General features: G+C 37.1%; 18 protein-coding genes, 1 non-coding gene and 2 pseudogenes across 29 annotated transcripts in view; 9 read left to right on the top strand and 12 right to left on the bottom strand.

The window, feature by feature from the left end:
• Positions 1-737: 737 nt before the first annotated feature.
• LOC110766269 (putative 2-oxoglutarate-dependent dioxygenase AOP1.2) lies at positions 738-4,359 on the top strand. 2 transcript variants are annotated; one of them, XM_088251522.1, is made up of 3 exons: positions 738-981; positions 2,086-2,422; positions 3,585-4,359. In XM_088251522.1, the coding sequence occupies exons 2-3, from the start codon at positions 2,130-2,132 to the stop codon at positions 4,150-4,152; spliced, it is 861 nt and encodes a 286-aa protein (XP_088107648.1). In that variant the 5' UTR covers positions 738-981; positions 2,086-2,129; the 3' UTR covers positions 4,153-4,359. The 2 variants fall into 2 exon arrangements, with proteins under 2 accessions (XP_088107648.1, XP_021825251.1); XM_021969559.2 differs by lacking the exon at positions 738-981 and having other exon boundaries at positions 1,878-2,422.
• A 2,531-nt stretch (positions 4,360-6,890) lies between these two features.
• LOC110766261 (paramyosin-like protein) lies at positions 6,891-10,280 on the top strand. 2 transcript variants are annotated; one of them, XM_088251554.1, is made up of 9 exons: positions 6,891-7,121; positions 7,228-7,341; positions 7,434-7,604; positions 7,706-7,785; positions 8,023-8,170; positions 8,341-8,421; positions 9,489-9,611; positions 9,804-9,907; positions 10,000-10,280. In XM_088251554.1, exons 1-8 carry the CDS (start codon positions 7,095-7,097, stop codon positions 9,885-9,887), a joined length of 828 nt encoding a protein of 275 aa, XP_088107680.1. In that variant the 5' UTR covers positions 6,891-7,094; the 3' UTR covers positions 9,888-9,907; positions 10,000-10,280. The 2 variants fall into 2 exon arrangements, with proteins under 2 accessions (XP_088107680.1, XP_021825244.1); XM_021969552.2 differs by lacking the exon at positions 9,804-9,907 and having other exon boundaries at positions 6,897-7,121.
• Positions 10,281-12,455: 2,175 nt separating this feature from the next.
• LOC110766295 (putative LRR receptor-like serine/threonine-protein kinase At1g56140) lies at positions 12,456-18,674 on the bottom strand (annotated as a pseudogene). Its single transcript, XR_015833030.1, has 22 exons — positions 18,580-18,674; positions 18,350-18,421; positions 17,860-17,931; positions 17,631-17,702; positions 17,408-17,479; positions 17,257-17,328; positions 17,082-17,153; positions 16,939-17,010; positions 16,754-16,825; positions 16,586-16,657; positions 16,369-16,434; positions 16,197-16,259; positions 15,992-16,036; positions 15,798-15,853; positions 15,220-15,608; positions 14,923-15,137; positions 14,677-14,834; positions 14,409-14,527; positions 14,061-14,272; positions 13,396-13,616; positions 13,153-13,303; positions 12,456-13,056 (listed from the first exon to the last, which is right to left on the bottom strand). The product of XR_015833030.1 is annotated as a putative LRR receptor-like serine/threonine-protein kinase At1g56140 (transcript).
• A 2,616-nt stretch (positions 18,675-21,290) lies between these two features.
• Positions 21,291-21,654, top strand: LOC110766297 (uncharacterized; annotated as a pseudogene).
• Positions 21,655-22,091: 437 nt separating this feature from the next.
• On the bottom strand, positions 22,092-25,755 carry LOC148298005 (uncharacterized). The gene is made up of 5 exons (XM_088249358.1): positions 25,741-25,755; positions 24,274-24,354; positions 23,739-23,748; positions 23,066-23,118; positions 22,092-22,349 (listed from the first exon to the last, which is right to left on the bottom strand). Exons 1-5 carry the CDS (start codon positions 25,753-25,755, stop codon positions 22,092-22,094), a joined length of 417 nt encoding a protein of 138 aa, XP_088105484.1.
• A 4,017-nt stretch (positions 25,756-29,772) lies between these two features.
• On the bottom strand, positions 29,773-31,225 carry LOC110766311 (gibberellin 3-beta-dioxygenase 1-like). The gene is made up of 2 exons (XM_021969613.2): positions 30,753-31,225; positions 29,773-30,331 (listed from the first exon to the last, which is right to left on the bottom strand). The coding sequence occupies exons 1-2, from the start codon at positions 31,223-31,225 to the stop codon at positions 29,773-29,775; spliced, it is 1,032 nt and encodes a 343-aa protein (XP_021825305.1).
• A 5,291-nt stretch (positions 31,226-36,516) lies between these two features.
• Positions 36,517-38,207, bottom strand: LOC110766308 (gibberellin 3-beta-dioxygenase 1-like). Its single transcript, XM_021969611.2, has 2 exons — positions 37,613-38,207; positions 36,517-37,245 (listed from the first exon to the last, which is right to left on the bottom strand). The coding sequence occupies exons 1-2, from the start codon at positions 38,089-38,091 to the stop codon at positions 36,690-36,692; spliced, it is 1,035 nt and encodes a 344-aa protein (XP_021825303.1). The 5' UTR covers positions 38,092-38,207; the 3' UTR covers positions 36,517-36,689.
• Positions 38,208-47,251: 9,044 nt separating this feature from the next.
• Positions 47,252-52,115, bottom strand: TIFY8 (TIFY domain protein 8). The gene is made up of 6 exons (XM_021969612.2): positions 51,588-52,115; positions 50,491-50,681; positions 49,933-50,384; positions 49,736-49,823; positions 47,757-47,985; positions 47,252-47,474 (listed from the first exon to the last, which is right to left on the bottom strand). Exons 1-6 carry the CDS (start codon positions 51,859-51,861, stop codon positions 47,386-47,388), a joined length of 1,323 nt encoding a protein of 440 aa, XP_021825304.1. The 5' UTR covers positions 51,862-52,115; the 3' UTR covers positions 47,252-47,385.
• A 2,380-nt stretch (positions 52,116-54,495) lies between these two features.
• On the bottom strand, positions 54,496-59,479 carry LOC110766286 (Pentatricopeptide repeat (PPR) superfamily protein). Of its 5 annotated transcripts, XR_015832867.1 has the most exons (4): positions 58,708-59,479; positions 56,886-58,296; positions 56,548-56,785; positions 55,454-56,355 (listed from the first exon to the last, which is right to left on the bottom strand). XR_015832867.1 is itself a non-coding variant. In XM_088246858.1 (2 exons), the coding sequence occupies exons 1-2, from the start codon at positions 59,306-59,308 to the stop codon at positions 57,068-57,070; spliced, it is 1,830 nt and encodes a 609-aa protein (XP_088102984.1). In that variant the 5' UTR covers positions 59,309-59,479; the 3' UTR covers positions 56,403-57,067. The 5 variants fall into 5 exon arrangements, 1 of the variants encoding a protein (XP_088102984.1); XR_015832865.1 differs by lacking the exon at positions 55,454-56,355 and adding an exon at positions 54,496-54,956 and having other exon boundaries at positions 56,548-58,296; XR_015832864.1 differs by having other exon boundaries at positions 56,548-58,296.
• Positions 59,466-61,177, top strand: LOC110766287 (2Fe-2S ferredoxin-like superfamily protein). The gene is made up of 6 exons (XM_021969585.2): positions 59,466-59,675; positions 59,769-59,882; positions 60,304-60,357; positions 60,476-60,538; positions 60,689-60,751; positions 60,933-61,177. Exons 1-6 carry the CDS (start codon positions 59,493-59,495, stop codon positions 60,966-60,968), a joined length of 513 nt encoding a protein of 170 aa, XP_021825277.1. The 5' UTR covers positions 59,466-59,492; the 3' UTR covers positions 60,969-61,177.
• A 2,469-nt stretch (positions 61,178-63,646) lies between these two features.
• Positions 63,647-68,996, top strand: LOC110766288 (cyclin-A2-1-like). Its single transcript, XM_021969586.2, has 12 exons — positions 63,647-63,859; positions 64,853-65,215; positions 65,465-65,753; positions 66,145-66,278; positions 66,496-66,588; positions 66,684-66,817; positions 67,091-67,166; positions 67,492-67,568; positions 67,652-67,685; positions 67,780-67,929; positions 68,020-68,154; positions 68,516-68,996. The coding sequence occupies exons 2-12, from the start codon at positions 64,913-64,915 to the stop codon at positions 68,576-68,578; spliced, it is 1,488 nt and encodes a 495-aa protein (XP_021825278.1). The 5' UTR covers positions 63,647-63,859; positions 64,853-64,912; the 3' UTR covers positions 68,579-68,996.
• A 1,394-nt stretch (positions 68,997-70,390) lies between these two features.
• Positions 70,391-73,190, bottom strand: LOC110766290 (Protein phosphatase 2A regulatory B subunit family protein). The gene is made up of 2 exons (XM_088247111.1): positions 71,298-73,190; positions 70,391-71,056 (listed from the first exon to the last, which is right to left on the bottom strand). The coding sequence occupies exons 1-2, from the start codon at positions 72,468-72,470 to the stop codon at positions 70,700-70,702; spliced, it is 1,530 nt and encodes a 509-aa protein (XP_088103237.1). The 5' UTR covers positions 72,471-73,190; the 3' UTR covers positions 70,391-70,699.
• Positions 73,191-74,808: 1,618 nt separating this feature from the next.
• On the top strand, positions 74,809-79,626 carry LOC110766291 (C3H4 type zinc finger protein). The gene is made up of 5 exons (XM_021969591.2): positions 74,809-74,992; positions 75,908-76,754; positions 77,921-78,046; positions 78,126-78,420; positions 78,962-79,626. Exons 2-5 carry the CDS (start codon positions 76,090-76,092, stop codon positions 79,193-79,195), a joined length of 1,320 nt encoding a protein of 439 aa, XP_021825283.1. The 5' UTR covers positions 74,809-74,992; positions 75,908-76,089; the 3' UTR covers positions 79,196-79,626.
• Positions 79,627-80,161: 535 nt separating this feature from the next.
• LOC110766315 (DNAJ heat shock family protein) lies at positions 80,162-82,672 on the bottom strand. The gene is made up of 3 exons (XM_021969618.2): positions 82,180-82,672; positions 81,246-81,646; positions 80,162-80,993 (listed from the first exon to the last, which is right to left on the bottom strand). The coding sequence occupies exons 1-3, from the start codon at positions 82,342-82,344 to the stop codon at positions 80,555-80,557; spliced, it is 1,005 nt and encodes a 334-aa protein (XP_021825310.1). The 5' UTR covers positions 82,345-82,672; the 3' UTR covers positions 80,162-80,554.
• Positions 82,673-83,826: 1,154 nt separating this feature from the next.
• CID5 (CTC-interacting domain 5) lies at positions 83,827-86,478 on the bottom strand. 3 transcript variants are annotated; one of them, XM_021969610.2, is made up of 3 exons: positions 86,289-86,478; positions 84,981-85,437; positions 83,827-84,260 (listed from the first exon to the last, which is right to left on the bottom strand). In XM_021969610.2, exons 2-3 carry the CDS (start codon positions 85,410-85,412, stop codon positions 84,123-84,125), a joined length of 570 nt encoding a protein of 189 aa, XP_021825302.1. In that variant the 5' UTR covers positions 85,413-85,437; positions 86,289-86,478; the 3' UTR covers positions 83,827-84,122. The 3 variants fall into 3 exon arrangements, with proteins under 3 accessions (XP_021825302.1, XP_021825300.1, XP_021825299.1); XM_021969608.2 differs by having other exon boundaries at positions 84,981-85,434; XM_021969607.2 differs by having other exon boundaries at positions 84,981-85,431; positions 86,289-86,477.
• Positions 86,479-86,682: 204 nt separating this feature from the next.
• Positions 86,683-89,892, top strand: PPD5 (PsbP domain protein (Mog1/PsbP/DUF1795-like photosystem II reaction center PsbP family protein)). Its single transcript, XM_021969558.2, has 11 exons — positions 86,683-86,837; positions 86,949-87,097; positions 87,312-87,420; positions 87,715-87,764; positions 87,933-88,000; positions 88,090-88,188; positions 88,646-88,705; positions 88,802-88,861; positions 88,958-89,012; positions 89,218-89,267; positions 89,377-89,892. The coding sequence occupies exons 1-11, from the start codon at positions 86,767-86,769 to the stop codon at positions 89,473-89,475; spliced, it is 870 nt and encodes a 289-aa protein (XP_021825250.1). The 5' UTR covers positions 86,683-86,766; the 3' UTR covers positions 89,476-89,892.
• Positions 89,727-89,888, top strand: LOC148298004 (U1 spliceosomal RNA). Its single transcript, XR_015833249.1, has one exon. It is a non-coding gene; the product is annotated as a U1 spliceosomal RNA (small nuclear RNA).
• A 623-nt stretch (positions 89,893-90,515) lies between the features above and the next one.
• On the bottom strand, positions 90,516-104,492 carry EMB2410 (embryo defective 2410). Its single transcript, XM_021969560.2, has 24 exons — positions 104,227-104,492; positions 101,808-103,846; positions 101,290-101,488; positions 101,106-101,165; positions 100,684-100,788; positions 100,154-100,294; positions 99,748-99,810; positions 98,743-98,973; positions 98,552-98,635; positions 98,146-98,303; positions 97,425-97,950; positions 96,619-96,789; positions 96,434-96,493; positions 95,682-95,804; positions 95,227-95,496; positions 94,822-94,887; positions 94,507-94,638; positions 93,253-94,077; positions 92,838-93,118; positions 92,272-92,525; positions 91,896-92,128; positions 91,613-91,804; positions 91,076-91,348; positions 90,516-90,918 (listed from the first exon to the last, which is right to left on the bottom strand). Exons 2-24 carry the CDS (start codon positions 103,733-103,735, stop codon positions 90,772-90,774), a joined length of 6,522 nt encoding a protein of 2,173 aa, XP_021825252.1. The 5' UTR covers positions 103,736-103,846; positions 104,227-104,492; the 3' UTR covers positions 90,516-90,771.
• A 564-nt stretch (positions 104,493-105,056) lies between these two features.
• On the bottom strand, positions 105,057-108,214 carry LOC110766284 (uncharacterized). The gene is made up of 3 exons (XM_021969580.2): positions 107,400-108,214; positions 106,294-106,549; positions 105,057-105,806 (listed from the first exon to the last, which is right to left on the bottom strand). Exons 1-3 carry the CDS (start codon positions 107,718-107,720, stop codon positions 105,421-105,423), a joined length of 963 nt encoding a protein of 320 aa, XP_021825272.1. The 5' UTR covers positions 107,721-108,214; the 3' UTR covers positions 105,057-105,420.
• A 974-nt stretch (positions 108,215-109,188) lies between these two features.
• Positions 109,189-112,947, bottom strand: LOC110766302 (syntaxin-32). Its single transcript, XM_021969600.2, has 6 exons — positions 112,669-112,947; positions 112,164-112,462; positions 111,352-111,602; positions 111,043-111,218; positions 110,375-110,569; positions 109,189-109,580 (listed from the first exon to the last, which is right to left on the bottom strand). Exons 2-6 carry the CDS (start codon positions 112,411-112,413, stop codon positions 109,421-109,423), a joined length of 1,032 nt encoding a protein of 343 aa, XP_021825292.1. The 5' UTR covers positions 112,414-112,462; positions 112,669-112,947; the 3' UTR covers positions 109,189-109,420.
• A 2,946-nt stretch (positions 112,948-115,893) lies between these two features.
• LOC110766305 (Enhancer of polycomb-like transcription factor protein) overlaps positions 115,894-118,729 on the top strand; it is a 7,240-nt gene continuing 4,404 nt past the window's right edge. Inside the window, exons 1-2 of one of the 2 annotated variants that reach the window (XM_021969604.2) lie at positions 115,894-116,146; positions 116,323-118,729. The exon at positions 116,323-118,729 is cut by the window's right edge and continues 483 nt beyond it. In XM_021969604.2, the coding sequence (XP_021825296.1) occupies positions 116,390-118,729 (2,340 nt within the window). In that variant the 5' untranslated portion in view covers positions 115,894-116,146; positions 116,323-116,389. Of the gene's footprint in view, positions 116,147-116,305 lie in introns of both variants that reach the window. The other variant, XM_021969605.2, reaches the window with a different exon arrangement.

Genomic DNA, 118,729 nt, shown 5'->3' with positions numbered 1-118,729 from the left:
GCAAACTCAGAACAACCAAAAAGAGATAAAGCTTGAGAAATCCAAGTCACAGCAATACAAATAAAACTCTCGCATAAGAGAGGTGAAAAACTCTCACAAAAGAAGATGTGAAAATTACACATTAAATCCAAAGGGTCTTTGTGACTTATTCCAAACTTGAAGAAATCACAAAAAGAATGGTGGTAGAAATCCGACATCAAAACACAAGTAGAGATTCGACACCGAAACACATCCGCCTGTAATGAGTAAAGGAAAATTATAACAAAATGAAGATAAATAAGATAGCGAGACAAAATGAACATGGTTGTTGGACCGACTCGCAAGTCAAATAATAATTATATATGTATATATATGTGTGTGTTTCAATTAGCCTCACAAATTCCCAATAGAGCAATTTATGTAACATATAATGTGCCATGTGTAGCTTGCCGACTTGTCGAATGTCGAGTCAAGCACAAAGAGTTTGTTCTTGGTGCATGTCTCATCAGCTGAATTTATTTTTTTTATAATTTGTGGGATACAACTGTTGCACATCTTCTTCAATCTACTCACATATCATTTTCCAACCAGTACATAACATTATGCTCCCTAATCATTTTCAATATTGCCAACGGAATATAAATGAAAGAAAGAAGAAAAAGGGGAAAAAAGGAACCACACACCATAAATGACAAACTTAATTAATACAGAAACACAAAGCATTGATTGATTTGAAAATGAGGTTTTTATTTTATTATTATGAATGATAATTGAGAGGGATCCTTAAATGTTAGGGTTTATATTGAATTTGGACAAATTATTTGGGTACCCCCTCCCTCACCCCATATCTTTATTAGAGGAGCTGCACAATATGAACCCATGTGGGTACGAAAGTCTTCTCTTCAACTCACAGAGCTGTGGGCTGTTTGTATTTAAGATCATCTGACTAGAAGAAACTGGAACCATCGACCTTTGGTATTTGTTTCTTAAAACTTTGTGAAGGTATTTTTTTTTTCTCTCCATATCTACTTTTGTTACAAACTATATGCATTTTTGCTTTCAACTAGATAATTTATCCTTCTTGGTTTCGTAGAGATCACTACATATCATAATTCGCTAATATTATATCAAAACTCTATGAATTTGTAAATCATTTTAGTTGCCATGGTCTCTAAATTTAGACATGATTCACATTTTAGTCATGGAATTTGCAAAATAGTTGATAATTAGTCCCTGAATTCCACTTCCGTTAGCAGTGTTGGTCAGACGTTATAGTTGGATTTTAAGGTTTTGGAAATTTTTTTGGAGTGAACTTAGATGTTTGATGGGTGTAAATAAAAAAAAAATCAAAGAAGGCAACGGGGTCTTGTTCTTTGTTTTCATGGTGGTGGAAATGGTGGATTTTGGTAAAAGTGGTGGTGGGAGTGGTGCTGGTGTGAGTGATGGGGGTTGGATTTGAAGTAACAATTTTACCCCTAAATTTAATAGAAAATCTAACAAATATGATGGCAGGAAACGAAAGTGAAGTTGAAGGACTACGTCAACCATTTTATGAATTCGAGGAGCAAAATGCAAATTGAGTCTAAGTTCAAGGACTATGACAACTAAAAAGTCTATATAAATAGCTGTTTTATTTGCTAATTAGCAAAACATTTTGATTAAACAAATTTTGCTTAAAGTAGCCTTCCTCTTATATTAATAAGTTATAGTTTGGCAAAATTTGATAGCAAAGAATGATATATATCCAAATGAGAGGCATTAGCTAATGACAAGGGATGTATATATTACTCATAGGAGTGATGACATGTCATTGTGACATAAGATCTACATCCGATCAAAGAAATAAAAAGGGTAGAAAAATAATTGGGTGCCCAAATAACCAGCCAAAAGGGTAGGCACAATTAATCTTTAAGACTTTTTTTTTTTTTTTTGGTGGGGGGTTTACCCTGTGGAGCCATTAGCCATAGCTTCCTATATATTGAGTGAGGGTTTCCCCTTAAATTTCTAAGAAAAGAGTTGGAGAGTAGGAGACAGACAAAGAGAGAGAAAGAGAGATGGGAGAGGAGGCTCATGCTGATCAAGTACTTCCAATTCTTGATTTTTCAGAGGGTTTAGTTTTAAAAAAGCAAGGGACTGAGGAATGGAAAGCTATGAACAACAAAGTTAGAGAGGCATGTGAGAATTATGGCTGCTTTCTTTTGTTAGTGAAGGATGAGATCCCCATGAATTTACGTGAAGAAATGGTGGCGGCCATGAAAGCTTTGTTTGATCTGCCTGAAGAGACCAAGCAGAAGCACACAAGCCCCAAGCCTTACCAAAGCTATGAAGGGAAGAGCCCTGTCATTCCCTTGAACGAAAGCTTTGGCATCGACGATGCCTGCGAGCTCGATGCAGCTCAAGCCTTCACCAACCTCATGTGGCCACAAGGCAAGCCTTCTTTCTGGTGAGATTTTCTTGCTTTCTAATTAAGGTTTGGAAAATGAAAATGTTGCTTTAGCTTTGATCACATATATATTTACATGCTTCATCACCCAAATATATATATCCAGTTGTTCGAATAAAATTCTGTCGTTTGTTGTAAAAAAAAAAAAAAAAAAAACTCCACAAGGCCAAATTTAATTTTGGTTTTTATTTTTATTTTTAATAAAAAGCAAGAACTGGTGTTCTCAGTCTGAGATATCTCACTGTAGGAGTCTAAGATAGACAAACCAAGAACCCCTCAAACATTTTTCTCATGTCATATATTACCTCTCAACTTATTGATTTCGAAAGTTGGATTTGAAGAGGGTGGGGAGTTAATTATAAATACATATAATTGCAGCTAAACAGAAGATTAATCACCATCTGTTTAGATCAAATTAGGAAAGAATTGTGGTTAAGGTCACTAGATGATTGAGAATCTTTCCTTAAATTGGACACTTTCAAACCAAGCAACGGCATTTTGATGACATAAAAACTCCATATTTTTGGCATGACAATGGCTGCTACCCAACACCCTCGCTACTTGCCAATGCCTCATTTAATAAGGCTTATCCCTTGAAACAGATTGAATTAAAGGAGTGCCAGCTTTATATGATTGTTATATAGTTCTGGCTATACCTGCACATGTCCTTGTAGAACTCCAGCACAGGGCAAGATAATCGGTTTCTTATGCAGATGTAACTGCCTCATTTAAAACTCAGTTGCACTTTCTTGGATTATGTACAATAGTCAACATTAACTTCAACTCCATATATCCCATCACAAGAGTACATATATAATGATAACGGGTAGGTGCATATATTCATGAGCTTCATGAAGAGAAAATTTTGAATGGAAACTTTTTGTCACGTGACAGGTATCGTCTAGTTAAAACATAACAAGTTTTACAAAATTTGAATTACAAATAAAAATTTATAACATGAACGGAACAAATCAACCTACAACGTGGCAGGAAAGTCCCTATCCTAGTTTTTTCCTCTTGACAACCCTGTGACTTACGTGGAATTGAAAATCCAAGATTATTGAATTGTTATATATGCTAGTGATAATGGTTAACGGGTACTTTTACATTTTTCTGGTACATGACCATATATGTTTTGTTTTGCTTTGTTTTGTTATGGTAGTGAGGCTATGAAATCCATGACTTCAAAGATGATGGAATTGAATCTCATCATCCTTAGGATGATTTTGGAGAGCTTTGGCTTGGGAGACCACTATGAATCCCATGCCCAAAACACCACCAGTGCTTTTCGTTTCATGAAGTACAAAGCTCCTCCTCCAAGCAACATTAACAATGCCCTTGGTCTTGTGCCTCACACTGACAAAAACACCCTAACCATTCTGTGCCAAAACGATGTGCAAGGCCTAGAAATTCTGACCAAACAAGGCAAATGGGTGGAGGTGATGGTCCCGAAGGAAGCTGTTATGGTGTTTGTTGGGGATGCACTTAAAGCCTGGAGCAATGGGAGGCTTCATGCAGTGACACATAGGGTTATGATGAGTGGGGACAAAGAGAGGTACTCGTATGCCCTATTTTCTTTGCCTAAAGAGGAGGTGGTAATTGAAGTACCTCAGGAATTTATAGACAAAGAGCACCCTTTGCTATACAAGCCATTCAACTTTGCTGAATACTTCACATACTTCACGTCCAATATTCGTGAGGATGCACTTGAATTATATGCTGGAGTTTGATTATAATTATGATTATATATATATATATATCCATCGGGGATGTGTTTTGTAATAAGGTTGCTATATTAATTATATATGTGTGGTGCGTTTTACTTTCGTTAAAGACAAATAATTTTAGTGTGTGGTTGGTATGGAATTTAGACATATGTAGTGGTATCTTGCATCTTTTCCGGGACAAAAAGGTTATAAATATATTTGGTTTAATTATGGGTTGGATTATTGATATACAGTACAAGTTATTTTCATCTTCTAATAAGCGATAGTGAGGGAGGGGGAAATCGAACCTAAAACCTCAGGTGCACGGATAAGTGCTTTTAACCATTTGAGTTATAAGCCACTTGCACAAGTAATTTTCATCTTAAAAATGTGTGGTGGCGGGCTTTCATTGACAATGCACATAATAAATTAGGATGGGGAGTAGCTTGCATTCTTGCAATCCTGTGAGCAAAGGCGGAGACAAGATTCTTTTATTTATTTTTAATATATTAGGAGAAGAGATTCAAGAGTTGTATATGTTCTAACATCAGAAAGAGAAATACTGCTACATTCTTCTCGAATATGATATATCGTCTAATATTAGAAAGAGAAATACTACTGCATTCTAGTTGACAAACCAAGATTTAAAATTAAGGTGGGGCTGAACTTCCAAAAGGGTAGTGCTATTAGGGCATAGAGAAATGGAAAGTCTAGAGATGAGGGCTGAATATGGGGAGCTAAGGGTGGGTTTGGAATAATTTGCACTCTAAAATACCCAGCAGATTAAAACATTAAAATAAAAATAAAAATTTAGTGCCCATCCCGATATACAGCTCATCACGCTAGTCAACCTTTTGGGAGAGTGCAATGCAAATAACACATGAAACGAGAAATAAAATATAGAAACGATTTCCATTGTTGATCTATAAAGCCACATATAAGAAAAGAAGCTTACGGTGAAAGTATCTATATAATCAAATTACAAAATCTAGGGCAATCATGATCTGCACAATGAGTGACGTGTGATGAAAGATTTTCATTTAGTTAATCCATAAAATATAATAATTAATCAAAGACATTCATAGTTAAAGTATATAATTAATACTTACTTGGGTTGTAATATATGCCATGTGAATGTTATGAAAAATTTTAAAAAACCAATAAACTTGAGTTATATGATTAATTTGGCTCTATTAGTTGCTAATCATGGAGGTCTGCATGTGAGTGTATATGATATGTGATGTACACATTGACCTCAAACCCCACCCCAAGCCACGATTTAAGGCAATGATATAAACTAATTAAGCAAATTTGAACTTTAAGTAGAAGCCGTTTTTGAACATAATATAGGCACCCTTGTAGGGCCCACTCTACATTGTATTTCACTAATTCAAACCGTCTATTTTGTAGATATTCATTCAAAAATCATCTCTACAAAAAAATCACTTGAATACGATATCATTTTACCATTTAATTAAATTATTGAAATTTAAGTATTTTCAAAAAATCGTAGAAAACACTAAAGGGTGTCTTTCAAATAAAATAATTTGAGAAATGCCTCTATAGAAGGGAACTATATATATAGATCATGCATCATCATGTTTTGTACTTTGTACTCTTATAGCTAGGCTAGGCTGTATTATTTGCTCAAGTTGTTTGCTCTCATGCATGCTTAGTCGTGAATCATGATGACAAGATCAGATTTGATTGACCCTTAATTGCCTCATTACATTACATTTGTACATGTACTCCATCAAATGTGGGCGTGGTTTGTGCGGTATTTGCTGTTTCTTCTTGTCTTATTTGGTCACCCAAAGCTTTCATTAGGCCAGCCAGAGATCATGGTTTTGCCCCCCAATCCACAAACACTGCGTTTTTTTCATTTTCAATTTTTCTTTGGTTTAGATGACTTAAAACGATAAAAGTCCAAGTTTAGCTCATGCACGCCTGGCAACCTTGCCCTAAAATATTGAGAATTCAATTGCTTTGACTTGAAAGTCTTGAGTTATAATGGAGTTATTGACTTAAGACTTAATTTTCCCTCTCTACTCGTTTTTGAACCAAACTCAACTTAAGGAGGAAACCCCTCTAATTACATGAGAATTCATCACATTAATATTTCTTTTAACATGTTTGTAGTATCAGAAACCGAGTTAACTTTTCTTATTGTTCATGAATCATGTTAAAAGATCGTATCATTATGAAATTCGAATCAAAGAGCTTTAGGTTCAGACCATAAACTTGCGAATATGTTTCATGTTTATTTTTGGTACCTAACAGACCCAATCAAAATTCCAACTGAGTTCTGTATTTGCTACCCACCCTCTTCAATTGAGGGGTCCTACTAACCCGAGGATAAGGGTTGTGCTTTGTGAGATTTCACCGTATTGAACATCACAAGAGCAGGCTTAGTTCAAATGACCAATCACTTTAATGCCATGCTTAGTTACAAGCCCACGCTATTATGCCCAATGCTGATCTATTTGCCGTTGAAAGCTAATTATCCCGTCTTCATAGTTTCGTGACCAAACATAGTTGACTGAACCCTAATTTCAAAAATATATATTAACCTCAAATTAGGCCAAAAAAAAAAAAAAACCAAAGTAAAAAGAAATTTTGCCGGCTGAAAACAACAAATCCCATTTGCAGACCAATGTTACCATGCAAATTTCATCCAATTACTTGACAATCTCTTAAGCTCAAAGCCCAAATCTAATGCACTCCAGAACCTCAAAAGCCCAATTTCTCGAGCCCACAAAACGCCTCGTCGTTTAGAGGGGAAAAAAAAAAAAAAAAAGGGTTCGTCTAGCGGCCTGGTGCATCGCCGTCCTCAACCGTCAACTCCCCTCACTCACTCACCCCCAATCCGATATTGTTCGCAACGAAGCCCGACCAATTACAAAACGCCGTCGTTCTATCAACTGTTGTGTTTTTACAGTGAAACTTAACAATTCGTAAGATCAACGATGTCAGAAGACAATCTGAATGAATTGGTCAGTAAAATATTGACCATTTGTAGCAAAAATGGCTTTTGATTTTCTTGGCAAAGAAAAAGTTGTTGTTTTTATTAATAATGTGGGTTTTGTTTTTTGATTTCAGATTGAGAGGAAAGCGAATGTTACGAATGAATTGCAGAGTTTAAGAGAGAAAATCGATAAGGAAGGAGCTAAAGCTGCGGTGCACAAGTTGATATCGCTTAGCCAGGCATTGAAGGTTCACTATTTTCCTCGTGTCTCTGTTTATTCTCGAAGCGTCGTCGTTTTTCGGTAATGGGTATTGATTGAAATTTGATTATGTTATTGCAGGAGCTGGAAAGGCAAGAGCTTGAAATCCAGTCTTCTAGTAATTCTGAATTGGATGCTGAGGTTCGTAGATTGGAGGACCAAATAACAAATGGGTATGATGGCCAGACCGTCTCTGATGAATTGGATCGTCTGTTGAGTGAATCAGTGGAGGAAATTGATTCAGCTAAAAGGGTAATTTGCTGTTGCTCACAACATTTGATTATTTGCTGCAACATGGTGTTGCTAGAATTTTTTTATTTATTTTTTGGTGATGAAAACAGTAATATGTGTAGGAACTTGCAGCTAGATCAAGGGAAGTGCTGGCAGTGCAGCGCCAGATTGATGATGTTCCATCTCAATCAGAACTCATCCAGTATGTCTTTATTTTTTTCTCTGTTTATAAATTTCGGGCTTGTTTAGGACTTAGATTCTAGATGGTTGCTAACTAAAACCAGTTTGAAGGATTTAGATGAGTTGGGTAGACTTCAAATGCAACTTAAAGTATGAGATTGAAGTTTGGGGCATATTTTATGTATGGTCTTTGATTATTTTTTCTGCATTTATGATAGAAAAAGAAAAAACACCGACTGTCTCAACCTTGGCTCTGCAGGTATGAACGCCGGTTTTCAGAACTGAACGCTCAAATTCAGGGAAAACTTCGACAAACTCGTAAATTCTATGCCACATATAATGCACTTTTGGAGATCAAAGAATTGATGCTAAAGGAAACATCTTTATTGAATTCAATAAGTTCACAGGTAGTCTGCTGTAAATTTCGCCATCAATATCCTCTTATGGGATGCTCCCATTTTTCTTCTTCTTCCTTTCTCTTCGATAATTTGATTTTATGCAGGATGTTTTTCACTTGTTTCTGCTATTATTGTATTGTCATTATTACCAACTTATTTTGCTTGTAAACTTTGTATAGTTTCAAGATGCAATCACTAGCACTGATGGTCGCATGAAACTCATTAACTCCATGGAGGGAATCATAAGGGGCAGTCAACAGGTAATGCCCAAATGTCATCAAATTGTCTGCATATATTCTGTTGGGGATCAGGAAAAGAAAACCTCAACTCTGCCTTGATACTATTGTGCAATCCTAGTAAAGAAGAAACTTAGTTCCTCAATCTTGGAATGTATGCTTTAGTTGATTCTAAAGAGCATTGCTTTTACTCCCTCATACAACTTTATTTATGTGTCCACAGAGATCCATAGTTTCTGTATTCCGTTTTCTAGTCTAGTAGGATGGTTCCCCTCAAAGAGAACCAAACGACTTGCGCTGCTTTGATTTTCCTTTAGAAAATGGAGAGTTTTGCCCCTTTACCTTCCTTGTAAATCATTTACTAGCATCTAGTCAGATAGCCTTTTGATCCGTATGACCTTACAAGGGCTTGAATGAATGGCCTTTTAACTCCTTGCATGGGAGAAGCAGTTAGAGAGAACTAGCGTGGATTTATATGCATAGCTTTGGAGGGGAACTAACTTTCTGCCTTGCGGCAACCTGGTGAACCCAGTTGCCCTGTTGCCTATCATCACTGTTGATAATGAATCTTTAGCAGTGTAGTTCACTGAATAGTATCAGGGACATCATAGTAGATTTTATACAACTTGGGCACTTCAAAATTTGGTAAGCATCCAGACAAAAACATGAGATAGTTATAGGTATTGATATGTCATCCCTAGCGTAGGATAAGGGTTGAAACCAAACAGATGCACCCACTAAGTGAAGAGAGAAATAAGATATAATTCATGTGCTAAAAATACCACCTGTAACAGGCCAAACCCCGTATTGAGTTATTAGAGATATAAATAAGATAAAACTAATATAATTCAACCGAGTTCTGTGTCCAGCATATTGAGGAGTAAATGAATCTAGTATGTGCTTACACATTCGCGCCCAACAATTGTATATCCCATTGTTGTCTGCTACTTCAATCAAACTCAACTTAAACTTCCACATGACTGAGTATTTTATTTGCCTCATTAGTATCCACTCGTTTTCAACTTCTGTACATACTTTTTCACAAATGCTTCTAGTTATTCCTAAATTTTACTGCTGAATCCATTTTACAGAAGCTACTAAAGGTACAACTTGGACTTAAAGAAGAGCAAAAAGTTTGTGATGCTCTGAAGGCGAAGCATGTTGCAGCAACTGCAGAGCAAAGGCACTGTTATTCTCTCTTAAAAGCTTTCCAGGTAAGCACTATAATCATGACATCACAATTAATATTTAGTGTTTGCGACACTGGAGCCTTCAGTTAAAACTTCTGTTCTTGTCTATCATATTCTGGTATTAATGATTAATTATTTAGGAAGTGCTGCTACTTAAGAAAATGTCTAATGTTAGAAAATATCAACTGTTTTTCCATCTCTTTCTGGGTGGTCCAGCTGCGGTACCTAGAAATTTATATTTTCTTAGCGTGGTCAATATCATTGTCTACTACTTCACAGAGATGTAAGAGTGTTGGTTAGCAGTTTGGCAAGAATTGATGGTAATTGTCCTGGCTCTTGCCAAATTATCTATAACCAACTCTCAGTTTACCGATTCCCTCGAAATTACTGAATTAGTACTTTAAATATGCAGGAGGAATGTACAAAGAATGAGGTACTCAGAAGAAGTGCCACTTAGAACATCTCCGCAGCATTTGAAGTCGAGTTGTTTGGCCAACTTCATGCTGTCGCTCATCGGTTGAATGCTTACTCATTCATTTGAAATGAAGGATTGGTTCATCATAAGTTCTTGTAAATTAAAAATCAAACGTTTTTGTTTGTAAACATTTTCCCGGTCTTGAATGTTGTACTACTTACCAAGATACAAATAATGAATAGAAAGATCAGCTTAATCAGCTTGATGTTGAAATTCAACTCATCTTTTCCATACTGGATGTGAATGATGTGAGGGATGTCTTATTCTCTGGCATCTCCTTTCACACAAAGACAACGAAGCAAACAATGACATTTTTTTTTTGTTTCTATCGATCTACTTACAATACCTACTCCTTTCTGATTAGGATACATTAATTAATTAATTAATTGCGTCGCCTTAATTGTGCCCTATCTACCAGTTCAGTTTTGTTCATGAATTTTCACCCACGTTAAATTAATTAACAACAAAATCCAAAAGATAGAACATTAAGTCGTCTCAAGTCGTCTCATTCGATCCTTGTACCCTCTTTTGGATCCCCATTGTGGTTGTGGACGGCCATGGAACTCTTTGAAGAAAACAAATATAGGAGGGGACATGTGAATTGGCAAATTGGAAATCCTACTTTGCATGATAAATACGTGGAATTTTTTTTATTTATTCAACCGAGATTTGAACTCAAGACTTCTTAATGAGTATCACTAAACATAAATATGATGATGTGTTGATATATTGGCATATAATTATCACATTATGTAGTTGAGAAAACATAAAAATGTTTCGCATGGCATGTCTTTTATACACAATTTATATGTGTGGACAGAGAGCTCGGATTTGTAAGATTCTTTTCTGCTTATTGTATGAGGCTTTTCCTTAGACGTATTATGTTGTCATGACAACCCAAAGACAACTACTATTCACATGAGATACGAAGAGAGAAACTTGTATAGAGTTTTGGTGTGAGAAGTAAAGAATATGGCAAACTATTTATTAAAAACAAAACAAAACAAAAATCTGAAATTTTTGGTATTTTTTTCAATTTAAAAAAAAATAAAAAATCATAGCTGATGTCATCAATGATGTCACAGTCCTAAGGCCCTAGCTCAAGTTGTTCTTGCCTTTAGGTCTGTCAGGGCTTGTTAAACCCACGCCTTGCCTGGGCTGTTTTGTACCATTGGAAACTGATTCTTGAGCCTAGGGCCCTCCTTGCCCGGGCTGGGGGCTGTGGTGGAAATGCCCTAAATGGGCTCAAAATATAGTTTGGGGGATTAGTGTACTTCATGGGATAAAATGGGTGAAATTTGGAACAGTCGAACCCAAATACTATATATTCCTCTGTTCAATTCAAGTTAGTCTAGATTTAGTTTTCATTTTATAAAATAAAAAAAATAAAAAAAATCAAAGATGTAAGTTTGATTTCGGTTTTTGTTCACTAAACAAAGCCCAATAGCTAAAGGAATACACAAGGCCCAAAAAACTTGGGTTGGGCCAGCAAATCAGAACATACAACACAATCTCATAATCCAAACCAACAAACAAAAAAAACCCATATATGAAGAAATTATTCGATATAACAGTAACACCGTGTCATGTCCCATGTTATGATTTTTGTGATTTTTGTAACACCATGTGGAAATATGCTAACTAGTAATAAAGTAAATGATGGAATTTAAAAGTATAAAGGAATTCATACATCCCGACCGGCTGTGAAAGCTTAATGTAGTAATTAAGACTAATTAACTTAACATGAAGATGACATGGTTGATAGGGTTGTGGCAAATGATGTTCGGCTAGGCGAAGTTGGACAAGTCTGCTTTAAAACCACTGTTGGCAAGAAGCAAGTTTTTCTCCTCTCTTTTGCCTTAATCAGCTGCCCAACAAACAACTCAAGCTTCTCCAATCTGGTCTTGCAATTTCGGATTCTGTCTAGAAGTACAAACGGATTCTGTCTAGAAGAGCAAATGTTTGTATATTGTATGGTCTAGTGCCAATCTACCCTGGAGGGTTCAGATTTAAAAGTCAGGAATTGAAGAGGATAAATTGATATTTTCATTGTTTGGTAACTTAAGCAGAGAAATTATTAAATGACTTGAGGAAAAAATTGTGGAAATTGAGGGTCGAGATTATTTCTATTGAGTATTAATTCGTTTTTCTTGATTCAACATACATAAATTCAAACACTGAAATTATTAATTATCACTATATTTATTCCTTTTTCTACTTCTTCCAAGTGCAGGATAACCCCCAAAGGGGTTGCAAGTTTTTTTTTCCTACCAATTGGGGATGGTCTACAGGGTTCATAACTACTACTCTTACGACAGGAGGCTTACCTAGCCAACATTTACAGGACGCGTACTACAGGATAAACCATCTATTTGTTTGATAATAATAATATATTTTTCTATCATTCAATGGCCGATTAAGGCAACCAGATATCTATAGAATTGTATCTTATTTCTATATACATCATCATTCCCATAAACTAAAGGCAGAAAAGACACAAAGACAAGTACAAAATGTAGAAAAGTTTTAGCAGTGAGAGAGTCACAGATTTACAGCAAGGGAAAGATAATGGAAACTTCTTACTTCTCACATTCCTTCTCCTATAATGCCAGTGAGCATTGATCCAGTCACATTTACCAAAGACAGGGCAGGGTCAATCCCGGGGCTAGAACCAGTTGTGCTCCCTTCAGGCTGATGGTTGAGGAGAACATTGCTCTTAGTTGATGAGGTATCATCATCCATCAAAACGCTACTTGTGGTTACATCTTTGAAATCCCAATTTGCCTAATAACTTGGCTTTGACATAACAGTGCTTGCTTCAATATCTCCAGAAAGTATTGCCACCACATGTGACATCGATGGCCTCATCATTGGTGAAGCCTGAGTGCAGAGGAGAGCTGCCTTTATCAATCTAGTTGCGTCATTTTCATCAAACTTTGTCAATCTTGGATCCACCAACCCCAGACTCTGGTCGTTTTCATGTAGATTCCATGCCTGAAAACAAACATCAAGGCATGGTCAAAAAGGAAAAAAATAAATAAGTTTTCACAGCAATGCTAAAATAAAAGTAGCTAGGCAAAGTTTTCCTACCCATCCAAGAAGATAAATCTTCTCAGGATCCAAGTTGTTGTCAGAATTTGGTCTCCCGCAGAGGATCTCCAAAGCAACAACCCCGAAACCAAAAACATAAACCTTTTCTGTCAGACATCCGCGCATTGCATACTCCAGCCCCAAATAGCCTCTACAAGATTATCAAATGCTTACTAAAAATGTTGCTTGGATTACACCCTCCCTAGTCATGATTAACAATGTATAACTTAAACGAGGGCTTACATTGTGCCTGCAACCCGGGTGCTCAAGTGTGTTTTGTCGTCATCATAAAGCTTTGCCCATCCAAAATCTGATATTTTTGGGGAGAGTTCTGCATCTTGCAAAATATTAATGGCGATGTACAATCCTGGGCTTTGACTCCTCATGAAGGTAAGTAAGTCCTCTTGCTGTTCCCAACAATATATAGAAGCGGGTAGGCCAGTCAAGGTGCAGGTCATTTCTTCCTGAAACATTACATGGAAAAACAACCAATGCACATAAAAGAGAAAAAGTAAAAAGAAAATTAATGAAAATATATTTTGATATGAGAATTGGGCTGGTTTAACATATTTTCTTGTGTTCAAAATTGTTCAGGATACTTAATTGAATAATCCCTCATACAGAGCAAAAACTAATAAAATCTAACTAGCAGTAGTTTTCTTCTTTCTTTATTTGCCAGCAGAAAACCAAGGCAGTGAAAGAAGATTTATTCTCAAGGAAAAAACTTGGATGTAACTTCAGAATATTTCAAACTGCAGAATATTCTGATTCAGATAATTACTCTTTTGGTTTCTTTAATCTTCACTCCTCAGCTGAGAAAAATTATAACAAAAATGGTTGCGTAAAAAACTTGGGGGAACGTTTAGAGTCCTTGAAACTGCATGGTATTCTGTTTCTATAAAACCTACCAAAAAGTGCCTGATCAAGGCTCTTGTTTTCAAGATACTCATAAACCAAAATGCGGTGGATTCCTTCAATGCAGCATCCATACAATTTTACTAGATTGCGATATTGGACTGCAGATATCGTAGCAATCTCGGTTACAAAATTGACTCTTCCCTTGGTGAGATGCAACTGAAAGTTGCTTCACAGCCACTACCCTCCCATCAGAAAGTGTCCCCTGTAAACAGAAATACAATTCAGTGACATGAAAGGGAAGTAGAAAGAATCTATTTTGCTTCTCTCTCAATTTCTTTTTGTAAGAAGTCAAAGTCATTACTTTAAAGTAGCAGATATTGATGTAAAATAGATTTCACCTTATAAACAAGTCCATATCCTCCCTCTCCTAGCTTATTTGAAGGATTAAAATCTTCTGTTGCAGCTCTCAACTCAGCATAACTGAAAGTATTTGGTCGGGGACCTAATCCTAGAAGATCTTCATATTCAAAAGAGAGTATGACATAGGTTTAAATTTCGAAACAACACATCAGAAGTATTTTCTCTCAAATATGCTTATCAATAGCAGAAAGAACCTAGAACCGCATGCAGAATTAACCCTTAATAATATGCTCAGTGCTCTTTTACCTTCATCGTCATCTTTTTCTGATGTTTTTCTCCGCATATATAAAACTGAAAATAATAATAGCAAGATCACTACTCCGACAGGGACAGCAATACCAACTATCAACCCAGTCCTGCTCTTCTTTGAAACAGAAACAGAATAATTGGTGTAGTTGGTGTATCTGAGCAATGAAACAGAATAATTGTTCAGGGTCAATCAATTGACAGCAGATAAATACATTTAAACCATTCATAGGAAATCTTCATAACTTGACATTATATTATATACCTGAAGCAGCGTGGACAGCTGATATTAGCGGGCCGTAATCACCTTGTTCAGGTATGCAACATGTTCCCTTACCAGCCCAGAACAGATGAATATCTAGGTAATTCTCTGTCACATTAACCTTGAAGGGTCTCGCAACTGCTATGTTAACCCCTCCTGCCTCCTTCGATATGTCGAAGTCCTTCCTTCTGAGGTTCCCCTAGGAAGCAAATGAAGAGATAGTTAAATAATTCTGTCTAATGAGGTTGCCTTTACTTCAAATAGTTTATTAGCAGCCTTACTTGAATATAGATATCAAATACACGCCTTCCTAGACTTTGCCAAGTTTGTGTAGTGCGGCTAGCAAAAACCGTTTCTGCAAATTGCAATGTTACAGTATAAGGTCCATTCTGAAGACCCAGGCCATAGTATCTCAATGAACCTGGGGACACTCTTGAAGTCTCGAAAAGCTTTGGGGTCACATCTGTACCAGAGACTTGCGTAAGGGTGGTTTCCACAAATGATTGATTCATTCTATCAGAAAACAAACCCACATTGCTAATAGACCATTTCTGTGTACTGGTTACATTAAATGTTGCTGGGCCAAGAGCTCAGTCTTCAGCCTCATACAATATCCCGCCACTTCCTCTCATTTGTTGTCCTCCACACTTGATTGAGAAGTTTGCAATTCAATGTAATAGCACAAGCTATGATTAGTGAAAAAACTTCAAACTGATGTAATAGCACAAGATATGGTTACTAAATTTATCAAGACATTCCTACAATATGTATACATAATGAGATAAACAATGCCTATTGCTGCAACATGATCTTGCATTAAAGAAATAAATGCTAGTGAAATATAGAAGAAGATTACATTGTGGGGTATTTCAATTGCATGGAAAATTCCTCTGGAGGCAATTCAATCCAGGAAGACTGTAAACACAGAGAACAATTATTATTTATAATAATTAAACTGTAGTGGAAGAATCCATTAAACTGCAAAAGTGTAATAGCAATCACTTTATGTTTGAACGATCCGTCTAAAAAAAAGGGTATTTCGATTCAACTCACGTTATGTTTGAACTGTCAAATGTGAAGTTGTTGACCACTAAGTTCCTGCATAAAATCATTAATAAATCAACATATGAAGATGAAAATTTGGTGTTCAAGATCTCAACATATCAGTACTTCAAATCCATCCCTTCTAATTTATTGAATTTCATTCATGTGGTATTATATATGCACAATGAAGGTGAACGATAAAAAGGAGACATACAGTTGCGATATTGTGGTTGCCCATGGGGGAAAGCTTCCTGAGAAATAGTTGTAAGACAAATCTCTGCACATAACAATACAGAATGAGAAGGCACAAAGATGCATGAAAGTTCAAAGGAATTTAAGTAAGAAAAAGTATTATAGCATACTTTTATGACATTATTAAGACTTACATAGTCTGAAGTTGATTGCTCTTTTGGCTTGGAAGAGGTCCAGGCAGACTATTGTTTCCAAGAAATCTGTCCATATCAATTATAGGAGGCACCCAGAAAAATAAAAGGAAAAAGAAAGAAACAAAGAAACAAGAAAAAGGTCAGATGAACGATTCTGAGCAGGAAATTCAATGGCATAAGTACAGAAAAGGGGAATAATGAAGTTAGGCCTTATTACAAATATGTAAGAGAACTCATGTTGAACAAAGAACTTGGGAGTTCGCCTGTTAAATTGTTGAAACCCAAATCCCTGCAACATGAGTGATAAGTTAGAGGAACAATTAAAATGATAAGAAAATTAATTGGTATCTTTGAGATTCAAGCTTATATATCTGCTGGAACGTACAGTATCTGTAAATCTTGATATTGTCCAAAATCAGTAGGGATGCTACCATTGATTAATGTATTCTGTAGAACTCTATTACACCACCAAAAAAATTTAGTGCACAAGTAAATGGAGTAAGATTTCAAATTTGAAAAGGAAAACGAAGTTTGATCTCAATGTGTGAATGAACGAGAAGGTTAACTTACAAATCAATCAAGTTCTTCAAATTTCTTATGAAATTAAGAGAGGAGCTCACATAATATATATCACTGATTCACCTTCATTATCATACACAAACATAAGTGATGCCCAGTAGAGAGAGAAAGAGAGAGATTTTAAAATGTATTACAGAGAATTCAATGAAGTCAATTGAGAAAAACTGGGTGGTATTGGGCCTTCAAAAGAGTTCCCTTGAAATCTCCTACAAAAAAACATTTGAGATGCTTGTGAATAAAAGACCCATCTCTCAGCCATGCAGGTCTGCTTTCATAAACTGCAGAAGGTTAAAAGTTTTCCATACTTACAAAGCAGTTAGTTTTGTCCAATTCCCAATGAAAGAAGGTATCTTTCCTGAGAAAGGAATGTCTGATGCCCAGCTAAAATTCAAAAAGTTGACTCATAGTAAGCTCATCCTAGAATAGCAATCTCAAAGTACTGAATAAACAAAAAACTTACAGGACTTGCATGTTGATGAGCTTAGCAAATGTTGAAGGAATTTCACCACTGAGTCCACAGCTGTCCATGTAACTGCAAAAATCATAAACTGATTACTACCAATTACATAGGATAAATGCATTCCTTGCTCATGGATAATGACAAACAAACCGTTCCTTAGAGAAAAATTAAAAACACATTGCAACATGTGATTCATATTTGATGAGTTCAATGAAGCACTCACAATTGCTCGAGCTTGACTAAATTACCAAGTTCTGGTGGGAGTGTTCCAGAGAAATTATTTGATCCAAAGGACCTGCAACAAGTCATGTTGAAGAGGTATAAAATTAAATAAAAGCAATAATCAGAAATGATAGGGGACTCTATATCTAACATGTTTCAATTCAATACAGTATTTCTCATTTGTGTAAAACACAAAATTTAATTGTGTTTGGTCATGTTTCATTGCTTACAGGACAGTTAGCTCCTTAAGGTTTCCAAGTTCCTTGGGGATGGGCCCAGAGAATGAATTGATGGCAATTGACCTGAATGGAAATATATCAATTAAAGATATTAGCACCTGTTTATAATTCAGGATAAAAACAGAATAACTTTCTGTATACTATGTGCTTCTTTTACCATATGGTATAATACTCACTTGGGAGATCTATGTTTCATGTCCTCAAAGAAGAAATAAACCAACAAAATTGATTGATTTGTAAGAAATACAATTCCAACTTATATATCAGGACCAAAAACAAAAAGTAAAGCCAATCACCAAGCAGCTAGTCTTACCTCAAAGATTATAATTAGTAAGTAGTTCCTTAAAGCTTACAAAACAGATAAAGGAAAATAGAACCAGAGTCAATTATAGAAATTGTACATGGGAATGAGACTCATCAAAGTATTTGACAGATAAAAAATTTCTACCAAAACTTAAATAAATGCTCTCTCACTACTTACAATACCATCAACGCAGACATATTGCCGACGAATGCTGGTAGGGGACCGGTGAAATAATTCTGATCAATTTTCCTACAAGAATTGAAACAAAATGAAATGACCAGCGATTAATCTCCAAGTACAAAAAATATTTGTGACAATTTTGAACGGTAAGAAACTTGTGTCTTTTATATGAAAATGTAAACTGTGATAAACCAAACAACAGAGAAGGGGTGGGAAAAACTTCATACAAATAGATCAGATATCTTAAAGCCACATATTCTTCTGGAAACACCCCTCGTTTGTTCAGAGCACAAACTCTCCTGGAACGAAAAAAGATTGAGCAGTTATGCACTTAATATTACAATTGATATATCAGGCATGTTCTGCTTAGTTTTCTAAACTTGATAACTAATTGATTTGCTACAGTCAACAACACAAGAATAAAGAATATGGAGAGAGAGAGAGAGAGAGAGAGGAGGGTAATAACATACAGTTTGGTGATGTGGCAGGTAGTATTTTTGTCATAAGTACAGTCACAAGTGATGGCTGGATTATTCTCTAGCTTTTCAAACTCGCTTCCATTGATGGCAAATCCAATGCCTGGCTCTCCTCCACTGATAGGCAGGGCTTGCATGTGCCATTGCTTGAATATTGAGATCAACTCCGTCACTGCATTCTCAATTCAATCATTGCGTACACATCAAATAACGTATTTAGGTTATACCTGAAAGATGGCTAGTACCTTCAGATGGATCGGTAGTGGCATTTTGAGCCATGGACACATGAAACCAGAAGCAGCTTAGAAAGCATAGACTGCAAAAGAAGCCAAAGGACGCTGAAAGAGGCCATTGTTGTTTCAGACTTTCAATCAATTGCAGTGTTCGAAAAATCGGCCTAGGCGGGCGGCTAGGCGGCTAGGCGGTCGTTAGGCGGGCTCTAGGCGGCTAGGCTGTCGCTAGGAAGGCGTGAGGCGGCTAGGCGGTCGCTAGGCGGGCGCGAGGGGGCTAGGCGGTCCCTAGGCGGGGGCGAGGATGCTAGGCGGTGGCTAGGCGGCTAGGCAGTAGCTAAGCGGGCGCCTAGGCGGGTTGGGTCTTTTTTCGTTGCCGAACCTGGAGGACGAAGCAGCCGAAACCAGAGAAAACAAATCGAAGCTTGAGTTGATAGAGAAGCGAAATGGCTTGACCGCGAGTGCAAGTTCCGTACTCTGCGAGTGCAAGCTTCATGTTCGTCCGGAATATATTTGAAGAGTATAGCCGCTCGGCTATACTTTTCAAATATTCGAATGTCTTTGAATCAGCTATAAAGAAACTGAGCCCTGGATCTTACATGTACCCTGGCCTTATTGGATATTTTGGACGACAGAATGTCAAATTGTCAAGGGTGATGAATTGCCGAGCAGTTTGATGATGTGGAAACTAAGCCCTACTAACGTTATCATAGAATCGATTTTTTTAACAGAAATATTCTTTTACGGGATAATTATCCTTCTTTTATTTGACATAAGTTTTTAACCATTATATTATAGTACAATGAATGGTTGAGATTAAACAAACTAATTTTTTATATTTTTTTAATATATAATGATATATTGTAATTAATTTTTTATTGACTTTCCCATTCCATTTTCTCTCTCTGTATTAATATTTGGTTTTTTTTATTTATTTATTTATATATACCCCATGAAAATGTATTTGAGTCTCACTTTGCCTCTTGAACAAGGACAAATCCATGTACAGGCTAGGCTTGGCTCTAGCACAGTGTAAAATTTTAAAAATACTAAACTTAGTGCAAATTTTATAAGCTAATCCTACTCCAAAAAATATTATTAGCCCACGATCTCTTTGTCTCATGGCCTGTGATTGTTTTTTGTTTAATATTAGCTCACCTCTTTTAAGTAAAAAAACACATTTATGACTCCTTTTGGAACAAATAACATGGTAGTAATAATAAATTACTATCAAAACAAACATGGGAAATATTGAATGTCTGCCAACATGAAAATTTAATAATTTCTTCATGCTCTATGTTCCCTAGTAGTCGTAAACCCCCTTTCCTTTTTGGCCAAAATAAACTGTAAACCCCTCTTCTTTGGCTCTATTTTAAATATTTTTACAAGTATCAACTAATTAAGGTGGTTTTGAAGTTGAAACTCCAAGGCTTGAGGTTAAATAGTGGCTAGTCTAGTCCCTCTGTAGTTTGGATTGCTTCTGTTGAATTACATTTGCATTGCTTCTTCTGGCTGCATAGTATTTCTAAGAGAAAGAGAAAGGTTTGTTTTAGATTTCTTTTTTCCAAGATGTTATTTTATTATTTTATTTGTTACTTTTTGCTTCATCTTTTGTACTGGCTTACATAAGCCACGCTTAGACCGTTTTCTTTCTAGGGTTTGAAGAATCCAACTTTGGAGTGGGTTTGAGAGAAGAGAAATCTCCACTCTACCATTCTAGAATCGGCCACCTAGAGGAGAGGGCTAGCAGATTACCTCCTCTTGGTCATCTTCTTCATCTATTACACCACGTTTGTGTGTATGAACTAGATTGTATCTACTTTGGTACCTTGTGAAGACTTTATGAAGCAAGCAACAAGGAAGAAGGTCTTTCCAAAGGTGAAAACCCGGAGACCATCCAAGACAGCTTTAAGGATAAGAAAGTCTCATCCTTTCCTCCCTTTTCTTTTGTGCATAAGTGAGATTAGATCTAGAAAGATACTTGGAATTTGGTAGCATTAGGCTTAATAAGATCTAAAATTCGCTTCCGCCTCTTTGAATGTTTGATTCATGTATGTTGTAGCTTAAAATCCATGAGTTTAAATTTAAATGCATCTTTCCTCAGAGGCTGAGTTATGGAGTCTCCTTAAAGGTTTGCAAATGGCTTGGGCTAAGGGTATTAGGACCCTTGATGTTGAATGTGACTCTTTTATCTGTTGTTTCTCTAATGGCTAAGACTTCTGGAGAAATGAGGAAACAAGTATGGAGTCAGTGAAGAAGTTCTTGGAGAAAGAAGGTGAAATGGCAATGACAATGGATGGGCTGCCAGACAAGTTCCTTGCGTCCTTTATCATGAAAGGCATTAAAGTTGATCTCCTTGAACCCGGTCGCATTGTTTGCTCCTTCAAAATAACCCATCATTTACTGAAAGGAGGCAATTTCATGCATGGTGGAGCCTATGCTTACCCTGGTGAGGAAGTTGAGATTGAGGCCAAAGGCTTTACGAGTTTGGAAGGCTGTTGGTGTTGCCAGTGTTGAGTTAAGGAAGAAGAAGACATACAAAATTATAGCTCAGGGGCGTCATACCAAGTACCTTACTCTCGCTAGCAAAATCTGAACATCTTGGAAGTTTGAACCGAGGCAATTCAGTCTGTGTTCCTATGTAAAGATTTTTCAACATTGAATAAATTTAAGCGAATTATATAAATTCACAGTTTGAGATACAAACCAATGGTCAAATTTTCATCAGACTTCTATATGATATTGAGAAGTCTTTTGGTGTTGTCAATGTTGGGGAAATATTGTTGTCAAACTAGTGCTTCTCACTACACTAAATAAAGTGTGAACAGCTTGGAACCAACCATTCAGTGTTTCAATTTACAAATTGGTGCTCATGGTTACAGTTCACATAGTTTGACATGCAAGCAATGCTCAATTGCATCTCTCCTCAGACTGATACCAATTCAAAAAAGTTATCAAAAACCAGAAGATTTAATAACCTTTTGATCGTAACATGATTCAACTGAATCATGAAAAAATAAATGACTATTTGAGTCATAATTCGTCAAAATCGCATTCCTCATCATAATTGTATTCGTCATCATAGTTGCATCCATTATATTCGTCATTTGCAACGTATGTATCATCATCATGGCCTTGTCTGGCTTCAGCCTCTTCACTGTATCCATTACTTTCATGCTCAAAATCATCATCATGGCTGCCTTCAAAACTGTTCTTCTCATTTGACAGTTGCATATCACCATGACTGCCACAATTAGACTTTGTGCCTTCTTCGAATGCAGGTGCATAACCCTAATTTTACACATGGGGAAAAAAATTAGAAAAGGTTCTAGCAATTACTCGCAGAAAGACACCTCTATTCTCTAAAACCTTCCACGATTTCTAACTAGGAACTACATTGCATGGCAAAAAAAAACTATTAACCAACATGAGTTGGTCCAAGTGGAAGGGGCTTGGATCCTTTAAACAAGAGGTCCTGGGTTCGATCCCAGGCACTTGCGAATAGAGCAGACTATGTTGGGAGAGGTCCCCGCTTTGTGCCTGACCGTACCTCGAGGGATTTAGTCTCCGCAGTCGCGCGGGGGATACCCTGGGAAACCAAAAAAAAAAAAAAAAACACTATTAACCATGTAAAAAGATGAAAGATTTTCCTATTTTTTTTAAGTCTCCCATTAATTGCCCAATAAGTAAACAACCTGCACAATTGATCATTCCTTTACGTATTAAGTTCTATCTTGCCATGGTTTGTGACACTTGTTTATACCTTTATTCCATTAAACAGGAATTTGGTGTCTGCACACTAACCAGACATAACAAAAACTACATTGAACAAGTAACATCATTTGACAATCGAAATTAAACGTGCCATTAGATTTGATTGGCTTTTAGTCGCTTGTAGTCTGTGCATCAGTTAACAAGACCTTGGATGTTGACAGAACATGATATGGGATTTGAAAAGCATGAATAAAGCAAAATTGATTCTAAAATAAGACATAAAAGATGCTTACAAGCTCTTCATTTAATTTATCCAAAGCATCATAGTTGATTTTGAACTCAGCCTCTGCAAGAACAAAATGTCACATTAGTATCTGCTAAATAAATTATAAGTAGGACAATCAACATGGCAGGAAAATTTAAGCACCAAAAATCCCATAAATCAATTTATTAACTTACATTCATAGTATCCATCACTAGGGCCGGCCCTGGGTGATTGAAGGCCCAGGGCAAAACTCTAAGAGTGTGCCCTTTATTCATAAATTAATTAATTTTTAATCAAATAATTAATTTTATTCAAATTATAAGAGTTTACAAAAGGGAATGAAGAACACGTTGGACCTTATTAGAACCTTTTTTTAAGGAAAATTCAATTTAACTAAGGAAAAAGAGTACCCTACATATTGAAAACATTACATTGAACAATAAATTAACATTTCATTCTTATTTTCATTATGTTCTTCGGCTACTGTTGGTAATTCTTCTGCTACATTTGGTAATTCATTGGTTTTTTGGAAATATTTATTCAAAGATCCTCTTAGGCTTTGAGTAATCTCTTCTTTCTTTTTCTTTCTTTGTCTTTTGAGATTTCCAAAAAGTTGTTTCTTAAAAAACATTTTTGAAATTTTACAGCCTTTTCTGGCTTTTTAGCAAGAGCAGCTTTCTTGTCCATTCAGGCTCATTTTCTACTCTTTCCCTGCCAATTTTATAGTTTCATATAGAGATCAATACATAAGACTCAATGCTGGCAGTAAAACATACACAGATAGTCAAAACATAAAAAAATAAGTCAAATGCAATAAGATTGAAGTGAAAGCTTTCAACACAGTTATGCAATGTGTGACTTCAATAACAGCTCAGAACTGGGCAAGAACTCTATGCTGGATGAGACTTCCAAGATTATGCTTTCATATCACAATGCACATATGACATGCAGCAAACATAAACTCATATACAAGAAAAGAGGTCAGGTTTAGAAGTGAAGAATTCCCGCACAATCACAGAGCTAAGGAGAATGAAGAGGCAGATAATGCAAGGGCTGATAATCATGATTAACTACATGACCTTAATGATTTTCAATCTAAAGACTCAAAAGCCAAAAATATAGACAACAAATAAAAAGAAACCATGCAACAAACAGAAACTAAGAAAGCCCCTAGCATTGCACCGAATCCTTGTGAACACACATATGATAAAATTTATGGATTTCCAAAGGCATTACCTTATCACAGTCCTTGTTCATTGCTTCCCAAATCATTTTTTTAAACAGTGCCGCCTGCTTGCTGTTAAGGTACCCAACAACCTACAAACCACAAGCATCATGCCTTCCATGTCAAAATTCCAAAAATAAAAAAATGAAGCAACAATCATATACAAATCCAAATCAAAGACAGCAGTACTTTACAGAAAAGTCTAGACCAAGCACTATATACCAAACGGCTATGATGGAAGTGATCTTGAAGAAAGCTGACGGATCATGGGCAGTGGGTAACTTTCAGTTTCAGGATCACTGCTTTTGTCTTTCATCAATTTTTACCCTTTATTTTAAAACATAGAAAATGTGGTTGATTGTCATGAACCAAGAACAAAACTTTTCACAATAACCATGAAAGGAAATTCCAAGAGCATTGATATGTAGATTAAATTCAAATAATCACTTAGGAATTTGAGCATCTACCTTCTATTCATCAACTTGAGAAAAATGGGCAACCACGATTCAAACTCAAGAAAAGAAAGGAGCAATATACCTCGGTTTTTTTTATATAAAAAAATAGTACAGCTGCGCGGCTATACCCGGTTGTTTCTAATTTTTTAAAACAAATAGTATAGCCGCGGCTATACTTGGTTTTTCCCTAATTTTTTTAAAAATTGTATCGCCGCACGGCTATACCCATTCTTCCCTAATTTTTTTAAAAAATAGTATAGCCGTTCGGGTTTATTGTTTTGACACATGACGCCTAGCGCTAAGAGGGTCCTTTTTTTTTTTGGTGAAATAAGGGAAACCCCCAGAAAACAACTAAGCCCCGCACATGAGTCGAGGCCTAGCAAGACCAAGTAAGTCATCCATCAACAGATAGCTAACCTAAGAGGGTCCTTTTTATAATATATATATATATATATATATATATAGCCTGGCTATACCTAGTTTTTTTTTTAAATTCAAAAATAGTACAGCGGGGCGGCGATACTCGATTCAATTAATGTTTCTTTAAAAATGGTATAGCCGAGCTGCTATACTTATTTCACACGTGGGCGCCTATTCGCTGGGCGTGTCCTCTTTTGTTTTTTATAAATAGTATAGCCGCCGGGCTGTACTCGATTTTACTATTTTTTAAAAAATAGTATCGCCGAGCGGCTTTACTGGATTTTTCTTTTTCTAATTATTTTTAAAAAATAGTATAGCCGCCTGGCTATACGTGGTTTTTTCCTAGTATAGCCGAGCGGCTTTACTGTTTTGACAAGTCACGCCTAGCGTTATAACAGTGGCGGTTTCAGCCTGTGGCAGGCTAGGCTCATGCCCGGCCCAAATTTATGTTAAATAAATAGAGTGCTGCTAAACGAACCCTAAAATTAACTGAGTACACCATACTATCAAACTATTTATTGAATTACTAATTTACACTAATATAAAATGACCAAAAAGGATATATTGAATTGTGTACCCCAATATATACACCATCCTTAAGACTTGACGCATGTCCATTGTTATAACTATGGTCAACTCTTTAATTTTAATTTTTTTTAAGTATTTAAAACCATAAAATAAAATAAAAGATAAAAAAAGAGAAAAAAAGCTCTCTCTCCTTCCCGACCCACCCCACTCTGAGATGAGTTGAGATATGCTGTCCCCAAATTCCCAAACTACCAAATCTCCCTAAATTATATTGAAAACCCACACCTCTCTCGAAAGATTGAAGACAATATATTTAATTAAGAATTAAAATCTTTGTTTTACTGCTTGAGCTTTTGAACCCATGCCTTCAAACAAATTGACTTAATTTTTAACATACAACTCGGAATCCAGGAGAAATGTACTGATCCCAGTTGATTTTTGTATGCATAAAACTTAAACAATCAATAACACAAACCAGGTGGTGGTGGTCGCACAGGAGAGAGATAAAAGAAGAAGAAGAAGAAGAAGAAGCAGGAGAGAGAGAGAGAGAGAGAGAGTTTTGTTAAATTATTATTTTATTATTATTTTACTTTATTTGTTTATTTTAAATACTTTAAAAGATTAAAAATTAAAGAGGGTGTACCATGGGTATTTTTGGTAGTTAAATAGGGTGTACTTAGTTAATTTTACATTTTTATTTAAACATTAGGGTGTACTTAGATCGTAGGGTGTACCCAGTTAATTTTAGGGTTCGTTTAGCAGCACTCAATAAATATTACCCACACTTTTCTCTCTCCTCTCTTCTCTTTTGCCCAGCCCAAAATTTTGTTTAAAAAAATATTACTTACACTCTAATCTCTCCTTTTTTTTATTCTTTTCCTTACACTCTCCTCTCTCCTCTCTCTCCATTTTTTATTCTTTTCCTTACACTCTCCACTCTCCTCTCTCCTCTCTCCTCTCTCTCTCTCTCTCTTTTCTGTTGTTTTCCTTCTCTCTTCTCTCCCTTTTTTTTTTCTCTTTCTTGTCCTTCTCTCATCCCTCCTCTCTTTTTTTATCCGTTCTTTTTCTTCCATCTTCTCTCCTTTCTCCTCTCTCTCTTCTCTCTCTCTTCTTCTCTCCCTTTCTTATTTCTTCCTTTTCCTTCTCTCTTTTTGTTAGAAAAATATTACCTACATTACTTATGATTATTAAAAAATATTTGTCTTGCACAAAGATAACTATTTCAGAAATTTCGAAACATGATTGATAGGGCTATAGAGCTCGAGGTGGAAAGCTAAAAACGGATGTCATAATAAACGTTTATAAAAGGAAATAAGGGGAGAAATGAGGTCACAACTGGTTATAAAAAAATAAAAAATAAACCTAGCTCCGCCAATTATCTTCCTTCCCATTTCTCTCGAAATAAATCTAGTTTTTTTAAAATTAATGTAGTCCCCTATTTTATCTTTCTTTTTAATGTAAAATATTTTTTTTCTTTTTTTTTAAAAAAATTTTTCTTTTGGTTTTTATTTTAGTTTTTGTATTTGTAGATATAAATGCATTTGAGGGTAAGGCTTATCACGTCTCCTCTCACTATGTAATTTTTTTTTTATGTTTATTAATGAAATTCACTCGTTCCATCAAGTTTGTTATATAAGTTTTGCCTGGTCGGCTTTCGAATCCTGGAACCACCATTGAGCGCTAAGGTCCTTTTTTTAATATATATATATATATATATATATATATATATAAATAATATGCCGGTCGGCTATACCCGATTTTTTAATTTTGTTTAAAAAATAATGGGTATACTCGATTTTATTAATGTTTGTTAAAAAATATTTTTTTTTAAAATAGTATAGCTCACGACTTTACTGAGTTTTCCATATATATATATTGCGGCTATACTTGTTAGATTTGAGGCAATTTCATCCAAACTGTCATAAACCAAGAACAAAACTTTTCACAATTAGCATCGAACTAATTTATATCGGCAATTTGGTCCCTTCTAACCCCTTTCTCTCCCAATCCCCATCTTCCTTTCCCTCTTAACCCATTTATTACAGTAGAGAAAGAAGAAGAAAATATGAATCTGCAAGTGCCGAATTGAGGCTGAACCGCTCAAATTGCAAGACAGAGGGAGGAAATTCAACCCATTTTCCAAACAAAAAGAAAATTTAACTTACATATCCAAAATAAAGTTAAGGATCTATTTGGCTGCCAAGAAAGTTGTAGTTCCGAACATTATTAGAATTTGTTTTGTTTTGTTTAATTGGGGATTAGTTTTCTTCCATTTTCACATCAACCAAGCATAGCTGGTTTTGATAAACAAAATAATCACAAATCACAAATAGTTGGAGTATTTTGGTAAAGATAGAGTTACCAAATGGAGAACTTGATTTCTCTGCATGGGCTGCAGACTTCATTTTCTTTTTCTAGTTTGCTTTTCAAGTTTTCAGGGAAAGTGGGACGATGAGTTTTGAGAGGGAAAAGGTTAGAAGGACCAAATTGCCCTCAAATTAGGTTACACGTGCTCCTCATGTGTCATTTTTAAGTGAAATTTAGATTAAATTGACTTAAATCTAAGGGTATGTTTCAGTGGCGGATGCAGGAATGACCACTCATGGGGTCATAGTGTAAACTACCAAATAATTTTTTAAGATGAAAAAATATTGAAAATGAAACGATAGTACTTTCACTCATAATTAATGTCAAAAATAATATTACAAGTTACAATTGTCCACGACGAGGTTTCATTTATTTGAATTGAGGCTTAGGGTTTAGAAATTAAAACTTACTTGAATTGAATTGTAAACTTTCACAAAAATAGTGGCGGCAACGGGAATGGTTGGTGGTGAACGGCAGCTAGCACCCTTGGTGGCGGTGGCAAGGGAGGAGATGGTGGTAGAGGTCTTGGGGAGATTGGGGTTAGGGAGGAGAAATATGAAAATTTGAAGTTTGGAGGGTCTGTTTTCGGGTCTGTTTGCTGTTAATTAAGAAGTTGCAGCCCGTTTTTTATTTTTTTTATATAAAAGTCCTAGACCAAAACGACGTCGTTTTGGCTAGGTCTTTTTAAAAAAATTGCATTGCCCAAAACGACGTCCTTTTGCAAGGCAGTTTTTAAAAATAAAAAAACTGAAAAGAACCCCAGCCACCGAAGCTTCTTCTTCTCCATGGGGTCATTTCCATGGCTTCCAAGGGCAAAAACCAGTCCCTAACACTAAACTCCAGATCTGCCATGGGGTCGTCTGACCCCATTGACCCCATGGTGGATCCGCCTCTGGTATGTTTGAAATTGGCAATATAAATTAGTTCCAGTGACAAGAGCATTTTCACTCATTTGCCATGGCAAAAGGTAAGGAGAGGTAAGGATTGGTACTATTCACGTGAAAACTATCATCTTATATTCAACCTACACAACAACAAATAAAATAATAGAAACAACAAATCAGACCTACGCAATTGTAATTGTAGGATAACAATAAGGTAATAATGTGTCATCATATGATTGGCTCCTCATGCTTGATTGACTGTAATCAAAACTTTGATGGCCAAAGGAAGACGACTTGTCCTTTGGACTACCTTTGCTTTAATAATTTCGTTAATTCTTTATCTTATACATAATGTGTTATAATAATTAACTAATTCTATTACTTTATTAATACACTAAATGCTGATAAAAATCAAAAGAACGTTTCTCTTCCCCTTTATATACTTTTATTGCATGCGGTCCAATCATTAATATAAAGTCTTCGAGAACATGCATGCACGACAGCTTTGCTAACAATGACATTTTGTTTTATAATATTTTCATCGATCATAGTTAAAACCCGACGTGTAAAACAGAAGTGAGTTAGGTTGGACAGGATAGTGAGCTCTCGTTTCTTTGTATCTAAATTCGAATTCCTTTCTTTGTCTAAATTTTAGACTCTCCTGGCTATAAAAACAAGAAGAAGAAGAAGAAAAAACTCATAAACAATAACACATCTCTGATACCCATAAAATAAACCATTCAACAACAAAAAAACCCATAAAATAAAATAAAAAATTGCAAAAACCATCTGTGTGTTTGACCTCATTATTTAATTAACTTAGATTCACCCTAAAATATGTAGGGAAAAATCCCATTTAATTCTGAATAACAGAAAGCGCCTTCTCGAAATGCTTGCCCTTGATTCCAACAAACTCCTTCACTGACAGAGTTTGATACCTAGGCACTTCCCCAAAATCCTTGGACAAAACTGGGGAGACTATAAAATCACCTGGAGGAGCATAGAAATAGGCAAAGGAGAGACGTCGGACCTGGGTGGCCACCACACGATGACGGACAGTTGTAAACACCCCGTTGGAGAGGATGTGGAAAAAGTCACCAAGGTTAACTGTGATGGCACCGAGTACGGGTTGCACCAGGACCCACCCGGCTCCATCTTTGAAGACTTGGAGGCCGCTGACTTTGGATTGCTGGAGAATGGTTATTAGGGATGTGTCTGTGTGGGGTGCTATGCCCATGGCTCGGGTTGGGTCAGGACAGGCCGGGTAACAGTTTAACTGCAGACCAATACTTAATCCTTGAGATTCCTTAAGCCAAGCCACTTCTTCAGGATTAATGTTCAAGGATTTGAGGATAATGCAGATTAGCTGCTCGGTTAATGCCTTCAATTGGCTCCGATAATGAACCATTGTGTCACTGCAAATAAAAATAAATAAAAAAAACATAAAAGTTCATTTAAGTCATAATTTAATTCAGTGTAATAATCACATTGTTGAACTAAAATATAGATAGGCAATCATTTCTATACAAACACATATACATAACCGTGAAGATTTTATTTGGTGGCTCGATTTGAACTACATTGGAATTATAAATTCAAGCCAGTTCTTATAAGTCTCACCCCCTTCTAGATAAGACTTCTAAGACACTATATTGAACTGTTGTGCAATTTAATAAGTTCACTAAACAGTGGTCAAGGCATTAGTACAAATTCCAGAGGGCGAAAAGTAAACTATTACCCTCGCAAATCCGAAACGAAATATACATATATGGAAGAAACTATAATTGGAATAATTTTGATTTTGTCTACGTGCATGGAAATGCATGGAGGACTTACCAAAACCCTTGATAGTCATTGGGCCAAAGTAGCTTAGCATGATCGATCGGAGACCCCATGATATGATACCCTTCGTGCCACATAAGCTTTTCAAAAAATGGTGATATAGGAGGGAGACCATATCCTGATTGGCTACCCCCTGGAGATCTTAAGGCCTTCATCTTTTGGTCAACTGGTAGATCAAACAATTTTTCAGCCTCAGACTGCACAGCCTCCATAAGCTTGGTGGGAATGCCATGGCCTATCAGTTGAAACACACCCCATGTCTCACATGCCTGGATTATGAGCCTCTCAGCATCTGGATCCGCGAGGTCGATAAGGGGCGGGCCAGTGGAGTGGACCCCAGATGGAGACTCGTTGGACTCATCAAGCCATACATGGGAGTCGGGTAATGTATGGACAGAACCATAGTCAAGGGGGATGTGTTGGGGTTCGAGAAGGGTGTCTTTATAGGATTCTGCGAGAGCACCCATTAGCAATTGTCTTAGGAGAAAGAAACAACAGCAACGTAAGACTGAGAAAAGATCAAGACTCAAAGAGACTGGTTGTTTTGCCTGTGTTGACTGGAATGTATATATATATAAAGTTATATACATGGAGATCAGAGAGAAAGATTGTATTGGGTTTTGACCCTATATATAGAATATATTCTTATATGGATATGCATATGTATAGTATGGAAAGGTACGACCCCATATATAGAATCCAATCTCATATAGAAATACATATATCTATATATATCTTTTTTCTATTCTTTGCCAAAACGTATATGTATATATAGAATGTCGTTTCATATGAATGTTATGCATGAATCACATGAAATGTATGTGTGTATGCACATATGAGAGTTCATGCATATACGTCGCTTTCTTAGTTGTCAAGATGAATCAAAAGATATATCTTTATCTCTATTCTATGTTTTTGGTGTATTAACGGTTTTAAATGTCTTATTAAAATGCTAATAATTAATAATGTATATCTTAAGTAGATTAACTAGGAAATCTAAAATAATGAGATTAACTTGAAGAATATACAGTCTACATGATTTTCATGTTGAAAAGCCAAAACGCGTGCGTTTCATTAGGTAGTAGTGATCATAGCCAAAACGCGTGCGTTTCATTTTTATTTGTGCTCTTAACTTCAAAAGAAACAAATAAAATTGTACTTTATAACAAAAGACCAAGATGCAGCCACTTTTAAGTTGACAGTTTTTAATATACGAGTTTCTAAATACAACAACAAACACTATTGTTCATCGCTTTCATGTTGGGTTTCGGATGGTTTCACTCCATCCTTTGTGTACTCTTATGGTGCTTCTTTTTTAATAAACATCTTTACCAACAAACAAAAAACTTAAAATAAGGGGGTGTTTTTGAGTTTTTCTTGGGTTTGAATTTTTAAAAATGGGTCTACCACACGGGTTTTTGTGGCTTTGAACTTAAAATTTGTTTTTGAGTTTATAAAATTGGATCTAAGTAGGATACCAAACAAACCCTTAGTTTATTTCTCATTTTCGTTTCACAATATCTAGAATAAGTTAAAACTGTGGCTTTGATATATGCATGTTTTATATCAATATAGTAGAATTATAACTAATTAGCCTCTTGGCACACGTGTGTTACTAGCCCTCTTTGTTTTTCTTATTTTTTTAATTAGTTAAATATAGGGATATATAAAATGATAAAAAGAAACTAAAAAATTAAAAGATAAACAAAAAAAAAAGAGGAATGTGGTATAGTGGAGAGAGAGAGGGAGAGAGAATTTAGCAAATTAGTTTTTTATTATTATACTCTCATTATATTAGATTGTGGTTTTCTAACATTTCAGGGTTTTTGGATGTTTCAGTATTTGAGGCTTCTGTCTTTATATATAGATGGATAATATATGTCATACTAAGAACTAACACGTTGTGCTTAATTAGGTGAGGACTTGTGCCCATATCCGGCTAAATTTTTTTTTAAATGAAGATTTAATATTTAATATTTAGTTTCAGTTAATATCAACAGAAAAATATGAATAGAAAATTCAAACTCAAGAAACGACATGCATGGGCTTCAAATAAATCGTAACATTTTTAAATAGTTTTGTACCCTATTCTGATCTGCAACAAAAATCCAAGCGGAGAATATTGATTGGAATTAGGTTTTTGTTTTTCTTGGAATAGATGCTTTATTAAAAAAATAAGTACCATAAGAGTATAAAAAATAGCACTGAAAATATCCAATACTATCTAAAACCCTAACATAAGAAACAGGAACAAATGTGTAATTTTTTTAAAAATGACTCGCGATTACTTGGAAAAAAAAGGTAAGTCTCGTCTAGTTTCTATGTAGTTCTCTTTTTCTGGGCTTTTCCCTTTCTGTACCAAAAACAGAGGTCAAGTCTGGATTCAAATGCAGAAGGTTGCTGTCGGTAGAGAAAAAGGGTTGGAAATGATGCAACTCTTTGCTTAGAACGTGGTGTCTGAACTTCGTCCAAAAAAAAAAAACGTGGTGTCTGTACAAATTACGAACCATTGCAGCTTTTGAAATTGAACCACCTATCTTAATTGGCTGTTCGGAAATAAGGATATTTGGCTCTTCCTCAATTGCTTTTCCACCTGCAGAGTATCTTCCATGCGTTCTATTAGGATTATTGTATTTTGAAAGAACAACATTTAACAAGCACGCACGAATAGGTGGTTTGGGTACTAAGGGTTTAGTTGGTATGGCGTTATAAGTCTCTTAGATTGACGGAGATGATGTGGAACGGTGATCATGTTTCTTTGTTTGTTTTAGTCAAATAATTCTCATGAACTCTTTAGAAGTTTGCTGTGTTTTGTATTTTAGTTGTCGACTTTCTATACTGATTTACTGTTTCTGTCGTTGAGCGGTAGATCTGTATTGTAAGTCTAAGTACATGTGCTTTTTGAGCAAGTTGAGATTCCACCCCAAAATCAGTTGAGGCTTGAAGTTAGGTTTCTCAACTTTTCAATGTGGGACTTTTTACCTTCACATTCTCACATGCTTCCGCATGTGTAACGAATTTTCAAACCTAACACATGGACAACACATATTGGGTAACGTGGAGCACATGTGGCCATTGGGCTTTCACACGTGGGCTAACCTACTCTAATACCATGAATGAAGTTGACCTTCCACCCTAAAACCAATTGGCAATGGAGGGAGTAGCCCAAAATAAGCCCTTGTTGGATTTCTCAACTTTCCAATGTGAGACTTTTTACCTTCATAGTTTTGGCCGCTAAATAGGGGATTTAAGTGTTTTTTGGTTTAGGTATAGTTCTCTCGAGATCAAGTCAACATACTGTTGTGTTTGGTTACTCAAAATATTGTATTCATATTCGGCACTACGGCTTCTTTGTACTTTATTTTGTTTCATCAATAATTACTATCTCTTTTTCTCAAATAAAAAAAATTACCAACTAGAAATTTGTCTGCCCGCCTGCCTCTTGTCCCTTGAGGAGGACGATGATTGACATTTACGTTAATTCTTAAATTCCATGAAACAAACAGTCATGAAGTGTAGTGGTGGGTGGCCCATTGATGTGTTGATGAAGGTAGAGGAGGTCGTGTCCGCTGCCCATCCATTGGAGCTTTGCAAATGGCCAAATCGGTCCAAATCCAAAATTTACAACAAAAAAAAAAATTATTCATACCAAATGTGAAGCTCAAGTCAAGAGGCAAATTATGAGTGGAGAGATAACTTTAATTAATATTTTTCGACACCGAAGTCCTCGGTTAAAACTTCCGTTCTGGTATTAATGATTAATTATTTAGGAAGTGCTGCTACTCTTTTTTGCCTTAAGAGAATGTCTAATGTTAGAAAACCATGATCAACTGTTTTTCCATCCCTTTCTGGGTGGTCCATTTCCTGCAGTACCTAGAAATTACTGAATTAGATGTTTAAATATGCAGGAGGGATGTACAAAGAATGAGGTGCTTTGAGGTCTGAGTTCTCCCTCCCCCAATATCGTTTGTATTAAAAAAAGAATGAGGTGCTCCAAAGAAGCAGCATGTGAAGTTTGAAAGAAGTTGAGGTTTCACCCCAAAATGAATTGGCAATAAGGGATGTAGCCCAACTCATTATAAATCAAAGCTAGGTCCCTTAACTTTTCAATGTGTGACAAATACTCTTAACACGACGCCGCAAGTGTGTTGAACTTTCAAACCTAACGCGTGGACAACACATATTGTGTGATGTGAGAGCATGTGTGGTCATTGTACCCAACACGTGAAGCCTTGCTCTGATACTATGAAAGAATTTGAGGTTCCACCTCAAAACCAATTGATAATCAAAGAATATAGCCCAACTCCTTATAAACCCAAACTAAGTTAAGTTGTTCAGCCAACTTCATGTCATCACTCATCAGTCGATTGCTTACTCATTCAATTGAAATGAAGGCATGGTATGTGAATAGAAAGATCAGCTTAATCAGCTTGATTGAGAACTTTAACTCATGATGTGAGCGATGTCTTAATTCTCCGGAAGATCTTGTTCCTTCAAGGCAGGCTTGGATGCAACATAAAGTTGTTCCCATCTCTTTTTCACATAAGGACAATGAAGCAAACTTTTGACCCCAAAAAATAAAATAAAAAAAGACAATAAAGCAAACAATGACATTTTTGTTTCTATCGATCTACTCTTGGCCGCTGCCAACTCCTCTCTGATTAGAACACAGTCAGCAATGTAATTGTAATTAATTATTTGTGTCGTGCCTTAATTGTGCCTTTGATTCATTAAAACGTTCGTCACAGTCACAGAAAATAAAAACATAAACCGTACAGTATCTAGCAGGTCGGTTTTGTTCTTGCTGTGGTCGTATATGTGGTGATACAGTCATAGCAGCCAAGTGGACAGTTGTTTTTTGGTCGAAGTCTAATCTCATTAAAGAAACCCAGAAAAAACATGATACAAACAGAGACAAGTGGACAGTTAATTTCTCAAGTCGTCTATCATTGTACCCTCCTTTGGATCCCATTGGTGGACGGCCGTGAACTTTTTGAAGAAGACAAATATAAGTGGACATTGGCAAATTGGATACTACCGACTACATTGCATGTTAAATACGTGTTTTTTTATTCAACTACCGGTCATACATGAAATTTGAACTCAAGACTTTTTAACCGAGTATCGGTAAACACGAGTATTAAGTATAGTAATTAAAATGAACTCAAGACTTTTTAACCGAGCATCGCTAGTCACGAGTATAAAGTATAGTAATCAAAACGAGATTCATTTCTGCTAATTCAATGAGGCCTTTCCTTGGACATATTATGCGGACAAGACTTGATGCGATTATAGTTGCAAATAAGTACGCAACTTCTGAGCCAACAAGAAAATTTGCACACATCTTATCTTATTATATTCAACCTAAACAACAACAAATAAAATAAAAACAACAAATCAGACGTGCGCAATTGTAGGATAACAAGGAGGTATAATAATAATGTGTCATCATATGATTGGCCCGTCAAAGCATTTTTTTATTTTTTTAATACGTTATTGATTGACCCGTCATGTGTATAGATACTATAGACTGTAATCATTCATAGCTTGATGGCCAAAGGTAGCCGACTTGTCTTTTGGACCTTTGCCAAGCAAGATTACTAATAAAATTAGTTAATCAATACACTAAATGGTGATAAAACCAAAATAACATCTCTCTTCTTCTTTATACTTTTACCGCATACGGTCCATTCAAATAATAGAAAGAAATGCATGCACGATATCTTTGCTAACGATATTGTTTAATAATTCTTCATGGTAAAACTCAAACTTGTAAAATTGAATTAGGTTAGTTGGTCACGGCAACAGCCGGTCCTTTTACATGGATTATTTCTGATAGGCCAAGGAGGGTTAATTATAAAAATAAAATAAAATTTTTGACCTATCTATTTTATCCTAGATTCACCATAAATAAATAAGTACAAATTCCATTTATTTTTTAATTAAAGAAAGCGCCTTTTCAAAATGCTTGCCCTTGGTCTCGACATACCCTTTCACTGATACAGATCGGTACCTCGGCACTTCACCAAAATCCTTGGACATCACTGGAGAGACTATAACATCACCTGGAGGCGCATAGAAATGGGCTGCAGAGAACCGTTGGATCTGGGTGACCACCACACGATGACGGACAGTTGTAAACACCCCGTTGGAGAGGATGTGGAGAAAGTCACCAACGTTAACTATGAGGGCACCGGGTATGGGTTGCACCAGGATCCACCCGGCTCCCTCTTTGAAGACTTGGAGGCCACTGGTTTTGGATTGGAGAATGGTTATTAGGGATGTGTCTGTGTGGGGCGCTAGGCCCATGGCTCGAGTCGGGTCGGGGCATGCCGGGTAAGAGTTTAACTGCAAAGCAGTACTTGATCCTTGAGAGTCCTTAAGCCAATCTACTTCTTCAGAATTAATGTTCAAGGATTTGAAGATAATGCGGATTAGCTGCTCGGTTAACGCCTTCAATTGATTCTGATAATCAACCATTGTCTCACTACAAAAAATGAAAACATACATAACCTTAAACTTTAAGGCTTAAAGGCTTCATTTGGTGACTCAACTTGAACTGGATTTGAATTAAGTACAAGTCGGTTCTTATAAGTCTCATCTCTCTAAGATACGAGACTTGTAAGGTGAGACTTGTAAGATACTTTATTGTATTGTTATTCAATTTAATAAGTTCACCAAACAAGACATAAGTTACTACAAATTTCAGACGAGGCCGAAAAGTAAACTTTTACCCTAACAAATCCCAAACGAAAAGCATAACATATATATATATATATATATATATATATGGAAGCTTTAATCGGAACAATTTTTCATTTTGTCTACGTCATGGAAATGCATGGAGGACTTACCAAAACCCTTGATAGGCCTGGGGCCAAAGTTGCCTAGTATGATCGATCGGAGACCCCATGATAGTAAACCCTTCATGCCACATACACTTGTTAAAAAATGGCGATATATGAGGGAGACCGTATCCTGCGCCCCCACCTGGAGATCGTAAGGCCTTCAATTTTTGGTCAACTGGTAGACCAAACAATTTTCCAGCCTCAGACTCCACATCCTCCATAAGTTTAGTGGGAATGTCATGGCCTATCAGTTGAAAGACACCCCATGTCTCACATGCCTGGATTATGAGCCTCGGAGCATCCGGATCCGTGAGGTCGATAACCGGCGGCGATATCGGGCTGGTGGAGTAGGCCACATATGGAGACTCGTCGGACTGATCAAGCCATATATGGGACTCGGGCAATGTTCGGACAGAGCCATAGTCAAGGGGGATAGGTTGCTTGTCGAGGAGGCTGTGTTTATAGGCTTCTGCGAGAGCACCCATCAGCAACTGTCTTAGGAGAGAAACAACAACAACGTAAAGGTGAGAAAAGATCAAAGCTCAATGAGATTGGTTGTTTACCTGCGTTGATTGGAATGTATATATAGACATCGAGATGAGAGAGAGATATTTATTGGGGTTACGACCCTATATATAGAATCTAATATTATATGGATATTTCCTACTTCCTAGTTTGACCCATCTGCAAAAAAAAATTATTAAAAGCAAAAAAAAAAAAAATATATGCACACATGTCAAACTATGATTTGAAATAAAGTAGCAGGAAAGAAGACAAGTATTGTCCATATATATGCACACATGTCTACGTATATGTATGTACACATGATAGTTCATACATATACATAGAATTCTTTGTAGTCAATACGACATTCAAAAAATATATACAGGTCATTTACTTACCTATTCTTTGTTTTCAATTTTTTTGACGGTTAAATGTTTTATTAAAATACTAATCGGAAATGTACATGTTCTGTATAATGTGTTTTTACTCGTTTCATATTAATATTACCTACGGATCAAATTCGATATATGTCCAAAAGATAAATACCTATATATTTTATATTTTTGTCGTATTAACGGTTAAATATTTTATTAAAATACTAAACGGTATACATTTTAAGACTATGCGTCGACAGTGATAGTATATTTGATTGAAGGGTATTGGGTCCAAATGATGAACAGTAGGGGATAGGGCGGCTGTTTGGACACAAGTGTGTCTTTTTGCGTGGATTTGGAGGTATTATTTATAGGATAATATATATAGTTGAATGGGAAGAAATAAGGGACGAACAAAGAACAATGGCATCTTCATAAACTTGGAAAAAACAGTCTCATTGTCCCATGATAAGGAAGACATCCTTTTACCTTTTGCTTTTCTGAACAAAATGATCCACAAGAACCTGGTCTACATGTTTTTCATGCAATGTCTAACAGCCAAAACGCATTCGTTTCATTAGGTAGGGGCAACTACTATCCTAGCTAGTCCCCCCACCCCACCCCACCCCACCCCCAAGAAAAAAAAAAAAACAAAAACAAAAACTAGTTTATCTAAAATAAGTTAAAACTGTGGCTTTGATATATGCATGTGTTTTACATCAATAGTAAAAAAACTAATGTTATATGTACCACATTTATTGACTACATTACTAATCACCTATTTAATACATATAGGCTTCATAAATGTATGCGGACTCCACCTATATTAGAGGAGAAATTATAGAATGATACTGTACCACGTCAGCCGATGATACTCCCATTCAAAATTTGACATGTATACAACATTTGACAGAAAAATCTAAATTTATACAGCTGGATTTAAAATCCCTTTTTCAATTTAAATTTAATTTAACAAAAATGGAAATATCTCAAATAATAATATATATAAATTCGTTAGCAACATCAATCCCTTCTTTGAACTTGTGACAAAGCCCCCACCCCAACCCCACCTTTCTGACATGGCTACCACTGGTCTTTCTATTTTCATGTCTTTGTGTCTTTCTCTCTTCCCCTCCCTCTTCCTCCATTTTCCTTCCTCCTCTCTATTACGGGTAGGGTTCAAGGAATTTAGATTTAAACTTTCTTGGGGGTGAGTTTATGGGCTGTCATCTTATTCACAAATAGAGAGACAAATAGTCATGATAGGGGGCTTTGTCGCCGTGGATGAGGCAAATTATTTTTGGGTTTTTCTTTTTTTTATTTTTTATTTGTAAGTTTTTAAAATTCTTTTAAATTTGTTTAAGGGTAAAATGAATACTCCAGTTGTCAAAAAGTTATACACATGTCAAATTTTGAATGAGAGTATCACCAATTGACGTGGTGGTACGATACTATTCTATAATTACTCGTATTAGAGATGGTCAATACATAAGGCAATTTTCAACCATGGGCCATAGGCCAAATATAGCTCTAAAATAATGCAAAACTCATCTCCAACCATGAGCTAAAAAAAAATTTGGCCAAATCTGGAGGGCCACAATTGGCCCTTTAGAGCAAGTCCACCCCAAAAGGCTAAGGCAAGGCAACAGCTGCCACTATTCACTTGAATAGTGGCAGCCTTACCTTTTTTGGTTCCACCCCAAAAGGCTAGGGCAAGGGCAAGGAAAAAAAAATATTATGCAACAAAATATAAACAATTTAGAAATGTAAGAAATAAAATGATTATGCAAGAAAAAAATAAATATGGAAGAAAATATAAAAAATTTACAAATGCAAGAAAAAAAAAATGATTACAATTTACAAATATTGGAAGGAGAAGAGTTTGTATGAGGATTTGGTTTGGAAAGGGAATAAATTGTTATGTATTTATAGGAAAACATTCATAATTTTTTGGTTTTTTTTCGCTCGCTGACTTCAGCGTGACATCAGCACTGACGTAAGCGCCTTCGAGCTTGAGCCCAAGCAGGATTTGCCCGTGGGCTTGCCCAGGCTGGTGGGTCCCATGCCTTGCCCGAGCTGTCTTTTGTGCACTGGAGGTCCAAACCTTGCTGGGAGGGGGGGAGGGGGGCGGCAACTGCCTAGCGCTGGACTTGCTCTAAGAGCAAGTCCACCCCAAAAGGCTAAGGTAAGGCAAGGGCTGCCACTATTCATGTGAATAGTGGCAGCCTTGCCTTTTTTGGTTCCATCCCAAAAGGCTAGGGCAAGGGCAAGGAAAAAAAATTATGTAACAAAATATAAACAATTTGGAAATATAAGAAATAAAATGATTATGCAAGAAAAAAATAAATATGGAAGAAAATATAGAAAATTTACAAATGCAAGAAAAAAAAATGATTACAATTTACAATATATTTGAAGGAGAAGAGTTTGTATGAGGATTTGGTGTGGAAAGTGAATAAAATTGTTATGTATTTTTAGGAAAACATCCATAATTTTTTGGTATTTAAAAAAAAAAAATTTGAATTTTTTTTGGATTTTTTTTGCTTGCTAATGTCAGCGTGACATCAGCGTTGATGTCAGCGCCTTTGGGCTTGAGCCTAGGCAGGATTTGCCCATGGGCTTGCCCAGGCTGGTGGGTCCCATGCCTTGCCCGAGCTGTCTTTTGTGCGCTGGAGGTCCAAACCTTACTAGTGGGGGCCTGTTGCCATAGCAACTGCCTAGCGCTAGACTTGCTCTTAGCCCTCCAACTAGGTCACTTGTAGTTCAACTTTGGCCTAGGCCAAATTTTTTGTGGGCCCATAACATGTGTTTTCCAAAAAGAAAAAAATATCATGCATGGGCAAGAGCACGAAACATCTCGTACAACTGCAGATCCAACAACCAATATTAAAGGCATGCTGATATCAGCTATAACCGTCAGGTTTTTTTTTAATAATCTCTTTAAATTTTTTTAAATTTATTTTATTTTAATATATATATAATTGGTTTTCGACTATTGGAGGTCAAAATCATTGATTGAAAAGTTACTTTTTTAAAAATTTAAAACCTTTTAAAATGTTTTAAATTCGTTTTGTTTTAAAAATATATATAATAAAAAATTGGTTATGATCATTGGAGGTCAGAACCATTGAAACGCAGCCTTTTTTTTTCTTTTCTTTTTCTTTTTTAAAATTGCCTTTGTTGGCTTTATTATTATTATTATTTTTAAAAAATTAAAACAAAAAATATGTCTATAAATACCTCAAAATTTCTTCAAAAATTTTCTCACTCATTTCATTCCACATTTCTTACAAATTCTATCACATTCACAACTTTCCACACTTTTTCTTTTTGTCAAATATTTTCCACACTCATTTCATCCAAACATTTCCTACAACTTTATTTTCTTTACTTATTTTGTTATTCATATTGTTTGAAAAATGTCCCGAACTTGAAGGAACGAAATTGGTCACGAGTAGAAAGATGAACGTCTTTGCAAGGCTTTCATAAAAGTCTCCAAAGATAGCGTTGTGGGTACTAACCAAAAAAGCACTGGGCTTTGGGAACGCATCTCACAAAAATACACAGAGGCATCATCAATCCTTCCATTTAAAAAGGAAGGAGATGAAGTTGTAAGATATTGAATCGAAAACACTCCATTTATTGACATTTGAAGATTAAGATAAAAGGTGTCACGTCGACAAAAATCTAATCGGAAATCTGGATAGTTGCTCCCTGACCGACACATGTCACTTGAAAATCAAATTCGAAAAAATATTAAGATTCTTTCAGGATAAGACGTGCCACGTGGACACAAAATCTTATTAGAAATCTTGTTAAATGCTTATCAACGTACACATGTCATATATAAAATATTGTCTGTAAATAGTAGATTAATTAAATTAAACAATACATAATTGTAGAATGTATGAGTGTTGTACCATAGTTTTTCCCAAAATAATAAAATATGAATGACCCTAGAATATAGCTTTGCATGATTGGAGATGGAAAAATTTAACCCTACATTATTCTTTAAAAAATTAATATTTTGGAGGGCTAAATTTATAGCCTTGAACTACATTTAGTCCTATGATTGAAGATGACGTGATGTGGTCAGTAAATATGGTGCAAATAGCAACACTATAGTAGAATGGTGTTCTTTAATTTGGTGCTTAACTAATTGAGGACTTTTTAACACACAAAAAATTAGTTGAGGATTTATGCCCACGTTCGGCTAAAAATTTTTAATTAAAAAATTTTTTTGAAGACATAATGTTTGATATTAGTTTAAGTTAATATGAACAGAAAAATATGAATAGAAAATTCAAACTCAAGAAGGGACATGCATTGCGTGGGATGGGCATGCTTCAAATAAATCGTAACATTTTTAAGTACTTGTGTACCCTCTTCTGATCTGTACCAAAAATCCAAGTGGTGAATTTTGATTGGAAGAACGTTAGGCATTGAAAATCGAATGACTAAAACCCATGAAATTAAGCATGTTGGTAAATTTCTGTTAATATTCTCCATGCCGGTATTTTGGAAATGTAAAATTATAAGTCCATTTTAATTATTATAATATTTAATTATATTTTTATCCATGTGGAGCTAGACTCCACTTGCCATATCACCTACTTAATTGGTGAGTAATAATCCATATATATGAAATTACAAAAATACCCTTGCTAGGTCATCAAATTTAACAGAGTTTTAGATGGAGTTGTTGGTAAGGAGCAAAGTGAGTCATCAAACTTCGGTCAAGGGATGAAAGTGAGTCATTTTGAGTTTGATAGGGGCAAAGTGAGATTTGACTGAAATTTCAAAGAATATTAGTGTAATTAAGCCATATATATATGTAATAGTATTTGTCTCTTTTTGTTGGATTGAAAAAGCAATTGGTGTCGTGTTGCTAGAATTTCAAAACGGTGCGGATTTACATGTAATGAGAGAATCTCTCTTATCGTTTGGTTTAAAAAAATAGAAAAAACAAGAGAGAAGGTTTAAGTTGCTGTCGACGGAGAGGAAAAGTTGGAAATGATGCAACTCTTCGCTAACGAACGTGGTGTCTGAACAAATTACAAAAACTGCAGGTTTTCGAAATTGAACCCCCTTTTTCAATTGGCTGCTCGAAAAGGACACTTGGCTCTTCCTCCTTAATTGCTTCTTCCACCTGCACGTTCTCTTCCATGCGTTCTTACTCTATTTGTTCATCGAAAGCACTTAAAAATCAGCAAGTCTTAGAGTTTATTTGGGAGTAATTTTGAATAGGCAAAAAAACACTTCTATAGAGAATCGCTTCAAGTGATTTTAAGTGATTTTATAGAGAAGTACATAAGACCACTTCCACCCATTTGCCATGGCAAAGAGCAAGGGCAAGGCAAGGGACATTACTATTCATGTGAATAGTGGCAGCATTTGCAAAAGGTTGTGGTGTTTCCACCCATTGCCATGACAACAACTATTCACATGAGATATGAGGAGATGAATTTGTATAGAGTTTTGGTGTGGGAAGTGAAGAATATGACTAAGTATTTATTTTTTAAAAATTCTAAAAATTCTTCTAGTTTTTAAAGATTTTTTCCTTTTTTGTTGTTGCTAACGTCATTGCTGACGTCAGCAAACCCAAGCTAGAGCACCGGCTTATTTTGCCTGAGGGTTGGCCTGGTTTCGTGGGCCCCAGCAACTGCCCTGGCGGCTTCAGCCCGCTGGAACGCGCTTTTTGGCTTGGGCTCCCCTCTTGCCCTGGCCCTAGCGCACATATGGAATAGCTCTAAGAGGTACTTATGCTTAGAATCACTTAAAATCACTTAAAGTGATTATATGAAGAAGCATATGAGAGGTGGTTCTTTCTAGAAGTAATTCTAACTTATCAAGAATCACTCTCAAACGAGTCCTTAGTTTTTTTCAATAGCGAAGCATCAATTGAGATATAATGACTTTTTTGACTGAATTATGAATGCAATCCTATAATTTCTCAAAAAAGAAAAGAAGCCTCAATCACGGAGTCAGTCATTTCGTCTATACTTGTCGTATTGAAACAAATTAAGATGTAATTAATACCAGGTAGTAGCGTAGTTAGTAGGAGCATGGAAGTTGTGTGCTACATGTTGTGTGTTTAATGACCGACTGGAGAAATCTGCCTGCCTCGTGACCCTTGAGGAGGAAGATGATTGACACTTACGTTAATTCTAAAATTTTTATGTCATGAGTCAACAAGACGTGCAGTCGTGGGTGGCCCATTGCTGACCATCCTTTGGAGCTATGCAAATGGCCAAATCGGTCCTATTAATTCCAACTTCACAAAAGAAATCAAATTATTCATACCTCAAGTCAAGCGGCAAATGATTAGCAGAGAGATTACTTTATATAATCAAGTTCGATTTCAAGGGATTAAATCATTAATTGATGGACATTTTCTATGTATCCACTTTTTTCAACGTCCCTTTTCTTTCCCTTAATTACAAAGTCCAATCTCATTGTGTTGCTGCCAGCCGATTCATTTGAATTTTGTTAGTACATATGGACGGCAGATCCCTCGACCCATCACAATGGATAATACAGAATGCGGATGTATAATAATATAATGGAGAAATTGTACTTTTAAGAGTCCAATATGACTTTTTTGCACTCCCATGCGGAAATGCAATTACTATGAAACTTGCAAATATGAAAATGCATTATTGACAAAAAGTTCTTTATTATCATCATCGGCGGATCCATTAATAAGGATCCAGTAAAAGCACTTCCCCTCACTCTAGATTGAGGCGGGAGGCGAGGGGGGCAACCTACTCTACTCCATTACTTATGTTATTCTTCTTGTTCTTTAGATTCACTCTTTTCATTTTTCTATTTGTGCCGTCAATAGAGAAACTAGGTAGAATGTGTTGTGTTACTAATTTATGTATGAATATGTTTATATGATTGTGTGTTTTTTCCTTACATTTAAGAGTCGATTGATCTTCATTATTAGTGGCTTTGCAGTATTGTTTTATTGCCCCCAAAAAAGAAAATTCCTAAATACGTCATTGATTATCTTCACCGGATATTGTAAAAAGTTGTCCGCACCAAAAGCCAACTGAATATAGCCTAGTGGAAAACAACACCCCCCAGCCTAGTGGAAAACAACACCCCCCCTTCCTAACTTTCACAAAACTAAAATAAAAAATCGTAATAGTTACCCAACAAAAAAAGACTTGCTTTCCAGCTGCAAGGATCACGATGCAGCGTGGGCCTCTTCTAAGCTGTGAGTTGTAGGTAACCCAGTTAGCTAAGAAGGAGATGCAGCCAATATTTGGGTCAGAAAGGCCCCTTAGGCTAACCATTGAGGACCCAATCAGAATATCATGGAAAAATAAAAAAGGACCAATTCAAAATTGAAGTTTGAACCTAATTAGTAATCACCAAAAATGAAGAGGTTCAGGTTTAGCACCTGTTAAGGTTTGCTTTTGTTTTTTTTGGCAGTGCATAGAAGATCTCATTGAAAAATACCAATTGCTTTTCATTTGAAAGTGCTTCTTGAGATCTTTTAACTTAAGCACTAAAATTGATTCTTTATGCTTAAAACGGAGGGGCGGACTTGGGTAGAGCAAGTGGCGCTACCGCTGTATAGGGCCCCCTAATTTTTGAAGGCCCCGAAAATGTTTAACTTTAGAGCATCCACAGTGGGGGGTGTATAAGGAGGTGTATGTTAAATATACACCCGTTGTGATCGGAATCACCCGCAATTGGGGGGTGTATATGAATGTATAATTACATCACCACCTTGGAGATGTATATTTAGATGCAATTGTACATCCTTTTTTATATCTCTTGCAAGTGGGACCCGGCTGCAAAAAGGAGAGGAAAAATGGAGAAAAGTGGCTTTACAACCCCGAAAATGCATCCCCCATTGGAGCAAAAAGCGTATTTACACCCCCCGGAGGTGTAATGGAGATGTAAAAGTGGCTTTACACCCCCGAAAATACACCCCCCCATTGTGGATGCTCTTATATCTTATATAGTTAATATTATAAATATTTTATATATTCCAGCACGCAGCACATTGACACAAGCATGTGTTTGGTTGGTTTGGTTTCAAGCGCATTTCTCTTCACCATCAATATATATGTACACCCTCACGCTTTCTCCTCCAATCAACACCAAAAGGATAAAAAAGTTAAATCATTTTTATTCATCAATCTCTCTTTGGCTCTTTTGTTCAATCCTTCGAAATTTTTTGTTTTTATTTCAAATTCAAGAATTTCAACACCAAAACATGAATATCCTAATTCCTAAATTCATAAAGATCACTCAAAATTTGTGCCATTGTTGATGATGAATTTTAGTTATATTAAAAAATTATTTTATGACATTAAGTTATGGAAAATTATTATTTTTACTATTTTCGGATTAGATTATGTGAGAGTCTCAATTTAAGTTTCGCAGGGCCCTCAAAATCTTAAGAGACTGCATGTGCATGTGCTTAAGCATTCCCAAGCTTACCTCTGCCTTTAGTCATTACAATCGAGCTAAAATCTGAAAATGATGTTTTGGTAGATTTTGTTTCCTGCATTGCATGAAACCAAGTTGACTTAGTTTGGGTTTAGAATTTTTAGATTACTTGCTCTTTGCCAATCAAAATCACTTTCAATCTCTGCATTTTAATGGAGGGAAATTCGCAGGCTTCACTTGCAGCAATTAATTTAACCATGTCACAGGGACAAGGAAGTCAAGTTCTTGGTCGAGGGGAGAAGCTCTGTTATCACCGGCATTGGTGGTGTGGGTAGCTGGGTGTCACTCAACCGAAGGCTTCAACACAAATTCAAAATTTTAGGATTAATGTTGTTCAATTGGAAAAGTTGAGACCAAATTGAAATACCAATCAAACTACAAGGGTGAAAGGTTTACTGTATCCTAGATTCAAAACATGAAAACTCTCTAACATCAAGGATCATTTTTCTCTTTAGAACTGGGTTCTGCTGCTTGAATTGTGTTTCTCGTATCTTTGGCTAAATTGCTGCCTTGATGGCCACCTACAACCAAGTATCCAGCAGTAAATAACAATACCAATAATCACACAATACAAAATCAGTGAAAATTTTGATTATCAAATAACACATTTACTTCGATTAATTTATCTGAACCAAATTCGACTATCATGTTTGTGGGTCATGTCATGAATACCTAATGTCATGAATACCTATCCTTAAACCTGGGATGTGGGGAATTGTTCTCACCGATCTCCATGTGTAAACATCCCTAGATATAATGAAAACTATCACAATACACACCAGAAGATTAAGTTAGAAGATCACCTGCTGGTGTCAATACTCGATCAGCAAAACCCACTGCTTGACTAGAATTTCCAGGAATGCATAACCTACCACGGTATTCTCGCAACAATGCTATGTTACTTGCAGTACCAGCTTCAACCTCTCCACTAGGCACGTGATTTTCACTGCCCGGCCTCGCAGTAGGTTTTAGTGAGTATGTTGTCGACCAAGATCCTCCATTTGATCCAGCTAAGGCCATTATAACGTCAGCCTGAAAAAGTACAGTGGTCACAAAAATGTCATGTATATGTAGTTAACAGCCGGGAGAGGGAAAGCATGTTTGAATTCATACTATGTTGCTGATAGACAAGATTGGTGAAGAAAAGTGGAAAACTAAGAGGGGGTGCAATGTGTTAAGTCCTTTTCTCCAAACATCAACCACAAAGAAACATTCATGATTCTCAATTTACCTCTACAAGAACAAATTTAAGTCCATACTATTTTCCTCTTTAAGGATTAGTAGACGATAGTTCTAGTAGGATAACAAGGTCTAGAGAGACTACATCACCCATGGCTTGATGTGGCATACATGAGTAGATGAGAGACTATATAACGTGAGTTGAACACTGCTAGACTTCAGAAGGCTTAAGCCTATGAATCTTCAGTCAAACCAATGTGGAACATCCCCAATAAAGCCTATGAGTCTTCAGTCAGACCAACTTGGAACAATCCCTCCCTTTTCTTAATATTTCTTAATATCTCACGTATGGATCCCCACAAAAGACAATTAAAGGGGAAACACTAACACCTCACAATGTAAAATGGAAGCCAATAGGACTTCATAATTGATCTGTACAAGAAAACCACTGCTGCATATTTCAAGTGAAAAATACCAGCTGCTCACCACCAGAATGAGTATATACAGAAACTAAAGAACCTCCCCGCACAAAATGAAAATGATGTACAAATGAAGTTCCTCGCACCAAACATGAATTTTTATAGGAGATTCACTATGATATACTAATTCTTTGTTACACCAACCTACCTACCTCATAATTTTCTTCAACTTAATAATTAAGTGTACATAACTTAACCAGCAAGTGTTACGTGTCTAACATAATAACAGGGAATTTAAAACCATGTCACACTTGTATTGCCAACAATGATATATGCAACGATTGTTTGACTTTCCACATCACTCAATATAAGGACCATTAATCCAACCAACACCCAAGAATTATAGAAGTAGCAAAACTGACAACAACAACAACAACAGCAGCAGAAACAAGCACCAATGCGAAAGAAATACTCATAACACCACCGGCTCAGAGCCAAAGAGCAGATAAATTGTTGTCTTTTATAGCCTTGAAAATCCTCTTCACGCCAATTTTAGGGACTTCTAGTTATTAACTTGTCATTCCCTCGCAACTAACTGACAGAGAAAGCAACTTCCCCATCTTTCTAGTTATTATACATAATGTGTTATAATAATTAACTAATTTTATTACTTTATTAATACACTAAATGCTGATAAAAATCAAAAGAACGTTTCTCTTCCCCTCACAACTAACTGACAGAGAAAGCAACTTCCCCATCTTTTTTTTTTCAGAATTAAAAATAATTTTTAAAAATAAAATAAAATCTGGAATGTTCCTTAAAAAAGGTGAACAATCAACTCCCAAAAATCTTCAAACAGTGCCTTGCTTCTCCTACCTAGGAATCCTAGATAAACTAAAATCCGCTCTTTTATTTACTAACAACTAAATATGGACACCTAAAAAAAGTTAAGCTTACGATAATATCAAGAAAGTGTAATGGCTAGAAAACAACTTACAAGGCAAATTCTACAGACAGTACCAAGTTTGTTTATCATTATGCAACGATTAAATGAGTTAGACAATGTTGATATCAATGGTATATATTCTTTACAGATAATCTTCACTTATATTTTCTGTCAATGCATATAAACTCATTAACCAAGGGAGCTGTCTCTACTAGAATCAAACAGTAAGAAAGCATACCTTGTTTGGATGGACATCATCAAAGACGTGAGCTTGACCGCCATAGAATATGGTCATCTGCCGACCAGCAGACGTAAATCCATGTCGACTGCCATGACAACAGAAAAAAGATGTGGCATCAAATGTCCTTTTACTTCAATGAAAGCAAACAAATGCAACAGAGGAGAATGTCCTCTACATTGTATAATTAGGTTTACCTTGGAGTAGAAGGTTCTGGCTCTAAAATATTAGTCCCAGATTTCTGCCTGCTGCCACTAGGCAGCACCCCAGAAGAGTTTCTTTCAGGAGCACTACTGCTGGCATTAATGGAACTCAAAATTCCCGGGCCTTTGATTCCAGTTCTAGATCCCTCATCAGCAGCTGATTGAGAGATATTAGCTGGACTGGCATTGGCATCCCTAAATCTGTTTGAAGGTAATTGATGCACAAAGGGTACGAAATGACCTCCTCGTGGAGGGTACTGTACTGCAGCACCCAGATTCATGGGAGTGGATCTGTCCCATTTGGAAATATTGGTATCAACTCTACCACCAAGTGGAGGCTGAAAAATGTGTGAGGCAGAAGTTGGCCTCAGCGGCTGTGTAGCAAAGACTGCTTCATCGTCGTTGGACCTTCTAGGTCGCTCTCCCCCTGGTCCATTTCGAAGCATCTGAATTTCAGGATAACTAAAAGGCATCAGATGAAGAAACCATAGACGGGGCTTTTTCCCATTTGCAAGAATAGAATAAGAATATTGCAAGATGTCAATCTCATACCTTCATCAAATGTGAGCTCTCGAGGGAGTCAGGACCGGTATGAGGGAGCCCATCTCTGGATGAGCCCTTAAAAGTGGAGTCTGAATTACTCCTCTTACTTCCTAGTAACCTGTTACTTATCTCAGGCCCAGAAATATCACTCCTCGGGCCATAGAATGGAACACCCTCAAGATGATTTCCAGCTTGTCTTTCTACAAAATTTAATGGCACAAGACAATGAACCAAACTCAAATGTAAATATACAGAATCCTAAATCAGAAGGGATAAGCACTTCAGGTGTCGAAATTTCAGTAATACAATCGTAACAGATAAGCTTCAAGATTGGTAGTAAATGTTCATACACGGACAAAAAAGGCTAACAATATAACAAAAACATGTTATGAAAAAAAAAATGTTCATCAGAATGAGGTGCTTACACTTAATTAAGTCTCACTTTATTTGTAATGATAAATTTTTTACTAGCACTCTCAACTTTCTCCATTGCCCAATTGGTAACATAAAAAACAAAAACAAAAACCCACCACATTGCAAAATGACAATACATGGATAAAAACATTTAAGCATCATTTTTCGCAAACCTAATTCCAAATGCTCCGGCAACATGCTTACAAAAGATAAAGAGAGCCCAATAGGGAAGAGGAAAAGTAAGTGAACAGCTTGCCTTTGATTCAACCTATCCTTAAAAAGAAGACTTAACAAATCAAAAGCATAGGGGGAAAAGAAAAACCCACAACAGCAACCAAACTCCTTACTGACTTCACTAACTAATCCATGTTAGAAACCAACCCCCATCTTTCTTATTTTGCATGTTCACTCATTACTCACTCACTCATTCACATGAGAAAGTTCCAAACCCCCCATGAATATATCAAAGCCATCCGAAACAAAAGAGCCCCCTCCCTCCCCTCCTCCAAAAAATAAAAATTAGTAAAGGTAAAAACTTTTTTAGCTGATTAAATAAACATATAAAAGCAACTATATTTAAGGAAAACAAAATGAGATAAGGTCTGGGTTTTTTTCTTTTACATATATGAACAAAAATAAAATCACAGGGGGGAAAAAGAAACAGTTTTTTAACAAAATGGGGAGTGACTGACCAGAACCCAGATCAGAGGTGGTAGAGATGGGCCCACGGCCACCACCCGAAGAAGCCCCAAGTGAAGCAGAAGCTGAGGGTGAGACCTCAGAGAGCCTACAATCAGAGGCTTTGGGGGCCAAAACGACAGGGGAATCACCAGGCTTCATGCCCAGAAAGTCATGAAAGATGGGCTTCAATAGCTGCTCTTCTTGCTTCTGTTTCTGCTGCTGGCTACTGTTGTTAGTAGTGGCATTGTTGGGCACGCCTTGCTGAGCCATTATCAGTACAGCCATTTCATCCCCATAGCCATACCACTCTGCAAAGCTTATTTGCTAGCTGGAGACAGAGTGTGATTGTGTTTGTGTAAAGAGCATAAAAAGAGAGCACGATTTTCAGAAAAGAGAAAAGAAAATGAAAAAGAAAAAGAGAGAATCAGGGGTCTTTATGAGCAGAGACCGAGGGAGGGAGAGAGAGAGAGAGCATTAAAAAGAAAAAGGTTCTTGGGCAAGTGTTTGTGACTTGTGCTTGGGCATTTCTGAGTTTTTCCTCTCTCTCTCTTCTCTCTGCTTGCTTAAAAATGCTGTGTCTGTGTGTGGGGGTTGGGTTGTTTGGTTGTTTGGTTGTGTGAGAATATATGTTTGGGTTGGGAGGTGTGTGTGTTTGTGTGTTTTTTTCTGGCAATTATTTTTGTTGTTTTTGCATTGGGAGAGCAAAAGAAAGAAGCAATGGGGAGAAAGATAGCGTACGACGAGGGTTTTGTGCCTTTGTGTGTATGCACTAACGTGGCTCACTGCCAGTGACTGCTTTTTCATAAAAAAATCCTTTTTCCTTGCTATTTTTCTTAATAAAAAATCCCTTTGTGTGTTTTTTTTTCTTCATAATTATGTTATCGGATATCTTCTTTCTTTATTAAACAAATAATCTTAAAAACAAGCCTATCTTTTTGTTCATGTTTTATAAATTTGAGACCTAGATGCATGTTATACATATCTAAAAGAATAAGTATCAAATCAGTTATAATTGTCCATGGTTGAATTTTGATTCGAATCTAATTTGAGTCCGATGCAATTGATAGGATATAGAGTGAGACTTTTTATATGATAATTTGAATCTAGTTACTCACGAACTTAGTATTTACCATTCAAAATTGTACCAATAAGGAATTTAGACTTATCAGTTTTCCTTGTGATAATCTAAGGCATATCAAGAATTAGAATGTATTTAGAATCTCTTTGGTTCTAACCTTGTATATTTTTTTGTTCTTACTTTTCATACAAAACCTTTGCATCCATAAAAATGGGTTCGTCATGTATATATCGTTCACATCCATCTTGTGCATATATCAAGCATAAAAGTGAAAATCATATGATAAAAGCACTCCATATAAGTCATGTTATGGACAAGAGATTTCAATGGAAAAAAAAAAAGTTATGCAATGTGGCATTACTACTATGAAGTGTAATGTTTATGTGCTCACCTTGTTGCCTACAATATACTTGATTTTAATTTCGATTTCGATTATTACTTATTATTATTATTATTATAAAAAGAGAAAAATGAGTGAAGAGTGGGAATTGATGTGTGGAAGCTAAAAACCGACGAGTGGGGGAAGAATATTGAGGCACAGATTCTCTCTCTCTCTCTCTCTCAACTTCTTAACTTCTCAAGTACTTTTGTTGACTGCAAACCACCACCAAAGCCCGATGCCGTCGTTTTCCGACTTGGGGCATCGTGCGAAGACCTCCACCCCCAACCCAACCCAACCTCGTTTGCCCAACTCAACTCTCTCTCACTCAAACATTCATCATTGAATTGAAATTAACCATAATTATAATAAATAAACGCTGTTTTTTATTATTAAACTCTCTCTCTCTCTCTGAGTTCTTTGTGGAAAGTGGCTGGCTAGTTGTTGTGCCCAGTAAGCAATTTTTTTTTTTTACATATAACGAAGATAACACTGTTTTGCTATTCAACTAATAATACGATGACACGTGAAAAAATTATTCTACATGTTATTACGTTATTGACTGGGATGCGTTATTAACTAGGATAGCGAAAAGTGTTGTTTCCACTCTTCCCAGTAAGACTTCTGTGAGTAATAATTCCTCTTTTTTCGACTTTACTTGTCTTGGATGCAGTGGTGGTGAGTTGACACAAAGATTCCCCCAAATCTCCTTGCCTTCCATGCTAGACAGAGATTTTCACAAGCTATGCACAGAAATACAACTGTGCTTCTACATTGACATATGTAATTTCTTTTGCTAGTGGGAGGGAATGACATCTTCAAGAGAGTTGTTATCGACACTCTAAGATCCTGTTTGATTGACGGAACGTATTTGAGGATAAATTACTTCTCATATCATTTCTCAAAAGATGAGAAATGGAAGATACCTTTTCCACATTTGGTAATGCCGGGAAAGTAACCGAGAAATATCACTTTATTTTATTTACCATATTTGTTTTGAGTATGAATGGAAAATGAAATTTGTATAATTTTCTAATTATACCCATATTAAATCAAATAAAATAAAAATGCATTTTATGATATATTGTAATTCTAAATTGTTAATAGAGACAAAATGGTCATAAAAAATATGCATTTAATGTTGACTCATTTTTCAAAACTTTCCCATGAAGAGGGAAAACAAAACTCAAGTTGAGAGGAGAGGTTCACTTTCCCCCCTACCTTCTCATGTGTCAAGCAGTCATTTCCTCTGTATGGACTACCAAATATGATAAAGCAATTGATTTCTCATTCCCAAGCCTCCTTTCCCATAAACCAAACAGGACCTAAAATAGTTGTTTGTATCTCAAGTGATTAAGAATAGCTACTCTGCGACTACCTTCTCGTTTTATTTTACTCGACAAGGATAAATCTTGGGATTTGCCCAAATCCCTTGACAATCCAAATGTAATCTCATTCAGGCTTTTGTCTGTCAATTGGCCCTCAGGCATCACATATATCCAATTGTCCATACAAGTCTCATCATGCATGATTGACTAGCACAATCGAACATAAGTGCAAAAATACTGTGAAGCCCATTCCAACTTGACGGAAACTTCCATGGGGATTGGACTATATCTCTAACATGTCCATTGTCCTCCATCCCTCTAAAGACCAAAACTTAAATGCTTAAAAAACCTTTGACCAAGGAAAAAAATATTTTATAAAAAAGCTGCTAGTAATACAACACTGCCACACAAAAATAGAACGGCTGGTAGCTCGTTTTGATGGTTCTTTCTCTTTTGCATCTTATGCACTTGCGAACAAAAAAATATGCGAAGACTTCTCTTCAACCCATGTTATTATGTAATTGTGTGTATTTGAGGACCTTCGACATATTCCAAATGCACAAGTCCACATGCAAAGACAGGGCATCCAGTGAGCCTGATTCAAAGACAACCAAAAAATAGACCTCAGAAGAAGTAATATCATAATGTTATATGTCATGTGTCCCAATGCTTCGAGTTAAGTTAAAGAGGAATGCTATTCACAATCGCTCAAAAGCGATGAGGAATGCTATTCACAATCACTCAAAAGCGATTGTCTCATGACTTGCTAGACACGTGGATACACAAACGCTTGCTGCATTTCCATTCCTTTTTTTAAATTATTGTTTCTCTTTCTTCTCTCGATTTTGCCTCTCTCTCTTTTTTTAATTACGTTTTCTCTTTCTTCTCTTGGTTACCTCTCTCTTTCTCTTTTTTAATTCTTTCTTCTCTTCTTCTTCTCTCCGCCTCTCTCTCTCTTTTATTCTTCTTCTTCTCTCAGTCTGTCTCCATCTCTATTTTCATTTTCCATCGCTCTCTCTCTCCTCTCCTCCTCCTTATTTCACAGGTCACAGGTTTCAAACACCCAAAGACATGACAATTCAAATCACGAAATTAACCAAAACCAAAGATACCCACTTTATGAACAAGAGCACAAGAGAGGGATCACGAAAAATAAAAAGCAAATATTTCCCCCAAACCAGTAATGAATCAATAAGAAAACTAAAAACTAGAGCTACCCAGATGAAATAGAGAGAGAGATTGGTGCTGGTGGTTTATTAAGAGATGCTGATGGTGCTTGGCTCAAGGGATTTACTGGAAAATTGGGAGTGGGTTCTATCCTTGAGGCAGAATTATGGGGCATTTTCTAGGGGCTCTCTTTAGCTTGGGATGCTGGGATTCGGCTTGTGGAGATTGAGTGTGACTCCATTGTTGCTGTGGACTTAATTAACAACCCGACTGGAGCCAACCATCCTCTCTCTAATGTCATCAATTATTGCAAACTAAAGATTCATGGTGATTGGAACTGTGTTGTCCATCATTTCTATCGCGAGATGAATACTGCTGCGGATGCCTTGGCTGCAATGTGTGCTGATTTGGCTCCTGGCATTCAAATTTTTGATCTGCCTCCAACGTCTCTTATTGAAACTCTGGCTGCTGATGCCATTGGCACCTCCAGACCTCGCCTTCTTCCTTTGTAGTCTCTCTGTTGCTGGGCTTTTGCTCCTCCTTTTACCCAAAAAAAAAAATAGAGAGACAGAGAGACGGACGGACGGAGAGAAGAAGAGAAGAAAGAGAAAAAAGAATTAAAAAAGAGAAAGGAAGAGGCAACCGAGAGAATAAAGAGAAAACATAATTAAAAAAAGGAGAGAGAGGCAAAATCGAGAGAAGAAAGAGAAACAATAATTAAAAAAAGGAAGGAGAATGCAGCAAGCGGTTGTGTATCCACGTGTCTAGCAAGTCATGAGACAATCGCTTTTGAGCGATTGTGAATAGCATTCCTCTAAGTTAAAACACTGCAAGTTGAAAATAATATATTTAACAGCGTGTCAACAATAACATATTTCTTGATCAAGGGTCAGCAGCATAAGAAACTAAACCAATTTGACTTGAATGCGTCAAATCAAATTAACGGATTGTTTTTTTAAATCAGGAAGCTTCATGTGCTCTTGATTAAAAGGTCAATAGTTGGAAACTAACGTACATACCATGCGCGTTCCTGTTTCAATGGTCGACTGCCGTCTATTTACAAAGGACACAGACTTCACCATCCTTGAGGGCCCCCAGACTCCAAAGTCCAGACGCACATCCAGTTATGTCTCATAGTCTCTTTCATACTCTCTCTTTACTTGTACCACCACAACGCAGTTTGTACGTGTGATGAACCTGCATTCAAACCACTTGACTGCATAATAGACGTCCATCAGGATTCAGAATGCTGCACAGCTACAACATTGCAAAAAGTTTCTAACGTTACAAGTAGTCTGAATCCATATAAAGGTAGCCCTCCAAAAGTAGTTGTCCCATATAAATATCGAACTTTTACCAAAATGCACATGAATTTAAAGAGTCTTTATTTCTTCTGCTGGCAAACTTCCTCTGTATCCTGCAGTAAACTCCTGTTTACCTTCCTTTCAGAGAATGCCAACTGAATCCAAAACTTAATGCCTGTTACCCAAGAAAAGCAAAAATATATATCATTGGATGTTAGCTTTGCAAAAATATATGTCATTGGATGTTAGCTTTTCTCTTAATATCCTCTACCAACTGGTTCGCTCTTGATACAACATTCTCAGGCGAACTTCTATACTTGGCAAGTTCTCTTGGATCTGAACAAGTTTTCAACAGATCAGACATTGCTTCAGCCTTCTGGATTATAGATTTTCTCCTTGCATGAGATGCATCTCTTTCTCTGACATATGTGTTTGGCAAATTTGTTGAATGAGGAACGGAAGACATCATGTTGCACAGCTTATGCGCCATCTCAGTCATTCCTTGTTTCCTTAACTCGTCATTCATTCTCTGAAAAGTAAGATACTGAGGAACTAAACCCCTCCGTATCATGTCCTCAAACTCTGCAAAAGCCTCTTTGAATTTATGCATATTGCAAAGCAAATGAATCAGCATGGTGCTTGTCGCTAAATCCATATCCGATCCCCTAGATCTCATTTCCTTGCTAACTTGAACTGCCAAATCCAATCTCCCCTCGTCACACAACATCTTCAACAAAAGATGGAAAGTAAGCCGATCTGGGGTATACCCAGATTCAATCATTTTGGTATAAAGGTTCATTCCCTCCTCAATTTTCCCGAACTTTGAAAAGTACCTAAAGAAATAGTTATAGGTTGTTGGAGTAGGGACACAACCCCTACTTATCATCATCTTAAGGATCTTACTAGCCCCTACAAGATCTCCGGCCTTGCAATAGCCCTTTACCAGCGAATTGTATGTTGAAATAGTAGGGCCTGATTCGAGGACCAGAAAGCGCTCCATCATCCCCAATGCCTCCTTGAACTTCCCAGCTTCCCCCAACGCATCAATTATTGGATTATACACAATTGCATTGGGCTCAATTCCTTCACTCCTCATCTCACTCACCAATTCAATTGCAATTTCAGCACGACGCATCCGACAATATCCTTCAACCAGTGTACCATATGTTACAACACTAGGTTTCACATTATCCCTCTTCATCTCCGCCCAAAGCCGCTCTGCCTGTTTCAGCTTCCTTGATCGAAACCATCCATTCAACAGTATATTATAAACCCGAACTGATGGAATCCAATCTGGATGCAACTTTCTTTTCATATCAAAGTACTCTGAAGCCACCCTAACAAGGCCTTCCTTACAAAGGGAATCCAACAAAACTTCAAACAAACTCATTTCTGACTCTGAATTGAGAAACGAGTCTGAATTACTTGCAAATTCAAAAGTCCTGATTGCAGATTGGGACATACCTGCATAAATTGTACCACCACCGGAAAGGATGATGGATTTAAAAGTAGTGAATCAATACCAAAAACAGGTCTAACACAAATGCATATGCAAGCCACCTAATCCATAAAACCCAAATATAATTTCAGAATACAAGCAACTTTAGGCAACCCCAACTAAGTAGTACATGCAAGCTCAGAACTTTTCTTCAAATTGTGCAGGGCCAAAGTTATGCAGAGATTACCAACGTGTAAACTCGCAACTCTAACTAACCATTTATCAAATTCAATCAATTTGAGAACCATAAACTAGGCCTACACCACATGTATAAAAAATCCAAGATGCCCAATTTAACTTGAAAACTCAATAATTAAACTAAAAATTAAAATTGTATATTCAATTAAGTACATTATTACAATCACATAGCAATATACCTGCGCGGGAATACCGTCTGATCATGATCACAAACGTATCTACAGAAACCAAACCAGGCTCCTCATCTCTACCGATCCGATTAAGAATCAGAGACCAAGCCGACTCGAACTCCCTCGACTTAGCAAGCACATTGATCATGGAGCCGAAGAGCGTCACAGAGGTTCGAAACCCCGGCCGCTTTTCTGCCCAAAGAAACAGCGTGTGAAGCAATTTGGGAGACGAATCGAAGTGGTCGAACACAGCCTGTAACAGACACGGACCCGGCTCGATTCCAGTCCGGTCCAATGCGCTCTGGAGCGATGAACCGGGGGAAATGCTAGGGTCGGCGAGAAGGTTAGCGATGGTAGAGAAGTCATTTTGTGAAAAATTGGGGCCGGAGCTATTAGGGTTATGGTTAGGGTTTGGGGCGGGGTTCGGGTGCGGAAGAGAGCAGGGTGCGTCGGGCGGCGAGGGCCACTTGATGATGGGGTTGCCTCGTACGGAAAGCCATGACTGGTTGGAGAAGAATCGCAAGGAGAGAGCACGAAGGTTAGGGTTAGGGTTTGGTTTGAAGAGGAGGAGCGCCAAAGACAGAAAATGGCGGGTTTTGTGAGAGGGCATAACAACTAGTGAGCTCCGAGACTGAGAGACTCACTGTCACTGAGCTCAAAACTTGTTAGTTTCAGTAAACTTAAAATTACCACTATACCCCTACCTCAACTTCGTTTTTACTATTTTTGCCTATTTAAAACGAAACGAAATGGAGGAGAGTGTGTGAGTGAGAGAAGCACACACCAAATCCAACATGGCTTGCATGCAATTCACAAACGCCGTGTCGTTCCGGCCAGAGCAACTCTCCGGCGCCAGGACCCGAGATTACCAAAATCTCCCCAGAAGGAAGTCCGTTTCGTTCTCTTTCGCCGGTATTGCGGCAGAAATGTCTCCAGCTCAGCCCGGAAAGCCCGAAATCGAGCTCGAATTCATAGGGGTATGCCGTTTTATTTATTTATTTTAGTATGAAATTATGTAATTACTAGATATTTGTCTGAAGTTTTGTGATTGGTTTTGGTGGTTGGGTTAGCCGAAGCCCGGGAACGACGGGTCGTATCCGGTGGAGAGCGCGAAGGCGATCAGTGGAGAGAAGTTGCTGAGGGATGTCATGTCGGATAACAAGATCGAGCTCTACGCCACGTATGTGAGTGCTCTCTCACTCTTCAATGCTAACTAACTACCTCACATTGCGTCCCGCGTAATTTAGTTATTTCCTGCCACAGTTTCTAACGTGCGCCGTCTCTGTAAATTGTAATTGGGTATCACAGCCCAATAACTACGGGCCCTATTGGATCAATGCACATTCAAACCCAAAATTAAAATAAACCAATAAATCACATTGTTATAATAGAAGGTGTGGGTTAGACCAGTTGATTAAGTCAGTGTGTCTTTCCTCTTGCACTCGAGTTCGATTCCCTTCCCTGTATGCAACGTGTGAACCGAACTACACGTACATGACACACCTTATGGGGCTAGGGTCTAGCATAATTACATAGAACTTCAGAATAATAAGCAAATATGTGAAATACAAGTGATTGAAAAAGGTGTTGCAATTATAATTGTAGGGGAAACTGATGAACTGTGGAGGTGGAGGAAGCTGTGGGACTTGTATAGTAGAGGTATGAATATTCTCAACATTCATATTATATCGTGTCTTCGCTAGTTTCTTGAGTTGAAAAAAACTTGTGGAAGATGGAAGGCTTCAGCTAATTTCCTTGGTTTTTTTTCTGGGTGCAGATTATTGATGGGAAGGACCTTTTGAATGAAAGAACAAATACTGAACTCAAGTATTTGAAGAAGGCAAGCTCTCTCTCTCTCTCTCTCCCCATGAAAAACACTACACTCTCTTGATAAACCAATCTCCTTTTTTTTTTTTCCTGTAAATGTGGGTTTTCTTTTCACTTTTTGTTAGTAAATTTCTATTTTTACATTGGGTAAAACAACATACAGAAACCCGAATCTTGGAGACTTGCTTGTCAGACTATAGTCGGAAATAAGGAAAATTCTGGGAAGGTACCTCTCACCACTCTCCTTTTATTTTTTATTCGTACGTGTAAACTATTTTCAAAAATATTTTTTATCTTGATTTGACTTCAAAACAAGAAGGAAAAATCCTATGCTTTTTAAACCCAGACATTCAGAATGGATTTAATTACTTATGTTATTCAAATATTGTTCTGATTGTGGGTTGCAGGTTGTGGTTCAGAGGATCCCCCAGTGGAAAAAGTAAGAGACCAGATTATGAATTATGATCCACATTTGTCGTATCAGATTGTATCGAGGCTTATTTAGATGACACGTAAGCATTGTTGCGAAGTTCGATTCAAGTGTTATTCGTCTCTCCCCTTTTTTTGCCGAAGGGCATATAATGTTGTATTTTGGTGTGTGTCACAAAATATACGAGGACAATTTGGGTATAAAAAAAAGGTCATTCCGGTTCATCCTTGCCTAATTCCACCTACCCCTCAGGAATTCAATTCCCCCTATATCAGGAATTAAAGTCATAATTTTACCATGGTTGCTTTTCATTCCCATCTTCATAAGCCTTAAGTCAAGCGATATGGAGAGAAGCTTATGTGAAGTTGTTCTCACTGTAGAAAAGGTGATAAGGGAGGAGCGGAGCAGAATTTGGGCATCTTTTATTTACACTTTTTGGAAGAGCCTGCCTAAACCCAAGCTCTCTCTTATAATTACAACCTTTTTAAATTAAAGTCAATGTTTTTTATGATTATTCATCATTCATTTCAAATAAATTAAAACTTTATATATATTTTTTCGTCTGGAAATTAAAACTTTATTTCAAGTGTCTTTTTCCAATATAGATTCGTCGGGACCTCATCAAACACACGCACTTTGCCTCCCGCTGAGGACTTCTTTCACTGTGTCAAAAGGGATTGGGCCCACCTCGTAGGAGTGCGTAGTGAGGGCCACCATGGACCACTTCGGCTTTTGGATCTGCAAAGTTTTTAAATGGGCTTCAGAAATCAGGACAACCATTCTTTCTTTTTTTTCTTTTTTCACATAAATAAATAACTTCCACCAGATATTTGACTGTTAATTTCAAACTTTCCATATATAATTCTTACCCCCCCAAAAAAAAACAATTTCCATATATGACTAGAATTATTCTCTCTTTTTTCTTTGGAAATTTTTCATTAGATTTGGGGAATTTTTCACTAGATTTGGGGAATGTTTCACTGGATTTTAGAAAATAAAATTTCTATATTTTTTTTTCATGATTTACCATATATTGAGTGACTCGATCCAAAATCTAAGGGCTTCCTTGGATGACATTTCTATGGTTACAAAAGTGATAATTAATTTGTTGGTTTTTAAAGAAAATGCAAAAAAAATTATGAATAAAATAAAATAAAATATCTTCAATATCTCTAATTACTCTCATATTTTCTCCCTTTTATAATTTTAAAAACATAAATATTTAACATTCCTTAATTTTTTTTAATCGTTATAGATAAAATAAATAATGGACAAAAACCGCAAGTTTGTCATAAATTATAAGAAGACAACTCAAGTCATTTCCATTTCTGCTGAAACCATTTGAACCTGACCACCACACATGGGGGGGCTAACTGGATCAGTCTTAAAAATACATTTCCAATCAAAGATTATTGATTTGTCAATGTTGAAGAAAACCCAACTGGAAATTCAGTCGAGTTTACCCAAATTACTCTGAAATCATTTGTTTCAAAATGTTGAGATTCATATGAAGTCCATTTTGACTTTTTGTCAATTCCCTCTCTCATGGGGGATAAGGAGAGAAAAATTTGAATCACTAAAACACCAAAATTTACTCAATCGAAACCAACCATACTTTGAACTTTTTTTATTTTATAAATAGAAATAAACGTAGATTTTTCCACTAGTTAAGTGTATGTGCACGTCGTGTGGTCATCGATGATCATGAAAAAGCATAATTCTTAATAATTTGAAATGGAAAATAGAGAATTTGAACTCGGGAAATTTTCGAGCATTGGAGAGAGAAATTAATCAAAATTTTGAATCGCAACAAATGGATGTGTCATTAAAACTGCCCAAATAAAGTATGCATTACCTATGCCTCATTCAAAAGTCCGACTTGGGGAGTTGGGACGGCGGCCTTTGCCCCTATCTTGGCATCTAGCATAATAGCATACTAGCATACTAGCATAGGTGATAGGGACCTTTCAAAATTTTCATTTAGGTCACAAATTTAGAGGTCAGCGTGCCCTTGCTTGTAGTAGGGTCAATGATATATTAATGAGCAAATAATTCCATATTATTTTCTAAACACTTATTCAAATGGGTTGTTACAGCTCAACCCATTTCACATCATATTTAATACTCCGGATATTTATATTACAAATTGATTAAAAAAAAACAATTTTAAAAAGACAAAAGTTTAATAGAAAAAGACTACAAATACTCACATATTCTTCAAATTTTATTACATCAATTACCTATACCTGCTATATTTCTCTTCACGTAACTTGATAGATGAAGAGAAAGAGAAATGGGTATGAACCTGCGACACACAAGTTTTTTTTTTCATATATATTGGCATTTAAGCGTCTTGGTTAATAAAACTCCTCTATATTAGGATAAATTTTTAACCGGTTAGGTGATGTTACGAAAAGAGTGCAAATGTACCACACTCGGAGTGAGAAACTCGCCTCTATAGTATTAATGTCCGGATCGATAATTAATATATTCACAGTATAAGAACATAACATAAAAAGGTAGATATTTGAAGAAAATAAAACATTCATAACCCATCAAAATATGAATCTCAGTTCTCACCTTATGTGTTAAAAAGTGAAATAAAATAATACAAAACACTCAGCGGAAATAAGTCAAAACAACAAAAAAAAATACATATTTTTTGCTTTTTGGCTTCCATTTGGAATTTTGGAAGTTCAAACTGTAAACCCCGTCCCGCTCACGCTCCTCTCTCTCCCTCTCTCTCCCTTATATCAACACACTCTCTCTCTCTCTCTCACACTCACTGTCACTTCTACACAATTCTCTGTCCGAAGCTAGCCTCCATATTTCCTCTGATTCTTCTTCTTCCCCCGAGCTCTTCAAACCTTCACCGGAGAAGGTGCCGGAGCTTCCACCAACAGAGTAAGCTCAGCTCCCAAACGCATAGCCGTGCATAGTTTTTTTTTTTTTTTTTTTGCATTCTAGTTGTTTGAGCTTCGTCGCTCTGTTTTCCACCGCCAGATTCTAATGGAACTACGTCCTTTTACGCCTGACGGGTTCGCTACATAGATCTCGGCTCTGGCTCTTCCCATTTTTGTTCTTTTAAATTCTTATATTTTTTAACATTTTTATCGTTTGGAATTTGGTCCGCCTTTTGTCAAATGTGTTTGCGATTTTATGTTTTGTTATGGTTTTGACGATCTGGTGCGGTGATAGTTGAAAATTTTGAAGAAATTAGGGTTTTGGGGTTGGATTTTACGGTGTCTCGGGTTCTTATTAAATGTTTTTTCTTCTGTTTGGTTACTGGGAAAAATGTGTCAGAGAAATACAAGGCTGCAAAACATTTGTCTTTCATGCACTCTGGACCGACGAAAAATGAAAAATGTTTGGTCAACTGGGCTGGGTTGAAGTGAGTTTCTCCTGTAATTTAAGTAACACCAGCCAACGGTGGATTAAAACACTTGTTTTCTTCTAAATCCGAAGGTTTTCTCACTTCGACAAGAACGAAGAGCTGAAAATTTGTTCTATGCTTGTGCTGTAGGACCCTTTGTGTTATATTCATTTAAGGCCCTGTATTGCAAGCTGTCATGGGTTTTGTCAAAGGAAAACAGAGTAAAGCACCATGATTTTTCTTTTTCAATAGAATACAAAATGGTTTGATTTATTGTTGGGACGAAGATGCCTTCCCAACTTCTGTTGTGTAAAATGGATAATAGTATTTGGTTTAACAGGAGATATCAACTTACACAAAAAGACAATGTACAAATCAAATTTTTGTTGGTGATCATTAAAAAACATGTCTTTTTGATCCTTTCATACTTGGCCCCGAATGCTTTCTCGGGTTGGGTTTGTTCTGCTTGCTTTTGTCGGCTGACGCGGTATCTCTTGTTGACATCAACTGATTTGAAAATGCAGGTTCAATGAACAAGAATTCTTTCTGAATTCACTCATTGCTCTTCTACAAGGTAGGCAAAGATGAATAAAGAAAATACAAATGCTGCCAAAGTTGGAGAGCCTACCGTCCGAATCACAAGGGCACGGGCTAAAGCCTTTGGCACTTCCGGGGAGGTAGTCTCCTCCTCAAGACCTTTCTTTAAACAAGATCAGAAGCATGGTGTTCGAGCAAATTCCAAAAGAGCAGCATCAGACGAGAACAAAGGATCTGCAATTGCCACCATTGGCTTGCAGCATAAAAGGAGGGCAGTTCTTAAAGATGTAGCAAACGTCATCTGTGAAAATTCATATGTGAAATGCACCACTGATGCCTCTCAGGTTCAGGTACAGATTTGCATATTTCCCTTTCTAACCCTATATGCAAAAAAATTGAATAGTCAATGAATACTATGTTTCTCCAGAGGCCTCACATGATTTTAAATAAAATTAATTGTTACCTCCATTAATGAAAAAGAGGATATGGTTTGTCTGTGACACAAAGCCATTGTTTAAGCATGTGCAGGATCTAGCATGCTTCTGTATGTTCATTAAAGTAATTCTAACTTAGAATTTGTTGGTATTGCTCCCTGACAGGCTAGTAAGCAGGCCAGAAGAGGTCTTGCAAAGAATGTAAAGGCAGCCTCAAATGTCTCGGAAGAAAGTACAATCGTTCAAGAGGACGCAAAAGCAAAGTTAGCTGATGAATTATCCAAAATAAGGGTGGCAGAACCCCTAGAAGCCACTTTGCCAGTGAAGTTGGGAGAAAAAGAGCCAGTACCCCAGGGTATGTGTCATATCTTGGGACAACATAGAGGAGCAGATTTGATGCTTAGAATACAGCCTTCCGCAGAACCTGCTGAACTTCAGAACCCCCAAAAGAAAGGTACATTTTATGTTTCAGATTTGTTCAGGAGAGTGCAACAGTATATGACTTATCTTTTTAAACTGGCTAACTTAAGGGTGTCCGCTCTCTATGTCTGTACTTCATAAGAGGGATGCTTGCAAGGTCTAAGATGACAAGTTTTGTTCCGAGCCTTCTGATTGCAAAATTGAGTCTTTCTTAGTGTTGAAATTTCAGTTTATTAGTTTACAAGAAAATTTGATTGGCTTTAAAGGGGTTGTGAAAAGTTGATGCAACCTGCTGATGCGCGCTTTGGCAATCATGGAATTTCCTTTGTTACAGAAAGAAGATACCTTTATAATTTCTATTACTGACTTCTGTTTTCATGTTGACTTTAGCAAAGCTTGATGATGTTTTTCATTGGACTATGCAGAAGAAAATATGGTCTGGGAGATATCGGGATCCTCAAATGACCTGGACATCGTGGATATTGACTCAAACTTAAAGGATCCTCAAGCGTGCAGCTTGTATGCCCCTGATATATACAGTAATATAAGCCTTATAGAGGTTAGTGTTGGAGCCCATTTACTACAGTCTGACGTTGTTAATAAACATAATACTATTGCAATATTTAATCTTCACTTGTATTGACAGGACAGAGAAATGTGAGATTTCCTATATAATTTGAAACATAGAATAATTAAAGGACTAGTGAGCTACTAATTTGCTGTCCATCAGTAACATAATTGATTCTGACTTTTGTTGGAAACTTATTCTTCCTCAGGTGGAGCGAAGACCGTCAACTACTTATATGGAAACATTGCAGCAAGATATCACTCCAAGCATGCGAGGAATTTTGATTGATTGGCTTGTAGAGGTCAGTGTAATCGGATGTACCAAATGACTATAGTATTTCTACGAAATGGTGTGCCCTTGTTTGGAAGCATCCATACTAACTGATGTCTCTTTCAGGTTTCCGAAGAATATAAGCTGGTTCCAGATACACTTTACCTCACAGTAAATCTCATTGATCGGTTTCTCTCTCACAATTATGTTGAAAAGCAAAGGCTCCAGCTGCTTGGAGTCACTTGCACGTTAATTGCCTCGTAAGTGCTATATTAGGTGAATAGGTGGTGGTTTCTAGTGAGATGTGATGAATTTTTGTAGTCAATTAATTATGAAATAAATCCTTAGGGATGTTTACTTAGGCTATTTCATGAAGTCATCTTTGGTATACGTGGACAGAATTCTTTATATTTGTGTGTGGTGTGTGCACTGGCACATGTGTGTGAACAAGGAATCAATAACAATATTATTCTCCTGCATATTTCATCATTACATTGCTTGACGTGTATGTATTTTTTGTTATGACTCAAAAGGAAGTATGAAGAAATATGTGCACCGCGAGTGGAAGAATTTTGCTTCATCACGGACAATACTTACTCAAGAGACGAGGTATGTACTTGGCTACATGACATGTCTAATTATGATTGCTTTTGGCTTTTCCATGCATGCTGGTAGCCTCCTGGAGTTCTCTTATTTCCATCGACTTCAACTGCATGATCCTGGGTGCTGCAGTTGATTTTTATGTCGTCTCAGCCATAAACTTTGCCTACATTAGACTCATAAAACTTTGATTTGTTTTCGTACCATAATTCAAAAGCAAAATCCGGTTCTGTAGTTCACATGGCAATGCCAACATCCTGCTTGATTTTTCCTCCTTTCCAGTGGTATCACTAGTTATATACTGACATATAAAGTTCCTGAATAACTCTTGCAGGTATTAGAAATGGAGAGTAAAGTTCTAAATTTCTTGCACTTCCAGTTATCTGTTCCCACCACAAAAACATTTCTTAGGTAATGCACTCACCAGGCTTTATCTATGTTGCTTAGAAAATGTCATTTAAAGTGAGTTCAATAAACCGATTTTTGTGTTTCAGGAGGTTCATTCATGCAGCACAAGCTTCTTATAAGGTATTCTAAATTGAGTGTTGTCCCCATTCGTTACTTCTGAAAATTCAATTGCCATACACGAAAATGGTTTTATTTTAATTAATTTGTTACGCAGGTTCCTTGTGTTGAACTGGAGTTATTGGCAAATTATTTAGCAGAGTTGACTCTTGCTGAATATGGTTTCCTGAAGTTCCTACCTTCCCTCATTGCCGCCTCTGCTGTATTCCTTGCCAGATGGACACTCGATCAGTCTGACCATCCATGGGTTTGCATTTCTGTGCCTTCTTCATAAAGGTTTTTACTTAACTCTTCGTTGAGAATTGTCAAAAATAACGTTCATGTTTGATTCTTGCAGAATCCTACTTTAGAGCGCTATACCTCTTACAAAACATCAGAGCTCAAAACTACAGTTGTTGCACTGGAAGATTTGCAACTGAACACCAAGGGCTGTCCGCTAAATGCGATACGTGAGAAGTACAGACACCAGAAGGTATTTTGCTGACTGACCACAAAGCCCAACAGAATGTTGGGTAGAATAATACTTGTACATTTCATTCTGTTATTGCATCTAGCAAAACCTATTATCATCTATTATCATACACTATAAGTATTGCCTGAAGTAGCTTCAGAACTTCTGAGGATCCTTTTGTGTTCGTCAAAAGATGGATCAGCTAGCTCTCAGATCAAACTAATAGAACCAAAAAGGACCATCTCCTAACAAATTCATGTGAAGCCTACTCATATCGCCGCAGGGGTGTAGATTCTTAAAACGGCACGTTTTAATGTTGAAAGTAATGTTTAGTTGTGCATCATTGATACTCAGCATTCTGATTCAGTTCTTTTCTTGACAGTTCAAGTCTGTGGCTACTTTGACCTCCAAACAACGGGTGATTCGCACTTTCCAAGATCAATAATCGCTGATTATTCTTTAAGACTTGGATCTGCCTATTTATCAGTTGGGGAAGCTCTCTGCATTCTGGAACTTTGAGGGACATCCAGAGCTCCAACATGAAAGTTCATTGACTTTCCATACCCTAACTTTGTTGTCTGTTCGTCTGTTGGTCCTTCGTTGTTGAATGTTGAATGTTATCTCATTCTGGTGCTTCCAGATTTGTCTTTGTAACCTAATTTTTTTTAGATCAAACACGTTTTGCCTCTTGGCAAAATAATGTATCAAAACTTCTCAGCACTTAGGAAGTTTTAAGAGTGACTGCGATGGGTTGCAGGCTCCAAATAGGAATTGCAGCTCCTTGATCATTATGTATCCAAAAACATCATATATGAAGAAGAAAAAAAAGAAAATAGTTTATCAATCATTTGATTGAATTCTTATCTCATTGTGTGCTAAGCATGACTTCCTCTCGCCTACCATCATCAAAATGTGAGCTACAGAGGTGATATGTGCAGATGTATGCAACGGACTCTGTTTTTGTTATTATTTATTTTTAAATTATCAAGTTTTCCAAAGACAACAAAACGTTTTTTTAGCGAAAAACTTTGTTCATCTTGAGAATTTGTCTGTCAAAACAAACGGCTAGTTTGGTTTGTTTTCGGCAAGGACAAACAATTATCTTATTTGTTAAGCCAACTGACAACAGATCGTTGTTATTGTTGCATTTTTAAGACAAAGTTGCCGTTTGTAGACATGGGCTTAGTCAAGTTGGCTATAGTGAAATTGCTCCCCACTCTGCACTCAAGTAAAAATTTACACCCCCAACCCTTCTCCCGTAGTTTATATTAGATTAAAGTAGACTGTGGTTTGTATAAAAAATAGACAAGGTTGTCGTTTATTGTTTCTAAGATGTGCCGGGTTATAAAATTGTGTTGGGCGTGTTAATTACAATATGCCACTCCAATAAAAGGCATGATCAGAGGATTTAGGAATATGAGAGAAAATGACTGGGTATGGGTCAACTACTTCATGATCATGGCCTCGGTATTTTTTTATTCCGTATGTGTTAGTAAGCACGATAATTCCAATACTTATTCCAAATAAATAAACATGTTATTTCATTTTCATTTGGGTGCACAGTACTATTTGACAGAGCCCCTCATAACCTGTAGGCTGTAGTGTAGATGTTTATAGCAGCTTCAGAAAGATGTTTCAGCTTTCTTTTCCCATCTGCCTAACAAGGGGTCATGACAACTTTGCCTTTTCATCTCTTAAGTTCCAGCTTTCCAGGGAAACCAAATACCTGAAAATGGTTTTGTCCAAAAAAAATAAAACTTGAAAATGGTGGCCCAAAGAGCACTCAGCAGCTCAAGATGTTGAAAACCCAGATGCCATGAGGTTTTAACCTAGAGCTGCTGCAATGGACATCAATGGTTAGCCTTCATTGAGAAACTTCTTACTTGTACCCTCATTTCACCACCTCTTTTTATATTTATATTTTTTCAATCAAACCACCTGCCAGCCAATAAGGGAACCATGATGAAAATGATGTGATGACCTTTACATCTTTATCTTACAGAGATCTCAAGTCTCCACTTTCTGTCTGATATTGCCAATACTTTATTTTATTTTATTTTATATTACCCCATATTCGTTCCTTTCATTATATCAGGTAGCATTTATAGGGGGGCTCATTAAATCACGAAGAGCAACAATTGAAAGTGCCTACTCTAATTTGGTTTATAACTTGACATTGACAAACACATTGATCTATAATAGGTTTGATAAAGACATAGCTGAGCATCAGAGAATCAGAGAGAGAGAGAGAGAGGGGTTACAAAGGGCAAAAAGGAATCAATTAAGCTAGTAGTAGTACAGAAAATTGTGGAAAGTCACTGCATGGCCCTCCCCAGAAACCTTTCTGAGGGAAGCAATTAACATCCCACACAGCAGCAGGGGAATACAAGATGGAAACGAGGTTACAACTACTGGCTGCCAAAGGACCATGACAATAAAATCCCACCCCCAAACTACAGCCATTTTTCCATACATTACTTGTAATCTCCCCACCACCATAAAAAAAAGAGAGGAAATACCGGAAAAGGAACGGTTGGGATGTAACATCAGTTCAAAAGTTAATATTTTAACAGGCGATTGAGGTTGCTAGGGAAGTTACCAGAACAGCAGTAGTTCCAGTTACTGGCTGGAGACTAGCTGCATTCTCTAACCGCTCCCATGCTTCCTTCCGCTTCTTGGCTGCCGAACTTTGCTTTGCTTCTTCCTCCATATAGTGAGCATGGCTGGAGAGGAATAGCTGATCATCCATCTCCACAAACATCTTTCTGACATTTAGAGTTAAGTTGAGCACTGCTTGGTTCCAGTGGTTATGAGCATTCCTCTCCAAAGCTGGTAAAATGATGGGCAGAATCACTTGACGGTTATGTGCAATTAGGTTGACAATGTGGTCATTGTTCCAAAAGAAAAGGGCCCTTTCAGCCACCTGAAAACATTTAAGATAAGTTACAAATTGTCTTCCAAGGAATGAGCTAAGACGAGAATACATTCCTTGACAAACACATGAAGCAATCATCAAATTCCTTAACAATAATGTACACATGCCTAAAGTCCATCATAAAACTTATAGGTGCGAAATCTACTTCAAAATGAGGATAATACGAGTCAAACTGATGAATAAACACAAATCCCATGGAAGGAGAAACTAAAGTTGAAGGGACAGTTACCTGGAAGTGGGAACTGTTAATACAGCATCCAATCCGGCAGAACAAAGGGACCATGACCTTCTGAAATTCCACCATGTTAACTGCCTCCAAAATCTCTTCTAACTCACCCAAGAACATCACCTCTTTCTGACTACTTGTTATTGGCCAGTATTTCAACAAACCCTTTATAACAACACTTGCCAACTTTGGCTCCTTCTCTATAAACTGCGTGATACAATAGGACAACTGCTGGAAGTAAGACCCCAGATTTTTCGGCTTATGCAGAGGAATCAAAACCCTCCACAAGAACATTCTGTGTTCCTCTTTCAACGGCAATGCAAACCCGCTAATAATACTCCCGAATATCTCCAGCAACTCAGCAATCCCATTATGTCTCTCAGTCTCAAACAAAAACCGATAGAATATGTTGTTTATAGCCTTGCGAATAAACGGCCTATGAACCATGAACTTCCCATAAATCCTATGCAGAATGGTCTTCAAACAGTCTCTCTCCCTAGGGTCTTCGGAATCAAACAATTCAAGCAATCTCAAAATAAACGAATGGTCTACATACTTCTTCGCTATTTTCGCATCAAGAAACGAAGAAGTCACGAATTTAAGCAGTAACTCATACACAATTTGCAAATGTGGCCAAGCAGGATCAAACATGGGCTCATCATCATCATTTTCACCCCCACCACCATTCCTGTAATTTGGCGGGAAAACTCTAAACAGATTAATAGCACACATTCTACAGGTTGCCAAAATAGCAGGCTCGCTAAATCTCATCGATCCAGACGCTACGAAGTCCACAAGTTCAAGCAATGTCTGCCTTTTAACATCTTTCTCTATAGAATTCTTAGTTGGGTCTGTGAAATCAAACGTTACACAGCAAAGGCTCACCTTGCTCACAAAGAGGTTCATCTTCTCCGAAGTGGGGACGTCCTTGAATGGCACCAAAGGCTCGATACCGGCCACCACACTAGCCGGGAACACCGCCGATGACATGCGTTTCGGGCCGTTTGATCGACCCGGGCCCAAGTTACCTCCACCGTTGGATCGAGGGGCTCCTCCGCCCACCCCGGACGGTCCGGTCCGGGAGCTGGACCGCGGCGTGCTCGTGCGCGGCGACTCGGGCCGCTCATCCGATTTGAGCGCCTTCCGCGGGAGTTTACTGAGGAATTGCTTGAGCATTGTGGTGAAATTTTATGAAAATATCAAATAAAGACAGAGACTTTAGATCAAAAAGCCATGAGGGGCAGTATGATAAATTATGAAATTTGGGGAAACCAAACCCTAACCTAGATCTCTGTCATAGATCTGGGGTTAAATGGGGAGCAAACAGAGACAATGTATGAGATTTAGTGAGGCAAAGTTTTGAAATTGAAGTGGGCATTGATTAAAAATCAGATCTTGGCAATGTGGGTAGTTAGATTCTGATTTGAACCAGCACAAGAACAAGAACAACAATGAAATTTTGAGGCTTTGAGGGATGCAAGGTTGATTACATTTGAAGCTCACCAATCAAACATGAAACCTCTCAATAAATTTGGAGAGAGAGAGGAAGACATGTAAATATACATGAAGGTGGGGGTTATTTCAGGTTGATGTTGATTGCAAAGGTTTGAATCTGAAAGGCAACATTGAAAGATTTCAATAAAAAGAAAAGAAAGAGTTTTTATTTTTATTTTTTGCAGGTAGGGGAAGGAAAAAAGAGACAGAGATTCCGAGAAGGAGATCTATGGAGTTTCTTTCTTATTTTGTGATTATGGGTTGCAGATTATTGTTTGTGATCTCCATGAGAGAGAAATGAATGGACCCATCTTTGGTTTTTCTCTGTGTTTTTTTTTTCTTTTTGGATGCTGTCCACGGTGGAGGAGAAAATTAAGGCATTTTCTCGGGAAATGCAGGGTGTCTCTTTAGGACAGTGGGTGTTAATGAAGTGAGATTGGGTGTAATTAGATAAAAATGAAACTAATTTACCCCAAAATATTTTGAAATTGGGTTTTTGTTTATCTATTTATTTTGGTTATTTAAATGGTGGATAAAACAAGGGGGTTTCTGTCATTTAGTGTGAGCTGGATTATGAAATTGATAGACTGGTAACACGTAGTAATGTAGATTTGGTTTGGTAGTTTTCATTTCCTTGTTCTGTTTTGACAGGCATATTCCTGTGAGTCACATATCACAACGAAGATTGGGACATCTTGGAAATTTATTGTAATATAATACGGATTGCGACATGCATAATGTCTCATGATGCATATAGAAAATATAGCCTTCATTTGTTTTTTCGTGGAAAAAAAAAATCTAGGCTCCATTTTGAAAAATAAATCTAGATTATATTTATATATATATATATATGTATAGAATCCATCTTACTTATAATAACATGGTGGATTTCAATTATTTCCAAACTATATGTAGTTTTGTTTAAAAAATAATAACAAGGGCGAGTACAAAACCTTAGTCAACTAGCCTAAATCACGTATCCATGTCATAAAGCACTGATTTTATGAGACAAATTTATTTAATCTTAACCTCTTTTTTCGCATTGCAGTTCAACCAATACCTATTTGAATATTGTTTGTTGTGAATGATGGTAGCCTCTGTGTTTAGCTTCTGAGTAAGATAGAGCTAAAAATAAGATTTATGTTGATTACACAGTCATCCGTAGGCATGTGAAATAACAAAAATAACAAGAAATAAGAAATCATATATTATTCAATTTCCTTAATTATTAGTCAAACTTTACAATAGGTTTTTTTTGTTTGTTTTTTTTTTGAGAACTAGCGATAGATACATTGCGTTGGGAGGGGGGCACTTATCGTGACCAAGGGGGGGAAGGGAGAGGGACCTCACCACTGAGGTAAACCCCTCGATCTTACAATAGATATTTTAGAAAAGTCATAGTGCTATTTTCCGTATACATTACTAGTTTGTTGTGATAGAGGAGAGTAGTCGTTTTGTTTGACATATTACTTAATTTAACAAACGAGTAGAATATGACTAAAAAGAAGATTTTTACGAGTGCTTATGTTTCACATTGATTGACGATTAGAGTCGTCCAAACGTACTTATAAGTGATTCAAATTTATCTTGAAAAGTTATACAATGAAAATTCAAATTGCAAACAAATATTCAAGTTGTTGAGTTTAGATTTGTGAAGCATACCTTGGATTTGTCCATATTGAATTGAACTCTATGTTACAATATATAGAGGGAAAAATACATTTAATATAGTCATAGTGGTATTTCCGTATAAAATACTAGTTTGACATTTGCTTTAAAAAGCCGATAAGAAAATAGAAAATTAAAAAGAAGAAGCATGAAGGAGAAGGGAGGAGGGGCAGGTGGAGTATGACGTAAGCAAAAGGCATGCCCATTAACAATTTCCATAAAGTTCAGGGAGGAAACTGATATTTGCCAAAAAGGGCACACGGAAACCGAAGCTACCCCGAAAATGAAAAATGCAAAAAAGAAAAAATAAAGGGCAAAAGGGAAAATTAAAAATTATAAAAGAAGGAAAAATTCTTTTCTTTTCCTCAGCGAAGGTCCAAAGCTGAGTCTTGACAGCACGACGCTATTTTTCTCTAAATTTCTCGCTCCCTCCAAGTACCAACAAAAACCCACCTAAATTTCATAGCAATCACTCGATTTCCAGACGGCGCTACCTTATTTTCTACTCCTTCTCCCTCTCACTCTGCTTCAATCTGGTACCCTCTCTCTCTCTCTCTCTCTCTCTCTCCATATATGTATAATTGTATATGTGTAAGCAGATTGGGAATCAATAATTTATGTGAAAAATGGTTTTTGTTTTTGGGTTTAGGTTTTGAATTTGAAAGTGGGTTGTTGTGTTTTCGATTCTTTGAGTGTTGGTTCGTTCTTGAAGAATAATTAGCATATTTGAATTTTAGGATTTCGATTGGTATATATTATTGAAATGGTATTAATCAACTGTTGAATTGAAGGCATAGTTTACCCATTGGGAAATTCTTGAACGTTATGCTATAGAGAAAGAATGGGTGAACTGATACCTGCTGTTTGGTTGCAGAGAAAATCTAGGAAAAGAGTAGGGAGTTGAACTGTGAGCAGAATTCTGTTGTTGAAAAATAATATTTTTTTTATTATTTTAAAATTGATGGATTGTGCCCTTTGGAACCTCCAATATTTGATGCTTAATGCCTAGTATGTTAGTTCTATTATAGTTTCATATTTTTCAAGTGACCAAACAAATAGTATTTTACTTGCACCATTGGGTAGATTTTGATCTATGTGACTGTCAATATTACCTCTGCTTTCTCAGTTTGCATGACATCTCTAATATTGATAATACTTTAGTATCTACATCATTTATTTTGAAATTTGTTCTAATCCTAGGGGCTTGAATTGTTCTTGTTGCCAAATTTGAGAAGGGATTAAGAAGTTAGTGTTTTGAAATTGATGGTTTTCTTTTAGCATAGTCCCTGATTCGAGTTTTTTCTTGATTGTTTCCACTGGTTGAACTAACAAAGTCCTTGGATTCTTATTTTCCCATTGTACCTCTTTTATAATTTTTCTATCAAAAGTAAAAATGTTGCTTTGAGGATATGACTAATACAATTCTGATTTGATATTTTGCTCTTGAACAGGATTGATATTGTTAAGCTTTCTGCATCTCGTGGTGCCACATAATCTATGCTGGTTGGTTCAGCATAGGTCTTTAGGACAAGAGTGAAATTTGGTTAGCACATTTGAGGAGACGAACATAAAGGTAGGATTCTTGCTCTAAAGATCTATGCATTCCTATTCCGTGTTGTCTCGGTGGACTTAGATGGATGTTGCGTCATTGAAGCTTCCCCTTGAAAGTCAAACTTACACTTCCTCGTTGTTAATGGAGCAATCACGACATGAAGATATGAACGGAAGTGAGCATATTATTGACATAACTGGGAGTAGTGATCCCTCCTCATCTAGCTTGCCTCATGGTACATCTTTAAATAGCTTAAATGCATCACAGCAAGAAGACAGACCTTCAACTAGTCCAAGAGCACCCACATTTCAACCTTCTATTTTTTCATCTAATGGATCAAACTCTAGGAACAGTGCAACAGGAAGGAGAGGGGATACTCGCCGCCGCAGAAGTCCGTTGAATTCTGGATTATGGATATCTATTGAACTGGTTCTTACTGTGAGCCAAATTGTTGCATCTGTTGTTGTTTTGTCTTTGTCAAGGCATGAGCATCCTCACACTCCATTGTTTGCATGGATTGTTGGTTATGCATCTGGATGTGTTGCTATTCTTCCTCTTCTGTATTGGCGCTATCGTCACCGCAACCAGGTTTCAGAACAAGATTCTGCTCAAGCCCGTCACAGTTCTCAGATTAATGTACCAGCAAGACCATTTTCTCTTTCTGTTTCTAGGACTTCTGAAGCAGATCTTCAGACTACCACTGCATCTTCTAGAAGCAGTCAAAGTTCAGAAGTACTAAGCAGAAGGTATGGTTTGCTGTTGTCTTTCAGGCACTGTGCTTTATAAAATGAAACATTTTGTCCTTGTTTGGCATATATTTTGTGATTCTCTTCCTAAGTTGCATGATTTTTAATGATATTTAAAACATTTTATTTTATTCAATGAAGGTTGAAGCTCCTTGTAGACTTAAAATTATAGAGACGGCATGTTTCTTGGCATTATCATAGACTATTTTAAGAGTTGTGGCTGCATCATTTTGAGCAAAATTACAATGTGCCTGCATTGAATGATTCTTTCAGAACAGTCATATTGTTGTGCCCCTTATCTACCCCAATCCCTCACCCGACCCCAAAAGAAAGTAATTAAACTCCTTGGAGATGAGTACACTCGGCTTTCATTGTTAAAGTTAAGTTGTCATAAGTGCCATATTGATAGTTCATCATAAAGGCTCGCTCGTGTCTTTTGTTGTCTCTATTGTGTGATATCAGTAGGAGCTTACAGAAAATGAGAGGTTAAAAGAAGAGATGGTTTGGATGTTCACACAATTTGGGAGCCTACATGTTTTGGGAGTTCACACAATTTGGGTTCCTCGTGTCTTGATGGTTTAAAATTCCTTGAACGCACATGTTGAAGTTACACAACATGGGTACAGTTTAGGGATCTGTAACAAATCCTTTGTGTGAAAGGATCTTGGTATCTGGAGTTTTCTTTTTGCTTCTCTCTGTTACAAGTTTACAACCGTATTAATGAAGCTCCAATGTGGCTGTCTCATTCATGGGGTATTTTTTCGTATTTATATTTTTACCTGAAGAATATTCCAATTTATTTGAGCTAAATCCATTTGTGTCACTTGTTGCTTTAAATTAATGTCAAGATCTTCTGGAGTGGTAATTATTGTCTATTTTAAGAGAATGGTAAATTTTGTTTGATTTAGTATGGTCCTTTAGAATTTGACAGTTACTTTTCAATTATTTTCCCTTTCAAATGATGTTTTAATCAGGTTAGTGTTGTTGCTTTATGATTCTGTCTATATTTTAAATTGTTTATCCATGAGAAGCCTATGTGTCTATTTGTTAGAAATTATGTTACTCAGTTTGCCTTGTCTTGAGAAGGTAACTTGAGTTGCAAGTTTAATAAGGAAGCTAGTACTAGAAAAAGTTGTCTGACACATGAGGTCATTTTTGCCTAACAGAGTCAAGGTACTTGTGGAATACTTTAAGATGGCATTGGATTGTTTCTTTGCGGTTTGGTTCGTAGTTGGCAATGTTTGGATTTTTGGTGGGCACTCATCTGCCAGTGAGGCTCCTAACCTATACAGGTACTTTTGTCAATCTGATTTACTTTTCCAGTTCTGGATTTTTTGAGTGGGGAGATCATATCAATTTTTCTTCATGCAGGTTATGTATAGTATTTCTTACATTTAGTTGTATCGGATACGCCATGCCTTTCATTTTGTGCGCAACAATCTGCTGTTGTCTTCCTTGTATAATATCTGTCCTTGGATTTCGAGAAGACCTGACACAGGCACGAGGAGCCACACCTGAATCAATTAATGCTCTGCCAACATACAAGTTCAAGTTAAAGAAAAACAAAAATAGTGACAATAGAGATAGCAGCAGTGCAGGTGTCTCTGAAGGTGGTGTTGTGGCTGCAGGAACTGAGAAGGAGCGTGTGATCTCTGGAGAGGATGCGGTATGTATGGTCCAGCGAGTTTAGCGAAGTACAAGTCTTCACAATATATTTAGGACCTATGCCTGACTAGTGACTAGTAATTAAATGAGTAATGAATGCATGATATTACTCGCATGGTGAATTTCTTTTCTTCTCTTGACACTAAGATAGTAGTATTATAACATGACATGCCATTTGAAACCTTATTCCTCCCATATTCATTTGAGTGTAGTGATTCTGTATCCAGTCAGTCAAGTTCCTGATCAAATTGGACTAGATTTTAAATGTTTGACACTCTTTACACTGAAACTATCAAATGTGTCTTGATTTGGCATTTCTTGGTGTCACTATTTGTCTTGGAATCTAGTAGTACCCTACTGAAAATTTAGTAGAGGGTGGTTTGATGCTAGATTTTACCAGATATGTTTGCCTGGTGGTATGATTAATAAAAGTATTATGTATTTTTTTCTTTACAGAGTGGTTCCCTTTTCCTCCTTTTTTGGGGAAGCCTTTGCCCTGCTATTATACTCGGTATTACTAATAATGTCGTAAAATTGAACAGGTTTGTTGCATCTGCTTGGCAAAATACGCAAACAATGATGAGCTGAGAGAGTTGCCATGTTCTCATTTTTTCCACAAGGAATGCGTGGATAAGTGGTTGAAGATCAATGCATCTTGCCCCCTTTGCAAGAGTGAGGTTGGTGAGAGCATTTTGGGCTCTCTCTCCGCGATCAGTGGCACTCAGCAACGCGGTGATAGTAGGGTGGGCAATGAAGTGGCCAACACTATATTTTAGGCAGTGAATGTATGACCCTTTGTGGCTTCAAGTACGCCGATGCAAGAATCTTGTTTCAAAATGGATGGATGATTGTCCAAGTTCAAGCCTTCCCTTTTTTAACTGTTTCTTGGGTGATGAGGAGCTTGGTAGAGATACACGCAGGCAGAGCTGCCTTTGAGGCTTTGACAGTGTTGAAATGGCAATGTGGAGCTCTTGTTTGTTGACAATGTAAGTAAAAATGATTTTTGCATTTCAACAACGCATGGATGTAAAGATCAGAGAGAGGTTCCAAGATTTGTAGTTAGATAATAATAGATGGATTCTTGTTTGTACAGTTATACCCTCTCCTTTCTTCTCCATTTATTCCTACGGTTGAGCTGTTATAATAATATTGATGACAATGTAAGCAAAAATAATAGATTTGCCACAAAAAAATGATTTTCCTTTAATTTTTATTATTATCATAGAGCATTAAAGACCCCCAACTTTATTCATGCAGCCAAACTTGTATCTTTCAGAATGAGCTAAACAAGGACAAAAAGATAAGTAAATGTCATTGCAAGTAGTGAGGCATCAGATGATCAGAGACCACATGGATATTTGAGTTGTGACTCGTGAGAATCATTTGTTTACTTTTGGTGACAATTCCCATTTGTTTATTATTTATTTATTTTTGTAATAATGCCAATTCCTGTCTGAACATAAGGTTCTCTTAAAAAGGCTTTTTACCTGCAAAGGGTCTCATGGCCACAAAAAATAAAAAAGGAATAAAGAAAACACTTGTGAGGTTCAAGATCCTTAGGACAACATGCATGTTTGTTGCTATTTCTTGCTCTATGCCAATTTTGGGGAAGGGTCCATTTCCTGTCATTTGCCGTCTGTTAATAATCAGTGGAGCTAGTTATGTTGGAATCCTGGGACTACCCACCATTTTAAGCAAAGCAAAGCTAAGGCAATGGATAAGAGGTAAAAACAACCAAAATATCCTGGGAAAGAACTTGATCTGATATTTTCTTATTCTGAATACAGATTAATGGTTGGGACTGACTCAGTGCATCCGCCTTGTAGGAAACTATATTGTAAAAAATACAGAACAGTTAAGGATATAGCCAAAGAAAAGTTAAAAGGATACAAGCAATGACACAATACATGAACCTAACACTGATTGCTGACAACAAAATATACAAAAAATAATGAATGTATATCAAACAATAGGTAATTTGGCACATCACTTGTTTAAAATGCCGGCATTCATCCCAGTGCAGAGAAAGCACAGCCTACAAACTAAACAAATGCAGCTTTGACTTGTATGTATGTGACTTCAAAGCTACCCCAACTGTTGGCCAATTTACAATGGAAAAGGTCATGACATACTCTTCAACCGGCCAAAGTTCGTTTAAGTCCAGCTCTTTGCTCTGGGGTTAATCTTGTAGGGAACCTCACCTCAAATTTGATCTTCAAATCACCCCGGTTACGAGGCTCTTTTGGTATTGGCATGCCCTCCCTGGCAACAACAAGTTCGTAGCCCGGGCTCACAATGTCAGTCACCGGGATGGATAGATCACGACCATCGAGCGTAGTGAGATGCACCGTGGTTCCACCCAATGCCTCCGCTAATGTCACTTTGTGGTTCACAACGAGGTCATTGCCGTCTCTCTTGTATGTGTCATGGGGCTTCTCATCAATCACAAAAACAAGGTCTGCTGGCAGCTGGCCAAGCTGCTCATTACCTTTATCTGGAAATGTAATCTTGGTTCCCTTCTTCCATCCTGGCTTCACATCAATGGTCAATATCTCTTGTTCTGGCACTTGACGTCTGTAAATTTCATTTTACCCGATGAGAAAAAGAAAACAGGATTATCATTTATAAAGATCATCTCTTAGCTAAATTGATGCTCACTTGAGCCTTAATAAACTGACTAGCATTAGAATCATAAATAACTACCATGTAAGGCAGATGAAATATTGGAAGTACTAATTGCTATATCGTATTTAAATTATAACCAATTAATCTATAGCAATAAAGGAAACAAAGAAATAAACTGGGGACAGTGTTAAAATGAATTACCCATTTGCATCAACCACAGTCCTTGAGATCTTCATTTTCCTTGTTGATCCAGTATACAGCTCCTCAAGGCTGCAAGGCAATTTGCTCTCCACTGCTGGTGGTTTCTTTGGTGTAACACCCTCACTATATGATCGAAAAATATTTTCGTTTCCTCCAAATCCGCCAAACATTCCCCCTCCTCCATCAGATTGGAATCTCATAGACCTCCCAGGTCCTGTTGACCCAAATCCGAAAGGACTACTTCCAAAGAATTCTGCAAATATATCCTCTGCGTTCCTAGGATTAAATCCTTTTGATCCACCTCCATTTCCATTTGCGTATCTTTCTGGAGGCGGCATATCTTTCAGTCCTTCTTCGCCATACTGATCGTAAATTGCTCTTTTCTGAGAATCGCTCAAGACCTGAATTCACAAAACACATTTCATTCTGTTATTTTCACTCTGTACACCCCAATCAATTCACTGCTTGCAGATATGAATGAGCATAGATGCTTTCATTCTCTTTTTTTCTTTTAATTTTGATCAACCACACCCCATTTGGTTCTTAAAGAATTCCTTGTTGGAGACGGAACAGAAAAAAGAGTCCACCTGAATTGAGCCTGACACAATTAATTACTTGATCTTCTTAAGAGTTTACACAAATGCTATAAATCCCATTATTTGAAGTCCCATTGTAATCATTCTTGGCTGACTACCCAATTCTCCAAAGAATAAAAACCAACTTTCAGAAACATTAAAGTTTTGTTCTTTCTTATCGTACATTTGCATTGCAATCATCCAGCAGTTGAAGTCTTGAACTATGAAAATTGACAAAATCAACAAGCTTAAACCTTTTTCTTCTGTTTTTTTTTCCTTTAAAAATTTGTTTACCTATCTAAATATGCATATAGAAGAATGAACATGTAACAAAAATAGCAGAAAGAAAGAGAACATGCCTCATATGCCTCGGAGATCTGCTTGAATTTGGCTTCTGCTTCTTTCTTGTTATTAGGATTCTTGTCAGGGTGCCATTTCATGGCCAGCCTCCTATAAGCCTTCTTTAGATCATCCTCTGTAGCATTTCTGTTTACCTTCAATACGTTATAATAATCCACCCCCATCTTCTATACCTCCAGAAAGAAAAAACAAAGATTGATGATCTTCAATCACTATCAGATCAGATGCAATTCTTCAAAGCTACAACCTTCGAAAAAAACCCAGATCAGCATCCACCTCTCTCTCTCTCTCTCTCTCTCTAAAGCCAAAATCACACAATTCAAGATGGTCAAAGATTGTCTGAGGCTCAGAAAGAAAGAAGCAAATGATGAAATGGGTTCTTTCAGAAATGATTAGATTAGTCTTCTTCAGAATTGTTGATCTTGTATTTAATATATGATGATGACTTGAGGATGCAATCTTGTTTGTTTTACTGTATGTTTTGTTAAGAGTTGAGACCGCGTTTGATGGATATTGTATCTTTTTTAACTACCGAAGCTCACGGACATATTTCTGGCACCTCTACAAATTAACCGCACAAACTAACTGTCTGTAATTTAATTAGCTGAACCCTGAGTGCCTCACATTATCACATAACAATGACGGCTCAAGAGTGAGGCTACGTTTGGATACTTCTCCGTGAGCATGCCGTCCGTCATTTGTTAAATCACAAATTTTATATCGTCGATATTGTCAATATTATATATCGTTATATTTTGTTATTTCACATGTTATCCACAGTGATTTTGAAACGCTATTAATACCATATCAACAATCCGTTCTTTAATAAAGATTGGACGTCCTGTCATGTGTTTAGACAAACTCGAGGAGACAATAAATAACATTGATGTCTATCACCAATACACTTGAAGTCTAGTTCAAAACTGCTTAATGTGTTTTTATTTAGATAACACTTGACTTTTGGCTAAACTAGTTGAGGAGAAAGGAGGGTGTCATGGTCCGAGAACGTTACCGGACGGACCGTAAAGTTGTGTGGTGAGAAACAACTGACTGTACAAACTGTACAAAGAGACATCACAGATAACAACCCAATCTGCAGCCAAACAGAGCATGGTTCCCAGTAAGTAAGCCGGAGAAGAAGAAAGAAAAGAAATCCTAATATGAGCTGGTCATAAAATGGGAGGCTTGTAGCTTAAAGAGGGTTCTGAGCAAATGCTTGACAGTGTAGGCCTTCATGGGCATAAATGAATCTGGGCCATCCTGGACTGGATTTTGTATAATTTCACTTTTGGGTCGTAACCCATGAGAAAGAATTAAATAAGGACTTTGGTTTGGCTTGTGATAGATGAGTTGAATTTTGTGAATAATTTAAATATTTGTGGTAAATTTTTCAGACAAAATAAAATTAAAATAGTCCGACATGACATAAATAGATTCATCCCCTGAATCCTGATTGTGATTTGATCTTTTCAGAATGTCAAAGGTTGCTCACCTCAGCTTATAAGGCAGAACGAAGGCTTTTAAAAAAAAAAAAAATTCAAGTGAAATTTCTTTAAACAGAAATAACAATGGGAGAAGCCTTCAGGCCTAGCCTCAATCTTTCCCTTTAAGAAAATAAAAGGGTGAAGTATGAGTACAATACGACATTCAAAAGCACAACATTTTCATTGCAGAAAACCGTAAAGCGGCATGACGTTTGCACTGTGAGCTTTTGGCCCATAAAACCCGAAGTTGTCGAGAAAAATGTTAATGAGAGATTAAGAACAAGCATCTAAGAAGCTATACAACCATTATCAAACAACTAAGTGTGCATGATGTCCATGATCCCAAGAGAAGATCCTCTATTTATATACTTGTTGCCCATAAACCAAACATGTCAAGGTAAAACAACTGACATTTTTCTTGTTTTCCACAAAAAACGAACAGGAGATGATGATAGGAGCTACGATTTGGGTGAACCGCTGGCTTCACCTGCTACATTCTTCAGTTTCCATGCACTATTGCCTGGCAACCCAGATTCAGAAACATCTCCTATGTCCAAAGTGTCTGGAAGACTTTCAGAAGACTCAACTGTGTAGAACTGTAAGAGACAAACCAAATTTCGGGATGAGTGCTGAAGTTAATCTGAAGTTTTCTTAAAGAATTATAGTAAGGGCAAATAATCCAAACATGTAAGCCAAATGATAGAGTTATCTCTGAGCTGATGTTGATAAACATAGACACAAAATTTCTATATGTTTGATGTTAGGAAACAAACAGCCAGAGCTGGATATCCAGAATATTCTCAATTTTATAAAGTTCATAATAAAACTCGCCTACCAAAGAAAAAGTTAAATACATTCTAGCCAATCGAAAACCAATTATATCAAGGGAGCAAGATTTCTCATATAAATAAGAAATGTCATAAACAATCAACATGGCAAAACATATTACTGTCACTATGAGTCAATTAAATCACACAGTAATTGCACCACCTACCAACATGGCAAAGCATGCAAAGTCAAATGAACTTGCAATAGAGAAATTTTTCAAAGAAAACGAGGAGCTTGATTATTCTTTTTTGTTTTAATTAGTCGGTGACATGAACACAGCACATACTCAGTTTATGCTTCAAATTGGATAAAGACCTTCCAATTTTGACCTGTAACTGTTTCAAAATTGCAAGCAGCATTATTTAAGTATTTATAATGTAATTCATAGCAACATAATTGTAGATGGACAGATGATAGAGGATAATGTATGACTTTACCGAATGAAGAATATTTAACTACACCCAAAAAAAATAAAATGGAAGTCTCACCTCAAGTTGGTTCAGCATGTCAATGGTGGCATCCAGGTCACCCTTATTTGCCAAATAGACATCAGTAAGGGACTGATCAGATATACCAGGAAATGTCATCTCAAGATAATCCAAAGCCATATCAAAATCTTCATGTGCTGTCACTTCATTCACATTCTGTGAAGATGAACCATAAGAACCATGGGCAGGGTAGCTCTTTACAGCAAATGACTTTGGACTGGGGAGTCTTGCAGTACCAGGGGCATCAGATTCAAGATAAGATTTGCTATGCTGTTGATTCTGGGAATAATTCTGTGGGGTCCCAAACCAGACTGCCTCATTGCTGCAGCTAGAATCTTTCGTCGTCACATACATTCTATCATCCATCTCCCTTTTAGAGAGTGGAATGTATGCTGCTGCATAGGGATTCAAAGAAGACAATCCTGGCTTCATGGTCTCAATTCATAAAAATCTGCTACTTTCAAAGAAATGCAAAACCGGATATTATCAGACAACATTAATAATGTAATCATGGATGAAACAAAAATATAAAGCTTTCATGTCAAAATAAGCTGGGATTCCACTAATAAAGAGATAAAATCCTGGGTCTTACTTTACTTTGAATTTACTCAAAGGATAAGCTAATTGTTGTACCAAAAAATATCAGTTGATGGTGAGAGTGCAACTGACAAATCCAAAACATATCATATCTATGACCTTTGATTAGATGAAAAGAGGAAGACCGTAGAGGACTGATCTTGAAAACACCATTCAAACTCATGTGTGCAATTTAATCACATAAGATTACAAATCCTTCACAAACAACTAAACCAAACAAATTATTCAATCCACTAATCCTTCAGAAACCAAACCAGTCAAAGTTAGTGTCTCAACTTGTCAAGAACTCAATTTCATATCTCATATCCACATAAGAAGATACACTAACTCAGATCACTATCCAATATCCACACAAAAAGATACACTATATCAGATCACTATCCAATCTCCTCACGAAAAGAAAAAAATGATATAAGTAAACAACCTCTAGATCAAGATTCACTTTAACAAAACCCATATTTGATTATTGCTTTTCTCATTAGACTTCAAGTAATCAATCAAGTATAAAATCCCGCTTTCCACAAAGTAAACAAGAACAGAATACACACATGGATCAACAAAATCTCAAACCTCAGATAATCAACTCAAATCTCATCGCAAAAAAGAAATTCCAAAACGCGGATCATCGTAATACGAAACCTAATTATGATCAAGATCAAAGGAAAAAAAAAAGTTAACAGCATGAACCAACGAAGGTCAATGAGAGCTCACCGTGAGCGAGGAGGCGATCTTGAAATCCAAAGAAGCAAAACCAAGAACTCGAAATCGCCGAAACCCTAGTTCCCGAGATCGCAGAGGACGCAGAAGAAAAAAGAGCAAATGATTTTCAGGGAAATTCTTCTATTTTTCGCTCTGTGAGAAATGTTTAGTGTATCGGAAAGCTAATAATAAAAAGTTTCTTCTCTTCACTTTGCATGACACGGACGTTTTACTGGGTTTACTATAACTGTTTGGGGCTCTGTTTGGAGACAGGGTTAGTTGTATTCTACTTAAGTTTAATGGCTAAGCATATCACGTGGCATAAAATGATTGGTCAGTCGTTACTCAGACCATATACCCTCTTATTAGAAGGACACGTGTTAAAAAAACTGGGTTTTAACATTTTTGTTGGGAGTTGGGTCTTCCATTGAGTGGATGAGCCGAGCAAGAAAAGAGAGAAAAGCAGAGCAAAAGAAAGAAGAGAGCAAAAATGGTTGTTCTCTCTCCTTCTCTCTCTCTCTTCACATCCAACCAGCTTGTTCCTTCAAAACTCTTTTTCAGGTACTTTCTCTCTCTTAATCTTATCATGGACATGAATGTGTGAATGAATATTTCTCTGTATTTTTATTTATCTCTTTAAATTATTGGTTCTGTTTTTGGGTTGGTGCTTAGAGAGCAGGCTAGAACTGTGATGCAGCAGAGCAAATGGCAGCCATGTTCAAGTGCCATCTCAAAACCCACTTTGCAAAGTGGGTTTTGCAGAAGGGAGTTGTTGCTCTTTGGCCTTTCTTCTCCAGTGCTTGCAGTGTTCCCATCTTCAGGTGAGCTTTCTCAATTCACACTTCGGTAATTTGGTCAGATGGTTTTTACAGTCTCTGAAGAAACTGGGAAGAACATGGAAAATGAAAATTTTATTTATTCTTTTTTGGAAATATGTTACGGTTAGTAATGTTTATGAATATAATCTCTAATAATTTAAAATTCTTTTTTGTATCTTTGTAATTAGCAATTATCAATAGGCCACTGTTGTTGCAGGGTCCATTGCAGAGGAAGACTTGAAAATGGCTACGTTTGTTGATGAAATAAATTCCTGTTCTTATCGATACCCAGTGGAGTTGCCATCAAAGAAGGTCATTTTCAAATGGTATGCAATTTGCCCCCTTTTCGATACGTATCGTTGTGGTTGTTGTTACTTTTCGGTTCGGAGGAACAAATTTGAATCTGAACGGAAGCTTATGCTTTCTTCCGTCCATAATGCTATCAGAGTTAATGTTCATAATATTCTGAATCATGCATTATTTTCTTTAAATGAGACGCTGATAATAGTTTTCTGTATGTTTCTTTTTCCCCTTTTAGCACAAAAACCGACTAGTTGAATTATATGCAATTATCGTGGCATATAAATTGTAGGAACCTGACTATTTTCATGTATTTCAAGGGTGGAGTCAAGAAAGCCAGAACGCTATTCATCAGCTGCACCATTATCTCGTAAGTTCAGCTTCAAAAATAGAATGATGAAAGTCTTTCAACAGAAGTTTGAAAACTTGACTATTCATAGATAAATTTAAGAACACGTCTATATCCATATTTGACAATGGCCATGAATGCTGATCATATGCATAATACTCACTAGAAACTGTTTTATATATTATACAGCTGATGCACGGCTTCGCATTGTTTCTGAGCGTGTTGACATTGTTGATAATCTTATCATTTCTATTTCGGTAACTCCTGATAAGATCACTACTCATCAAGTGCAAATGCCCCTTTAGTTATTTTTCAAAGGTTTATAATTTAATTTTCTTTGATTCAGATAGGTCCTCCGAATTCAAAGATTATAAAATCAGTAGACAAGAGTACATGGACTGCAAAAGATGTTGCTGATTCTGTTTTGGCTGACAAGTCTGCATTGGTAATGTTACACTGGCTCTTTTCTAATAGCTTTTGATTTTAAGGCTGGCTGAATAGAAAAAGTTTGTTACGATTGATTGTCAACGTGTGAATTTTTTTTTAAGTTTAACTAGGACTGAAAGAAATATTAAAAAGTGAAACCTTAGGCATGATAGATTATCCTCAACCGGAGGATCTTGAAAAATCTAGTGTACTAATTTTGATGTAACTGTGACATGATAATACATTCTTAGGAAGCATCCCAAGGGAGGAAAGAAATTGTCCAGTAAAACTACGATGAATCGAAAAACCAATTTGCTTTAGTAGAGTAGCCTGTAAAGAGGATTGTGGTTGGATGGGATGGAGCAGTCCGTTGTAGAGTTACCTATCCAATTTTTGGGGGAATATTCTATAGCCTTGACTGCTTGATGTTGTCAAGTTGATGCTTGTTTGATCTGACATGCTACAGTTCTCTGCAGCGGGTCACCTCAAGTCAGCGCATGGCGGAGAGTTCAGTTCTTGATGCACATTCTGGTGAAGTAAGCTTCCCACACCTTTTTGGGTTTACATAGCTGAAACCGTCATTGTAAAATCTACTTGGCGACATATGAAGCTTGATCATTTTTATTCCTCAGATTGATGGTGAGCCATACTGGTATTATGAGTACCTTGTTCGCAAAGCACCCACGAAAACTGTAAGTGTTCTTTCTAAGAGCAGTTTTCAGTTGAATAAAAATTCGCTCACTGTCCTGGTTTCTTTAGGATTCTTACAACAGTTACAAATTGTGCAGGCTGAAGAATCTAACAATTATAGGCACTATGTAGCTTCAACAACCGAAAGAGATGGTAGGAAAATAGTTTCTTTGTTCAACCATTCCAGTGCTAAACATAAGATTTTTCATTTCATTCTTTTTTCTCATCATTCTCTGCATCACGCATACTTGTGGGGGGAGAAGATGCCATTTGATTAAAAAAGTAACGGCTATGTTTTTATTGGGTTAATATTGCAATATAAAACCTGTCATTGAATCTTACAAAAACTCAATTGCAGGTTACTTGTACTCTATAAATGCTTCAACTCTCAACAAGCAGTGGAACATAGTAACTCTCTCTCTCTCTCTCTCTCTCTCTGATGAAGGAAATGAAGTTTTCTTGTTATTTATATCTTCTGCTAACATATAATTATTGATATGCATTTTATGTGATGCAGGTGGGGCCTATCTTGCAAAAAACTATAGCTTCTTTTCACCTCCTCCCTCCCACAGAAAACTATGTTCCTCCATACAAGGATCCATGGAGATTTTGGTGACAGTGTACTCGATTTTGTCGTCCCACTAATTTTTCACTCATTTATTCCATCACCATTGAAATTTTGGCTCTAAGTTCCATTACGTTTCTCTTTGGGTTGATGATGAGTAAAGGGTAGATGACAAATTTGTATGCAAATTCTTTAGTTAATTGTGTTTTCTTTTGGCATTTTAAACTAATCCCACATCGACTGGGAGAAAAGAGTGAGTGGGAAGAGTTGATATAAAAGAGGATCAAGGAGGGCGTTAAAATATACTTACCTGGACAGGGTCAATGGGCGATCAAGAGGGCCCATGGCCTAGGTTGGTGACCTCCATTGCACTCAGGAGGGGTGCCAGTCTATGGTCTCCCCAACGTGGGAGAGCCAATGTCATAATTTGTGCTGGTGGGGGCCTGCGTTCGCGCGGCCCCTGACTAATTTTAGTCTTACCTTCTCTGAAAAAAGAAAAAAAAAATTCTAGGGTTTTTAACTGTAGAGGTCCTATCCAACTCTCTCATCCGTTTCAATTGAGTCCTTATGTCAATTTGGCAGTTAATTTGAGGGCTAAAATCGTCCGTCTCAATTAAAATATTTTAAAAATTGAAAAGAACAAAAAACTGAAAAAAGTGCAAAAAATAATTAAATAATATTTAAATAAATAAATAAACTTAAAAATAAAAAATAGAAATCCAAATCCCTCTCTCTTTCGCTCTCTCCTAACCCAACCTGCAACCCACCCCCCTAAGATACCAAGTGTTCGAATTTTTTTTTCTTTCAATTTTTGAATTTGCAGAGAGAGAGAGAGGATCTGGATGGGTCTCAGGTGAGGCTGGGTGGATCTCTGGTGGGGATGAGGGTGGTTGTATGGTGGCGTTGGGCTTGGGGGTTTCTGAGTTTTTGGGTTTGCCTCTGATGGCTTTAATCCTTCCTAAAAGTCAAATAAAACGCAATTAATATGATAGAAAATAGAAAAATCCAGCCACATATTTTCACCTTTCTTATTGAGAATGAACGAGCTATACTAAAAAATCTCGAATAAAAGTTTAATTGCAATTACCAAGTGTTGGAAACTTAGAACCGGTAATTTTCTTTCATTGATACTATTGAACTATTTACAAAGTGAACGCATTGAACTTACAAAGGAGCTCATTCAATTTTGAGCAAAGAATAATTATACATAATCAGAAACTTAAAAAAGCAATGGAAAAAAAAGAAGAAAGAAATAGAACGTATAACTGACTGAGATTTCAAAGCTCCAATTGAAGGCTTGATCTGATCCACAGAAAAGTTTGAGCTAAAAGAAAAATGGCTAGCAGACTAATCCTGAGACGTAGCAGAATATTCGAAAAGGAGGCGTTTTGACGGAGCAGACTGTAGGAGAACCCGCAGGCGGCTCGTAAGCTGGTAGATTAAGGTCCATTGCATTGCCATCTCTGAGTCCTTCATTTGCCTAACAATTGTGGCCTGAGGAAAAAAAATACTCTTAAATGATCATAAACAAAATTTGAAGGAAAAGAAGTAAAACAGTATCAATCAATTAATTCCCCTATAATAAATGGAAATATAAAAATTTGAGAGGCAAAAGAATTGAAAGCAGGTTGAAGAGTTTCATTAAGATAACCTGAAGACGTTTCCCAAGTTGGACTTCAACTTCTGTACCAAATGAAATATTACTGGCCAGGGATTTGAGAGGATCCACCGTAGGATCAACAGAAAGCAAACTAGGGATCTGTGGTGCATACACTAGCCTCCACCTTGCCTGGCCAAACTCTCCCTTCCCTTCTATTCTTGGCATCAGTTTTTCGAGTGTTGTAGTTGCAAGCTTTTGGAACGCAAGCTGCCCATCGTTTTCCAAGATGGACTCTGCCAATTGACTTTCGAAAACTCTGGCAGCCTATGAATATGGGGAAAATGGATCAGATCAAAGTGCCAGTAAGTCTAGGGCATGAAAACTTGAACAAAGTTTTGCAAATCCTAAATCAGAAATCCAGGGCAAATAAAACAAATGTGAAAGTAGATTTCACAGAGTGACCTAATGCGGAGTATATAGAGTCCACTATGTGACAAAGACAAGAAAACCTGCAGGAGTGACATATTGGATTGATCATTTCATACGACACAAGGAACTGAATACTCCCACCAATATAAAACGATATACCTCGGTAGGTGAGATGGCATCCTGTTCCACAGAGCCAGTAGAAGTCACAACCAGTTTGTCCTGCCAGTTCCTGGCTCGACTTTGAATCCTGAATTGCCACTCAGAACCTACCAAAACTAAATCTAGCATTGGATCTAGACCATGTTCAGGCTCAAATTTTGCAATATTCAGATGCTCTTGCTTGAGTCTCACCTGCATTTGCAAAGTTAATGAGATTAAGAGAAGGCCAAAAGAAGAGTAACCACAAAGACAAGCGGTATATGGATTAGCTTGAACACCCCACCTGAGTTGCAACAAGATTTACATCACCATTCTCAAAAGTTAAGACACCTCTAGGTTGTATCGATTTGGGATGAGCCGGGCCATTTAATTCAAGCTCTCCACTAACTGCGAAATTGAGGATTAAAGGATAAACTACCCTCAACTCTGGTCCGAGAGCGAGCTTCAAATCACTAAGCTGAATGTCTACATTCGGTTTAATGTTCACTTGCTCCATCTCCTTTTCAGTTGGTTGAACTGCCAATCCAGAAGGTTGAAGGTTAAAAAGCAGAATTTGCAGATATCAACTTTACCAATCATATTTGCTAAAAAAACATCTAGTCTGAATTTATAGTATCATAATGTCACACAATGAAACAAAAGAGGCAGTGATGTCTTACCTGAAGGTTGAGGGAACTTTGTCCTTGAAGCAGCTGGTTGTGAACTGAAAAACCGCGAAACATACCTCGTGGCAACTACTCGATCGACACCAGTACCAGGGAGCCTGGACTCATTTGATGCCAATCTATTAGTAGCAGCCCCACTACCCTTATCGTGTGGTAGATATGCTTCACCATGGCTCAATTTAATACTTCCAGAGATGTTAGGTTGCAATATAGAACCAGTTATCTGCATCTGAGTGTCAACCTGGGCACTGCAATTTTAATTAACACATGAGTTTTTTTTGGGCCACAAACAAAAGGAATATGCAGCTAAGACTGCTAATAAAACATGGATTAACTCTCAATGGAAGGGAAAGGACTCCAATTCCGGAGTAAGTTTATCTTATTTGTTCTCTCTTCCTATTTTTGATTTGTACCACAGCACCAGAACCAATGGAAACATCAAAGCAGCAAAATAAAAATTGGGATGTTAAGGATTCTGAAAAGCATAAGAATCCCAAAATCAACCTATTAACGATGCGAATGAACTTAGCCTTTCAATCATAAGAAACAAAAATAAGTACCTCAGAATATTCTTTGCACGTACTTCCAGAACTTCACATTTCAAGTCAATTTTATCTCCAAGGGATGCTTCACTTGTTCTAAGGGGCAGGTTTCCTTTTACAAACAGTTTCCCCCTTCTGCTTACTCTACTCTCCAACGAAGTGATGCATAACCTATTCGATTTCACATGAACTGTGCCACCGAAGTTTGTGAGTGGTTTCCAGAGAACTGGTGATGATATGGATGCCCTGTGGAATGATGCATATCCATCCAGCACTGGTTGTTCGACTGTGCCTCTGACCTAGTGATATTACAATCCTCAACAAACTTTAATGATGGCCTTAAACTGAACCATAACAGAGCAATTTGACAGGAAAAAGAAACACAGTATATGAAATTACAGGCATGCAGAAAACCAACATTCAATTGACCCACCTGAAGTATGACATCAGCGTTTCCCTGAAGCCATTTAGCATAAGAAGATAAGGCAGTTAACAGCATCATGCCCCCATCTTTAATATCAGCATCTATTCTGACTTCCCCTACATCGAGAAGGTTCCAGTTTAAACCTTTGAGGCTTTCTGCTAATCGAGTATCCCACCCTTCTTCATTTCGCTCTCTTGAAAGTTTCTTTTCACCGGAGTCATCTACGGAACCCCTACCTCTTTCCTTTACCCAACCATGGTCCCAACTTGCACGACTTTTATCTTTTTCTGAATCTTCTTCCTCTGACATGTTATTCTGAACAAAAGTGACAGGAACGCTTCCTTGAATGTGAACATGGCCAATTTGGATGATTGGTTCAAATTTTGCATTGAACAGAAAACGACTGGTTGAGGTTAGGGAAGCAACAATTTCAGCTCGTCCAAGATCAATCCCCCCAATGGCACCATCCAGGAGCCTTACTTGCACATCACATTCTGGTTTTGCAAGATTCCCTCTGAGATCACCTTCCATGTGCAATATACCCCTAATTGGTGCTAAAAATTTCCGTAAAGATTGAACCACATCAGTAGCAGAAGATTCGACCACCTGAATCACAGTAGGAACTAGACTAACAGGAAAGTTTAGAACAGCAAAGTGAAGATTCGTTTTAGGCCCTAACAAAGTCCCATCTGCGTGAATTGTAGCATTATCTTTCTGAATAAACATCTTTTCCAGGCGCAAACCATCATCATTGCTGTATGCACCAACTGCCAGAACACGCTGAGTTTTGTAGGTTCCCCACTCCCAATCCTCCCCATGAAAATCAAATTCTGCCTGACAAAAATATATAATGATAAAACCAATTTTTAGAGGACAAAGCCTACATGCCAAGATTCAAAAAGTAACCATGGTAGCTATGTATTCCAGGTCTAACTGCTACATTTAAGTTGGACTAGCAACAATTAAAACAAAAGGCTATGCTTATTATCTAAAAGTTGGTTTTTCCTTCAACTGAGAGGATGATCAAGGAGCAAAGTTCAAGTGATCATCAATTTGTAATATGAGTGCACAGGAGAACCTCATAGGATAGGACAGCAGAACTTCATAGGATAGGATTCACTATCATTTGTGTCCCAACATCCAGTTGTCCAAAAAATGATTACCAATCTCCTTGCAATTTTGGTATTCATAACTAAATTCTCTAGAAAAATGATATTTGATATTTGATATTTGAACCCGTGCAAGGATGGGAAAGATATATACCATTGTATCCCCATTGCCACCACCACTTGCATCAAGAGAGCCATGCCAGCTACCTCTAAGCTCAGTTAAACCCGGAAGATTCAATTCTTCTAGAACAACTTCATTTAATGGAGTATAATGTCCCCGTATAACCTGAAATAATGGATCAACAACAACCATAAATACATAATTGCCCCGGCCGATCTCATTACTACAAACAGAAAAAAAAAAACTATAAAGACATCAGATCCCAATTTCATGTACACCAGGTGATATGCATCAAGTAATACAGCTTCAAATCAGATATAAACACATGGTGTTTCGTCCACAAAGTACCTCGAGTAGTTCTGTAAGACTTTCAGTATATAATCCCACTGACTGCAGACTCTGAATAAAGAGATCCTGCATGCAAATTTCACAGAAATATGTAGAATCAGAGGTTTTTTCTTTTTTGGAATTACTTTTTATGAGTAAAAAAAGTGTACAGTCAGAGAATTAAAATTCATCACAAGTAACCTATGCTTCTATAGAGGGCCTCAAAACTGTACAAGCCACAAGGAATTCATTATTCCTGTTTTCTTTTAGTTATTTGAAAACATGCGGACCATGACTCCTGCATTTGGTATAATGTACTACGGATTACACAATTAGATGCTATTTAAATGACAAAGTTAATGTTCTGGGCTCAACTGAAAAGATGATAATTGCTCTATATCCTTATTTATTTAAATGGGATACAACCTTTGATCTTGAATGAACAGCAGGATCTGTACTTCGAGAAACAAGCCTCGCTAGGGGAAGCATCTCAGCAACCTCAGCTCTAGGAACTTCGAGTCTCATTCTCCACCTCCCCATAGAGGATATGACACTACCCAGATGCCCAGCCATTGCCCTTTCCAACAAGCCACCCTTTTCCTTTCCAGCAGGGTTACGCGTTCCAGGCAATACATATTCACCCTGAAGCTCATATCGGCTGTTGCTTTGCTCCAGGACTGTTTTCTCAACAGTGATCTAGACATGTTGTAGTTGTGAATAAGTAACACCACATGGAGCCCCAAATAAGTCAAGACAAATTATTATTGGATATTGATACTAATTCATTCAAAAAGACTTTGACACCATTCTTCTCAATAAAATTTTCCTAGCAATGAATCCATAAGGACAGATGAAAAGTACAAAAACCCAGGGGTACTCACAACATCCCCACTCCATCTAGCCGCCACATCAAGGGCTTCACCTAGCACACCGCTGAATTTCGGCCGAAGTACAGACAGCAGTCCATGACCTCTTCGTTTCTGAAGATTAAGCTGAATTTCGGCCTGAAATAAAACAACCACCTAAACATTTTAGAATTGAAAAGCAATGGAGTAGAAACAACTATCACAAAATAATCACTTTACAAAGCTTAAATTAGATTATGATTTCTCTTTAAAAAATAAAAAAGCAACCTTATGATTTCACTTAAAAGTATAACCTAGTTAGAAATAGAATGAACCAATATATAGATTGGATTAGAAAAGAAAAACAGCAAACAAACAGTGACATTATTACCCAGAATGCCTTGGGAAAAAGATAGCACTGAATGCCCGAAAAACAGTGGATAGGTTGAAGTCGTTTCAGGGGTTTTTTTACCCCTTCTTTCTCTTTTACCTCTGTGAAGTACCTTGAAGTGATGATCAAAGATAATAAAAACTAGATGGTTAAATTGGCTTTAGCATCACAAGTTTCTTATTAATAAAGTTGTCCTTGCAACAACAGAAATAGGGTCCCTCTTATTATTTTAAATCTTTATTAGAATAAACATCCATGTAATCAAAAGCTCCAGGGATTGTCTGAACCATTCTTGACAGCCATCTTATAATGATCGACACATGCACTGAAGAGGAATAAGGAAGGAGGAGAAATGGGGTACAGAAAACACTTAAATCTAGAATGCTTGCTGGGTTACCTTCTGTATTGTTCCACGGAGCGAGGCCAACTCCAATTCATCCAGTGGTAGCTGGCGTATCTATGACCAACACAAAGACAAAATAAAAGTTGGTACTCAATTTACTCAATTCGTTATTACTAATAAGCTAAACTAACAAGGACCAAAATAGGAAAACAAAGAATATTTTGCTTAAATACAGGTACCTCCAAGCTAGCAGAATGAAATGGCTGAAAGCAAATGTTTGCTTTTAGTTGCCCCTTTTGAAGGAAAAAAGACAGCAACTGTCCACTTTGGGAATTATCTTCATTATTAGGCTTCAAGGGTCCAACAAACTCCATTACAAGACTTTCATCTGGCCTACCTGTGGCATCCAACTGCACCACCAGAAAAATCTCATATTTAAGAATGAACTGTAAGAAACAGGAACAAGCAATAATATGGCATCAATATAGTCAATCAACGGTCAACGCCAACGTCCAACTCTTCCTTTAGCTCTATCTGATGACATCTCACTAACCACAGCATTCATAAAATAAAAAAATTAAAATTAAAAGATCCCTATGAATTATTTATCGTGATTTCCATTCCCAGAGCATAGGCATGCAAAAATATGCAGCAGAAACATATGTCTAAAACTCGAGTTAGGCACATGGACATGCCAAAGCAATCTATAACTTTCAAACTTGAGAAGTTCACTATCTAAATCTTTGACATGCTATTTAAGAATAAAATTACTCATATACAAGTAGCTTTAGCCCGCTAAAAGCTATTAAGTCACAAAGAGCTTCCATGATAAGATAGAATATAATTTTAAAGCTTACTACCAGTTATTCTCTACAATGCAAAACATCAGGAATAAATGAGTCAACATATTAATTCAAAGGTTAGAGTGGCAACAATTGACTAGAAGATCAGCTTAATATATTGAGCTCCATTACAAGAAAAATGAGAGGTGAACTGAGGTGCCAACAATTGACTAGAAGATCAGCACAAAGATTCTTTGCATTACCTTGATACACTCACGCGACATGCTCAATGATCCAGCCAACTGAGGTGCCAACATCAACTGATTCAATTTAAGACCTGAAATGGAAACCTCTCCAACAAGACTGTCTGTCTTTCCTTTATCTGTCATTTCCACAGGTTGCTTATTCCTCTCAATACCAAAATCTTGTCCATTATCAATATAAGGCTTTAAAACCTTTCCCTGAAACTTGATCTTGCCTGTTGCTTTCAAATGCATAGGTTTCGGAGAATCAAACGGATAAGGAGATACCAAGTTGAAAAACTCAAAACTACGCATACGCAAATCCAAGTCAATTCCCTCAACAACGAATGGCATGGCACTCTTTGCATCAGCATCTCTTCTCCGTAGCCAGTCTTCATCAGTGTAAGATGTTTGAACTTTTGAGGACAAGTCGAAAGCAGCAGATGAGGAATTAACAGTAATGGAATCATGCGAGATTATGATATCTCCTCGAGCATCACTGAAGGACCCTTCAGCTTTTGGAGCTGTCCATTTAATGTCAAACCTCCTGCATTAAAAAAATAAATAAATAATTGGAACACAAGTGAGTGAACCTAAAGAATGACCGACAATAAATGCAGAATATCATCAGCATCATGTAAATTTTTATTAAAAAAATACCATAACAAAGAGCAGATGAAAAAAATAAGCAACATCAATCATTCTTGATCAACAGTTAGGAGGGTAGACCCAGGAATCTTACGGCCTCAATAGTGATCCAGAAAGTTTTGTCTCCCCATTTAAATCGCCTAATTTGAGTGGCATTAGTTGAAGATACCCAGGTACATATCGATGCAGAATTTTATCAAAGCACAAATTTCCGGAGAAATTCACATCCATTGATGTATCATCAACCTCACCCTGTGCAGAACATCACAGGATTAACTTTCCAAATAGAAATGTTAGAGTGCATCATCATTACAAACACTTCAACTCAATATGAAAGCTAAAACATAGCATTATAGGTCGAATAATCCAGATGGAAAGAGACAGACAGACAGACAGACAGACAGGGCCTGCTAGTATAACGACTCGCTAAGATGAATATACAAAAGCTTGGCCAAAATTTCAACACAAAACAAAAGTCCATCTCATCATCAATCATATACCTCTGGGCAAATCCATGCATTCCCTGCCCCTCGAATTTCACCTCCATCTACAAGGCTAGCTCTTATTCCATACAAGTCAGCAACCTATAGAAAATTAAAAATAATTACAATAATATAGATACAATGGCATGAGATAAGAATTACCACACAATTTTGGACATAAGCATTTTAGTTTCTCCTCACAAACTTACACAGCTATCAGTGTTAAAAGTGAAATTGGCCGACACGCATGAAAATGGTACACGATCAAATGCTGCTACTGCACCAGCTTCCTTACTTTTCAAAACTGCTTCTGATGCCGAAGACGGAGGAAAATCAGAAACTGATTGAGAAATCCTTCTAGATACCATTCCACTTCCCACAAATATAGGAGCATCCAATGGACCTTGACAGTTAAACACAGCAGTCACTGAACCAGCCAGCTACATGGGAGTAATTCAAGGAGAGATGGTCAATATGACGTATATCACCTCACCTATTATCACTGCATTATTTCTTGTGGGAACTAAGTAAGCGAAACTAATGCATCCGACGTTATTATGAGGAATTAGGAGAAATCATAGTAGGCAATGAAAAAATGGCTAACGAAAGCATTTGAAACAATTCTTTAAAGACATGAATGAAACTTTAAAAAATGAAAAGAAAAGAAAAACCGAGAAAAGGCAGAATATTTGAAACCTCAAATATTAAATATTAGCAGTCGAAGATTTTAAAACACATATGATATGATTTGTACCACATTTGTAGCCTTAGGGCTTCAGAGTTCAGGCAGTTGAGGATGCCATACATGTGTTGGCCAATGTATGAGAATCGTACAGACTTTTAAAGAGTTTTATTTCAATTAACTATGATTAAGAAGAAGTTCTATTAAGGCTGTCATGCTAATGTTTGCCTCCATGATTGTCACATGCAAGAAGACACTCTTACATCGATAATGTGTGAAAACTTCACAAAGACACATATAAACAACAATGTGCTCCTGTCAGGAAAATGCTAGTTTCATATCCATGTCAAAGTGTGGCAATTGCGTCCATGTTTAGACCTTCCCTTTTAAAAGGAGAAGTCATGGGTTCTACCGTCCACACATGATGGGACCAGGGAGAAGCTAGCATCTAAATTGCAGCCTATTATTTCTGTGTTATCAAATAGGGAAAAGGAAAAGACAGATGCAACATGCATACACAACATACACATACCGGAAACAAGAGAGGTTTCATCTTGAAAGTTCTCATCAAGGCATTTACTTCCACACAAGAAACCTGTAAAATACAAAGATTACTAATTGGGTGCAGTATAATTAAATAAAATAGAAGGGAAATCAAATAAGACATTTCAAGTTGCCAGTTCAAGCTCAAAGGAAATGCATTCTTATCAAAGCCATGATTCTAGAAAGAATAGAAGGTGTTCAGAACTCTTAGTGTAAGCTACATAAAATAAATCTAGAACTGGTAAGGAGGATCATCAACTCAACTGACAAATGCATATCCTGATGGCCTTCAGTAGCTTCTTATTAAAACAAATTATGTATCTACTTCTACATAACTGAACTAAAGTTAGGAATTCTAGTACCACACACTCCAAGAAGCATCTCCAAGAGCATACCTGACACATAAGATGAAACTCTCCTTCCTCAGGATGAATACCAAAATCTCCAGAAGCTTCCAGGGGAACATCACCAAACCAGCCACTTGCATTGTGTAAGAATATTCGCTGGCCACGGAAACATAAGCTCGCTGAAATGTCCTGCATAAAAGAGACACGTGGTACAAAAAATTTCAGATTTCAAGGAAAACATGACGGACAATAAGCATGATGGATGTTTTCAACTGTAAACCTTTTGCATGATTAGAGAATCATATAGCTATTGTGTTTTGCATATTATGTGCTGTTACAAATAGTAACATGCAATAGGACAAGTTTGAAGTTAAAAGATCGAAGCCCTAGCAAAGGAACTGCAAAATGCATCAAAACACACTCCATTAAATCATTTACTGTTTGGGCAGCCTTAGGAGATTATATATATCCTGGTTTGTGACCTACCAAGTCTATTTGGCGGGAATAAAACATCCACCCCAACAAGCATTTTATATCCATAAAGATTCAAGAAAAAAGAATTTATAACTGAGACATACAGAAAACGAAGATGGAGCATCAATTGTTTGAAAAGCCAACCCTGTCACATCAAGCTGTCCATGAAGATTTGGAAATGTTTCTCCTCCTGACATGCACAAGTGAACCTGAAAAAAGTGGGGAAGTATATAATATATCTCAGGATCAACAAAACATGGATATTTTTCCTCCTACCTAAATGTCAAATGAGAAATTACAAGAAGAAAATGTAGCATCTCGTGATTTCAGATGTGCAAAATCTTATATCAAATTAGGAAAAAAAACGAATAATCAAGAAGCAGCAATTGCCTCAAAGAATGAATTCAAGTAATTACTTCAGCAACAGAATCAACATAACCCATTTAGAGGCATAAACTGGAGATGTGCCCCCATCAAATTTTAGAAGAGAAAAACAAAAAATTATACATTGAAGTTCGAGAAGCACCTCACCAGTGGCTCTTCCTTTGGACCAATTTATTGGAATTTCTAAGATCCGTTCAAAAAGCTGCAGAAGAAGAGACAACCAGCACACAAGGCACATGAACAAACTTTATGACCTCAGATTGGAAACAAAAAGGTGTTGGCAATCTCAATTAGGCATCATATTTACTTTGTAGTGTCTCCCTTACCGGAACAAAAAGGTTGGCAATTTTTAAGTTAGCATGCCATTTCTGTTCAACCATGTCAACAAAAACATCTGCAGACAACCAGCCACCATCTTCAGATATGTTATCGGACCTCCACATCTGACAGTTTCCACTAAGTTGTACATGAACCCGACCATAATGATTTTGAAACTTCACGTGTCCATCAACATTCTCCATCGCACTATAAACATTGTATTAAAATCATAAATGCTAAACTTAATGCAAAATTTTCTTGTTATAAACTTTGCATAAGTGGATGCATTGTCATTATACACAGAAAAGTTTACCATATTTTAATAAGGAAGCCTCTTAAAAGATGAGTATCCTAATGATTATAGATAAACCTCTATCCTATATGCCAAAATTCCAACGGCAATAAAATTTTCAAGTAAAGCCAGCATCTGTTGCATAAGTAAATAACTTTTTATGATAAGAGCCAGCAAAAAAATTATGTTATTCTCAAGAGTAAATTAAGAAAATATATAATTGAGTGGCCCTACCGAGGTTCCCTGTCACCATATGCAAGTAGCATCAGCGTTCCTCCTTTGAAATGTACTGAATCTAGCGTAACTGGAAGCATCTTCTCAATGCCTTCAGATTGCACAACACTGACCCCATCTACGAGTTCTGCAACAATATCGTCAACTCTGGTTCCCATGCTAGACGTCAGCTTTTGAATGGAACCAGAGAGAAGATGTGATAATGGCTCTCCGGAATTTCTAGAAAAAGAGGGAAAGCCTAATTTCAGGCTTAGGGGCCAGATAGGAACTTGATCATACGTTGCAACAGAAGGTGGTATGGAAGTTGAATTCTGCAACGTTTGACCTGCTTGCCTCTCAGATATCTCATCATCAGTATGCTTATTAACAACATCAACTCTAGAATCCTCATCTTTTACATTACAACTATTAGTATTAGTTCCTACAGCATTTGCAGAGGAAGCGGAATTTTTACTGGATGTCCCGTCTCCACTAGACCTATTTAAATGTATATAATTCGAACTACTTGAATGACTGTTGACATTCTCATTTTCTTTAAGAGGATGGCCTGCTGAATCTCCACAATGTTTTCCATTCTGGTTGTCATCTCTTGTAGTTTCTTCACCAGTACTTGTGATAGAAGTGCCGGCATTAGTTTCAACCACATTGTTCATCAAATAGGAGTCAAGGTTGATGACATCATAACCGCAAGATGATTGTGAAGGCTCGTCAGACTTCCCCTGAGATAGATCCTGAAAATATGCAAGTGCCCTTACTGCACTGGACTGGAGAATTCTTCTTTTGGCAGTAATTCCAGATGCAGAGATATCACTCCCATAACCCTTCCTTTTAAATTTGTGCTTTTTAGGCCCCTTTATCACTCTGGACCAAAATTTAAGCCCTGACCCAGGAATTTTTACACCCAATGATTTCTCCAAATCTGCATGCTTTATTTCATAATCAACACCTGTGTCCATGCAATGATCCCTCCAGTGCATCTTTTCATCCATGCATGGAAAAGACTCGGAACTTGCTAAATCTGCAGAATGGCTATCACCTTCCTTTGAGTCATCACCTTTTGATTGGCTGGAAGCCTTGTCAGAAACAATGTAGCCCATCTCTGCAGCTTTCTTTGCTGCTTCATCCCTTTCTCTTTCCCAGCGAGCAGCCGCTTCCTCTCTAGAAAGCCTCCGGGTTTTTGTTCGATGATCAATTCCTTCTTCAGTAGATAAGTGCCTCTGTAGACCACCTTCAGATGAGGGTATCCCTAACCAAGTATAATCCTTCTTCTGCGCAACCAAGACAGTTGGATGTGACAAAACTGCATCAATCACAATCCTTCCCCTCCTTAGACTTGCAAAAGGACGAAGGCGAAGTTTCATGGACGGGACCTCGCCACAAGAAAATTCCTCACTATGAGGCCCAACCGAACAGGACTCCAGTGTGATGCTCAAAGGTGATAGCCTTCGAACCTTACCAAAAACAACTTCACGCTGAATATATTCACTGAGTACTGAACAAACAGAAGGCAAAAGCTTGTCTTCAATAAAACCCTTGGCTTTGGACTGGCCATACCATACCAATAAACATACCCCAGATATCACGGCCAAAAATACAGAGCACCTAACTAAAAGTAACCCCTCTTCCCACAGAGGAGACAAAGAACTCACCAGAGCCTTGCTTCGAGAAAAAGGCTCCTTAACACATTGTACCTTCATCCCATTTTTCAGCTCGAAGGTTCTCCTTAACAATTCCACATTTTTCCCCCAAAACTGTGAAACTCTAATTGCTTGGGTAATCCAATAATTCTGCTTTTCACATACACACCTGCGAGGAGCCCTTTTTGCTACATGCCCTCTTTCCCAACAAATGAAATTTCCATTGTTTCTACCATTTAGAGAACTGTGAAGTGAAACCCCAAGAAATGGGCAATGGAGTTTTCCACTCATTATCTTCCCTTAGGCATCAAGATCCAATTGCAAGTCATCGGCCAGGGACCAAGAGCTGCTCTTAGTCCCTTAACAAATCAGAAAATCACGAAACGGCAAGACATTTGAACCCTATGGAAATAGATGTTGATTTCCAATTAATACTTCACACCAAGTAAAAGAGATAATAATCGTTATTCTAGTTACAAATCATGAACATTGTTCAACAGTAAACACTAAGCCTTGAACAACCCAAGAACTACACAGAAATTGGGAGTTGCCATTCAATTAAATCACTAATTGGAAAAAAACAGCCCTAAAACCGCTCGTCACTCTCACTCCGGAGCAGAGTACCAAACACATAGACTCTCTCTCTACTCGTTTTGCACCCAAAACACACAATCAAACACGAAATTTTCAACTTTTCTATTCTATTTTCATTTGCCGAAACGAAACGGGAGCGTTTGAAGAACTTAACGAAGAAATGAAAACTTGTGAGTAGAAAATGGAACCTGGAGTGTTGAAATGAAACATTTTCGCTGAGACTGGTTGTAGGCTTATTGCAGGTATTGCTTGCGGGTTTGTTTCAGTTGTTTGCTTGAGAGAGAGGAAAGAACCAAAGAGAGACAAAGAAGAAGAAGAAGGCTTTGGGCCTTTTCCTTGCGGCTTTGCTTGAATTGCCCGTTTGTTATAGGCTTATTCTTCCCCTTCTGAATTTTTTTTCTATTTTTCTCCTTCTTCAGGGTGACAATAACTGGGAATTAAGGGGGAGAATATTTTCGTCCAAAAAAAAAAAGAGGAGAGAATATCAATATTTTTGGGTTTGTGACGGAAATGCCACGATGGAACTCAGGAAATGTCCAAAATGACCTTACATGTCGATAGCGTACAAAGTTGAACTAGAATAATATGGATCAATCATCATTTTCTGTCTAAAGTCTCTTATTTACAATCAACTTTCTCTCGACATTCTTCCTTTTCCTCATGATATGTATCACTTTACTAACACTTAAAAATCACCCATTTTCCTTGTTGCTAGGATCAGCCACAGGTGCTTTAAGTTATAAATCATTATATTCGATTTCCCAACCTAGCTCCCTTGTCAATTCCCTTTTATCTCCTAGCGAGTACCACTAGAACAAACGTCAAATTTGGGGTAATCTGATTTAATTTGACATTGAATCGAACCCCGGCAAGGTATGGTTAGAGCCCCAAATCAAAACCAGCAAGGATAAAAATTTCTAAAGGCTGTTGATCACAATAAAGTTGAAAGCTGTAACAGATGCACCCACAACTGGCATATCTAATATTTTAAACCAAGGCTCAGATTATTGGGTTTCAGTTCAAGAGGAAAACTCACTCCATTAGAATGCAATAATTTCTCATTGTGTCCATTCATACACAATAAGTTCGTAACAGGGAAATGGAAGAAGAACTACAATACAGAGAGCTATCAAGTTAAACGACTTTTCAGGGAATAATATCCAATGAGCAAAACTGGCTGATTCATACGTCCCATGACAACTGAGCAAAAAAATGATCGAGAACAGCGAAACGGAAACTTCCTATTAGTCCACCGCAATGAAATTAAAGGTCATCTTCCACAAAACCAGAGCCATACCCACTCTTTATTTCGCACAACTTCAGTCATATGAACAAAGAGAAATTACATGTTCATATATAAGATGTTGAACGAAACTGGGCTTTTACCGCACGGGCTGCTGGTTGTAATGGTTCTTCTCTTTCTTCTTAGCTGCAGCAAGCCGTGCTCTCCTGGCAGCAGCCTCTTGAGAAGCCGCTTTCGCAGCAGCATCCATCTCTTTACTAGATTTCTTCTTCTTCGCGGTTACAACCTTCTTTAATCGCTCCTTCACATCAACATTTGATGTATCCTCCTCTGTCTGTTCAGCTGCAGTAACTTCACCCAGTCCATTAGTTGCCCCTGAATTGTTTGGTTGGTCCTGAGATTCTTTCACCTCCTTGGAAGCTTTATCTTTCTTTTTCTTCTTCTTGGCGCTCTTGGACTCTGCAGGCTGATTTTCCTTCTTTTCTTCATCTCCATTCAGCGCACTATCCTTCTCTTGTGCAGCACCTGCAAATGTAACATAACAAAGGTTGAATATTGAACATGAGGCGACGCCAAAGAAACCTTGCCTGTAGAGGTTCTGATGCCAAGAATATATAAATAAATAAGAAACGAGACTCCACCATCTGCCATAATACTATAAATAAATCAATACCATAACTTCACCTTCCAACATATGTTTGCCAATTGATTCTAAGCTTACTTTAGAATCAATGTGTGTGGTGAATGATAAACAACAAATGTGTTTCAATGGCGTATTACGTACCATACATGAATGTGTAATGTTTACAAAGAAAGTTTAACCATCTTCTTCGCGTCTTTGTATGCCTAAACTCAAATTTCAATTCATAAATAACAAAATGAAATCATTGTAACATTCAGCTTTTATTCTTTCTTAACTTTAGAAAAAAGCACTATAAGAGCAAAACTGAACCAAGCAAAAAATTGCAGATCACTATAGTAAAACTTATAGGAAATAATTGTTCACAATTACCACGTGATTCATCTTGACTATCACTCTCCTTTTGAGTAACTCCAAAATCAGCCAGAAGGGCCTCAAGTTCTGCAAGTTCCTTTTTCTTTTTTTCCTTTTTTGAAAGTTGCCTTTCTGCCTCCTTAGGTGGCGCAGGAACATCAGCAGGCTTCTTCAGCACTGGCTCAGGGTTTACTGGCACCTCTGGTTCATTATCATGCTCTTCCTCTACATCATCATCACCTTCATCAAGAATATCTTCTTCACTCTCACTATCCTGTAATCACAAATTGACAAGTAGTTATAAGAACTTTATTCAGGTTTCCTTCAAAACATTTCATCAGTTGCCTGCAATGATGTGACAAATGTATAACCATACAAAGTGACATACATAGTCCAATAGAAAAGGCCATCTCAATGAAACAAAGAATGTCGTGCAAACAACTTATGAGCATAAAGGAATGGGTATTTATGAAACATACTCGGCTACATTTCAGCCTTCGATTCCAACTATTTTGCCATTCTCCTCACTTTGAAGGTTAACTAGCAGCCAACATAGCTACATTGTAGAAGTACAATTGCAGTCCACCTTGAAAACTCATGTTACAACCATTTACAGACACTCGCATACACAGAGTATCTCCTCATTCCACACGAAACCTAATCACTTTTCACCCATTGAACTCCATCTTTAACATTTGGATAACAATATGAATTACAATCGCTTTGCTTCTGCATTCCTGATAGCAGATAGTTTGATCTCCACTGGAAATCAGCACTTTGATCACAATAACAAATCTTAAGATATGCCTCCACAAATTTCCTCCTTAAACAACCAACAAGCCAAACTAAGAACATTCCCCCAGCAACTCATTAGCTTGGTTTTTCTTCTTCTGGAAACACCACCAACCAACGTTTTCCTCTATTAAGCCAAAGTCTTGCAAAGTTGGCATTTCCATAGTTCTTAGAGTAACATCAATACCCAACTACACTATCTCTATTCATCAATTCATTTCCGTCTATCAGAAAATATCTTTAGTGAACAAAAATCAAACAAACTAATGAATAAAACACAAAATTCAGATACCAAACATCAACAGAAAGAAATAATTAAGCGAAGTTCTGACCTCTACATTTGGCCTGTCCTTATTCTGCTGGGGCTCCGAAGGTCCCCAAACGGATTGAGGCGGAGCGGTTGTGGCGTAATAGTCATCATCATCTTCGTCATCCACATCGGCCCACGATTTCGCGTTCAAGGGAGCCGGAGCCCAAAAAACCTGGGCCTCGGGCGCCTTGGGCTGGGCCGACTGGGCCGACTTGGAGGACCCTTTGCTCTTGCGATCCTTATCGGACTTCTTCTTCTTCCTCAGAGTCTCGAGCGCCGCGAACACGTTAGTGTTGTTGATGACGAGCGAGCCCTCGTCTCTCCTGCTTCCACCACCAACCATCTCTGTTTCAACAACTCGAGATCAGCCAAACGATGCGTGAACCGAGAAAATGCGTGTGAAGCCTCGCGGTTTTTCAATTCACAAAATTGCAAGACTCTATTAACGCGAAAATTGAATCAGCTAAACTTTGTTTACAATTAGGGTTTCGAGCCTCTGATGAACGGAAATCAAACAATATTATATATCAAAAATTAAAAGATAAATTAAACCGACAAAAATTATCGGAGTTTTGGTGGTGTCAAAATTTTGATCGCGGGAAATCGAGAGAGAGTCGGAGATCGGAGATTTGGCGGGGATTGTGAGGGCTGGTGATGGAAGTGAAGGGACAAATTAGGGTTTGGGGCAGACGGTGAAATTAGGGATTGGGATTATTAATATGAAGAGAGAATGAGGGAGAGGGAGAGGGAGCTATGGAGGATGAAGGGGTATGAGTTGGTTACGTTTGCAAAGTAGGGCTAAATTAAAGAGGACTGGATAACGTAATGGAGTGCCGAAGAGGAGCTTATATAGGTGGCTGTGTTTTTGCTTTTTACCGATTGGTCCTCCAACTTATGGTTCTTCAAACTAGTCTCAATGTTTACGGGTAATTTCAAGCTGGTCTCAACTTTTTCAAACATTTCAACTAATACCAATGTACGTCCTCTGTTTATTTTTCAGCTTTTGTTTTTTGTTTGTTTTTAATGTTTCATGTTTTATTTTATTTTTTAAACATTTACTGGTTTTTTTTATTTTTATTCTTGTGTTTTGTTTTCATGTTGTATTATTTTTATTTTTATTTTCATGTTTTACTTTCCATAAGCCAAGCATGTTCAATCCTGGTTTCCTTCTCTTTGCAATTGAAAAGCAACACGTTTCTCTATTAAAACAAACCAAATACCAGAGTGTTAGAAACTGTATACGTATACAATGGGTATGGACGTCCGGAGAAAAATTGGAAGTATAATTTATGTATATATAATTTTAAAAGTGAAAAAAAATAAAAAAAATTTAAACTTCAGTGCCTAGACTCCTTTGACAACTTTTCTTATTATCTACTAGCATCCTCCCGCAGTGGACAAAAAGTTCTTTTTTCTAAAGTTTTTTCATATTTGATTTCTCTCCATTTACCATGGATGCACCTTTTTATAGTGGAATATTCATCTTCAAGAAATAGGGTGTACGCGACCATGTAACTAGAATTAAGAGAATATGTTACCAATATTTAAAAACAAATAGATTTCATCTAGGTCAAAGTTCGGAAGAATAGGTCTCCAAAGGTTTATTTGTGCTCTGCTAGGAAAGAAAAAATAATGAACATAAAGAAGTTACTCTTTTTTTTCTCTTACCTTTTTAACTTTACTCACAAAAAGCACGCATCTATACTTCTGCTAGGGTCAGTAGAAGGCAGTTTTCCTGGGAACTAAAATCCAAACAGATATATTTCGACCAAAAAAAAATCCAAACAGATATAGAACAATAACAGTGCAGATAATTGAATAGTTTTTGCCAGTCACATTGATCTCAACAAATTTTACAATTACATGTATCCCGTACATATATATATTACAATACGGAAAATCAGGTACTTATCTCGTTTATGCCCGCGTGAACATCCGATCAAGCAAAAAGAGGATACGAAAAGAATGGAAAGGGCCTATCGACAGTAAAAATACTAAAAAGCATTGTCATTTTCTTCCTTCTTTTTAATGTCTTTGCAATGACTATGCCACAAAAAATAGGAAAACCATGAGGAAAAAAATTAGTACAAAGAATATCTTGATCATCAGCCACCTATTAGATGATATGCTATTCAGATACTTGAGCAGTGCCCCTTGTGCGCCCTCCACGTTCGCCAATGTGTCATCCATGTTCTCATCAATCCTGCAGGAAGAAATGCCATCATCAAGATTCCAGTTTAATCAAAGTCAAGTGTTAGAGGAACACTACTTATAGGAAAACCATCTCTGTTTGTCAAAGTTGCACTTTTCAACCATGCAATAAACAATTATATGCCCATAGCTATCAAAGTCACCAGAAACACCCGACAGATGCAGTAGGACCATCGAGATTAGCAATTTCCACAATAAATTTTCTGTCTGACTTGAAACCTTAGGACCATCTGGACAAAAAATAAACCTTGGGACCAAATGAAAACTACAAATATACATATAGCAATTGTACTGAATGCATGGAAACCTGAATGATAAGCTATCCATCTTATCGGAAAAAATGTTAAACAAGTGAACTATATGCTGCCTTCAATTTTCCATCTATAATCTGCTTGAGTAGACTGTCAGAACCCCCAAGGTCAGAGACAAACCAATTCACTGGGCAATACTTTTACCCATGATCAACGGTAACTTGTTACTCAAAATTGTTTGACTAAATGATTATGTCTTGCGTCAAATGGGGGTCAAATGGAGCTCAAATATCAGATAAGTATTATTTCTTAGCTTGTGATGTCCTTATATAATAGAACAATTTAACATAACATTTAGTGGTTTAGAAAGGATGATGATTATAATGACTGTGATATAGCTAAATTAACAATCACCTGACCAGTAACAGTAAAGAACGTAGTGTGTGAAATACCTAATAATAAAAAGTGATTCATCTGTTTAGAACACAACCACTGAATTCCACATCAAAGAAAGATACGGGAATTAGATTAAAACCTGATGGCAATCTCCCCTTGCTGAGACACCAAGGTTGCCAGCTGGTTGAAAATATTGCTTAGCTCATGAATAGTGGACTCAACATTTTGCAAAGCTTCAGCTCTGCTCTGCATGTAACTATCTTGCAACGGAACCATCTCCTGTTGTTGCTGTTGCTGCTGGAGCAATGGCTGACTCTCCCCATCCGTCTGCTTCCTGTAAAATTAGAAACCGATAAATGTTCCACAAGATACAATCTCAAATTTTGATCACTGAATCAAGTCATCTCAACTTAAGAAGTTACAGGCAACGGAAGCAGATCACAATCAAAAGTTTGAAAAACAAAATCCTAACAAGAAATGGTCAAACAGCTATGAAAGAATAAATAAATTAGTTTAGAATTCGATACTGTGAACTGAGATAATCTTTAACATCATAACAAAAAAAAGGGAGAGAGACAGAGGGGTCAGTAATTTTCAGGATGTTCAAGAAGAAGAAAGGGTGCATGCAGTTGCGACGATTATTGAGAAATTCAGGGAAAACAAACCACAATATTGATAATGCAACAATCACAAAAATCTCCTATGTACTTGATGTCTGATAAACATGGCTACTCATGCACTTAAAGAATATCAGTTATCCAAAACTGAACAAAAAAAATGCAAAAAACAAAAAAATTACTCTCTTACTTGGGGAACAACTGTGATGAAGATGGTGATCCATTAGCCCATGGAGGAGGCGAGGCACTTGAAGAACTAGCAGCTGACCTGGCAGCCAGTGGACGCTGACGAACAAAAGGATTTGCAGCATCCTTAGATGCAGACGCAGAAAACAATTGTCTTCTATTCTCATGAACCTTCATATTCTTCACGAAATCAATAGAAAAGATACATTAGTCTTAGAAAATAACCTAAGGAGCAGCAATAGCAGAACACTCTCATACTAAGATCACCAGCCTAACTGGACAGGAATTAATATTCAGCAACATTAGGCCTTACCTCAGTCCGCATGGTGAGGACTTCTTTAAACTCTTTTGTAGCGCTCATAAGCCGATTTTTCAAGTCATCAACAACTGTGGTTGAATGACTAGTCGTGTCACTAGAAATATTCCCACTGTCATTTCTGGAGTTGGACAGAAGCTGAAGGTCTACCACTGCAGAGTTAAGTGCAGTAATATCCTGCTTGATAACTGCTGTCAGCTCCTGAATTTCCCTGGTAGGGTCATCAAACACAGAAGTCCTCTTTGCCACTACATGACAAGACAAATACCTTAAAATAAATAGATAAACATTTCTCAATCATAATTAACTATAGCAATAGCAACACAAAAATCACCAATATTCAAAAAAATTCTACGCCCTTCCAGGTAGTCACACTTTACAGTGGAAAGAAATTAAACCTAATTTAATCATCATCAGGAACATTCCAAGGAGGGGATGAAGCCTGGTGCATCAGCTCCCAATCTACCAAATAGAGGGTTGAGAACAGAGGCAACGCCCTATGTCAGTGTGATTATATATTATATTAGGGGTATGGTTTTGCAACTTTGAGCCTCGAATTTCCTTTTAAAAGTCAGGTGCAGAGTTCGTGCAGAGTTCGTGCAGAAATGCAACTGGTTCTTGCTTTCGATCAGAACATGAGAATATGTCAAAGTCATTCATGACAACAAGCACAAGTTAATGACTGCTGCAGAGACCCTTTTCAGATATAAGTTAAGCAAACACCGCATGAATAAATTTGCAAAGTCTCCAATTTCAAACAAAAACAACAAAAACAATTACAATTGTACTACCAATCACCAATAACTCACACTTTGTCAGCTTTCCAAGCTTCTGCGATGTCTGGTGTATCCCGTACCCGATTTTGGAAGCCCTCTTATTGAACTCGGACTGAACCGCAACCACGGAACGTTGTTCCTCGAATTTCGATTTCGATCCACTACTTGGCCCATTCTGCCCCGACCCTAGTCCTGATGAGAACGACTTTTTTAGCCTCTCTGCTACACTCTGAAACTCCTGCGTCCGATCCCTAAAAGACGATTGTGCCGCTTTCGCATGCATTTTCCAGACCCTAAATCTTCAAATTGCAACTCTACAATAGCATAACCACCTGAAACCACATAAATTCACTCCAATACTCAAATGCCTGCTCAATTAGACATTTTATATCATATGTGTCATAGTTTCTATTTGGCCTAGGTGATGCGAAATTTGATTGAAAAACCATATCAAAACCCTCATTTTGTTCGGCCTTCCCATCTTTCTCGGCATCCAAACAGCAAAAAGGGAAATTAAATCAGGAAATAGCGAAATTACCTCCGCGAGAGCGAGATCTGAAACCCTAGACCCGCGGAATTGAAGTTCTCTTTGCAAAGTAAAGAGAAACTGATTCGGGAAAAGAGCTCGCGGGAAGGTGAAACGCTGCGTCTGGATCGAGATCGCGCGAATGCGAGTTCACGTGTGTAAATGTTTGGGGGTGAAATTGAAGAGATTTTGATGCGAGGTTGGATCTAATGCAGATTTTAATCTTGCGGGAAACAGAGAACACTTGTTGCGCGTCGTGGAGTTGTAGCTGAAGAAAAATTTGTTATTCTGACCAAAAACTAAAAACTAAAAAAATAAACTACTTTACTGCAATATCGTCGGATGGGGGTTTTTGCAGAATGGTCCCTTGATTTCTATTTAGTTTTTTTGGTACCATATGGATCTAAGAATCTCTTGGAAAATTACAGATGTACATTGTTTTATTCATTTATTTTTTGGTGAGTGTTAAGTATTTTTTGTTTGGAAGTAACTGAGTACTTTAATTTCATGTGTATTCAATTGAGATTTTAAACGATTTTAAAGAAGTTTAAAAGTCTATAAGCATTCAATCAAGATTTTATAGAAGTCTAGAAACATCTGGATGTATTCAATTTAGACTTTATCTATTCAAATTTTGTTGTATTCAATCATAAATTTAAAGTGTATGGGTGTAGTGAGATGTTGTTTTTATTATCATATTACTTTGTTGATTTATATTGTACTACCTTTGGCCCAAAAAAATGGAGTATAGCCGAGTAAAAAAGGGTATTGACTTGCATACCATTGTCTTATATTTGAACCCCCATATAGACGAAACTTATTTCACCATATATGCAATAAAGAAATTTCAAGCAACAAAATATGACATGTTTGCAGACAGTGGTGGATCCAGAATTTCATGTGTGTGGGGGTCTCTTACAAATTATAAAGAATAAAAAATAGTGTATATATTTATCACATATGTCAAGAATTATGTTGCTTATTGGTTGCAATCATAATTGTCCTCAACAAAGGGATAGACAAATACATTCTAAGCAAGAAAAATTGCAAGAGATAGACAAAGAGAAGCAATTTAGCAAATATCTTTAAAGCTTTTTCCCCCATTAAACCCAATAGAAAGAAAAAAAATCAAAATTTCACAAATTAAAAAAAAATCTTAGGCCCCTTCATGCATTCATATCATACATGAAAAAATATTGACTAAGTATGAAAAATGGTTTTTCAGAATAATTATTTTCCCAAGATAATTTTTGGGGTCTTTTATTCCTTACACATCAAATAAGAAAACTTGATTTTATGGGATTTTAGTAAGAAGTATATATTGACTTAATGAGCCATCATTTTTAGCCTAAATCGTATTTTACACTAAAACTGATTTTTCATATTTTGATTTGGTGGGAATTTGATTTTCTAGTATTTTTATTTGAATCCAAATAAGGGGTACTTCCTTATTTACATTGTAAACTTAAGTAAATGGAGTAATATAAAAATAAATTAAAGTAAAAGGACAAAAACATTTACTTAAATGTTGAAAATGGAAATAAGGTAATCTGTACACCTGGAGTGCACTACCACCAGCTGAGCAAGGGGGCAATTTGAAGTGCCTAATTTTGCATTAATAGGTCCGCCACAACACATATGGGTACATATCAAAACGTAAAGTATTTGAAATAATATACATATAGAAATACATAACAGTATATTATTTTTAAAATATAAAAAAACTTGAGTGGGGGCCCAAGACCACACTGGTCCAAGTGTGGCTCCGCCCTTGTTTGCATACATGGGTTTAGGCCCCGTTTGGGAAAAAAAAAAATTCCCGCAAAAAATCTGCTTTCTTTAAAGTTAAGTAATTTAAGATGTTTGATAAAAATAAAATATCTTGATTATTTTTAAAACAGTGGCTTTTTGACAGCATGTTTTTAAAGCAGATTCTGTGTTGTCAAAGCTGCTTTTAAAAGAAGTAGAGATGAGCCTGTAATGAAAATTTTTAATTCCTAAAATACCATCATTAATTTTTAAAAATGACACCACCTTCACCTCCACATCCGACTCCACCACCTCCACCTCCACAACCGCCATCCCCACCACCACCAATACCACAACCACCACCACCACCACCACAACCACCATTAATGCTCAATGTAGTTTTGACATGATTAACTTGACAAAATTTTGATTGCACGAGAAAAACAATTTTTGTTTCAATGCTTACAAAAACAATGCAACAATTTATCGTTTCTTCATATCTAGACATACTATAAATTTTAGAAGAATATAGTTTAATGAACAAAATTGATAAACTTAGCACTATTGTTGTTGTCAACATATGGTTAAACTTCCTTTCCTACAAGTTATGACTATCGATTTTTACCTTACGCATAATTCTCACCATTTTCATTTAAAACAATAATAAAAAATTCAAAATGCGTGCAAACAATTCATACTTTATGCACCTCACACCTAATGCTCATCAAAATATTTCACATTCAACCATAGTTTAGACCTCATTAAATTTGTCCAAATTATTGTACAACCCTATCGACAAAATTTAGGCCATGAATCATTTTTACATGTTACACGTCACATTTCTTCCTTCCCAATTAAGGAAACTTTAGGCCGGTGGGTCATATTCACATGATACACATATGCGATCGGTTTCACCACCCAGTAATTAGAGCGCGACGTAGACAATAACTGCTCGCCGCTTCCCTGTACCTACTTATTTCGTTTGTTTCCTTTGACCACGTCACTACGTGCGGTTATATTGGCTTCCGGGCGCTGCTAGAAACACCCGCTTAACACACTGTGCTCACGCGCTCCTCCAAGCTCAATACCCGCCACGTTTCGCTTCCTTAAAGCGAGTTTAAATGACACAGACTCTAGCGAGTAGCTCTGGTATTTCCGTTCTGGCGCCTCATTTCTCAAACGCAATGGCATTCCCGATATTTCACGTACAATGAGGCCGAGTTTTTAAGTACCGCAAACCAACTCTTTTCATTAATTACTATTTTTTCAAAAAATTAAGAATATTTATCCAATCTGAACCGTTCGTTTTTTATATTAGAAATCTGACCGTCCATTTTTAGCTTTTTCGGCACGAAATTGTTAAGCTCTAGCCGACTATGGTACAAAGCGAAGCGGAGGAATTGAGTTCCCCACATCGACTTACCAATCGGGCGTTCCAGATATCGCCACGTGGTATTATCCAAAGGATTCGCTATTTTCCATTTTGTTTTCATTTTTTTCGTTATTTTCGATCAAAACCCTTACTCTCGTGGAACCGAAGAAACCCTAGCTCTCGTCCCGTCCCTTACGGTGAAAAAAAAAGCTGAAATTTCAACAATTATCGAAAATTAAATTCGAAAATTGGGGAATTACATTAGGGTTTCAAATCAGGAGGTCAGGAATCGAACCCTAGTTGATCCTTCGCGTTCATGATTTTCTCAATTCGTTCGGAGAACCGATGATTCGTCGTATTACGGTTAAGGTACGCTTGTGATTGAGTTTATTATTTTGAATTTTTATGAAAATTTTAACGTTTTTTCGGAAATGATCTCAATGCGTGGGGGAATAGGGTGTGATCGCTTGGTTTTTGGGTTTTATTTGGGGGACTTTTGTGATTTTTGCCTTGCTTTTGCTGTAACAGATCTGAAAACTGTGTAGGGGCATGTATGATGGAATGTGAAAATTGGGTTTTCTCGGTTTGGGTGCTTGGATTGAGGGATTGTTGATGGAAAATAGAATAGAGAACTCACATGGCACTGAAATTCCCAGGAAATCGAGATCTTTGGATCTTAAGAGTTTGTACAAATCCAGGACTACAAAAGAGGTCCCAACCAAGAGCTTGAAGAGAAAAGGTAGTGCAGAGGATGGTGATGAGAACAGGGACAAGAAAAAGAAGAGTAGGAAAGAGGTGTCTCTCAGTAGTTTGAAGAATGTTAATACTAGTAGCAAGAAGAGTTTAGATAAAGTGTATCATAGTGAGTTGAATTCTGGTTTACATGATCAGGAGGCGGTGAAATGTGGGTCGAGCCAGATATTGGATAGCAGTAGTGGGTTTAATGGCGTTTCATCACTTAGTTTGGGTAATAATGTTATTCAAATCCCTAGGCGTAAGCGGGGTTTTGTGGGCCGAAAGAAATTTGAAGGTGGTCAGTTACTGAAGCTGCCAGATCAGTCTGCTGGTAAAGTAGGTCTTGTTGATCAGAATCATCAGATAGCTAAGTTAAATGTTGATGATTTAGGGACTCAAGATGAGTCGTTGAATGTTAAAAGAGAGAAGGGTCTTGATGATTTTAAGGAAAACATAGAAAGTGAGTTGAATTCAGCACCACATGCTGATAAGGAAGTTGTTCATACAAGTCACTCGGTTGTAAGCAATGGGGATTCATCTTTGAAAAAGTCACGGAGGAATCGTAGGAATAGGAAGGATTTGGCACATGATAGTAAAATTGCTGCAAAGGAAGCTGAGCCTTTGGTCCATAGTTCTACAAAAACATGCTATGATTCACAAGAAGACAATGAGGAGAATCGGAGGAATCATAGGAAAAGGAAGGATTTGGCACGTGATAGTAAAATTGCTGCAAAGGAAGCTGAGCCTTTGGTCCATAGTTCTACAAAAACATGCCATGATTCACAAGAAGACAATGAGGAGAATCGGAGGAATCGTAGGAAAAGGAAGGATTTGGCACGTGATAGTAAAATTGCTGCAAAGGAAGCTGAGCCTTTGGTTGATAGTTCTACAAAAACATGCCATGATTCACAAGAAGACAATGAGGAGAATCGGAGGAGTCGCAGGAAGAGGAAGGATTTAGCACGTGGTAGTAAAAGTGCTGCAAAGGAAGCTGATCCATTGGTTGATAGTTCTACAAAAAGTTGCCATGATTTACAAGAGGACGATGAGGAGAATCTTGAAGAGAATGCAGCAAGGATGCTTTCATCAAGGTTTGATCCAAGCTGTACTGGGTTTTCTTCAAACAACAAGGCTTCTGCATTGGAATCTGCGAACGGATTGTCTTTTCTGCTATCTTCTGGTCAGGATTTTGATAGTCGTAGGTCAAAGTCTATTTCTGAGTCAGAATCCCCTTCGGTTGATAATTCTGGTAGAGTATTGAGGCCGAGGAAACAGCACAAAGAAAAGGGACATTCGCGGAAAAGGCGCCATTTCTATGAAGTTTTTTTGGGGAACTTGGATGCTTACTGGGTATTGAACCGGAGAATCAAAGTCTTCTGGCCCTTGGACCAAAGTTGGTACTATGGCCTTGTGAATGACTATGACAAGGAAAAAAAACTTCATCATGTTAAATACGATGACCGTGATGAAGAATGGATTGACCTTCAAAATGAGAGGTTCAAGCTCTTGCTACTTCCTAGTGAAGTTCCTGGTAAGATAGAACGGAAAAAATCAACGCAGCGGAATAGAAGTTCTGATGAGAGAAAAGGAAACTTGAAACCCAGAAAAGAAAAGAAAAAGAGAGAGCTGACTTCGGAGGATGATAGCTGCATAGGCAGCTATATGGACACTGAACCCATTATTTCATGGTTGGCGCGATCTAATCGTCGGGTCAAGTCTCCTTCCTGTGCTGTAAAGAAGCAAAAAACATCAGGTCTATCTTTAAAGTCACCATTGTCTGATGAAGATGTCCTGTTACATGGATCTCTGGGTGATGGTTCATTTAGAAGGGATAAAATTAGAATTTCTCATAATTCTGGCAGATCATCTGATGTTTTGAGGCTAGAAAAGCCTACCTCACAAGGCAGCATTTGCCCCAGAGATAGCAAAATGCCTATTGTTTATTTTCGGAGGCGGCGCAAAACTGGGTCTGTATTGTCTCACACATCCAAGGGCAATGATGCCTATGTGAGTGAACTTGGTTCTATTACTTCTTTTGTTCCTGTTAAGGAGATTGGGGATTTGGAAGAGCCATATGATTTTGTGAGAAGGTTGGATGCCAATGGGCCATTGTGGTATATTGATGATGCAGGGTTGCTAAAGTTGACTCTTCCTCGGACAGAAGCAGGGAAAGTTACTTTTGAGTTAGGCGTTCCGATGCATTCAATTATTAATGAT

Source organism: Prunus avium, chromosome 1 (genome assembly GCF_965620075.1).
Source record: "Prunus avium chromosome 1, drPruAviu1.hap1.1, whole genome shotgun sequence".
In the NCBI taxonomy this organism is placed as follows: Eukaryota; Viridiplantae; Streptophyta; class Magnoliopsida; order Rosales; family Rosaceae; genus Prunus; species Prunus avium.
The sequence above is the reverse complement of the archived record's forward strand: the minus strand, read 5'-3'. Positions and strand labels throughout refer to the sequence as shown.

Bases quoted from the DNA above. Each gene is read 5' to 3' on its own strand.
- LOC110766261 (XM_088251554.1), top strand. From the start codon at position 7,095: ATGTCAGAAGACAATCTGAATGAATTG. The intron at 7,605-7,705 runs GTAATTTGCTGT...TAATATGTGTAG, and splicing joins AAATTGATTCAGCTAAAAGG to GAACTTGCAGCTAGATCAAG. The intron at 8,422-9,488 runs GTAATGCCCAAA...TCCATTTTACAG, and splicing joins TCATAAGGGGCAGTCAACAG to AAGCTACTAAAGGTACAACT.
- LOC110766315 (XM_021969618.2), bottom strand. From the start codon at position 82,344: ATGGGGGTGGATTATTATAACGTATTGAAGGTAAACAGAAATGCTACA. The intron at 81,647-82,179 runs GCATGTTCTCTT...TTGTGAATTCAG, and splicing joins AGATCTCCGAGGCATATGAG to GTCTTGAGCGATTCTCAGAA. The intron at 80,994-81,245 runs GTAATTCATTTT...TGAAATTTACAG, and splicing joins ACTGTGGTTGATGCAAATGG to ACGTCAAGTGCCAGAACAAG.
- LOC110766302 (XM_021969600.2), bottom strand. From the start codon at position 112,413: ATGCATGCGAAAGCGGCACAATCGTCTTTTAGGGATCGGACGCAGGAG. The intron at 110,570-111,042 runs GTAAGAGAGTAA...CTAATTTTACAG, and splicing joins TCATCACAGTTGTTCCCCAA to GAAGCAGACGGATGGGGAGA. The intron at 109,581-110,374 runs GTTTTAATCTAA...TTCTTCCTGCAG, and splicing joins CAAGGGGAGATTGCCATCAG to GATTGATGAGAACATGGATG.
- LOC110766287 (XM_021969585.2), top strand. From the start codon at position 59,493: ATGGCTTGCATGCAATTCACAAACGCCGTGTCGTTCCGGCCAGAGCAA. The intron at 60,358-60,475 runs GTATGAATATTC...TTCTGGGTGCAG, and splicing joins GTGGGACTTGTATAGTAGAG to ATTATTGATGGGAAGGACCT. The intron at 60,752-60,932 runs GTACCTCTCACC...TGTGGGTTGCAG, and splicing joins ATAAGGAAAATTCTGGGAAG to GTTGTGGTTCAGAGGATCCC.
- LOC110766291 (XM_021969591.2), top strand. From the start codon at position 76,090: ATGGATGTTGCGTCATTGAAGCTTCCCCTTGAAAGTCAAACTTACACT. The intron at 76,755-77,920 runs GTATGGTTTGCT...TTTGCCTAACAG, and splicing joins TCAGAAGTACTAAGCAGAAG to AGTCAAGGTACTTGTGGAAT. The intron at 78,047-78,125 runs GTACTTTTGTCA...TTCTTCATGCAG, and splicing joins GAGGCTCCTAACCTATACAG to GTTATGTATAGTATTTCTTA.
- EMB2410 (XM_021969560.2), bottom strand. From the start codon at position 103,735: ATGAGTGGAAAACTCCATTGCCCATTTCTTGGGGTTTCACTTCACAGT. The intron at 98,304-98,551 runs GTATATGATTGA...TGTTCTGCACAG, and splicing joins ATGCATGGATTTGCCCAGAG to GGTGAGGTTGATGATACATC. The intron at 93,119-93,252 runs GTGGGTCAATTG...TAATATCACTAG, and splicing joins ACGCTGATGTCATACTTCAG to GTCAGAGGCACAGTCGAACA.
- LOC110766284 (XM_021969580.2), bottom strand. From the start codon at position 107,720: ATGGTTGGTGGTGGAAGCAGGAGAGACGAGGGCTCGCTCGTCATCAAC. The intron at 106,550-107,399 runs GTCAGAACTTCG...TTGTGATTACAG, and splicing joins AGGACAGGCCAAATGTAGAG to GATAGTGAGAGTGAAGAAGA. The intron at 105,807-106,293 runs GTAATTGTGAAC...TTACATTTGCAG, and splicing joins TAGTCAAGATGAATCACGTG to GTGCTGCACAAGAGAAGGAT.
- LOC110766269 (XM_021969559.2), top strand. From the start codon at position 2,034: ATGGGAGAGGAGGCTCATGCTGATCAAGTACTTCCAATTCTTGATTTT. The intron at 2,423-3,584 runs GTGAGATTTTCT...TTGTTATGGTAG, and splicing joins CAAGGCAAGCCTTCTTTCTG to TGAGGCTATGAAATCCATGA.
- TIFY8 (XM_021969612.2), bottom strand. From the start codon at position 51,861: ATGGCTGTACTGATAATGGCTCAGCAAGGCGTGCCCAACAATGCCACT. The intron at 50,682-51,587 runs GTCAGTCACTCC...TAAATTTTGTAG, and splicing joins CACCTCTGATCTGGGTTCTG to AAAGACAAGCTGGAAATCAT. The intron at 47,986-49,735 runs GTATGCTTTCTT...GTACTTTTTCAG, and splicing joins ATGATGTCCATCCAAACAAG to GCTGACGTTATAATGGCCTT.
- LOC110766288 (XM_021969586.2), top strand. From the start codon at position 64,913: ATGAATAAAGAAAATACAAATGCTGCCAAAGTTGGAGAGCCTACCGTC. The intron at 66,818-67,090 runs GTAAGTGCTATA...ATGACTCAAAAG, and splicing joins ACTTGCACGTTAATTGCCTC to GAAGTATGAAGAAATATGTG. The intron at 67,167-67,491 runs GTATGTACTTGG...TAACTCTTGCAG, and splicing joins ATACTTACTCAAGAGACGAG to GTATTAGAAATGGAGAGTAA.
- PPD5 (XM_021969558.2), top strand. From the start codon at position 86,767: ATGGTTGTTCTCTCTCCTTCTCTCTCTCTCTTCACATCCAACCAGCTT. The intron at 87,421-87,714 runs GTATGCAATTTG...ATGTATTTCAAG, and splicing joins AAGAAGGTCATTTTCAAATG to GGTGGAGTCAAGAAAGCCAG. The intron at 87,765-87,932 runs GTAAGTTCAGCT...TATATTATACAG, and splicing joins ATCAGCTGCACCATTATCTC to CTGATGCACGGCTTCGCATT.
- LOC148298005 (XM_088249358.1), bottom strand. The intron at 22,350-23,065 runs GTAAGCATCTTT...GTGTAAAATTAG, and splicing joins ATAAATTAAATGAAGAGCTT to GGTTATGCACCTGCATTCGA.
- LOC110766308 (XM_021969611.2), bottom strand. From the start codon at position 38,091: ATGGGTGCTCTCGCAGAAGCCTATAAACACAGCCTCCTCGACAAGCAA. The intron at 37,246-37,612 runs GTAAGTCCTCCA...CATTTTTTGTAG, and splicing joins CAGGCCTATCAAGGGTTTTG to TGAGACAATGGTTGATTATC.
- LOC110766290 (XM_088247111.1), bottom strand. From the start codon at position 72,470: ATGCTCAAGCAATTCCTCAGTAAACTCCCGCGGAAGGCGCTCAAATCG. The intron at 71,057-71,297 runs GTAACTGTCCCT...AAATGTTTTCAG, and splicing joins TTAACAGTTCCCACTTCCAG to GTGGCTGAAAGGGCCCTTTT.
- CID5 (XM_021969610.2), bottom strand. From the start codon at position 85,412: ATGAAGCCAGGATTGTCTTCTTTGAATCCCTATGCAGCAGCATACATT. The intron at 84,261-84,980 runs GTGAGACTTCCA...TGTCTCTTACAG, and splicing joins ACATGCTGAACCAACTTGAG to TTCTACACAGTTGAGTCTTC.
- LOC110766311 (XM_021969613.2), bottom strand. From the start codon at position 31,225: ATGGGTGCTCTCGCAGAATCCTATAAAGACACCCTTCTCGAACCCCAA. The intron at 30,332-30,752 runs GTAAGTCCTCCA...TTTTATTTGCAG, and splicing joins AATGACTATCAAGGGTTTTG to TGACACAATGGTTCATTATC.
- LOC110766286 (XM_088246858.1), bottom strand. From the start codon at position 59,308: ATGCCCTCTCACAAAACCCGCCATTTTCTGTCTTTGGCGCTCCTCCTC. The intron at 58,297-58,707 runs GTATATTGCTAT...CAATTTATGCAG, and splicing joins CAGACGGTATTCCCGCGCAG to GTATGTCCCAATCTGCAATC.